At 54.5% G+C, this 123,904-nt stretch overlaps 2 protein-coding genes across 5 annotated transcripts; both read right to left on the bottom strand.

The window, feature by feature from the left end:
• Positions 1-2,537: 2,537 nt before the first annotated feature.
• On the bottom strand, positions 2,538-62,709 carry PUF60 (poly(U) binding splicing factor 60). Of its 2 annotated transcripts, XM_090040977.1 has the most exons (11): positions 62,580-62,709; positions 22,840-22,935; positions 21,028-21,117; positions 19,946-19,996; positions 15,700-15,861; positions 15,221-15,313; positions 14,152-14,365; positions 11,937-12,127; positions 6,818-6,953; positions 6,111-6,346; positions 2,538-2,957 (listed from the first exon to the last, which is right to left on the bottom strand). In XM_090040977.1, exons 1-11 carry the CDS (start codon positions 62,604-62,606, stop codon positions 2,658-2,660), a joined length of 1,596 nt encoding a protein of 531 aa, XP_089897103.1. In that variant the 5' UTR covers positions 62,607-62,709; the 3' UTR covers positions 2,538-2,657. The 2 variants fall into 2 exon arrangements, with proteins under 2 accessions (XP_089897103.1, XP_089897104.1); XM_090040978.1 differs by lacking the exon at positions 19,946-19,996.
• A 120-nt stretch (positions 62,710-62,829) lies between these two features.
• On the bottom strand, positions 62,830-88,464 carry NRBP2 (nuclear receptor binding protein 2). 3 transcript variants are annotated; one of them, XM_090040976.1, is made up of 18 exons: positions 88,313-88,464; positions 82,808-82,930; positions 82,367-82,468; positions 82,069-82,158; positions 81,441-81,481; positions 81,263-81,357; positions 80,966-80,989; positions 80,619-80,702; positions 80,413-80,468; positions 79,762-79,857; positions 78,795-78,927; positions 78,563-78,665; positions 78,357-78,407; positions 78,002-78,137; positions 73,789-73,842; positions 72,823-72,886; positions 71,570-71,625; positions 62,830-69,986 (listed from the first exon to the last, which is right to left on the bottom strand). In XM_090040976.1, the coding sequence occupies exons 1-18, from the start codon at positions 88,439-88,441 to the stop codon at positions 69,918-69,920; spliced, it is 1,506 nt and encodes a 501-aa protein (XP_089897102.1). In that variant the 5' UTR covers positions 88,442-88,464; the 3' UTR covers positions 62,830-69,917. The 3 variants fall into 3 exon arrangements, with proteins under 3 accessions (XP_089897102.1, XP_089897100.1, XP_089897101.1); XM_090040974.1 differs by lacking the exon at positions 88,313-88,464 and adding an exon at positions 84,336-88,256; XM_090040975.1 differs by lacking the exons at positions 62,830-69,986; positions 71,570-71,625; positions 72,823-72,886; positions 88,313-88,464 and adding exons at positions 72,898-73,038; positions 84,336-88,262.
• Positions 88,465-123,904: the final 35,440 nt, after the last annotated feature.

Raw genomic sequence — 123,904 nt, 5'->3', positions numbered from 1 at the left:
CCAAAAGGTTCCTTCTGCAGTGCGGAGTTTCCAAAGCCAGGCTGTGGGCAGCACTGCCACAAGAAAAGCACTCTGCATTCTCCCACTGCTGAAAGCTGTTCACTGGGAGACAGCCTGGCACTTAACCCATTCAAATGCACGTTTTGAGGGTTGTTTAGGTCAGATGTTGCATACCACCACCCTGTGTCTTACTCGGGCCGAGGCAGTAACTGTTGTCACTGCCACCTGTAACCTCACCAAAAATATTGTTTGGTTGCTCTGACAAGAACCTTTTTCCACAGTGCCATCCTTAACTCGTGTCTCTTTCCCCTGCATCTCTATCACCTCTGCTACTTGTGAGAAGCCATGGAAGAACCTTTGGATGCGTTTCTTAGGATTCTTCCAATCTAGCATACAGAGGCAGACTCCAAAAGCTGGAAATAAAGGCTAATAAGAGTAAAGCTAAAGAACTGCTGGAACAAGTCACCTGGGGATGACTGTTTTCTTTCAGGTCACTGATGGAGATTTTAACACAAGACTCATCAACTGGAAACTTGAAAGGGGGGGAAAAAAGGAAAGCTCAATGCAGTCAGTATTCGGTCTCAGGATGACTAGGAGACTTTCACGTTTGGCAGCTGTGGAAAGGCCAACAGGACCCCAGTAAGCAGCATTTCCAGTAGCAAGGGGACCATTAATACAAAGCCTTGGCAAAGTGTCCTCTGGAATGCCATCTACTGTTCTAGTCACCCACCTTCTAAGGAAAGAAACGAACAGCAAAGGACTGGGATGATCGGGAATAGAAAGCTAGTCATATGAGAGAAAATTAGAAGACGTGGGCTTATTTAGCCTTGCCAAACAAAGATTGATGCAACTGCTGTCTACAAATATAAAAGGGGGTAAAGAAGAGCTGATCAGGTTAAGAGACAAGGGGCATTTATACAGTCACTTTTTGGTCCCGTGACGTGCTGGATATCCACTACTTTGGAGCACTCAGTTAATCAAGTCTGCTCCAGTTCTGAGCTGACACGCACTACACTGCATCGTGTGCAGTTGTATAAATTGCACAGTGCATCAGCACACAAAAAATGGTGGTGGTGCACTTTTCAACTGATGCACCATGTGTTTTAGTTCAAAAGCACACCACCGCCATTTTCTCAGCTCTGATGTGCATTTCACTGCTTATACAACTGCAAGTGTCGCAGTGCCAGGCGCTTTTCAAAGTACCCACGTGTGTAAAAATGCCCAAGGGTCGCACAAAAACAAAAGGCCCAAGTCAGCCACAGGTACATTTAGAAGGTTTTCGACCAGAATAGTGAGGTTCTGTAACCAAAGAAATCCCAACTAGTTCCAAGCTGGACCTTTGTCGGGATATGGCGCAGTGCCCATAATGGCATGAGGCTGGACTCGGTAACCTAGGAATTCCCTTCCAATCCCATGTCCCCCTAAGGTATTTATTCCCCCATTAACCAAGTCTTTAAATCAAGATCCAACATCTTCCTCAAATCTGCTTAACCAGGAATTATTGCCAGTGTCATGCAGGTCAACAAAATGATCATATTCTCTTCTGACCTTAAGTACTGACCTTAATGTCTTGCCCTCAAGCACTTAACGCCCTACCTTACACATTAGCTAAATAGTGATTCTAGAGGAGATGTCTTCACAGGCCTTTTCAATGCAGTTATCCGTACAGCATGTTTTTTTTCTCTTCACAATAAACTCTCTCAATACAGTAGAACTGGGCTCAGTCTTCCAAGGCCTAGTTTAGCACATGCCTGAGCATCCCTGCCTTGCATATGCAGCATTTGGGGTCGTTACTCTTGAGCTCACTGTGAAGCCTGCAGCATGGCCTACTTGTGCCCACCATCCTCTCACCTCTGGAAGAAGTGTGCAGAAAGCCCTTGTCCCCAGACAGCTGTCCAACTTCCTTCACCACAGTTCCAGTGACCAAACACATTTGCAAGTTCCCAACCTGCAACATCAGAGCCAAGAGGATCTTAGGGCCTTTCCAGAGCCAGCTGATGCATGTTGGGGTCTGTCTGGCATTTTCCTTGCCCTCGCTTCAAGTCTACAAAGTAGCACAGGAAAGCTGCCCATGAGGGACAGCCTATGCTACACTGTTCCAGTGGATCCCAAACTACAGGAAGGAGCTCCCCATTGGCCAATGGGAAGCCCTGTGGTGGTGTAAGGGTCACCACACGCCCTGCTTAGGCCCTGAGCTCTGCCTGCACATGGATGCTGCGCTCCAACAGGGCTCTTTATCACCCACATGCTAATGGTACAGTGGGGTCAGGGGGTGCTCTACAAACACCAGTAAGAGAGCGCCCACTCTGACCCACCTCCAAAGAAAAAAAAACAAGCTCATACCCCAGATGGTGAAGTAAGACCTGGTCTTGGACATTTTTGAAGAAACTACGGCAAGCATAAAGCAGGAGCAGAAGTAACAGCCGTTGGGCTCCAACCCTTACCTTCCTAGGGCCAAGAGGCTGTCGACTGAGAGGCTGGCTTGTTCCACAGCTCATGCGGTGCCAGCCCATAACACACTCAGGCATGCACACAAGCTTTCTTCGCACTTTTATCCAAACTACACATACATCACAGAGATCTGCGCCCACCCTGGAGCGTTCCTTACACATGGCTAAAAAACAAATGGGGCAGGGGAGAAGTCTCTCGAGCAGAGTTCATGCTGACAGGTCACTGTTATCAAATCTCTCTTGGTCGTACACCTCTGCCACCACCTTCCTTCCAGCAAACCAGCGCCCATTCAGGGCTTGAATGGCTTTGTGAGTCTCAGAGGCCATGGAGAACTCCACAAAGATCTTAACAATGATCTCAGCGTCCTCCTCCTCGCCCTGCTTCTCCTGATAGATGATGACCCTGTTCACAGCCCCAAATTTGCCACACTCTTCAGTCACTTCTCCCTCCAGGTCATCATCAATGTCCTTTGGATCCACCATGTTGCGCAGCACCATCACAGTTGACTGTAGGAAAGAGAGAGAAGACAGATTGAGCAGGGCTGCAAGACTTCTGAAACTAGATGAGCAAAGCTGCAGTAGCCCACAGCACCAGCAACACTTTCAACATCCCCAGGGTTCAACAGCCCTGCCTAACACCACTCCTAGGTTGCAATAGGCATGCCCAGGCCATGCTCACACCAGCTGCCAAGCTATGGTTCTCCCACAGGGTAATCCATCCCACCCACTCTGGCCAATGTTGCTAAGAGCCACTTGGCTTTGTGCCCAGAAAGTATGCCCAAAGCTGATTTTGGAGGATTTAACTCCACCTTGCTGGCATTATCTAGCTGGTTTCTCTCCTGCCTTCAGCAACATCAGCTTATATTGGCAATTATTCAAAATGTTAATTTAGACCTTACCAGCTAGTGTCTTTCACAGCCCTGGAGGCTTCTTGTCACATATGGTTTACAAGGATAACCATACCCCAACCCACCTGTTTCATACCCCTCTTCAGGTTTATCCCCTGCCCCACCCATCTGCAACAGGTGACTGCTACCCTTCACTACAATCCATGTCCCCCCCGCCCTTTGCCATGTGCTCCCCACTTCATCTCAGCCCAACAGAACAGCCTGAAGCCAGTAGCATGTTAGACTAGAGTGCCACTTCTACAGTCATTAATGTGTGGGGGTGCTACCACCTGGACCTCTAACTCTCACTACCTGAAATCCACTAAAGGGACCCAAGTCCCCAGCAAGATCAAACAAACAGAGAGCCAAGCCCTCTTGGGAGCCACGCAGGGAGATGTTTCTAACTGCCTAGCTCCTTTCTGGATTTCCCCAAGCTCCCATGAGGGACAAAATGAGCTTTCAGGTGAATTTGATTCTTCCATGGAAAATTAACGTGCATGTAGGAAGGATTTAGTTTCCAGGGAACTCTATCTGCAATCTTCACTGGAGCAATCAGGGTATCAACAACATTTTTCAAAGGAGAGTGTTCTTCAGACAGGTCTGGCAGTCCCTCATAGATTTCATAGACATTAGGGCTGGAAAGGACCTTGGAAGATCATTGAGTCCAGCCCCCTGCCCCAGGGGCAGGAAGTCAGCTGAGGTCATAGGATCCCAGCAAGATAAGCATCCAAAATTCTCTTGAAGGTGTTCAGTGTGGGTGCTTGAACCACCTCCGATTGCAGGCTATTCCAGACCTGGGGGACTCGGACAGTGAAGAAATTCTTCCTTATGTCCAGCCTAAGAGAGAGTCTTGCAGTAGTTTATGACCATTCAACCTTGTCATCCCTTGGGGCGCTCTGGTGAACAATCGTTCCCCCAGATCCTGGTGAGCACCCCGATAAACTTACAGGTGGCCATCAGATCACCCCTGAGCCTACGCTTTTCCAGGCTAAAGAGCCCCATAGCCATGTTGCTGTAAGGTCTGTTTTCCTGACCTCTGATCATGTGTGTGGCTCTTCTCTGCACCCTCTCAAGCTTCTCCACATCCTTTTTGAATTGTGGAGCCCAAAACTGGATGCAGTACTCCAGCTGCGGCCTCACCAAGGCCGAGTACAGGGGGAGAATGACGTCCCAGGATTTGCTTGAGAAGCATCTATAGATGCAAGGCAGTTTTGCTCGCTTTACTAGCTGCAGCACCACATTGTAGGCTCATATTCATCTTGTGGTCAATCATGACCCCCAAATCCCTTTATCTGTAGTGCTAGCCAGTGTAGCACTGCTGAGCCTATAAGCATGCTGCAGGTTTTCCTCCCAAGGTGGAGAACCTTGCATTTTTCAGTGTTAAACACCATCAGGTTCTTGTCCGCCCATTTGCTGAGCCTGTCAAGGTCAGCCTGGATCACCCTCCAGTCCTTGGGTATGGATGCTTTACCCCAGAGTTTGGTATTATCAGCAAACTTGGCCAGTCCGCTCCTGACTCCAATGTCCACATCATTAATGAAGATGTTGAACAGTATGGGTCCAAGGACAGAGCCTTGGAGGACCCCACTGGTCACGGGGCACCATGACTATTGACTTTCATCAACCACCACCCTCTGGGTCCGACCACAGAGCCAATTCCCCAGCAAGTGGATCGTGGTGGACCCAAGGCTGCAGTTGGCCAGTTTCGCCAAGAGGTGATCATGGGATACCAGATCAAAGGCTTTTTTGAAGTCAAGATATATGACATCAATCTCTTCTCCCTCGTCCAGGTGATAGGTCACCTGGTTGTAAAAAGAAATAAGATTGGTCAAGCAAGACCTACCCGCAACAAACCCGTGCTGGCTATCCCTCAGGATGCTTCTGTTGGCCGGTGCATTAAGAATGGCCTCTTTAATAAACTTTTCTAAGACCTTCCCCAAGACAGAGGTCAGGCTGATGGGCCTGTAGTTTGCTGGATCCACTTTTCTCCCTTTCTTGAAGATAGGCACCACATTGGCCTTCTTCCAATCTCATGAGACATGTGTGTCACAATTACCCCCATTTTGCTAAGAAGTAAACAGAGGAAGAAATTATGTGTTTGGCCCAAGATGACACATGCTCAATATTAGAGCTCAGGCTTGAGCCTGTCAGTTCAGTATCTGAGAAATGGCTGGGGGAGCCTCTGGCCTGCAATAAGCAGAAGGCCAGACAAGGCCACCTTACCAACCCCTTCTGGCCTTAAAACCCCCCCAGTGAATACTGAACAGCTGCATAACCTCTTCCATTCCTGCTATCCCCCCTGTAGGAATTACGTCTAATATTGAGTGAGTTACTCTGTGCTAAGTACTATGGTGAGTGGTATGGTGGGAGGATTCAAAATGATTAGGTAAGGATTATGTCCTTTTACCTGCTTCACCATGGCAACAATGAGGCATGAGGAGAGCTACAATGATGATGTCCCCCAACCCATCAGTGCTTCCCTTCGAACAGCTGCACAGCAGCACTCTGCTAAGAAGTCCTCACTTAGGCTTAGCAGTCTCCCAAAGGCAGAGAGGGAATGTCTGATGCCTGCATAAGGCAATGCACCTACCAGGGGGGACTTGCCATGCACATTCCAGCACTGCCCCCATGAAGTGCCACACGGATATGCCACTTGTGAACTTGTAGCACATCTCACTGCTCAGCTGAAAAGAACTAAGGCAGATCCAAGGCAGTGCTTGGCATGGCTTCCCTGCAAATCCAGGGCAGGCTAGGCAGACGGAGTCATGCTTACCTCCTGCTTGCGAAGCAGTTTCTGCATCACCATGTGGCGGGCACTGCTGCCCGATATGCTCATGTGCTCTTGTTCACTCAGCATCTCAGGCCTCTCTGACTCCTGGAAGACCTCCTCCTCCTCCTTCTCCTTCTTGACCTCCATCAGGCCCAGTGCTGGGGGACTTGCCAGGATAGGATTCACTACGCCCACCTGTGGAATGGTGACTGGAATGGGAGGCCGAGCGGGAGTCACACCTGCAGGGGAACACACAGACTGAAGCATGGAGGTGAGGGGAGTTTGCCCTGAGGACCAGCACTCAGCCCAGCTGGAAAGAAGCCAGCTAGCAGCAAACAGGCAGGTGAAATTAACAGACCAATCTGGTTACTCTGCACCAGGAACAAATGCAAAAGCTCAGACAGCAACTTGAGCCAGCACAAGGCAATGCTGCTACCACGTGCCATGGGCAGACTGGGTGTTTGTTTATCCAAAGGGTGGGCTGGTGCCAATCTTGCATGCAATAAACAATTTCCCTGATGTTTACACTCAAGTGTGCTGTGCACTCCTGCCCACCCCATAGCTCAGGTCCCCTACAACCCATATCATACACTCATGGACAGGCCTGCTAGGAGGAAACAGAGCTGCCTCACTGCCTTCATCAGCAAAACCAGCTGTGGGGCTTACTGCTGGGGCCGCTAGAGATGAGACAGAATAAAGAGCAGACGCACCTGTAATGACTCCTGGTGCTTGGGCAGCCATCACAGCCTGTGGCAGCGCACCCAAAGGCTGAGCGAGGGTCAGAGCTGGTGATACCAACCCAGGAGTTGCCAAAGAGCCAAGGACTGCAGCTCCTGCCACCGCCTCCTGCAAGAGAAAAGCCAGTGCATTAGTTCTGCTCTAGTCATGCCTGGGACATGCTCTGCTCAGGTCTAGCCCTCTTACATACCTAGCAACTTGCCAGATGTTTAGGTCATGGGGACAGGTGACCTGTAAAACCAGCTGCTGGCCAGAGTCCTAGGCTGTAGGGATCCTAGCATAACCATATAGACAGATGCAGGGGATTGTCCCAAACAGCTTTCCCACAAATTGCTGCCAGATACCCAGCCCAAGAAGAGAAAGTGCTCTCCCCAGGCCTTGTAACTCTCACCAGTGCTAACCAGTTGGCAGGCAGGGTACTGAAGGCCAACCATACCAAGAGATTCAGTACCCAATGCCCACAGGATGATCTTAGCAGGATGCAGCACATTCCCAGCAAGGTGCTTCCCCACTTTCTAACTAGCTCTTGGTCAGCCCATAGTAGGCACTAACCCAATCAAGCCATAGCGACACTAATGAGCCTCTGTGGGGCAACTCGTGCACTTTCCTAAATGCTCAGCATTCTAGACCCAAAGCTGGAGGATGAAGCACAGACAGCTCCTCACACTAACACAAACTCCCAAGATCTCCAGACCTAGATTTTAGTTTAGCATGGATATTGCTGTCACAGACAACCACAATAAACAGGCCCATTCATAAATTTCTCAAGCTCCTCAATACATCATTTTAAAACTAGTCAGGAGGACTAAGGGTAAAACAACCCCATTAATTCCTGAATTGCTATCCCTCTCATGATTAGAAGTCTTCCTGACTAAATCCATTTATGGCTAGTTGGCACATAGCAGTTTTGGAACAAAACTCTGTTAGCTGAAGGAGCTCTTGTTCTTCCCTGGTGTTTACCCCTCTGATGCTCTTATAGACAGTGGCCATTCCTCACCTCAGGCATCTGTCTGCCAGGCCAAACTCTTGCAATCCCTTGTAAAATAGGCTCTCTCCCTTCCCTGACCCTCCTCCTAGCCCTTCTCCATTCCTGGTCTCAAGCATGCATGACCACAACCACACAGAGTTCCAGATCAAGTCTTAGAGCTGTGGGTAACAATGCTAACATCTCTCTTGTAGAAGCACTTCCCCTCTTCTGTACCAAGACAGCATTTGTATCTTTCACCTTATACGCTATCTGTTACCCTCCTCTGTCATTTCCAACTAATGGGACCCCAACTTTACAGCAGAACAGTGACTGGCTCCCAAGAGCATGTCCTGGCATTCTGTACTTCTAAACTTCATCCTATTCTATTACTTAAGTCCTTGAGGTTGCCCAATTCTTCCTTTATGGCATTCCAATCCTACTCTGTACTAACAAGACCTCCGAGTTCTGCAACATCAGCAAATCACATCAGCACAATTCTATGACTGGCTAAATAATTAGGGAAAAAATATTAAGATGAGCATCAAAACCAATCTTTTAGAACTCCACTAGTAAGCTCCCTTCAGCATGATGGCTCCTTTAGTAAAATCCATTATCATTTCCCTTTAGCCATTAGCCAGTTCCTTGTCTTTCTAATAATCCAAATCTTCTCCATGTTAACTAATCATTTCCCACAGGTTTTTTTTTACGTATTGTGGAACATAAACTATCTGTTCTACTCGACTTGGAAGCAAAACTTGAAGAGTTTATCTTGAGCCTAGTCTCAGTGACAGAAGTAGAAGGAACCTCAAAAAGTCACCAGGTCAGTGCTCCATTGCACAGAGGAAAGATCTGCTGGGCACAGGCATTCCTGACATCCACACTGTAGCATTCTTTGCTGATCAGTCCCTTTTCCCATTCCTTGCAGATTGATGCTGCAGGGGTGTGCCCCCAAATACTGTTTCTCCCTCTGCCTCAATCTGCAACCCCTACTTCCTACCCACAGACTTACCTGCTGGGTGGGGAGGGGGGGGTGGTAGCAGCGGCACATGGTAGATCTCGGGTTGCTTTTAAGTGCCAAAGGTGACCTCCTACTTAAAAAGGCTGGAGACCCATATCCAAGACCTTAAACTTTTCAGTCCAGCTGACCTCGCTAGTTGGCTCTCTTGATGTCTCGGAGCCCCTACTGCTTTGAAATCAAAAAGCCTTTACAGACCCAATTTTGTACAAGTTTTTATTTAATGCCAAGAGGATCAGCTTGCAAACCCCTGATCTCAGGCTGGTTTCCTACAGCTCTCTTCCAGATGGTCTGCACAATTTACCAAAAACAAGTCTAAAATAGATGCATGGAACCAAGAAGAGGAGATGCTTAGGTGAAGAAATCTGTTAGTTTTCACACCTAAGAATAAATAACTTCTATTATTAGTAGCATTTGTTATCCAGTCCAAGTCCAGATTACCAAGGAGGCTGTGAAGTCATCCTGGGAGGATTATAAAAACTGGATAGGTTAGACAAACTTGTCAGGGATGATCTAGACAGACTTGATCCCGTCTCAGTGCAGGAGGCTGGCCTAGATGATTTGCAGCCTGTTCCAGGCATATATTTCTAGGATTCTAGGAAATTAAAGTCTCCTGTTGTAGCAATTCCCCATAATATTTCTCTTCTATTGCTATACTCCAAACCCACTCACAGGCGAGTGCAGATTCCTAGTACTGTCTCAGAAGAACCTCTTTTACAATCTTTCCCCAAGGTGACCTTGATACAAGGTGACCCATTTCATCCATCCTCTCATTTCAGTCTGAACGGGTTTACCAAGTCATGCCTGACCAACCTGACTGCCTTCTATCAGGGGGACGCACTGTGTGGATAGTGGGGACAGGACTGGATGAGATACAATCTTGACTTTAACAAGGCTTTTGACACTGGTCTCCCACAGCATTCTCATTAACACTCTCAGGAAATACAGACTACGTGAAAGTACTGTAAGTGGTTACATAACTGGTTGGATCATCATGCTCAACAAGTAGTCCTCAATGGCTCAATGTCTAGTTGGGAGGAAGTATCAAGTGGGATTCCCCAAGGGTCTGTTCTGGGTCCAGTATTAATATCTTCATTAATGCTTAGGACGATAATATAAAGTGCCTGCTTAGGAAATTTGCAGGTGACACCACGTTGGGTGGAGTTTCAGACACTCTGGATAGTAGGGTTGGGATCCAGAATGACCTAGACAGACTGGGAAAAACAACAACAAAAAACACACCTGCTATCAACCAGATGCAATTCAAGAAGGACAAGTGCACTGTCACGCACTTGGGGAAGAACTGCATGCAGAAATACAGACTGGAGAATGACTGGCGAGGTTGCAGTACTGCAGCGGGAGCTGGGGATACTGTGGGCCATAAGCTGAATGAGCCAACAGTGTGCTCTTTTTACAAAAAAAAAAAAAAAGTCAACAGCTTCAAGGGTTGTATTAACAGGAGTGTAACCTGTGAATCAAGGGAAGCAGTTCTTCTGCTCTGGTCAGCATCCATGAGGCCTCACTTGAGTACTGTGTCCACTTTTGGGCCCCATGTTTCAAGAGGGATGTGAACAAATTGGAAAGGGTCCAGCAGAGAGCAACAAATTATTAGAGGTCTAGGAAGCAAGCTTTTGAGGAAAGGCTGAAAGAGCCAGGATTAGCAGTCTGGGGAAGAAAAACCTGAAGGGATTTAATGAGTCTTCAAATACATGAAGGGTGATTATAGACAGGGTGGAAATAAGCTTTTCTCTATGACCACAGGTGACAGGACTATAAGCAATGGACTCAAGCTGCAACAGAAGAAATTTAGGTTGTAGATGAGGAGGAATTTTTCTGACTATAAGGGTGATCAAGCATTGGAACAGGTGATCCAGAGAAGCTGTAAAATCTCCATCCCTAGAACTTTTTAAGAGCATGAGGGACCGACCTTTGGTTGGGATGGATTAGTCTGGAATGCTGCTGCCTTGAGCAAGGGGTGGACTAGATGACTTTGTGAGGTCCCTTCCAACACTACTTTCTTATGATCCTAACACTGTCTTCATTTCTATCCTTCCTGAACAGCATATACCCCACAACACTTGTTCCAGTCAAGACTGCTCTTATAAGAATAAAAGAAACATGGTGTAATATATCCATCTTCACTTCCTGCACCAGCAGTTCTATTTCCTGCATTTTATTGTCCAGGATCTTTGCATTAGTGTACAAACACCTCTATTGTCAGGCCAGGCCTCTCTTGATCTGCTGTCTAGTACCATGTAAGCCAGTACAGCCTGCTCCATGGTTGGGCTGTCAGTGACTAAACCAGCACACCCCACCTGAGCTAGCCTGGGAGAGGAGAGTGTGTGGACACTCAGCAGGACTAAAAACAAGACCCATCAAAGGGTGGATGAGCTTCCTGGGAGCCAACAGCTATTCATACCTGGAGAGGAGATGGGCACCACCAGGTCACTTTCCCTGGAGAATCACCAGTAATGCAAAGCAATTCAACTAACCTCATGCAAAGTGGAGGAGAATTGTCACAGCATTTAAGGTCCCCCCCTAACAGTCACAGCGGCTTCAGGACTGACAAGCGACACAAACACTCAATTCTCTCTAACATCACCCCCTGCCTCCCCTCAGCTTAGGCAATACAGTTGGTGAAAAAACTGTACCTATCAGACCACTTATCCAATGGATAATTGTGCTTTTATTCACTTTGCTACCCATCCTTATACCATCTGCTGTTTCTTTAGCTTTTGCTATTATCTTTGCACGGTGGATTTTCCTCTTCCCGTGTACTTCAGTCAGGTGTGAAGACCACATCTATCCTCCCAACCTCCAACAATCTTCTTAGTTTATTTAAAGCATGTTGTATTTGCTATGCCAGCCTCAATAACAGTGTGCTAATTCCTCAGGTACAGAGGTAAATAGTCCCAGCCAGTTTCTGCATCTAAGACCCCAAGACCTGATCTGCCGCACAGGAGTTAACCATTAGCCTCCCTTCAAGTGGCAGGGCAAGTGCTGCCCACTAAGCTCAGACAGCCTGTACCCCATGGCTAGTAGGACAGCTGAACTCTTGTTAGTACACACACCTGCCCATTGCATTGCATCCTGCTGCTCTTCCCCTTACCTGAGCTGTGATCTTGGCTGTGGCAGCTGCCGCTGCCACAGCTGCTGCTGGCGGTAATCCTCCTGGTGTAGCAGGGGTCAGGAGAGGCATTGGAGGAGTGACTGCTTTGCCAACCCGTAGATACTGGCCACCCAGATCAAAGAGGTTCATGGATGAGACTGCATCTTGGGAAGACTGTGCCTTCTCATACTCTGCAATGACAAATCAGGACACTGGCAGAAGGCTCTTTCTGCTGGCTGGCTACTGCCACCCTCACAAATTCAGCCAATCCCTCCCTAGACAATCTGGGTTTACACACTGCGAACAGGAGGTTTAGAGCTCTGGCCTTCAGTGTCTCAACCATCATGCCCAATCTTCTGATTACACAAGGTCACTACAGCTATCCTACTTAAAAGGGAATGAATGTTGCTTACAGACAACGCCCCCAAGAAAACAGCATTTTAAACTCACTGCGCCCCTCTGCCAACCCTGGGAGGGGCCAGCAGGGGAGATTATGCTTAGGGGCAACCAACACGGGTTCATTAGAGGCAGGTCCTGAGACCAACCTGGTGGCCTTCTACGACAAGTTTACCAAATCCTTAGACGCAGGTGTACCAGTGGATGTAGTATTTCTGGACTTTAAGAAGGCCTTCAACACTGTCTCTCACTCCATATTCATTAAAAAACTAGAGGACTGTGGCATCGATGCCTATACAGTCAAATGGGTCACTAACTGGCTGGAGGGTTGCACCCAGAGAGTGGTGGTGGACGGATAATTTTCGACCTGGAGGGATGTGGGCAGTGGGGTCCCCCAGGGCTTGGTCTTCAGGCCTGCACTGTTCAACATCTTCATCAGCAACTTGGATGAAGGGGTGAAAAGCATCTTGTTCAAATTCACAGTTGACACTAAGATGTGGGGAGAAGTGGGCATGCTAGAAGGGAGGAATAGCCTGCAATTGGACCTAGATGGGTTACAGGGGTGGGCAAATGAGAACAGAATGGGATTCAACACAGACAAGTGCAAGGTGCTGCACCTGGGGAGGAAGAACCAGCAGCATACCTACAGGTTGGGGTACTCCCTTCTTGTCAGGGCAGAAAAGGATCTTGGAGTCATCACTGATGCCAAGATGAACATGGGCCGGCAGTGTGGGGACGTGGTCAGGAAGGCCAACAGCACCCTGTCATGCATCCACAGATGCATCTCGAGCAGGTCCAAGGAGGTGACCTTCCCCCCCTCTATGCGGCACTGGTCAGGCCGCAGCTGGAATACTGTGTCCAGTTCTGGGTGCCGCACTTCAGGAGGGATGTGGACAACATGGAGAGGGTCCAGAGGAGGGCCACCTGCATGATCAGGGGCAGCAGGGCAGGCCCTACGAGGAAAAGTGACAGGACCGGAACCTGTTCCACAAGAGAAGGCTGAGGGGGGGGATCTAGTGGCCATTTACAAGCTAGTCAGGGGGACCAGCAGGCATTGGGGGAGTCCCTGTTCCCCCGAGGACTACCAGGAGTGACTAGAAATAATGGTCACAAGCTGGCACAGGGTAGATTCAGACTAGACATCAGGAGGCACGACTTCACAGTCAGGGCAGCTAGGATCTGGAACTGACTTTCAAGAGAGGTGGCGCTGGCTCCTACCCTGGGGGTCTTTAAGAGGAGGCTAGATGAACACCCTGTCGGGGTCGTTTGACCCCAGTCCTTTTTCGTGCCATGGCAGGGGGGTGGACTAGCTGATCTACTTAGGTCCCTTCCGACCCTACCAACTATGAAACATGCCCAGAAGAGGCACTGTGTTAGTTTGACCTGGCTCACCCGATGTCTGTAGATACCAAGTGCTTCAGCAGGTCTTTTTTGGTGTTTTTATCTAACAGGCAATTGAATCAGCTTTAGATAAAAGTGCCAAAAAGCCCTGCTGAATGACACGACCTATACAGGTGCTTCAGAGCCAGGTCGAACTAACATGGTGCTTCTTCCAGTAAACCACAGGTTGGGGGGGTTTTTTGGGCTTTTTTCACATCTGTCAACAGCCTAACAGACCCATCACACTAGACACTAGCTGAGCAGCACAACATCCATCTGTCAGCCAAGGGCAAAGAGCAGCCTTCTAAGTCCAGGCCATGAGCCACCTCCAAATTCCTTTCTATCCCATACCTAAAGCAGTTCTGACAATCGAGTGCACACCACTCAAATTCCAACAGGACACCCAACCCCACCCCATGCATGAGAACAGCCAATTTACCAATGAAGCCGTAGCCTTTGTGCTTCCCTGTCGTGGGATCCCTGGCTAGTGTGCAGGATTTAATCTTCCCAAAGGCCTCAAACACACTCTTGATATCGTCATCCGAAAGGTCCTGGTGAACCGATGCCACGTAGATACGGTTGAAAGCTCGTGCCTCCTCTGCTAGCTGGTCTATGATTGGTTGTGCCTGCCCAATATTGCTAGGTCTTCCAACCTGCAGAAAATAAACAAGAAGCCCTGTGAATACTTGGCGGGGCAGCATCAGGAATCTTCCTGGACATCAAGGGGAGTACTGATACATGAGAACCTGAACCTCTGTTCAAATCATGGAACCTCTTTCACAACACTGCAGCTAGCAAGAGGCACAATTCACCGTCTACTAGGTACGAACAATTCTGCAACACAGAGCCTCCATACCATTCTCTGGAGCCCTCCAAAACCCCTACCAAAGCTGGCACTAAACTATCAGAGATGGCTGCTGGCCTGCCAGAGACACTGCAAACAGAACTCCAACACCTTCCATCTCTATCTGCAATCGCTTACTCACTGACTGTGAACACAGAGTTCAATTCCCTTGTTCTTTTTGGATTGTATTAAATATTCCCCTTTCTTCTAGCATGGGACAAGTTAACGTAGCCTCTGTGCCCCTCACTGCTCACATACAGACATGTTCTATACACAACCTCGGTCAGCAGATTCTTCCCTTCCTTCCCTTCAGGTCTACACTACTGCCAACAGGCAGGATAAAGTGCTGCAAGGCTCTCCACCTTGCTCACAAAGGGCTTCTATTCAATGAATGGTAGGAGAGCAGAGGCTGATACCACTGCCCTAGATTATAATTGACACTCTATGGGTGCCTTCCCCAGAGGCAGGAAACAAGAACCACAGAGTTCCAGTGGAGGAACCAGGTGGACTGCTGAAGACATCTATGCTCACAGCAGAAAATTCAAAGGTTTCAGAAGTTAGAGGCCTGGCTCCTTTGGACACTGGAAAAGTCCCATCCCATTAAAACAAGCATCAGTGGATGACAAGACTCGCCCCTCTTGTAATGTAAGCTCTCGTCACTCACCTTTATGTTTCTTCCCCCAAGCATGACAGAATTCATCTGTTCCAAGGCCAGCTGCGCAGCTTCAGGCACCTCGTATTCCACAAAAGCAAAGCCCTAAGAGAAAGGGAAAATGTTATTAAATTGTACCCACTGCAGCTGGTCACACAGCCCTGATATCAACTACTGTAGCCAGGAAATCCACTCTCAGGGCTTTCCCAAGAGCACACTAAAGCAAAGGAGAGGGTAAACACTAAAAAGCTCTGGAGAGACCCCTGGCATTCCGCTAACAAACTGTACAGTGCCATCTGGGTCACTGCTGCAACTTATAGCAAGATTACAAGCCTGAGTAGAGCAGCGGCTGATTGACTCAGTCCCACAAGGAGATCTTGCTAAAGTAACTTGTTCTTCACTGCAGAAACAAAGGCTACCCTCTTCCTGAGGTAAACACAACAAGCATGGACAAAGAAAGGAAAACCAGCACCAGGGACTCTCCCACCAACCTTGTGTTTCATTGTAACAGAGTCCCAGGACATGTCAATGCTCTTGATAGGTCCAAACGGCGCAAAGGCCTGGCGAATGGTGTCCTCTCCCAGTTCGTAGTATATGGAGCCCACATACACACGACACATGATGGCCAGGGCTCGCTGCCTCTGAGCTGCCATCTGTATTGGAAAGAAGAACTGGCTGGTTAGGTCAAAGGGTGGCCCTGGATGTCAGGACAGCTCTCTCCCCTGCCCCACCCTCCCCAGGAGCTGTGACACAACAGCAGGCAGCTCCCCACTGGCTGCAGCACAGCCTGGCACACATGTAGTGATTGAGAAACGATTTCCTGCTCAGTGCTCAGACTGCTGGGGAGTGGAGCAGCAGTAAGGCTCACTCCCAGGGGCACAGTCAAATCTCTGATAGGGTCTGCCACCTCAGCAGGCCTAACTCAACCCATGGCTCATAGGGTCCAACCCACCCTGACGAGATTACATCCTGGCAACACCTGCAGGAGGAGGAAATGCCTTGATTCTAAAACAGCCTCCCACTCCAGGCAGCAAGGGACTGAACACTAGGTGCTATCCGCAATCCCTCCCCTCCCCAGGGGCAGCAAGAGATCCAGTCCTGGGCACCACCTGCTCTCATTTCCCTCCCCCTGGGCAGCAAGGGTCTGGGCACCACTCCCTCCCACCCTGGGCAGCTCCAGACACCGCCACCTCCTGTCCCCTTTCCCCAGGCAGGGAAAATTCCAATAGCAAGCACCACATCTGCACAGTTCAAAAAAAAAAATCAAAGCAAAATCCAGTGATTAAATAAAACTGCTGTCCTAGTTAAGTGTGTGGTGCTGGTAGCTGGAGTTTCCCATTGTTACTGGCACACACAGGGGTGCAGCCCCCACAAACTCAGTCCTTGTCTGTCTCAGTGCAGAGAAAGCCTCTGTGCTAGTTTTTCTGAATCTGCCTGAAAATCTGTTTGCAAGAACCCAGAAGTTCCTATGTGGGCATCTCTAAAGGCAGCTTCCTCCAATTCATTCCCACCCACACTACTGTTCTAAGGCCGCTGTTACAGATGAAGCGTCCCCCTAGGAAGGTCCTGTCTACTAAGATCATAGATTTGGTTGAGCAGTGTGCGTCGGGACCAAGGCAGAAAGGAAATCTCTGCAGAGGCAGCTCCCTATGATGAGCAATAGTGTATGATGGCACTGGAGACTTGAACAGGGCTTCATCCTTACTCTGCATGGAACAGCTGGAACAAATGTAGGGGTAAGAACTGCTACAAAGGACAAAAGCAGCATTAAGCTCAATGCCTCCCTCCCTCACAGTTCTGCAGGGGCCTGCACCAAAGTGGGGAGGTCAGAAGTCAGGCCCCTCTCAGGAAGAAGGGTTTCTGTTCCATGCCTGGCCTGGGTGGAATACTCCATGGTAAGCGTGAGCACAATGAGCTCAGACTTCTGTGTCCTCTCTAGGGATGCCACAACTCAAATGGTAGCAGAGGGAGCTGCCAGAGGGTCTCTCATGCAACAGGGTCACAAGAGACAGTAGGTCTGCAGCAGATCAAAAACCCACCCTACAACAGGCATAATGCTGAAATGCATGTCAGCCTGTCACTGTGACTAGGGATGAAGCGGTCTGCAACTGTAAAAGCAACCCAAGCTTGATTCCTAGCACTCCAGGGGACAGAGCCACTGTCTTCAACCCAGGTTCTCACACCCACACTGCTGGACTTCCAGATACCAGACTAATACTGAACCTGGAGTGATTAAAGGAAACAGGTTCATTTCACCTCTAAATAGGGATTGTGTATTTTATAGTTTTAAATCAATAGTTTTACAATACCTGCAGCATGCTATGAGCCAGGTAGAACTATGGCACATGTGTGCTGTAGGCCAGCTAAGTAGATTTCTCTAGTGTGCTGTCTCCCCAGCAACCCTCCACCTCTCTGAGCCTTGGTGCTTAAAAACCAGAACCACCTAGACCCTCACTCCCTCCATATGGAAGTTTAACACCATTCTTTTGGTAAAGCCTACCTGCTCCCCCATGCCTCCAGCTATCTAGCTCACCCATGGAGCCACTGCCTTTGCAGTGCTTTGTACCCCATTTTCCCTAACCAAGTTATCTCTGCTGAGACAGTGCAGCCTATATACTGAGGCCCTTGCCCCAGGCAGAGGGATTGAAAGGCATGTGCATGAAAGAAGGCATTCCCTTCTCCTGTAATTACTTGTGCGATAGAGACAAGGTTGATAACATTAGTCCTCCCATGGCAGCCAACCTCAGTGGGAAATCTACATTCTCACCATTCTGCAGGCTAGCAGCGGGAGCAGAAACAAAAGAGCTGAACTCCCATGTTACAGATCTGGGGCACAAAGCTAAGGATGAGCTGGACCATGGCTGCAACAGGCACATGCATTTTATTAGAAGGGACCAGCAGCACTGAGTTAAACTAAAGGCAGCAGGAACAGAGCACAGGATTAGGGGCCAGGGACTCCTCAATACAAAACCTGGCTGATCCACAGACTGCTATTTGCAACCCTGGGCCAGTCCCTTGGCTGTTCTGCTTCCCCAGCTGTAAGGTGAGATTAAGGTATCTTCCCTTCCCCCAGGGTGGGCAGTCTATCTGTCTGTGTAGTGTTGTTAATTAAATACTGAAGAGGGTTATTAAGGCTGCTCAAAATGAAGGTGCAAATGAAACATCATGGCTATCCTCTGCAATTTCAATACAACGGAGCAGAGAAAGCGTGCCCATCTTGGTCCAAAGCAATAAGAGGAACCCTCCAGCATAACATTCCATTTATGGAGCTCCATGGACACAGAGCTTGGAGCAGGGCTCAGGGCACATTTCCCTCAAGTAGGAGCTAGGAGCTCTTTCGAGCAGAGAAGATGAGGTCTTATATGGAGGATGTACTTGCTGTTCACACTCCTGACAAGACTCAACACAAAACTGCAGGAAAAAGGAATCTGAACTGCACAGAGCTTGTAACACTCTGCAATGGCTAATTCACAGCAAGGACTTGATTCCTAGGCTCTCTGCTCCTCCCACAATAGTAACTGGCTCTTTGTAGGAGGGAGACATTTTTTAGGAAAGTTTTTACAATACTAAGCCCATGATTAACCTCCAGAGCCCTATTAACAAAACATTTCCTACTGTCAGTGCATGCTTTTCATCTATGCTATTCATCTGTGCACGACACAGGCTGCAAAATACAATCAAGTAGAGGATGTGATGTGGGAGTTGATGCCATCAAATAAGTGTCTAAGTTAACTGCTAGAGGGTTCTTGGGCACCAGAGCTCAGGAACTGGCTGTACTGATTTCAGGCAGATATGTTTCATCCTATTCCACTCAAGCTTGCTTTTCCCCATTAAAAAAAAACAAAACAAAAAACTTATCTTTGGCTGTCCAGCTGGCATGCTACCTACCGTGGCAGTGTTAAAGGAGGGAGGGAAGCCAGGTGGTTTTAGTTTTAATGCTTCTTTCACTTTGGAGCACTGGCCTCCAGGTTGCATTTTACACCAACCAGAAATATTGCATTCCAGCCAGACAGGAAAACATTTACAGGTGACCCTTTGCATGAGGAGTGCACAGTATACAATGGCCAGTATCCCATGCGTCTCAGGTGGGAGGGGAAGGATAACTCCATGTTTTAAACTCTTTGTGATGGCAGATTAGAAACTCCCAGCACCAGGGACCTGCACTGCTTGTCTGGGTAATTCTGCTGTTCTTCCCTCTTCACCCTGCAAGTCCTTTACTTGAAGACATACATACCCCACCCCAACATAGAAAAGCGCACCTCATGACAGAAGTCTCATATCTGGTCTAAAAACTTGCTTGGCAAGCCTGTAGTGCCCCCATCCTCCCCAGCACCTTAGCTGCCAGGTCTCTGGTGGTGTGTGCTGTTTTTAACAAATTGCCCATTTGCAAGTTACCTTGGCAGTTACTTTTGGGTCAGGACCTCAGAACTGTAGCATCCCTAGAAATGCAGCTCCCACAATTTCACAGGTGTTCAGAAATGCTCGAAATCTAAGGCTCTTTGCCAACTGACTCCGGAGCCCCGGCTGCCAGCGTCACAGCAGACTGCACCCAGCCCAGGGTCTTCCTTTGGGGAGTTTACACTTTGTCTCTGTTTGCTGTGCTTGTCCATAACAGGTGGGTATGTGGGAGGGCTGTGCTGGGCTGAGGTAAGAGCATTGTATTACCACTAAATACTTCCCCACTCTAGGCCCTGACTAAGACAAAGTGCCCAAGAAGAAGTGAATATGTCTATTGACCGATTGTAAAGGTGAGAGAGGATCTCCAAAGCCCATTGTCACTGCTGCCATCTGAAAGACAGTAAAGACAGAGTTCAGTCTGTTGGAGCTGAGCATACTATGGCTGTTTGTAAAAACTCAAGCAGAGAGCGACGGCACAGGGAACCTGTGAGAGAGGCCTCTCCTTCCTTGCCCCTCACTGCCTGGTCCCAAGGACTGTCCAGCGCTGGGACCCTGCAGATTCCAGTCCCAACTCTGGGTGGAGGTGTGCTGCTGCCACTGCCTCAGGTAGCAGGGTCTTCTCCCAGGGGGGCTCAAGGCAATAGTAACCTCTGTAACCACTGTCATTGATTCACCCCCAGCAATTACTGGGAGCCCCTCAACTGGAACAGCTGCCCAGAAACACACAAAGCCCAGAAAGGCCAGAGCTGCCTAATGTGGCTGGTACATCTCACTCCCACATTGTTTAAATATACCCAACACCCCCAGTCATTATGCTGGGCTTCTTATCCTTGAGCAGGAGGCAGTGAGATGTGGTTAAACCTCAGAAGGAAGGGAGGTTTAGACAACAGTTGAGGGGCGTCTCCTGAGACACAGACATTCGCAGGTCTAACCAACTGGAATTTTGAGCAAATTCCCCAGAGTTCATGGCAGGAATCTATGGGGTGACACTGCCAGGAATACGAGACAGAGGCACCCTCTGGCAGGGAAAGGATGGTGAGGGGATACTGTTCCCAGTAACCCCAGACACCACCTTTGATGCAGATTGACTGTGGAACTCATAGCAGATTGTTTGATTTTCTGGCAACTGAAAAGACTGTCTAGCCTGCCAACAGGAGAGACAGCATCCACCTCCATCTCCCTCCCCTGGGCCACCTGCCTATTTTTGGGGTAGGGCAAAGTGGGGGCCTATCTTCCAATCAGAAGGTGAGGTTTCTTTGATCGGGCAGAAGACAATGTACTTCAATTTCACTGTGGAAACAGAAGTGAAAGTACCTGGCTCCAGGCAGACCTCAAGGCTGGGCTCTGGTTCTAAGTGCATAAAGGGCTTCACCTTGTGGGGAGAGTAAGAGCAAGGGGATGGGCTCAGAGGGGTCTCTCACCTGCAGGTTGGTGAGCTGCTGTTGCTGGTGGGCGATGGTTTGCTTTACCAGTACGCTCTTGATGCTCTGCTCCATCGCATACTTCTTGGCCTAGGAGGAAATACAGACTCCATAGTCACAAGGTGCAGGACTCCACCCAAGGCAGGGGAGAGACATTTAACTCCATACAACACCATTCCCCAAACCACACAGCTGGCTGTCAGTGGTGCTTTCCGGTGCTGCGGCCCTAAGCACTAAGCCGCTGTACGTTAGCCAATGGCCCACAGCTTACTAAGGTCTTGGTCAGCATCTTGGAGTCGTGAGCCCTGAAATACAGCACAATGCTTGAGCAGAGGATTGAGCGGACTCAGTCTGCAGCAGGCGCAGGGTTAGGAAAGCAACATGCACTACACACTCAGCATCTCCCTCTTCCTCCCTCTGCCCCTCAACACCCACCATGGCACCTTACCTGCTGGGATGAGGGCAGGACAGATAGCCTCGCCTCCTTCAAGTCCTTTCCACTCAGAACATCTGGACAAAGGTTTTACAAAGGGGGGATCCTATTCCCCATCTATAGTCCTTGGACTGAGCTCAACCCTCTCATACCTGGTCAGAGCTAGCCTACACTAGCTTAGTGAGCAGAAGCCACGGATCCTTCTGCATATTCTAGCTCTCTCCATCAGTTCCATGACTTGCAGCCACAAGGCTGATCTGTTTTATTCTACCCAGCCTTTCATCATTCTGGGAAGCACAGAGCCTTAACATCCAATGATGCTGAGATGGAGGCTCTTAATCAAGGGGGCATTCATATCCTACGATGTGCCTACTCCCAAAGGACAGGACAGACAGATTAAGCCAACCCCACTCAAAGGCACCTGCTTTCCATTGCGGTACGTGTTTGGGAGGTGCCTGGAAACGGCAGGCTCTAACCCGTGGCTTTGAGACGTGTGCTTCGGAAACCTGGAAACGGACAAGGGGATTTACATCTGTCAGCTATGGAGCAGCCAGAGGAAATGAGGCCGTTTTGCACTGCGAGCCAAACACAGACATACAAGCAGCTTCAGCATTATGGGAACATTCACACCAAACCTATTGAGCACAGTGCTGTCCCTGCCTTACCAGTGTCTGGGAGACCTGGACCATAGTTCCCACCTTTCCCGATTTAGTTCTCTTCCCTCTCCTTTCCCAACTCTGCTCTCCTCACAGTAAGTCAGGTATCACTCGTTCCCACCAGGAACAAAAGCCAGAGGTCCTGGACCAGCTGTACATGTGGGATCAACAGCCACAAATCAGTTTGACTGAATTTTGTTCTATAATTCAAATAACTTGGCTCAAAAGGATGAACGTATCTGCAGTGTAATAGATGTCCTCTTATAACAAAATGACAAATGAGTTGCTGGTGGGCACAAAAAGAGCAGATTCTGCAGCGTGTTCTAGTGTGAATGTTGTAGAGGCTTCAGCTGGAGCATTTCTGGAGTCTGTGAAGTCCAGACTACACCTGACAGTGACTTCAGGCAGCAGCAGCATCTCATCATCATTGGACTCAAAACAGTAAGACCAAAGCTGTTATCTACTAATATCTCAGCCAGCTTTTTACAGAAACACCTCATATGTTCCCATGCAGCTACTAGGAGCACCCAACCAAAGGAAGGAAGACACAAAAATTCAACACGTAGCATCATATTTTTGAGCACCACTGTCAGAGCTCAGTGTAGGCAAATACGGTCATTACCCTGACCTATTCCTGACAGGAAGGCATGGCTCCACAGCAGTAAGTCTGATGTTACTATTTAGAAAGTGCCCAAAAAAGAAGGGCACACTAGGGTCACTCACCTTCTGAAGAGCTTCCTGCTGTTCTGGGGTGAGAGGAGGAAGTCCCAGTTTGGCTGCTGTGCTTTGCCCATTTTCCATCTTTATGGACTCTGTCCCCTGCAGCAGAGAAAGAACCCAAAACAGAAACCATGAAAGTCTGCCTCAAGAAAACTACCAGGCTTTCTCCCCTTCCCTGCCCCCCCAAACATGTTGAGCCCAATTGGCCCCAGCAACCCAGAGGATTTAAGTTAGAAAAAACAGAAAGTCAGAAATCTCCTACAGACTCCAACACAGCAAAGTCTCATGTCACCTTCCTATCAAATATCCCAGTTACCTCCTTTGGGGAGCTTATTCCATCACCTAAGCCAGGGGTCGGCAACTCCCCGCACATGTGCCATTAGTGGCACGTAGAGGCATTTTTTCCAAGCATGCCAGGAAGCATGCAAGAAAACTGTTAATATATTTTTTTTTTAAGTTGCTCCTCTGGGCTCTTCCGTGCAGCCATCAGTCCCAGTGCCAGCGCCGTGGCAGGCACTGGGGCAGAGCCCGTGTGTTCTACTGTGTGGTCTACTGCCCCTGCCTCTTGCTCCAAGACTGCGCCCTCCAGCCCGGCAGGCCCCTGGAGCAGGGGCAGTTTGAAGGGCTGCTTACTGAGTTTTGGCAAGCCATCGAAAGCCGCATGACAGGCAGCCAGGGACAGATAAATATTAATTTTCTAAATTTTTTAGGGACCCCGTGGGCTGCATTCTGCCCACCCCTGCCCTGCAGGAAGGTGCGGGTGGACAGGGCTGGGGCTGGGGCATGCGCTGCGCAGGGTGGCTGCCCTGGAGGCTTCCAGCAGGTGGCAGAGCCCTAGGCCCAGGCAGGCAGACACCCCGTCCTGCCCAGGTGGGGCAGTAATGGGATGCCGAGTGCTGGGGCCAGGCAATCAAGGCAGGGTCTGGGTGGTCTGGGAGGAGGCGCTGCGGGCAAGCCAACCCAGTCAGGCCCTTAGGAAGGCAAGGGGTAGGCAGAAAGTGGGGGCTGCCTTGGGGCTCTGTGGGCTCGAGATCTGGTGGGCGGGCAAGCAGGCAGGGGTACCCAGCAGCACTTGTGGTGCGGCCTGGCCCAGCCTGCACAGCTCTGCAGGGATGGGCCACAGCCACCCTGCACACGTGGGGATGCTGCCTGGCTGGGGCAGGACACCGGGCTCGGAGGGCTTCCCTGCATGCTGGGCACAGTACAAGCAGGGCAGAGCCATCCCCGGTGCAAGGGCCTGACCGCAGGATCCCCCTGGACCCTAAGAACAGTCACCACAGCTACCCCAGCCCCAGCCTTGCCCACCCACAGCTCCCCTCAAGGGGCCAGGGCCAGGGCCAGGGCCAGGGCAGGCACTGCACAGAGCTGCTGCACTGAAGGCTCCCAGCCAGCTTGGACCCAAGGGGCGGATGTTCCCAGAGCCCAGGGCAACAACCTACAGCTGCGGCTCTCATTTGCACTGTACCCAGCCAGCACAGAAGCCAAGCAGGGAGCCCCCTGAGCCTGGTATCCTGCCCCATCCTAGCAGCATCCCTTCACAGGCAGGGTGGCTGCTCCCCATCCCCAGAGCTGCACAGGCTGGCTGCCCCCCCACCCCAAGACTGCAGAGTCCTGGGGCAACCCACTCCCTGCTTGACCCCCACTGTCCTCTGACTGCAACCTGCCTTCCCAAAGGCCTGGCCGGGCCAACCTGCCCACAACGACTCCCCCAGTGCCTGCTGCTCCCTGTTCCTCTCTCCTTCTCTTCCCCCTCATCACAACATGCTTAATAAGAAAAAAAAAAAATCACAAAGGCAGTACATGAAGTTTTATTTACTGTCACCAGGTTTAGAATTTTTAGAAAACCTGATTTTTTCTTTTTTTGCTTTACAGAAAATAAGCAACATTCATGATCATCTGCACCCCACCACAAGTCAAACACAGTATTTAGGGTTGGGCAGTTCAACTTATGGCCTGTAAGTGGTTAACCTGCAACCCTCTGACTCCTGCAAGCCACTGCTCCACCCTAGCAGCAGCTAGGGTCTGCAGGCTCCCTCTTCCTCCTCCACCTGCTGTTTCCTGCCCCTGCCCTGGAACAGCACACAGCTCAGGAGCCACCTGTGCACAAAGCCCCCACAAGTACAGCACGCGATCCCCAGGAATTTGCACACTGGACAGCCTTGATGCTGAGGCAGTCAGCTTGTTACTTCAAGCACCATAACCCAGGGTCTGGTTTCTTCAAAATCCACTAAAAAGACCACTAGCATCTAGCCTGGAAACGTCCAAGTTACAAAAGTTATATCTGCCTCCACTAGGTTAACATCTTACTTGCACATGCCCAACACTGAGGGTAGTAAGAAAGCCACTGCTTAAGATGCTGGAAGGCTCCAAGGGAAGGGAAAAACATCTGACCTAAAGCCCACTGCACTGGGGAATCCCAGCTTTCAGAAATGAAAGACTCTGGGTAGAGGTCACTGCAGAAATTACATCCAGCTATATTCTGCCATCAGGCTGAGACAGACAGCAGCCATAGATTTCAGGGGGGGAGGGAGGGATTATGCTTAGGAGCAACCAACACGGGTTCATTAGTGGCAGGTCCTGTCAGACCAACCTGGTGGCCTTCTACGACCCGGTCACCAAATCCTTAGATGCAGGGGTAGCAGCAGACATAGTCTTCCTGGACTTCCAGAAGGCCTTTGAAACCATCTCTCACCCCGTTCTCATTAAGAAACTGGGGGACTGTGGTGTCGACACCTACACAGTCAAATAGGTCACCAACAGTGACTTGGACGAGGGGGTAAAAAGGACCCAGTTCAAATTTGCTGATGACACTAAGATGTGGGGGGATGTGAGCACACTAGAAGGGAGGAATAAGCTGCAATTGGACCTAGACAGGTTACAAAGGTGGGCAGATGAGAACAGGATGGGATTCAACACCAACAAGTGGAAAGTGATGCACCTGGGGAGAAACAACTGGCACCATACCTACAGGCAGGGGAACTCCCTTCTTGTCAGTGCAGAGGCAGAAAAGGATCTTGGAGTCATCACTGATGCCAAAATGAACATGGGCCGGCAGTGTGGGGATGCAGTCAGGAAGGCCAACCGCACCTTGGACCTGCTTGAGATGCATCTGTGGATGCATGACATGGAGGTGATCCTCCCCCTCTATGCGGCACTGGTCAGGCTGCAGCTGGAGTACTGCGTCCAGTTCTGGGCGCCGCACTTCAGAAGGTATGTGGACAACATGGAGAGTGTCCAGAAGAGGCCACTCGCATGGTCAGGGGGCAGCAGGACAGGCCCGACGAGGAGAGGTGACAGGACCTGAACCTGTTCAGCCTCCACAAGAGAAGGCTGAGGGGGGATCTAGTAGCTTGTTACAAACTAGTCAGAGGGGACCAGCAGGCATTGGGAGAGTCCCTGTTCCCCCAAGCACAACCAGGAGTGACCAGGAATAACAGTCACAAGCTGGCAGAGGGGAGATTTAGGCTAGATATCAGGAGGCGTGACTTCACGGTCAGGGTGGCTAGGATCTGGGACCAACTTACAAGAGAGGTGGTGCTGGCTTCTACTCTGGGGGTCTGTAAGAGGAGGCTGGATGTACACCTTGCTGGGGTCATTTGACCCCAGTACTCTTTCCTGCCATGGCAGGGGGTCAGACTCAATGATCTGCTCAGGTCCCTTTCGACCCTAGAAACTAGGAAAGAGGATCATGCCAATGGAAGAACTGGACCACCTAAGGTTAAGACAGAAACACCTCTGTCAACAAGCGGTAACTCTGTTCCCAGCAGAAAAAGCGCTGTATTAAGCTGGGCTGCCCACCAGAAGTGTCCCTTGCTCAGCAACAACACATTGCAGTGAAGACAACCAGACCATACATCTGCATGCTCAACAGGGTGAGGGAGGGGAGGGGGGAGGCACAAGACGTAATATATAAGCAACTCTGAACAGAGCATCTTTCCACCTCCATCACGCTCCCCCAAGAAGGCATCTGCTATCTGTATCCTCAAGAGTAAGAAATGGCAAGATATTGCCCCATTTCAGGGCCTGAGCCTTTCTGTCTTCTAAACTCAAAATCTGTGGGGGTCATTATGAAAGAGAGAGTTTGAAAGCCATTAAGCCAGCAGCGCTAGCTCCGCGTCAGAGTGTAACACTATACCCAACCTTTTCATGGGACATTTCATAGTTTAAAGCATTATCGTTTGCCATAAGAAAAATCACAAGCAAAATGGCAGAAAAACATCAAACCTAAGAAACTGGAACAGAGTATGGAAGAGGGGAAGGGGGACAGGGAGGAAAGCAGCTGCTTTGAGAGCTCCAACTCTCTCACTGAGAATTTTTTGCAGAGGGGAATCTGCATACTGGGACTGCCCACTGGGGTGAGCAATGAATACAAACACGGCTGCTGGAGCCCGGCCAAAGACCTGGGTTGAACAGCAGGCTTGGTGACGGGGAAGAAGCGGGAAAAACAATTATGGGAAGAAACTTGATTTTAAAAAATAAATAAATAAATTTTTTTAAAAAATGGATTGCCACAAGCATTTCTGAGCTGCTCTCTAGTTAACTACAGTAAGCATAATCATCTGAGATGATGCCACAACACGCCACAGAGGTCTTTGGCGAGGAAAGGTGCACTGAAATCCCACAGGACCACCCAGCAATGGTTTCAAGGCAGAAACTGCTGCCTGCTGAAGCCTCCATGGGGGACTCTGTACCCCTCTGAGATCCATCGCCTTAGACTTCTAAGACTCTTGGTGTACCGTGCCTGTAGAGTCCCTGGCATGTGGGGAGCTAGTCTACAGCTAGGAAACTACATACATCACGGCTTGCTCGTGGTATGCAGAGCCAATTTCATGGCAGCCCCACCCCTTGGTGACCCCTGACTGGCTGAGGCCCAGGGCAAGGGGCTGGCTGCGCTTCATGCTGCTCGGCCCCTGGGCACGCACTGGAGGAGAGGCCCTGGCGGAGGAAGGAGGGGGAAGCCGCCATCTTGTCTGCTGCCCTTCGTGCCACCCCACCAGCCAGCGCCATCCCCTCCCAGCAGTGAGGACTACTGGTTCCCACTGCAGCCAGCATTTTATTTTTATTAAATTTTGTTGTTGTTGTCGATTTCACAATCCTGGATTTTGCACAAAAATCTGTAAAACTGCAAATTAAGTAGGTCCCCATCTACAACTGTGCTCCTAAGCGCTGCAGCAATGCCAACTGTTGCAAGAGATACGAGGTATACATGCAACTCTTCACACAACAGACTCGGGAAAAGCAAAGAATGCCTGCGTATACCACCTGCAGAATAAAAATTACATTTGTTGTGTCCATTTTATTGTATGCCCACAGCACAGGAATCTGACCTGCTACACAGTCCCCATGCACTGCAGTACAGTATCCCCTTCTACCATGTGACATGGTTCAATGAAGCAAAAGTACATGCAAGACCCCAAAACACTAATGTTGTTTTCAGACATGTTGTTTTCAGTCTCTGCTGTAATCAGTAGTCCTTCAAAACTTACACCCATGGCTAAAGCATTATGATTATAGTACTGCAGCCTCCCCACAAGAACTGCATACTGGGGCATACTGAACCACTTCAAGATGCATGTGAAGGGCAACTTTTGACTCTAGACTAGAGTTGCCAGCCATCCTGATGGCCTGGCATCCTGCAAGCTTAAGATCAGGCCACATATCTTTAATTTACATCACTAATGCAACAGTGGAGAAGTTGGTTCCCAAGTCTCCTTAAGCAAACTATGCCAAAGGACACCAATTTAAATCCCTGAAAAACCTAGAAACAGGTGTGGTACATGCCAACCCCTTCCCACAGCTTTAACTCTACCCCCAGGAGCAGGCAAGAGCCTTCAAAAATATATTCTAAGCATACTTCAACCAAAACTGCAGTGTAAGAAACAAAGTGCCTGTTTATGATGTGGCTTCCTCCAGACCTGTATTCCCTCAGTCTACGTGACCGCCATCACCTACGTCAGCAGGTGTACTGACTGGTGCAAAGAGGACTTACAGTAGGGTGGCAGAGCTCATTTTGCAGTGGGGGTACAAAAGAAAGCTATGGGGGTATACAGTCACAAGAGAACAGTGATCTGTTGTCATCATGGGAATATGCCATAATCTGGCAGCAGACTTGACCATGCAGTGCAGGACAAGGAACAGTACAAAGGGCAGGTCTAGAGGAAATCTTTAGGACAAGAGTTAAGGACTAGAAATAGCCAGCGATTCTGGGGCAGTTTGTGCAGACTAGACAAACTGGCTTGGTAGAAAGTCCAAACTTTCCTAACTGGTGTTCATTAACACCCCCCCAAATGAAGCTTTTCTTAGAGAGGACTAAGACTAACCGTTTTTCCCTACTGAACACCGCAAAGTATCCCTGCAGAACACCGTACAGTATTTATCCAAGGTGCACTGGGGCATCAAGTTGTAAAAACGCAGCCTTTCCTGGTTTTCAGAGGGCACTGCTTCTCCAATCAACTGCTCAGCACCACTGGTGGGATCCAGGGGATCAGAGTAGCAGCACCCTTTAAAGTAAAAGGCAAGAGAAGGCTCAGGAGGGATCTTGTGGTAGTATATTAATTCACCGGGGGGGGCAGCAGGGACTAGGAGAAGCTCTGTCTACCAGAGCACCCCTTGGAATAACCAGAAACAACAGCCACAAACTGATGGAGACTAGGTTTAGGTTGGACATTGGAAAGACCTTTTTTATGGTTAGGGTTGCCACAATCTGGAACAGACTTCCAAGGGAGGTGGTGCTCTCCCCTACCTTGGGGGTCTTCAAGAGCAGGGGCAACATGTAGGAGGTGCATGCAGGTGCGCGTGCACCCTGAGCATGGGGTGCACACTCTACAAAAAGGCGCCACCGACAGTGTGGGCAGCTGCCGCTCGCCACCTCGCCGCTGACACCACTGGCCACTGCTGATGTCTGTGGGTGGTCGCTAGCCCCTGGTCAGCACTCACCACCCCTCCACCCCCGCTGCTGACAGCACCGGCAGTGTCTGCAGGAGCTTCATCGCTTACTGCCACCATGCTCCCGCCACTGTCGTGCCCCCACAGCCGCTGGGTGGACACGTTGTTCAATGTTCAAAAGGAGGCTGGACAAGCACCTGGCTGGGGTCACACGACCCTAGCACTTTTTCCTGCCTAGGCAGGGGGTCTGATTTGATGATCCTTTGAGGTCCCTTCTGACCCTAGCATCTATGAATCTATAAAAGCCACAGCAGTCAGCTGAGCAGCTTGCATTTAATTCAGCAGCATGCAATGCATTAGACAGATTGTGAACCAGAGACAAACAACTCTGGGTTCTATTGTAATCCCACTTTGAGGTGTTTTAAATATGAGCAACCTCACTACACAGATGGATCTTGGAGTACTTTACGAATTCGAAGAAAATGGCTCTTGAGGTAAAAAGTCCTATTCTGTGAAAGAAGTAGGGCTGGAAGGGATCTCCAGAGGGTCATCCAGTCCAACCCCTGGCTGAGGCAGGATCAAACCATGCTATACAAATCCACCGTCTAACTTCTTAGCAAAACTACTGTCAAGTCAGATGCAACACAAGACAAAACAAAGTGCAGCTGGATTTGCAGCTGGCAAGTGATGTGAAGGGTTTCTACAAGTATGTTGGTAGCAAGAGGACGATGAGGGAAAGTGCAGGTCCCTTACTGGATAGGGGAGACAACCTTGTGACAGAGGATGCAGAAAAGACTGAATTGCTCAGTGCCTTTTTTTTTTTTTTTTTTTTTTACTTTCACAGGCAAGATCAGCTCCCAGACTACTGCATCAGGCAGCATAGTTTGGGGAGCAGCCCTCAGTGGCGAGAACAGGTTCAGCACTATTCATCACAGGGCCAGATGGGATGCACCCAAGGGTGCTGAGGGAGTTGGCTGATGTGACTGCAGAGCCACTGGCCATCATCTCTGAAGACACACGGTGATCAGGGGAGTTCCCAGATGACTGCAAAAGGGCAAACATAATGCCCATATTTAAGAAAGGGAAAAAGGAGGATCCAGGGAACTACAGTCTAATCAGCCTCACCTCAGCCCCTGGAAAAAAAAAAATAAATCACGGAACAAAACTTCAAGGAACCCATTTCTAAGCACTCAGAAGGCGGCAGCAATTAGGAACAGTCAGCATGGATTCAACAAGGGCAATTCATGCCTGACCAATCTGGTTGCCTTCTAATGACAAGATGACTGGCTCTGTGGATGCAGGGAGACTGGTGGATGTGGTCTACCTTGATTTTACCAAGGCTTTTGATATGGTCTCCCACAACAAGAGAAGGCTGAGAGGGGATTTGGTGGCTGTCTATAAACTTACCAGGGGGGACCAGTGGGGAATGGGAGAGTCCCTGTTCCCCTGAGCACTACCAGGAGTAACTAGGAATAACGGCCACAAGTTGACTGAGAGCAGTCAGGGAGGCTAGGATGTGGAACCAACTTCCAAGCGAAGTGGTGCTCGTTCCTTCCCTGGGGGTCTTCAAAAGCAGGCTAGATAGTCACCTAGCAGGGGTCATTTGACCCCACCATTCATCCCTGCCCATGGCAGGGGGTCGGACTTGATGATCTGCTCAGGTCCCTTCCAACCCTAACAACTATGAAACATTCTTGCAAGCAAGCAAAGAAAGTACAGGCTGAATGAATGGACTGTAAAGGGAACAGAAACCTGGCTGAAGCATCAGGCTCAGACGGCAGTAATCAATGGTTCAATATTTAGTTGGCAGCTGATATCAAGTGGAATGCCCCAGGAGTTGGTCCTGGGGCCAATTTTGTTCAATGCTGTCATTAACAACCTGGAAGATAGGCTGGAGTGCACCCTCAGCAAGTTTGCAGATGACACCAAGCTGAGAGGAGGAGTAGATATGCTGGAGGGTAGGACAGGGATTCAGAGTGACCGCAACACATTGGAGGATCAGGCCAAAAGGAATCTCATGAGGTTCAACAAGGAAAAGTGCAAAGTCCTGCACTGAGGACAGAACAATCCCATGCACTGGTACAGGCTGGGGGCCGACTGGCTGGGCAGCAGCTCTGCAGAAAAGGACCTGGGGGAACAGGAAACAAGAAGCTGAACAGGAGCCAACAGTGCGCCCTTGTGCCAAGAAGGCTACCAGCATCCTGGGCTGCATTGGTAGGAGCATTGCCAGCAGACTGAGGGCAGCAATTCTTACCCTCTATTCAGCACTGGGAAGGCCCCCATCTGGTGTCCCGTGTCCAGTTTTGGGCCCTTCACTACAGAAAGGATGTGGACAAGGTGGAGAGTCCAGCAGAGGACAATGGAAATGGTTCAGGCATTGGGGGACATGATTTGTGAGAAGGGGCTGATGGAACTGGGCTGATTTAGTCTGGAGAAGAGAAAACTGAGGTGGGATTTAATAGCAGCCTTCAGCTCCCTGCAGGGGGCTACAAAGAGGATGGAGCTGGACTGTTTTCAGTGGGGGCAGACAACAGGACAAGGAGCAATGGGCTCCAGTTGCAGCAAGGTGAGTTTAGGTTAGATATTAGGAAAAATTCTCACTAGGAGGGCAGTAAAACACTGGAACACAGGTTACCCAGAGAAGTGGTGGAGTCTCCATCCTTAGAGGTTTTCAACACCTGACTAGAGAAAACCTTGGCTAGGATGATGTAGTAATTCAAACCACAGGTTCAAAGCCGCAGGGTGACGTAGTTCCCTCACTCGGGAAGCAGCAGCGGGAAGGAGAGGAGTTAGGCACACGTGTGTCCCACACGCACGTGTGCCCCATAACTAACTTTTGACCCGAGGCAGCGGCGGCGGCGGCGGCAGCAGCAGAGGAATCGGCAGCGGGGGCAGCAGCAGCTGATCCCCCGAAGGTAAGTGGGGCGGAGGGCCTCGGCACAGCTGAGCCGGATCCGGAGGGGAAGCCCTCCGGGTCCCATATAGCTGAGCCGGTAGGGAGCCGCGCTCCCGAGCCGCACAGCGCGAACAGAGCGCGCAAACAGGCGCGCTCTGTAAGAGTGCGCCAGCGTTTGCGCAGGCGGGCGGGCTGGGAGGGCCAGGAGTGGGACTCCTGTACGGGTAGGATGTAGACACCACACAGGTCTACAAATAGCAGCTTAGAAGGATGTATACGAGGAGTGCTGCTAGGGCCTCTGCCCAGGGGGACAAGGCTAACCGGGGCTGGTCTGAGGCCTCCACCCAGACCGAGCCCATGGGGGAGCTGATGTCCCCCTACCTCCCGGCCTGCGGGGGATCCCCAGCAGGGCCGGGAGGGGCAGAGATTGGGAGCCCCCACACCTGTCCGGCAGGTGCCCGGCTTAGGGCTCTGGAGGCACAGGTGAGGGAGCTCCGGGAGGAGGTTAGCAGGCTGAGGGGGATCAGGGAGGCGGAGGAAGAAATTGACAGTTATTTCCTTTCCCTGCAGGACCAGGCACCCAAGGAAGAAGCAGCCCAGGGAAGGACCTCCACAGCAGAGTGGCAGACGGTCACAGCCAGGACCGGAGCGGCTCGCAGCGAGCAGGTACAAGCTTCTCCAGTCCGACTGGAGAACAGGTACGAGGCCTTGGCGACTCTGCAGGAGATGGAAAGGGAGGAGGAAACCCTTGGGCAGGAAGAACTCCCACATTCTTCACACTCCAAACAGATCAAGAGATCCGAGAGGACCCAGAAGAGGAGGAGAAGAGTGCTCGTCATAGGCGATTCCATCCTGAGAGGTACGGAGGGGCCCATTTGTCGCCAGGACCCTTCAGCACGAGAGGTCTACTGCCTGCCTGGAGCTAAGATTCAGGATGTGACGGAGGTAATCCAGGCCAGGATCAAGCCCACCGATTACTACCCCATGGTCCTTGTCCATGTGGGTACTAATGATGCAGCCAGGAGAACCCCCGATCACCTGATGGCAGACTACCAGGCTCTGGGCGGCGTGCTGAGGGAATTTGGTGCACAGGTGGTATTCTCTTCCATCCTACCAGTGAACGGACGCGGAAGACGGCATGAGAACTGCATCCGAGAGACCAACTGGCGGCTTCGGCAGTGATGTCTCGAGGCAGGCTTCGGCTTCCTGGACAATGACCCACACATTACAACGAGGGACATGCTCAGCTGGGATGGGCTTCACCTGTCCCCCAAAGGTAAGCGTGTGTTTTCTTCCAGGTTGGCGGATCTCCTCCGGCGGGCTTTAAACTAGGCTCGTCGGGGGGAGGGGAAGATGAGGGTGGGGGAGGCTGTGGACCACCAAACCAGGTGGCACCCACAAGGACAGCCCAGCCTGAAGAAAGAGAGCTTTGGGAACGTGAAAGACAGGGGGTGGACAGCAATACGGCACAGGTAAGGAACGGGAAGGTTAGAGACAAAAAGCCTTTTAGGACTTGGAGCGAGGGGGTAGCAAAAGCACCAGTCACAGGGCTCAAGTGCCTATATACTAATGCTAGGAGCATGGGGAACAAGCAGGATGAACTAGCGCTCCTGGTTGCACTAAACAACTACGACTTAGTGGGGCTGACGGAAACCTGGTGGGATCCATCCCACGACTGGGCGGTACATATTGAGGGCTATAGATTGTACAGAAAGGACAGAGTGGGGAAAAGGGGGGGAGGGGTTGCGCTCTATGTTAAGGAGCAATATACATCAACCCTCATCAAGACAGAATCAAAGGATGAGGAAGTAGAAGGACTGTGGGTTAGGCTACATGGGGGGCAAGGAGAAAAGGATTTGGTGGTAGGGGTCTGCTACAGACCCCCACATCAAGGGGAAGAAATAGATTTGGGGCTCCTGAGGCAACTCTCAGAGACCATAAAAGCTAAAGAGGCGGTGGTCATGGGGGACCTAAGCTACCCGGACATCTGCTGGGAGACACAGACAGCAAAGTCCCACTGCTCACGCAGGTTTCTAACCTGTGTACAGGACCTCCACCTGACGCAGGAGGTACATGGTCCCACTAGGGGGAATGCCTTACTGGATCTGGTATTGGCAACGGGGGATGACATAGTAGGGGACCTACAGATCGGTAGCCATCTGGGGGACAGTGATCACCTAAAAGTACAATTCAGCATAAGGCGTCGAGTGGGTAAGGTAACCAGTAGGGTGAACGTGCTGGACTTTAGGAAAGCTGATTTCAGCGAACTCAGGCGATTAGTGAAGGATGCACTGCAGAGCAGTAGTTTTGAAATGATGGGAGCCCAAGAAGGGTGGCTGTGCCTTAAGGAAGCTATCCTTCGAGCACAAAGCGAGACGATCCCCGTGCGAGGTAAAAGAGGGAAAGGGGCCAGGAGGCTTCCCTGGCTGACCAGAGAAATCCAGGGCAGACTAAGGGCCAAAAGGGGAGCACATAAAAAGTGGAAACAGGGAGAGATCACCAAAGAGGAATATACCTCTTCTGCTCGTGCTTGTAGGGAGGCAGTTAGACAGGCCAAAGCTACCATGGAGCTGAGGATGGCAACCCAAGTAAAAGACAATAAGAAATTGTTTTTTAGATATATAGGGAGTAAAAGGAAGGCCCAGGGAGGAATAGGACCTCTGCTAAATGGACAGAAACAATTGGTGACGGACAGAGGGGACAAGGCTGAACTCCTCAACGAGTTCTTCGCCTCAGTGCTCCTAAGCGAGAGGCACGACAAGTCTCTCACTGGGAGTGTAGGGAGGCAGCAGCAAGGCACCAGACTTCCATGCGTGGACCCTGAGGTGGTGCAGGGTCACTTGGAAGAACTGGATGCCTTTAAGTCGGCAGGCCCGGATGAGCTCCATCCGAGGGTACTGAAGGCACTGGCCGACATCATTGCAGAGCCACTGGCGGGAATATTTGAACGCTCGTGGCGCACGGGTCAAGTCCCGGAGGACTGGAAAAGGGCCAATGTGGTTCCCATTTTCAAGAAGGGGAGGAAGGAGGACCCGGGTAACTATAGGCCAGTCAGTCTCACCTCCATCCTTGGAAAAATCTTTGAGAAAATCATCAAGGCTCACATTTGTGAGAGCCCGGCAGGACAAATTATGCTGAGGGGAAACCAGCACGGGTTCGTGGCAGGTAGATCGTGCCTGACCAATCTAGTCTCTTTTTATGACCAGGTCACAAAACGCCTTGACGCAGGAGGAGGGGTGGATGTCGTATACTTGGACTTCAGGAAGGCCTTTGATACGGTATCCCACCCCATACTGGTGAACAAGTTACGGGGCTGTGACTTGGATTACTGCACAGTCCGGTGGGTGGAGAATTGGCTGGAGGGTCGCACCCAGAGAGTTGTGGTGGATGGGTTGGTTTCGACCTGGAAGAGTGTGGGCAGTGGGGTACCGCAGGGCTCGGTGCTTGGACCAATACTCTTTAATGTCTTCATCAGCGACTTGGATGAGGGGGTGAAATGTACTCTGTCCAAGTTTGCAGATGACACTAAGCTATGGGGCGAAGTAGACACGCCGGAGGGCAGGGAACAGCTGCAAGCAGACCTGGACAGGTTAGACAAGTGGGCAGAAAACAACAGAATGCAGTTCAACAAGGAGAAATGCAAAGTGCTGCATCTAGGGAGGAAAAATGTCCAACACACCTACAGCCTAGGAAATGACCTGCTGGGTGGCACGGAAGTGGAAAGGGATCTTGGAGTCCTAGTGGACTCCAAGATGAACATGAGTCGGCAGTGTGACGAAACCATCAGAAAAGCCAATGGCACTTTATCGTGCATCAGCAGATGCATGACAAATAGGTCCAAGGAGGTGATACTTCCCCTCTATTGGGCGCTGGTCAGACCGCAGCTGGAGTACTGCGTGCAATTCTGGGCGCCGCACTTCAAGAAGGATGCGGATAACCTGGAGAGGGTCCAGAGAAGGGCCACTCGTATGGTTAAGGACCTGCAGGCCAAGCCCTATGAGGAGAGATTAGAGAAACTGGACCTTTTCAGCCTCCGCAAGAGAAGGTTGAGAGGCGACCTGGTGGCTGCCTATAAGTTCATCGGGGGGCACAGAAGGGAATTGGTGAGTATATATTCACCAAGGCCCCCCCGGGGGTTACAAGAAATAATGGCCACAAGCTAGAAGAGAGCAGATTTAGATTGGATATTAGGAGGAACTTCTTCACAGTTCGAGTGGCCAAGGTCTGGAACGGGCTCCCAAGGGAGGTGGTGCTCTCCCCTACCCTGGGGGTATTCAAGAGAAGGTTGGATGTGTATCTAGCTGGGGTAATGTAGGCCCAGCACTCTTTCCTGCTTATGCAGGGGGTCGGACTCGATGATCCATTGAGGTCCCTTCCGACCCTAGCATCTATGAATCTATGAGTTGGGGCTAGTCCTGCTTTCAGCAGGGGTTGGACTAGATATGACCTCCTGAGGTCCCTTCCAACCCTAACTTTCTCTCATGGAGGCTGAAGAGGTCCAGGTCCCTCAGTCTCTCCTCATAGGGCTTCTCCTGTAAGCCTCTGACCATACAAGTGGCTCTCCTCTTGACCCTCTTGAGTCTATGAACATCCTTCTTAAAGTACAGCGCCCAAAACTGGATGTAGTACTCCAACTGTAGTCTGACCAATGCCACAGAGGGAGGGGGCATCACTTCCTTGTTTCTATTTGTCATGCATCTGCTGATGCATGATAAAGTGCGGTTAGCTTAGCTAATGATTTCATCACACTGATGACTCGTGTTCATCTTGGAGTCCACTAGGACTCAGAGAACCCTTTCCTCTTCCCAGCCAGTCAGCGTGCTGGATATTTTTGCGCCCTAGGTGCAGCAGTCTGCACTTGTCCTTGTTGTACTGCATCCTATTGTGTACTGACCACTTTTCTAACCAGTCTAGGTCTGCCTACAATCATTCCCTATCCTCCGGAGTGTGTGCTTCACCCCACAATTTAGTATCATCCGCAAACTTGGACAGAGAGTACACTTCACACTCACCCAGCCAGTAAATGTTCTTGTCACTGGCTTCAGATGTTAGAGATGGCAATGAAAAAGGAGCAGGGAGGCAGCAGACACACAAGCATTTGAAGCTTATTTCAATAATGTATCTATTCAACCACAGAAATACCTATGTGCATAGCAAACTCACAGGAGGCACAGTACTCAAATCTAGGGGATTTAGGATTCCATAAATCCTGGTACCAAAAGGCAGGGCAGAATGACACCTTATAAATTATTTTGTTCAAAGTTGCTTGAGCTTTCATAGCCTGTGGCCTAAGTAGTTTCATATTTCTGAACAAGTTAATATATACAGGTGCTACACACCCCTACTTTCTGCCTAATTTCAAATCAACAGGGCTAATCACATCTCTACTCATGGTAGCAGGAGAGAAGTAAGAGTTCTCTGGTAAAAAGGAAACTGAACTGCCAATGGGCAAACACTTAAGGACCTGGGCATACATGTTAACCCTGGCCTAATTTGCACTGGTTTTAGAAGCTGAAATAAATTACACAAGGATCTGAAGCAGACAGACAAGTTACCCCAGGATAACTGCTGCAGTAGCCGTTACTGCAGCACCTCACCAATACTAGAGGAGGAACAGGTGATACCTCATGTTCATTGAGCCCCAGACAGCAACTAAGGCATGCGCTATTTACACTGGTGTACTTTTACGGCTGCTTTCTGGTCCCCGTGTCACCCTGCCCCTGATTCCACTCAGTCAGTGTAGGTGTTTACATCCTGTGCCCACTCTTCTTTTTTCTTTTTAACACCTGTTTGAGTCTCTTGTGTATCCAGGCCCTATGCTGGGCAGAAACATGCAAAGAGGCAAAGAAAAACTGACATTCATGATCAGGAGGCTTGCTGTCCATTCAGCTTTATCTCAAAGTCAAAGATAGTAAATGGAAGGTGGTCAATTTATGGACCTTGCTGTGGGACACCAGGATACCCGGGGCAGCACACAGCCACAACTCATGCCACTTCCAAAAGACCCTCCTCTCAAATGGGCAAGGCTCATGTATGCCCATGGACAACATCTCAGAGAACTACTAATGCAGTACACTAAACAAAAATCAGAGGAAAAAAATCACCAACACACTCTACTGACACTCAAAGCAGTCCAACAGGGATGAAAAACCATCCCAAATATTAACATGAGCACTAGGGACCAGGGATATGCATGGTTAAATGAGGAATCATTTAACCGATAAGCCCAGCAATAACCCGTTATAGTTATGTTTATCATTTAGCACTGGGCAGGGCACAGTCCAGCACGGAAAGGTTGGGGGAGGGAGGGAAGCTGCGCAGTGCCCCAGCAGAAACCAGAAGGCCACAGGGCAGGAGGGAGAAGGAGGAGTGAGGAGGGGAGTGGGGGACACTAGTACTCATAGCTAGTCTGCTCCCTTCCTCACAGCACATCAGCAGCTGCAGCACGCTGTCAAAGGCCCCAGGGAGCGGCTCCCAGCAGCAGTTGTGTCTGAGCCGGTCTGTGCGCAGCACCTGGCTCCCCACACCGCTCTGGATGGTGGCTGTGGCCCCCCTGCAGCAGGGCCCTGGGCTCTGCACCCTTGGCTGAGACTAATATGCATTATCAATTAACCGTTTAACTGGTATAATTAAGGGTTAAACAGATGATTTTTTTTTAAACAATATTTACATCCCTATTAGGACCACCTACTTAATGAATATGCCCAGTAACTAGACTGGCTAATACCAGGGGATTGTCCTCATGACAGATACTTAGTATAACTGTTGCATGCCAATGTACTCTCTCTTATATTCCAGCCTTTCTATGGCATTGTATGCAACTAATACCAGTCAGTGAAGTTATATGCCATTACAAAGTGATACTGCATAATTATGAATACTGAGACATCAAGTGTTTTAATAGTTTGGACAGTTTAAAGTTTGTTATTCAGCTGACTTTAAAAAAACAAACAAAACAACAACAATTTTGAGTTGCATGCTTACACTGTTGATATAGCAATTTTACATGATAAACTACCTCTGAGAAGACAGACTGTTTGAGACCTGGGCCATGCTGTCCGATAGCAAGCCCAACTCCTTAAGTGCTAATGTAACAGTAACTGGCAAAAGGCCGGTTGTGTTTTATTACTGCTATTGTCTACCTGGCCTGGCTAACACACTAGAAAGGTGCGGAGAGAAGGCAAGAATAGAGAAAAAGGAAGACAATGGCAATAGGAAAATAACTACTGTTAGAAGGGTAACAAACAGAACGTGGATACCTGTTGCTATGAATACTGCGTCTTGGGTGGTTGGCCCTTTAAGGCGATTTGAACTCCAAGAGTTCAGGCACATTCTTGGAAAGGTATTACATGGATGGGAATTTCTCTGAAGTATAAACACACACAAGAGAAAAAAAGAAAACATACAAAATCTAGTTTATTTCAGGAGCCACAAGAGAAACAACAGATCAAACAAGATGTGGAAGCACAAGAGCAGCAGCAACATTCTCAAAGCTGTACAAACAAGGCACCTTTCACATTTTCAGTTGGGTACAGCACAAGGAAAAGGATTTAGTTGCACACACTCTACTCTTAGAAACCTGCAATCTCAGCCTGACTGAAGTTGGGAAAAGCATCAACCAAGCTCTTGTTCAGGAGGTACTCTCCTTTTCATATCCCACAGGGTCCTCGTCTCAAAAGTCCTGTATAATTTTGTAATCAAGTTCTCAACTGCAGTTTGTCAGGGCCTCTGCAAGTCCATCCTACACACTAGGCCCTTTATTACTGTTGGGCTCCCTCAGCATCTACTCCTCTCAGCCTTTATTCCTAATCTCTTCCTTTGGAGCCTCAATAATCTTCAAGTGCCCTGGCTTGCCACCCCTTACTCATATATTTATGAAACAAAACCTCAGGACGTAAGTTTCTATGTGACCTCACACTATTTAAAAAAAAACAGAGAAAGAGAGCGGATACGAGACCCCCCTCTAAAACAGATTCTCAATGAGGGAGTCACAACTTGTATCCATGCCATGAGACGCTGACAAGGGGGTTGCTGAGTGCCACACAATATTAGCACTGTTGAGTGCAACACCTACAATACAATTCACAAGATAAACCCAGAGAATTCAAATAAGAATCCATAGCAAAGCCATTCTGACCTGTTATCTAAGTTCTTGGCAACAGAAAAATTGCTCTATTATTTTTCCATAAGCAAAAAATAAGTGAAAGCTATGAGCTGGCATTTACCAGGGAATTCCTTGAGTTTAAAAAACCCCCAACAGTTGAGAACCACTGCTCAAGTCACCTACACATCAGCACTACTTGCTTATCACATGCTCTGCATACCCATTATTTTTTGTTCAACATTGATAGATGAAAAATGTAGCATTAACTGCTAAATGCTATATCTTTTAATAAATTAATATTTAATAATTAGTTTCATACTTATGAGACTTGTGGGAGAAAGGATAGAGAAGCTTCTCAACAAAAGTAATGCAGGTGTTATAATGCTTTTACATAAAGGCACTCCTTGCATATACACAGAAACCAAGGGCACTGACTTTTAGAAACACAGATTTAAAACATTTTGTGAGGCACTCTGAAAAACACTCTAGTAGAAAAACTTCAGTATCCACCTATTCCTCAGAACCTATTTCACAATTACTAAGGACAGGTTAATTGTGTAATCAGGTAAGGTGTCACTATGTTCTTACTGGTCAGCATATCAAATCATTATGAGAGTCTCACTAAATTGAGAACACAGCACTTTAACTAAGAAGAGGGGAACAATGATGTGCACTATAGGCCAGTCAGTCTCACCTTCATCCTTGGCAAAGTCTTTGAAAAGATCATTAAGGCTCAGGTGGTGTTTTCGTCGATCCTCCCAGTCTCAGGCTATGGGCTGGGGAGGGAGAGGAGGATCCACGTAGTGAACCAAAGACTGCGGAGCTGGTGCCATTGGGAAGGCTTTGGCTTCCATGACTACAGCCCGCTCTTTGGCGAGAGAGGCAGCAAGCTGCTGGGAAGAGATGGCCTCCACCTCTCCCCCCTGGGGAGGAGGCTCTTCTCAGCCAGCCTGGCTGACCTGCTCCACCGGGCTTTAAACTAAGCCCGCGGCGGGATGGGGGGACTGCTGCCACTGCTGGCCCGCTGAGCAACCCTTGCAAAGCCAGCAGACCAAGGCACTTAAGGGAGCCCACCCCTGCCCCAGCCCTGGCACAATCTGTGGGCAAGGCAAGAGCCCCCAAGGGGACACTCGCCTGCCTGTACACTAATGCCAGGAGCCTGGGCAACAAGCAGGAGGAACTCATCCTCCTGCTCAGTGCAAAGAATTATGATGTCATTGGGATAACAGAGACCTGGTGGGACTCCACCCATGACTGGGCCACGGGGATAGAGGGCTATACCCTGTACAGGAGGGATCGTGTTGACAAAAGGGGCAGGGGTGTAGCTCTCTATGTCAAGGAAAGCTACATGTCCCTGCAAGCTGATGTTGGCGACTAGCGTGGACAGCTAGAGACCCTCTGGGTAAAAATTGGTGGGGAATACAGCACAGGGGACACAATGGTGGGAGTCTACTACAGACCTCCCACTCAAAGTCCTGAACTTGACCAGGAGTTCGCCCGGGAACTGACTGAGGCCGCTTGCTCCAGGACCTTGGTTGTCATGGGTGACTTCAATTACCCGGACATCTCCTGGGAAGATCACTCAGCAAAATCCGAGCAGTCGCAAAGCTTTCTCTCGTGCGTGGATGACCTCTACCTGACTCAAGAAGTCTATGGGCCAACGAGAGGCAAAGCGCTGCTCGACCTGGTACTGGCTACGGGGGACGACCTAGTGATCGATGAGAAGTTGGGTGACAGTGACCACGAGCTGATCACCTTCACCATCCGCCGGAAAGCTGGCAAGTCAGTCAGCAACACAGAAGTCCCTGACTTCAGAAAAGCCGACTTTGACAAGCTCAAGAGGCTTGTCGGTCAGGCCCTCAGGGACCGTGACCCCAGGGAGATGGGAGTTCAAGAAGAGTGGTTGCTTCTCAAGGAAGCGATCCTCAATGCACAAGCTAAATCTACTCCAACACGGAGGAAAGGCAGCAAGAAGGCACAGCAGCCCTCCTGGCTCTCCAGAGACCTAGTGGTTAAAAAGGAAAGCCTACAAAGGATGGAGGATGGGATTCACTTCCAAGGAGGACTATTTTGCACTGGTCCGGTCCTGCAGGGAGCAAACCAGGAAAGCCAAGGCTGCAACTGAACTCCAACTAGCTTCAAGCATCAAGGACAACAAAAAGTCCTTTTTTAGATATGTGGGGAGCCGGAGGAAAAGCAAGGGCAACGTTGGACCCCTGCTAAACCAGATGGGGCAACTGACAACTGACGCCCAGGAAAAAGCCAACCTATTAAATAGGTACTTTGCGTCAGTCTTTCATCAGTCCCATGGGACGCCCATGCCTGCTATGGGACAGAGAGATCCGGGTGATGGGGATCCCCTACCCTCCATAAATGCTGACTTTGTGAAGGAACACCTTGAGAAGCTGGATACCTTCAAGTCAGCCGGCCCTGACAATTTGCACCCCAGGAAACTCAAGGAGCTGGCAAGCATCATAGCCCAGCCCCTGGCACAGGTCTTTAAAACACTTGGTGCTCTGGTGTAGTGCCCGAAGACTGGAAGAAGGCCAATGTGGTGCCGATTTTCAAGAAAGGGAGGAGAGTGGATCCGGCTAACTACAGGCCCATTCGCCTGACTTCTATCCTGGGGAAGATCTTAGAAAAGTTTATTAAGGAGGCTTATTAAGGAGGCCATCCTTGAGGGACTGGCCCAGGCTAACATCCTAAGGGATAGCCAGCATGGGTTTGTTGCGGGTAGGTCTTGTTTGACCAATCTCATTTCCTTCTACGACCAGGTGACCTGTCACCTGGACGAGGGAGAAGAGATTGATGTCATATATCTTGACTTCAAAAAAGCTTTTGATCTGGTATCCCATGATCACCTCTTGGCCAAACTGCCCAGTTGTGGCCTTGGCTCCACCACGATCCGCTGGCTGGGAAATTGGCTTCGTGGTCAGACCCAGAGGGTTGTAATCGATGGCAGTCACTCATCGTGGTGCCCTGTGACCAGTGGGGTCCCTCAAGGCTCTGTCCTGGGACCCATACTGTTCAACATCTTCATTAACGATGTGGACATTGGAGTCAGGAGTGGACTGGCCAAGTTCGCCGATGACACCAAACTTTGGGGCAAAGCATCCACGCCAGAAGATAGGCGGGTGATCCAGGCTGACCTGGACAAGCTCAGCAAATGGGCAGATGAGAACCTCATGGTGTTTAACACCAAAAAATGCAAGGTCCTCCACCTTGGGAGGAAAAACCTGCAGCATCCTTATAGGCTTGGCAGCACAACGTTGGATAGCACTACAGAAGAAAGAGACTTGGGGGTCATCATTGACCACAAGATGAACATGAGCCTGCAATGCGATGCTGCGACTACTAAAGTGACCAAAACGCTGGCTTGCATCCATAGATGCTTCTCGAGCAAATCCCGGGACGTCATTCTCCCTTTGTACTCGGCCTTGGTGAGGCCGCAGCTGGAGTACTGCATCCAGTTTTGGGCTCCAGAATTCAAAAAGGATGTGGAGAAGCTTGAGAGAGTCCAGAGGAGAGCCATGCGCATGATCTGAGGTCAGGAAAACAGATCTTACAAGAGTAAATTGGATGCTTATCTTGCTGGGATCCTATAACCCCAGCTGACTTCCTGCCCTTTGGGCAGGGGGCTGGACTCGATGATCTCCCGAGGTCCCTTCCAGCCCTAATGTGTATGAAATAAATCTATGAAATCTATGATAGGCTGAGAGACATGGGACTCTTTAGCTTGGAAAAGCGTAGGCTCAGGGGTGATCTGATGGCCACCTATAAGTTTGTCAGGGGTGACCACCAGGATCTGGGGGAACGTCTGTTCACCAGAGTGCCCCAAGGGATGACGAGGTCGAACGGTCACAAACTCCTGCGAGACTGATTCAGGCTGGACACAAGGAAGAATTTCTTTCCTGTCCCAGCCCCCAAGGTCTGGAACAGTCTGCCAGCGGAGGTGGTTCAAGCGCCTACATTGAACACCTTCAAGAGTAAATTGGATGCTTATTTTGCTGGGATCCTATGACCCCAGCTGACTTCCTGCCCTTTGGGCAGGGGGCTGGACTCGATGATCTCCCGAGGTCCCTTCCAGCCCCGATGTCTATGAAATCTAAGTGAGAACCCAGCAGGTAAAATTATGCTGAGGGGAAACCAGCACGGGCTCACAGCAGGTAGATCATGCCCAACTAATCTAGTCTCTTTTTATGATCAGGTTAAAAAACACCTGGACACAGGAGTAGGGGTTGATATCATTTACTTAGACTTCAGGAAGGCCTTCGATACAGTATCCCACCCCATACCGGTGAACAAGTTAAGAGGCTGTGATGTGGATGATTACAGTCCCATGGGTTGCAAATTGGCTAGAGGGTTGTACCTGGAGAGTGGTAGTGGATGGGTCGGTATCAACCTGGAAGGGAGTGGGTAGTGGGGTTCCACAGGGCTCAGTCCTTGGACAGATACTCTTCGATGTCTTCATCAGTGACTTGGATGAGGGAGTGAAGTGTACTCTGTCCAAGTTTGCGGATGATACAAAACTGTGGGGAGGAGTGAACACACCAGAGGGCAGGGAACAACTACAGGCAGACCTGGACAGGTTGGACAAATGGGCAGAAAACAGTAGAATGGGATTTAACAAGGGGAAATGCAACGTGCTGCACCTAGGGAGGAAAAACTTCTAGCACACCTACTGCCTATCATAAAATCGGAGAAGAAGATCTACAAGGTCCCTTCCAACCCTACAAGTCCGACCCCCCGCCTGGGTGGGAGAAAAGACTGGACTCAAATGAGTCCAGCCAGGTAGTCATCAAGCCTCTTCTTAAAGATCCCCAGGGTAGGAGCCAGCACCACTTCCCTAGGAAGTTGGTTCCAGATCCTAGCCGCCCTAACTGTGAAGTAGTTCTTGCGGATGTCTAATCTAAATCTAGTCTCTAATAATTTATGTCCATTGTTCCTTGTCATGCCAGGAGGCGCTAGGGGAAACAGTGTCTCACCTAAACCCTTCTGGTCCCCCCCTAGTGAGTTTATAGACCGTCACCAGGTCCCCCCTCAGCTTTCTCTTGTGAAGGATGAACAGGTTTAGGTCCCGCAGTCTTTCAGTGTAGGGTCTGCCCTGTAGTCCCCGGATCATGTGGGTGGCCCTCCTCTGGACCCTTTCAATGTTGTCCACATCCCTCCTGAAATGGGGTGCACAGAACTGGACACAGTACTCCAGCTGTGGCCCGACCAGCGTCGCATACAGGGGGAGGATCACCTCCCTGGCTCTACTTGAGATGCACCTGTGGATGCACGACAAGGTCCGGTTAGCCCTGCCAACCCTGACCTCGCATTGTCGGCCCACGTTCATCTTGGAGTCAATAATGACTCCAAGATCCCTTTCTGCCTCCGTGCTCTCAAGAAGGGAGTTTCCCATTTTATAAGTGTGCTGCTGGTTTCTACTGCCTAAGTGCAGCACCCTGCACTTGTCAGTGTTGAAATGCATCCTGTTTATGTCCACCCACTCCTGTAACCTATCTAGGTCTTGTTGCAGTCTTTCCTTCCCTACTAGCATGCTCACTTCACCCCAAATTTTGGTATCACCCGTGAATTTAAACAGGTTGCATTTCACCCGGTCGTCTAAATCGCTGATGAAGAAACTGAACAGTGCAGGCCCAAGGATCAAGCCCTGGGGGACTCTGCTGCCCACTTCCCCCCAGGTCGAATATGACCCGTCCACCACCACCCTCTGAGTACGACCCTTCAGCCAATCTGCAATCCATCTGACTATGTAGGCATCAATGCCATAGTCCGCCTAGTTTTTTAATGAGGATGGGGTGGGAGACGGTGTCAAAGGCCTTGCTGAAGTCTAGAAAGACTACATCCACGGCAACACCTGCATCCAAGGCTTTTGTGACCCGATCATAAAAGGCAATCAAGTTGGTCTGACATGACCTGCCCCAATGAAACCGTGCTGGTTGCCCTTGATCATCATCCCTGAAGCTGGCCCATCACAGATGTGCTCCTTGAGGATCTTCTCAAAGACTTTCCGAAGGATAGAGGTAAGACTGACAGGCCTATAGTTGCCTGGGTCCTCTCTCTTCCCTTTTTTGAATATGGGGACCACGTTAGCTATCTTCCAGTCATCTGGCACCTGGCCCGAGCACCACCAGCGCTCGTAAAGCCGTGCCAAGGGCCCTGCAATGACCCCTGCTAGCTACCTCAACACCCTGGGGTGGAGAGCATCTGGACCCGCTGACTCGAACACGTCCAGCCCCTCCAGAAACCCTCTAACCCGGTCCTCCCCAATCTGAGGTCTGGAGGCATTCCCCTTGAGTCCATCTAACATCACAGCGGGGAAGTCCTGGTCCCTGCACAAGAAAACGGACACGAAGAATTGGTTAAAGAGTTCCACTTTCTCCTCTGGCGCAACCACCAGATTGCCCAGCGTACTTTGCAGGGGCCCCACATTACCCGGTGCCACCTTCATCCTCCCTATGTATTTGAAAAAGGACTTTTTATTATCCTTGATCTTGGACGCTAGTCCTAGCTCTAAGTCCACTAGGACTCGGAGATCCCTTTCCACTTCTGTGCTACCGAGCAGGACATTTCCTAGGTGGACACCAAAATGAACATGAGTTGTCAGTGTGACGAAGTCATCAGAAAAGCTAATGGCACTTTATCGTGCATCACCAGATGCATGACAAACAGAACCGGGGAGGTGATACTTCCCCTCTATCGGGCACTGATTAGATCACAGTTGGAGTGCTGCGTCCCGTTTTGGGCACCACACTTCAAGCGGGATGTGGATAACCTGGAGAGGGTCCAGAGAAGGGCCACTTGTATGGTTAAGGGGTTGCAGGCCAAACTTTATGAGGAGGGACTAGGGCACGTAGACCTCTTCAGCCTCTACAAGAGAAGGTTGAGAAGCAAACTTGTGGCTGCCTATAAATTCATCATGGGGGCGCAGAAGGGAATTGGTCAGGCTCTACTCACCAAGGCGCCCCGGGGGGGGGTCACAAGAAATAATGGCCATTAGCTAGCAGCGAGCAGATTTAGACTGGACATTCGGAGGAACTTCTTCAAAGTTAGAGTGACCAAAATCTGAAATGGGCTCCCAAGGGAGCTGGTGCTCTCCCCTACCCTGGGAGTCTTCAAGAGGAGGTTAGATAGGCATCTGGCTGGAGTCATCTGAACCCAGCACACTTTCCTGCCTATGCAAGGGGTTGGGGTTGGGCTCAATGATCTATTGAGGTCCCTTCCAACCCTAACATCTATGAATCTATGAATGAGGTGGTCACATTCACAGATGACACCAGATTACTCAGGATGGTAAAAATAAAGCTGACTGGGGAAATCTGCAGAAGGATCTTAACTGAGAAAGTGGGCAACAAAATGGCAGATGGAGTTCAACCTCAGTAAGCGCAAAGTAAAGCACGTAAGAAAAAGTAAACCAAGATGCACACACATGATGTGTGTGTCTATATTAAGCTGTTACTACTAGGGGTGTACCAACTGAAATTTTTGAGGCTGATACTGATAGCCAATTTTTAAGGGGGCATATTGGTCAATACCAATCCAATTTCCAATATCAGCCCAGAAGCTTGGAAAGCTGAGTACAGCTGGTAAGTCTCATGTGGTGGAAAGGGAGGGGAAAGGGAAGGGGCGTGGTGGGGGTAGGACGTGTTCAAGTCAGCAGGTCTGGACGATCTCCACCCTAGAGTACTAAAGGTATTGGCCGAGGTCACTGCAGGACCCCTGGCATGGCTTTGTGAGTACTCATGGTGCTCTGGTGTGGTCCCACAGGACTGGAAGAGGGGCAATGTGGTTCCCATCTTCAAAAAGGGGAGGAAGGAAGACCCAGGAAACTATAGGCCAGTTAGTCTTACCTCGATTCTAGGCAAGCTGTTTGAGAAAATTATGCTGGCACACATCCATGAGGGGCCAGCAGGGGACTGCATGCTTAGGGGCAACCAACATGGGTTCATCAGCGGCAGGTCCTGTTAGACCAACCTGGTGGCCTTCTATGATCAGATCACCAGATCATTAGATGCAGAGACATCGTCTTCCTGGACTTCCGGAAGGCATTCGACAACGTCTCTCACCCCGTTCTTATTAAGAAATTGGGGGACTGCGGTGTCAATGCCCACACAGTCAATTGGGTCGCCAACTGGCTGGAGGGCCGCACCCAGAGGGTGGTGGTGGATGGGTCCTTCTCAACCTGGAAGGATGTAGACAGTGGGGTTCCCCAGGGCTCAGTCCTCGGGCCCTCACTGTTCAACATCTTCATCAGTGATTTGGATGAGAGGGTAAAAAGCACCCTGTTCAAATTTGCTGATGACACTAAGATGTGGGGGGATGTGGGCACACTAGAAGGAAGCAACAGGTTTCAATCAGACCTAGACAGGCTACAAGGGTGGGCGGATGCGAATAGGATGGGATTCAACACAGACAAGTGCAAGGTGATGCACCTCGGGAGGAACAACCGGCACCATACCTACAGGTTGGGGAACTCCCCTCTTGTGAGCACGGAGGCGGAAAAGGATCTTGGAGTCATCATTGACACCAAGATGAACACGGGCCGGCAGTGCGGGGACACGGTCAGGAAGGCCAACCGCACCTTGTCCTGCATCCACAGATGCATCTCGAGCAGGTCCAAGGAGGTGATCCTCCCCCTCTGTGTGGCACTGGTCAGGCCGCAGCGGGAGTACTGCATCCAGTTCTGGGCGCCGCACTTCAAGAGGGATGTCGACAGCATGGAGAGGGTCCAGAGGAGGGCCGCTCGCATGATCAGGGGACAGCAGGACAGGCCCTATGAGGAGAGGCTACGGGACCTGAACCCATTCAGCCTCCAAAAGAGAAGGCTGAGGGGGGATCTAGTGGCCTGTTATAAATTAGTCAGGGGGGCTCAGCAGGCATTGGGGGAGTTACTATTCCCCCATGCACTGCCAGGAGTGACCAGGAATAATGGTCACAAGCTAGCAGAGGGCAGGTTTAGGCTAGATATCAGGAAGTGCTACTTCACAGTCAGGGTGGCTAGGATCTGGAACCAACTTCCAAGAGAAGTGGTGCTGGCTCCTACCCTGGGGATTTTTAAGAGGAGGCTGGATCAACATCTTGCTGGGGTCGTTTGACCCCAGTATTATTTCCTGCCATGGCGGGGGGTCAGACTAGATGATCTACTCAGGTCCCTTCCGGAAACTATGGGTACAACTTTCAAAATAGGTCTATTAATGTTGTAAGCTGTAAAGCAGTGTTGTGCCATTAGGCATGAACAGGTGTGCCACAGAATTTTGGGGAGTCGCCCCCCCTCCCCGTCTGTCTATCTGTAGCTGCAGCAGGCAGGGGGCATGGCTCCAGCCAGTGATACAAGCCCTGCGCTACCTTCCCTGCCGCCGCTCTGTGTCTGGATGCGTGCCACCCCCATCCACTCTGTGTCCGATGTGCCACAATGTTTCTTTATTCATGCAAGTGCGCCCTGAGATGGAAAAGGTTGGGAAACGCTGCTGTAAAGCAAGAGAGAAAAAGCTGAGGGTACATCATTCTGGATCGCCCCTGCATCTGTACTCTTCTCCTTAGCATACACAGATGCCCATGTGAGACGCAGGCTTATTAGGTGTGGTCAGTTAATGACTATTGGGACCCCTGGGGTTTGAACCCAGGTTGCTTGCACTCAGACAGGATTCCAGGATGCAGGACCACTGCACAGCTACTGAGTTAGGTGGACCTGTAGTTTGGCATAGTATGGTACTTAAGTTAAAGCAGAGGTTGTCAACCAGGGATACGTGTACCCTTGCAGGTACTTGGACCGGTCCTAAGCAGTACGCACAGATGGGTAGGGACAGAGTGCCACAGCCTCCCAGGAGCAGAGCTGGGGTGGGGCAAGGGCAGTGGCGCCCCTCTGCGGGGCAGGGAAACCTCACACATGGAGGCTGCTGCCTCCACACACCAACCCAGTGAGCTTCCCCTGCCCTACAGAGGGGTACCGCTCCTCCCAGCCTGGTGAGCTTCCCTGCCCCAAGCCCAGCCCTGCTCCTGAGAGACGGCAGCACTCCCCCCACTGCCCAGCTCAGCCACATATTACCCCCCCACCCTGTCGGCATCTGGCTGCCAGGGGTACTTAGACTAAAAAAAAAAAAAAAGGTTAAAAACCTCTGGGTTAAAGTATAATCAGTCATTTCCAAATACTTACAAACAATGGATTTTTTTCCTGATACTTAGTCAGCTTAAAAGGGACTGATTACCACACGCATCATTCTTATATTTATACACCACCTTTCCCAAAAGACTCAGAGGTTTACAGTACTCTTGATTTTTGTAGCAAGAAACTGCATTAAGGATTTTTCTGTGCAATCATAATTCTCATATAACAAAGCCAAATGCCCACGATTTGCATTATGAATTTTTGCAATATATTTTTTCTTCATTATAAATGCCAAGAAATCATTTGCGCACAATCATGCGAAATACATCTTGTGAAAAGCTTAAAATGGCTAACTCCTGATTATCAGGCTCACTCATGGATTATTAGCCATTGTTACCAATGCCCTCCAAGTGATGAATTAACCAGATTTTACTGTATTTCAAGGCAGGCGAGATCTATTTTATCACATTTTGCAGAGAATACACTGCGCTGAAATTACTATCAGCCATTTTCATTTTAGTCGAACCAAATTCTCATTAGAGAGAGGCAGTTAGCCATGATAGCATATAATGAAGCAGGCTGTTACCTATGAAAGTTTATGTATTACTGAACAAGTTAGTCTCTACGGTGCCACCCTGTCCTGCCTTCTCTCTCTCTCTCATTAAGATTAAAACAAGCTGTAAGATTCAATGAAACAAAAATTGTTGCTTCTCAGAGGACAAACTATGCATTCCAGCTTCAGTGCAGAAAGTGTTGATGTAGGAATTTAAATGTCCTAAGACCCTCTGAAAATTTAATCTATAGTTCCTTTTTTTCCCCCCCTAAATACTTGTATAGTAGAGCGATAGGTACCATTTGTTGATCGCTACAGATTGAAAGCCATTGCTAAGGGTACTGTGCTATGAGAGAAGCCACTTTTCAGAAAAGCAAAACATCTTCTGAGCAGGTAAGGTCAACTTCATGGCACTCTCCTCCAGAGTCAAGATATTAACCTGACTGGTTAAAAGATCTAGCTGGACACTTTGGCTCACAAACACTGACTCATCATCAAAGAGAAAAAGGCATTCTCTCCCCTGCCCTCCCCAGAAGCGTCTCTGTAGCAGTAGTAGGAGGAATGCACTCTGGCCTATAATAATAGCTCCAATTCTGTGGTAGATGAACCACAGTTAAGCTGCTGTGAAGCACCTTGGGATCAGCAGGTATGAAAGGCTCTTTTAAGCTGAAAAGCCTCTTCAACATAGAGAAATTAGTTGGGAACATAAAAAAAGGGAAACTTAAAATCAACAATTTCAGGCAACTTGAATTTTATTCCAGGCTTTGCTACATAGGGAAGTTAGCATACAGTAACACAAGGTTTGAATTTAAGATGAGTTGGTTACTCTGCTTTAACTCCCTGCATGGACAAGACCCAAGAAGTTCACAAAAAAGCAACATCAAAGGAGGATTTAATTTTAGTAAAAAAAATACTGAGAAATCAAACCTAGTAGGCAAAATGTGATGAGAGTAAGTTACAACTAGAGGTGCACTGATACATTGGTCCGATATTGGATCAGCACCGATATAAAGCAAATTGAGTGCATCAGAAATTGGCCTGAGGGGGCCAATAAATGCCCGTGTATGTGTGCAGCCACAGCACAGCACAGCACACAGGCAGCTAGGAGCACAGTACAGCAGTTTGGACAGCTGCATGCAGCTGGTAAATCTGGTGTTACAGAAGGGGAGAGGGGGAAGAAAGGGGAATGGGGAGGAGCAGATCAACGCTACCTGCAGTAAGGGAGAAAGTGGGGCAGGGGCAGATGCTGCCCAGCTGCGGTGGGGTGGACAGGAGCAGCTCCCATTGCTGTGCGCACCCCAGGAATGCATGGGGTGGGGGGGGCAGCAGCCACGTGCCCCCAGATCTACACAGGGCATGGGCAGGGTGAAGGGCTGCTGCGCTGGACTCTTCCTGGCACACGGGGGTGGGGGAGTGTGTGGCAGGGGTTGGGCTGGGGCTGCACTTGGGGCAGGCAGCAGCAGCACTGGGAGGGGACTACATGGGGCCCTGCAGCCACCCCAAATTTTGCCGTAGCTCCCCCTACCAGGGCTGCCACTGCCCCACCCCCGCCACATGCCCGGAAGAGCCTGGCACAGCCCCAACCCCAGCCTGCAGCTGCAGCCCACCCCATCCATGCCCCATGCAGATCCTGGGGACATACACCCCCTCCTTCCCCACCCCAATACTCTCCTGGAGTGCGTGCAGTGGCAGGAGCCACCTACCCCTCTCCCTGTGCCCCCCGGATGAGTGCAGCTTCATTTTGCATCCTGCCTCACTCGAGCAGCCTCTGCCCTACTCCCTCCCTCACCCCAGGGGCCTTGATCTGCACCTCCCCCCACCCCCATGCTCCTTCCCTCCCCCTCTCCTTCCACCACAACAGACTTACCAGCTGGACACAGCTGTAGGTGATTTCCTGGCCACCTACAAACTCATCAGGAGGGGCCAGCAAGAAATAAGGGATACAGTGTTTACCAGGGCACCCGGTGAGGTAACTAGAAATAATGGCCACAAATTGGAAGAGAGCAAATTCAGATTGGACATCAGGAAAAAATTCTTTACAGCAAGGGTTGCCAAAATATGAAATACACTTCCAAGGGAGGTGGTGCAGTCCCCTTCCTTGAAGGTATTTAAAAGGAGATTGGATAGACACCTGGCTGGCATCATCTGACCCCAGCACTCATTCCTGCCCTGGGCAGGGGGTCGGACCCAAATGACCTAATAGGTCCCTTCCAATCCCAACATTCAAAACTACGCATCAGAAATCAGATCAGTATTGGCTGATATGCATCCTTAAAAATTGGCTATCAGTATCGGCCCCCAAAATCTCTATCGGTGCACCTCTAGTTACAACGCTTCACTGCACTTATACAGTGCTACTGAATGGTCTTCAAGGAACCTAGCTCTAAAATGCTGGAGACTGCAACTGAGAGAGGAACAGTGGAAAAAAACCCCAGTCATACCCTGTATACTCTCCCTTTCAACATCCACTCTCTGCCTACAGGATACTGAGCAAGACAGACCTATGGTCCAATCCAGTAAATGACAATTCTTATGCTCTTGAACCAAAGGCTACGCCACGGGTAATTAAGAAATATTTTAGACTGTCAGAAAGAATTTTTTTAATGCCTTCAGGTCTGGACAATCTCAGCCCAAGAGTCCTAAGAAGTTGACTAAGAATGTTTCTAGCCTGGAAACACTAGGGGTTTTTTTATTTAGTTCTTCAACACCAAGGAAGATCCCTCAAAGACAGAATGGAACACCACTGACATTAACGCAACCAGGTATAGGACCTGCCCAGGTAAGAGCTCAGGTATATATCAAGGGACCAGTTGTCTCTCAGGAAGGGGGGTAGGTGTCTCTTCACTAATGCAAGAAGCATGGGGAACAAGCAGGAGGAGCTTGCTCTCCTGCTTGCAAGTAGTAAAATGGACCTGGTTGGTCTAGTGGAGACATGGTGGGATGAAACTTTTGACTGGGCAGTAGACACAGAGGGCTATAGGTTGTTTAGAAGAGATAGGAAGGGGGGAGGGGGTTGTGCTCTACGTTTTGGAACAGTATACCAGTTCTACCTTCCAAATGGGACCAGAGGAAGGCTTAACTGAGACCCTGTGGGTCAAACTTCAAGGAGGGCAGGGGGAGAGGGATCTGGTGGTAGGGGTTTACTACAGGCCACCACATCAGGAGGAAGAGCTGGATCTGGAATTCTCCAGGCAGCTGGGGGAGGCCGTGCGTGCAAAGGATGTTGTGGTCATGGGTGATATGAATTACCCTGACATCAACTGGGAGGAGCAGTCGGCCAGGTCTAGCCACTCACGAAGGTTCCTGACGTGCGTACAGGACCTAAACCTCATGCACGAGGTACTCGTCCCCATGAGGGGAAACGCCATACTGGATCTGGTGTTAGCCTCTGGGGACGACCTGGTGGGGGAGGTGCTAGTACAAGGGAGGCTAGGGGACAGTGATTGTGAAATGATCCAGTTTGCTATTCAGAGGAAGGTGGGGAGGGGAACTAGCACAGCGCAAATGCCTGACTTCAGGAAAGCCAACGTCGATGTGCTATGGGCAGTAGGCAGGGAGGCACTCGGAGCCCAGGAGGTAGCTAGCATGGGGGTCCAGGAAAGGTGGTCCTTCCTTAAGGAAGCTATCCTTGGGGCGCAGCAGGATGCAATTCCTCTGCACAGGAAGGTGGGAAAAGGATCCAAGAAACCTTCATGGCTGAGCGTGGATATCCAGGCTGGCCTGAAGGCAAAGAAAAAAAGCGTACTGGCCGTGGAAGCAGGGGGCAGGGACGAAGGAGAAGTACACCTCCCTGACCCAAGCTTGTAGGGATTTGGTGAGGGAGGCTAAAGCAGCACTGGAGCTTAGATTAGCTTCTAGGATTAAGGATAACAAAAAGTCCTTCTTCAACCATACAGGTAGCAAGAAGTCTCAGGGTAACATTGGACCCCTATGAGGTAGGACAGGGCAGTTGGTGACGGACGCACGAGAGAAGGCAGAACTCTTCAACAAGTTCTTTTCTTCCGTGTTCCTGTTCACTGACAATGGGGTGCTCTCGGATGATAGCGTAGAGAGGCCCGGGAAGGATGCGAGTCCCCCGACTGTTAGTTCAGACCTAGTTAAGGACTACCTGGAGGGCTTAGATGTGTCCAAGTCGGCGGGCCCGGATGACCTTCATCCGCGGGTGCTGAGGGAATTGGCTGGTGTCATTGCGAAGCCATTGGCATGGCTGTTCAAGGACTCCTGGTGCTCGGGCCAAGTCTGAGGACTAGAAAAGGGCCAATGTGGTCCCTATTTTCAAGAAGGGGAGGAAGGAAGAACCTGGCAACTATAGGCCAGTCAGCCTCACTTCTATCCTGGGGAAGGTCTTTGAAAAAATTATCAAAGGCCACATTTGTGAGAGACCTGCAGGGGATGCTGAGGGGTAACCAGTATGGGTTTGTGCAAGGCCGATCCTGCCTGACCAACCTGGTCTCTTTCTATGACCAGGTAACAAAGAGCTTAGATGGGAAGGAGGAAGTTGATGTCACCTTCTTAGACTTCCCGAAGGCCTTCGACACAGTGTCCCACCCAATTCTGGTGGGCAAGCTGAGGGGCTGCGGCATGGACAAATGCATGGTCACGTGGGTGGCAAACTGGCTCCAGGGGCAAACCCAGAGGGTGGTGGTGGACAGGTCGATGTCGACCTGGGGGGGTGTAGGCAGCAGAGTCCCCCGGTCCTGGGGCCGGTGCTGTTCAACATCTTCATTAGCGACCTGGACGAGGGTGTGGAGAGCACCCTGTTCAAGTTCCCTGATGACACCAAGCTGTGGGGTAAAGTGAATACACCGGCAGGCAGGGACCGCATCCAGGCAGACCTGGAGAGGTTGGAGAGGTGGGCGGATCTGAACAGGATGTAGTTCAACAAGGACAAGTGCAGGGTGCTGCACCTGGGAAAAGGGAACCAGCATTATGGTTATAGGTTAGGGGCTGCCCCTCTCAGCAGCACAGAGGCAGAGAGGGATCTTGGAGTCAGGACTGACTCCAGGATGTATGAGTCGCCAATGCGATGAAGCAATAGGCAGAGCCAACTGCACCCTGTCATACATCAACAGGGGCATCACTAAAGTCCAGAGAGGTCTTACTCCCCCTCTATGCGGCGCTGCTCAGGCCACAGCTGGAGTAATGTGTCCAGTTCTGGGCACTGCACTTCAGGAGGGACATGGAGAACCTGGAAAAGGTCCAGAGAAGGGCCACTCATATGGTTAAGGGCCTGCAGGCCAAGCCCTACGAGGAGAGACTAGAGAAACTGGACCTTTTCAGCCTCCGCAAGAGAAGGTTGAGAGGCGACCTGGTGGCTGCCTATAAGTTCGTCAGGGGGGCACAGAAGGGAATTGGTGAGTATTTATTCACCAAGGCCCCCCCGGGGGTTACAAGAAATAATGGCCACAAGCTAGAAGAGAGCAGATTTAGATTGGATATTAGGAGGAACTTCTTCACAGTTCGAGTGGCCAAGGTCTGGAATGGGCTCCCAAGGGAGGTGGTGCTCTCCCCTACCCTGGGGGTCTTCAAGCGAAGGCTAGATGTGTATCTAGCTGGGGTAATGTAGGCCCAGCACTCTTTCCTGCTTATGCAGGGGGTTGGACTCGATGATCTACTGAGGTCCCTTCCGACCCTAGCATCTATGAATCTATGAATTCTATGATACACTAGTATTAAAAGGCAAATGGGACAACACAGGTAACCATACGGAAGGTCAACCTGACATGAGCTCCAGGAGACTAACAAAAAAAGCTGATACAGGATTCAAATCAATAAAGAATAAAAAGGTAAGGAAAACAGTTCATGTCAGACAACAAATGGTTTTAGAAAACAGATGCATCTATGAAGACCCAATTTTATTCTTTACTGAGATCACATGTTTGGCCAAAAAAGAAAATGGATAGAAATATTATACATTGAATCAATACTGCAAAATAATCTTGTTAAAAGTTAGTACGGTGTTATCAAAAACACACATGCACTGATTGGATTAAGAAATGTCCAAAAGATCTTAAAAGTTAGCTGTCAATACGCAATCACCAAATGGATATGTTCCTTTCGGATTTCCAGAAGAAACTGTCTCGTGCTTCATGCTACTCAATATTTTTTTTTTTTTTTTTAAATCAGTGAACTGTCTAGAAGTAACTGTCTATCAGCAACCTGGAAGATCAGTGCTGAAAGAATAAACTGATGAAACAGACTTGCAAAGGGGTAAATGATGAAGACAGGGTAGTTATGACTGGTTGGTAACACCAATTATCCAAAATGGTTTTAATATTTGTAAAGACACAGGGTGCTGACAGATGTGGGAGAAAAACCCCCCAGCACTTTATTAGAAGAGGATTCACATCAGATTAACCAGGTTCCCCAGCATCTGTATAGCTCGCACACTTCAGCAGGACTTTTGGGCACTTTCATCTAATTGATTTAATTGTGTGATTAAATAAGTGCCAAAGAGCCCCACTGAAGTGTATGAGCTATACAGATGCTGAGCAAGCTATGTCAAACTGATGTGATTCCTCTTCTGGGCATGCACTGTGCTTGGCATGGGGGCAAGCTAAGCTCAAAGTAAAGTGCTGGTTTTATTTTGTTGTACCTTAGGGTACAAACCATACTCCCGTGTTCTTTCTTTGTTATGCTTCTACCTCTAATCTCCAATCCCCTGGGGGAAAGGGGGAGCACAAAGAAAAAGAGATAATAAAGGCAACTGCGAGCAACCTATTATGCCTTTACCTGCATGTGTAGAGAGGGCCACACAGAAGCTGCCCATGCCACAGGTTGCCTACCTCTGTTCTAGACTGACACTCCAAACACAAATGTAAGACTGGAGTTCGGTAGCCATTTAGAACAGTAATTATCAATCTTTTTTGCACTAGAACCCATTTGTAAACATTGATGGCGAGTCCCAACCCAGTGCCCACCATCCTAAGCCTCAGCTACCCAGTGTCAGAGGCAGGGGGTGGGGGCCCCAAGCTGCCCCTTGAAGGCTGGAACTCTGCAAGGGAAAAGCCACAGTTGCCCATGTTGTTTTTTTAAAGGACAATCCATTTTTAAAGTTTGTTCACGACCCTTTCATATAGTCTTGCTTCTTTTGGGACATGACCCACAGGTTGAGAAACCCTGATTTAGAAAACACAAAACAGAAAGACTGTGAAAGTTACACTGCAGGTCCTGGAACCAGTATTATTAGACAGTTAATGCCAAAATGGCCCTTACTTTATCTGGATCTTTATACCCACACTCAACACTAGGCATCTGAGTGCCTGATAGTACTGAGAGCTTGCTGAAAGGACTCTAAGATTAAAGCAAAAAAACAAAAACAAAAACAAAAACAAAACAAAAACAAAACAAAAACCCCAGGCCCCCCTAAAATAACAAAGCATGACCTTGGCCTGCATTTTTAACACAGCTATAATAAAGCCAGAATCTCTTTGGCACAAGGTCTATTTTTCTATCTGTGTTTTATATTTTGGTGCACTGTACAATACTTATTCAGTCTTAGGCAATCTTCTGTTCCAACAACCTCATTGCACAAAGAATCTGCACTAACTGAAGGGTTTCCATGACAGCTGCTAGTATCCAAACATGACAGGTGTTCACCATAATGGTGTGCAACTGACTTATAAGAAAGGGCTGTTTGCTTCATTCAGTCAGTGGTTTATCTATGGAGTACAGAGGAGGAGAGAACCAGAGGCTTCTCCCTTTTCTCCCAAAGGATACATTTCTCAGCAAAACATCCTCACAGCTAGGAAAAGCTCAGCAGGATTCTCCTCTGTGGTATTTTCACATTAGCCAGAGGTTGCTTAGAAACAAGAGCTCTTCTCTGGAAAGAGTACAAAACTAACTCCTGATGGCTCACGTACCAGAAGTAACCTACACCACAGCATGTTGCTTACTGGTACTGCATCATCTGCAGTGGGTGCTTGGTGGCTTCTAGGCAAAGGTTAAAGCAATGGGCTTGGGAGTGACTCTCAAAGGTGCAGGTCATCACCCTGAAGCACTCCGGGTGTCCCTGTTCTAGGTTTCAGGAAAGGTAGCGATATTAAGAGAATTATTGCTAAAAGGCCTTCAGCTTTAAAGTCAGCCTTTCCCTTGGCCCAAAGTAGAATGCAACATAATACATAGTTATTGATTTAGAGGTCTGCAGAGGAAAGTGAAAAGGAATTTGAGACCTGTGTGAAAGTGGAGAGTTTTTTGACTGGTATTAGGTTAAGAAATATTTGGGGGGGTTTTTTGTATCTCATGTTCAGGTTCTCCCTTTAAAAATAGATTATATATGAAAATATCCAAACTAACTAATGAATTGGTCCACAAAGCATTAGGTGCTGATAGAAAGTGTTACCATTAACCTAACTGTGTAAAGTCTAAAATTCTAATTCAGCACATCGGGTTCACTACATCACCATAATGAATGAAGCACCAACATTGTACTGACATACCACACAGTTCCAGGTACCCTATTATACAAAGAATATAAATGTAAACAAGACAAGACAACAGGGGGTTAAAAAAGGTTCCAAGGTTAGAACTGTACAAAGAAAGATATGTGAAAATTTCTAAGAAAAGAAGAGAGAGGACAGGAGATAGGTATAGAAGGCAAAAGCATCACTGAAGTACACGGGAGGGTAATGAGTTTGGACTCTGATCCTTCCAGCCCAAATGTCTATGAAATCTATCAGTCCCCTGCCCCAGGGGCAGGAAGTCAGCATCCCAATATGTCTTGAAGGTGTTCAAAGTGGGTGCTTGAACCACCTCCGGTGGCAGTCTATTCCAAACCTTAGAGGCTCAGACAGTAAAGAGGTTCTTCCTCATGTCCAGCCTGAAACAGTTGCGGAAGAATTTGTGACCGTTCAACCTTGTCATCCCTTGGGGCGCTCTGGTGAACAGATGTTCTCCCAGATACTGGTGAGCATCCCTGATAAACTTATACATAGCCACCAGATCACCCCTGAGCCCACGCTTTTCCAGGCTGAAGAGTCCCATAGCTCTCAGCCTCTCATCATAAGGTCTGTTTTCCTGACCTCTGATCATGCACATGGCTCTCCTCTGCACTCTCTCAAGCTTCTCCACATCCTTTTTGAATTGTGGAGCCCAAAACTGGGCTCAGTACTCCAGCTGCAGCCTCACCAAGGCCGAGTACAAGGGGAGAATGACATCCCAGGATTTTCTTGAGAAGCATCTATGGATGCAAGCAAGCGTTTTGCTCTCTTTACTAGCCACAGCATCACATTAAAGGCTCATGTTCATCTTGTGGTCAATCATGACCCCCTTTCGTCCATAGTGTTAGCCAGTGTAGCACTGCCAAGCCTATAAGGATGGTGCAAGGTTCTCCACCTTGGGAGGAAAAACCTGCATTTTTTGCTTCAGGTTCTCATCCGCCCATTTCATGAGCCTGTCAAGATCTGCCTGGATCATCCTCCTGTTCTCAGGTGCAGATGCTTTACCCCAGAGTTTGGTGTCCTCAGCAAATTTGGCCAGCCCACTTCTGATACCAATGTCTACATCATTCATGATGTTAAACAGTATAGGCCCTAGGACAGAGCCTTGTGGTGCCCCATGATCGGTGAGGTCCCACAACAATTGACTTCCGTCAAACATCAACCTCTGGGTCCTACCGCAGAGTCAATTCCCCAGCCACCGGATTGTGGTGTGGTCGAGGCCGCAATTAACCAGTTTTGCCAAGAGGTGATTATGGGATACCAGAGCGAAGGCTTTTTTAAAGTCAAGATATATGACATCATATATGAACTCTAGCACTGACTTCAATAACCCCTACAGCTAAGTTAAAGCAGAGAGACACATCACTCCACCTGAAAAGAGTACATGTAATTATGCACCTAATCTGTACTCACAGGTGCTACAACTGTATAGGTTGTCAATTTGGTATTTGTAAAGTCAATTTCACATAGTTTCACATGGCTTTAAAATGAGGCCTTAAATGCCATCTTCGCTTACTGGACTCGGTTTCTGCAAACCTCACCAAATTTTCTGAGAATTACCATAAGTCTGTGTGGCTATTACTCTGAATTTCTCTCATGCTCTTTGATACACTTTACAGTTAGCCTAAGCCCCGGCAGTTTTTGAAATATACATTTCACATGGCCACATGACAAATGGTTTAACTCAGGGGTGTCAGTTGCTTGGGGCTCCAAACAGACCTGGGCTGCAGCATTCCTCACAGGCTGGACTGGGATCAACCACCAGTTGGGACCAACCTCCAGTGGAAGCGGTAAGTGGTGTGGATGCCTGTGCCACCGCGCCCAAGGAGAACATCTGATACTCTGGGGATGCTCGGAGGAGCGTGCATGAATGAAAGACAACTGCAAAAACAAAAGACTAAGTGATCACCGAATACCACCCTACCCCAGACTAATACACAGTGGACACTAAGAACTCTCGTCTCCCTGCAGCAGCACCAACCCTGTTCTTCAGTGAGCTACGTACACGGCGCAGCGTTATCCAGTTCCTCCCCACAACTCGCTCCACAAAGGGAACTAGTGACGTCACTGCGCCTTTGACTCTTCCCACAAAGACTAGACGCACGCTCCAGTGACAGGGCTTGCTGACAATCGGTCTGGTGCCAGCATCGAGCCTCAGATGGAGTTTCCCACCCACTCCAGGCTGCGCTCCCAAGCAACCTGACTTGGAGAAGCCCTGATCCAGCACATTGGGGGCTGCTACCGGCCACCACTGGGCATGGGTCCATGCAGCCCACATCTCGCTCTGAACACTAATGGACACCCACAGCACAAGCAAGCGCAGAGCCCAAATCACCCGAGGGGCCAACCAAGGCGAGCGGCACAAGGAGCACGGGCGCATCCCCTGTTCTTGGCGGCGAGGCTCTCTCCGGCAATGCGGGACCTGTTATCCGACCCACAAACCGGTTTTTCACAAGCCGTGGGGCGCCGCGAGCTGGGCAAGAACCATTTCCCCAACCACGAATAAAAAATAACCACATCGCCCGAGCAGCCGCATCCAGCCCAGCACGCCCAAGCCCCGCGGCCGGGAATACCCCGCACGACCGCGAGCCGCCCGCGCCGCCTCATGCTAGGCCAGGGTCGCGCCGCCCCACACACGCTCCGCGGCCCCACCAGCCCCGAGGCCCCCCGCGGAAGAGCCGGGCCGGGCCGGGCCGGGCCGCGGCGCGGAGGGAGAGGGGGGTGGAGGAGGAGGAGGAGGTCAAGACGCCACTCACCAGGGAGATGGTCGTCGTGGCCGCCATCTTGTCGCCCCGGCCTGCCGCCTGCTCGAGCTCTCGCGAAAGTTGCAGCTTGGAACGAGAAGAAAGGAAAGAAAACTCTCGCGACGCCTTCCCGTTTTCTGGCCTCGCGCACGGCTTCTCGCGAGATCTGCGGCGGAGAACAGGAACTCTCGCGACGCCTTCCCGACGCCTAGTCTAGAGCACGGCTTCTCGAGAGAGTTGCCTCACGTTTTCGCTCGGGGTTGATGGGGAGGGACAGGCACCGCAAACGTCGTCGGGGGCGTGCCCTGCTTGTGCTCCGCTTCTATAGCCCCTCCCTCCCCCTGTAGGTACTGGGGTTCGAGGCCTGGTGACCCCGCTGCATGTGTTGGGGGTGACGCTGGGGATGGCTGCAGCCCGGCCCTGACGCCTGTGGCACCAACCATGCGGCCACGTGATTTCCCTACCCCGGGCAGCGGGGCCTGGGTCTGTGCTGGGGCCCTGCAGCACATCTCCACGACACTTCACAGTAGCGGGATGCTGGCGGCCGCACTCCTGCCTTCCCGGGGCAGGTGTGGTAGCCGTCCGTGCCGGGGGGTGATGGTCACCTCACCTCAAGCTCCAAACCGAGGAGCGAGACTTGCCTGCACCACAAACGACAGCCATGACGTGGTGCAAGGGGGCCTGGAGGTCCTGCCCACCCTGCTCCGCTGCATGCGTTTGCTCGCTTCCCCGCGCCCAAGACCGCCGCTCCATGACGACCACCCGAGACCACAGCACCGGCATTTGCCCGCTTCCCCACCCCCAAGACCACCGCTCCCAGGTGACCATCTGAGACTGCAACAACAGCGCTCACTTGCTTCCCCGCGCTCAAGACCGCCGCTCCATGACGACCACCCGAGACCGCAGCACCGGCATTTGCCCGCTTCCCCACCCCCAAGACCACCGCTCCCAGGTGACCATCTGAGACTGCAGCAACAGCGCTTACTTGCTTCCCCGCGCTCAAGACCGCCACTGCCAGGCGACCACCCAACTGCAGCAATGGTGTTCACTCACTTCCCCACACCCGAGACTGAACAGCTTTTGCTCACTTACCAGCACCCGAGACCACCACTCCGAGATGACCACCTGACTGCAGCAATGGTGTTTGCTCGCTTCTCAGCACCCAAGACCACCACCCGAGACCGCAGCAACTGCGTTCGTTTACTTCCCGGTGCCCAAGGCCACCGCTCCGAGACGACCACCTGAGAAGGCAACACCGGCGTTCATTCACTTCCCAGTGTCCGCTTTGCTCATCTTCATGTCACTCCTGTTCCCAGGTCTTCTCCTCTCTGTCAGTATTTCCAGCCTGTCCACGGATCCTTCTTCTCCAGTGCCATCTTCTAGGACCCTAGTGTACTTGCCCCCTGCTACTCCCCGCTCTTGCCAGGTCACAGCTGAAGTGGGAGCCCAAATGAGTTACTGCATGTCAGTTCTCTCATACCAACTACTTTATTGACACATTCACAGAATATAGAGATGAGCAAGACATCATTTCATGTGGTGTGTGGACTGCCCACACCCAGACCCCACAGGACCTTGAGTCGCCCTTGCAATCTGTGCTGGAGCCTATGCCCTCATGCCCACCCTCCAGATAGTTGTTTCGAGTTTCTCACCTCCAGCCCTCCCACCCCCATGTGGAATACAGCACCTTGAGCTGTGTCACGGTGCATGGAGGGTGCAGAGCCCACTGTGCATGCTATCCTCTCCCCTTGTCCTGTCTGGTGGCTCTGCCCTGCTTACTGCTACTGTGATGCTTAGCAGAAAAAAAAGTGAGGGAGAACTAGAGACTTTATGTCAAAAGCCAGGGGGGGAAGCTGCATGCAGGCCTGGGGGTAGGAGAATGGCATCACGCTACGGAGTGGGCTGGGCTCAAGTGATCAAACCTAGATGGAGGTCTTCTCCTTCAGAGGGGTCCACACCACTTGGACAAAGCCCTGAGAAAAAAGTGGTGGCAGGATCTGTATCCTCCGCAGTGCAAATAATTCAGTTTGAACTCTGCACAGAGGTTTTTGCTACATGTTCTGCTCCAAGATAAGCTTTATCACTCAGTGTTGGCTTTAGCATTTTGACAGGCTGCAGGTGGCTGCAGTGGGGGTTCCTGTCAGCTGCGTGTACTCTGGGGAATGAGGTGCAAAGGGTCCCAGTCTCCATCTGGGTTGCTTAGATGGAGCCCGTGGTTGGATGCAGAACAAAATGTTACACACCCTGCAGAGAGCCTGTGAGAGTCGGCACTTCCTGCTGCACAAAGTTCTGCGCATGCCGCAGTCATCTCTAAAACAACTCTACTGGGATAAGTGGAGTGGTTTTGATTTCCTTGGGACTTCACAGAGAAATATGTAGGATCTAGAGCATGTAACAATATTATGATTGCAAGGGAATAGCACAGCTTGAAGACACAGATGATTTTTACTTCTATAGGTGCTAATTATGTCTTTTCCAAGTGATTATAAATAGAAATAACTCTTTCTGCCTCATTTGGAAGAGAAGTAGCTTGGATTTTTGCAGTGGATTGTGAAGAATTTACTGAAGGAAAGTGAGGCTCAGTAGATTTGCGCTTAATCCCAAATACAGGGTGGGTGCGTTATTATGCCCCCAGACAAGCTTCCATGAAGTCTGCCTTGTGCTCATGAGCCTTCTGCTGCTCAACAGGTACCTTGTCCTGGAGACACCTCACTGCTGCCAGACATCAGAGTCTCAGATTGCTAGGGCCAGTAAAAAGAGCAGGCATGGAACTGCAGGACTGAGTCCTTGGGCCGTACTCATAGGAAGCCAGCGCACAGTGCATAGCACCTAATAAAGTAGGACACTGCCTACAAAGGGTCATGCCTCTCTGAACCCGTTCACCTCAAAGATACCATCCTGCCCTCCTACTTCTGTTTGTCTTCAGACTAGCACAGATAACCATCTTTGTGCAGAGCACAGCACCAGAGCAGTGCGTTTGGGGAGACTGATTTTTTCTGAAGTCAATAATGTACATTTTTTTTACTTCTGAGATTTCTGAATTATCAAGTGAAGTTAATGTTTTACATGTTTTGAAGTTAAGTCCTAATTGCAAGCTGTGAATAAAAATACTAGTTAATTTAAAAAAAAAATAAAAAGGGAAGTGACAAGCATATCTAAATTCTTGTGAAGCTTATCGGGAATCCTGAAAGTGATGACAGAGGAGGGCACAGCTGGAATCCATTGTTGCTGGAGATCAAAGAGAAGGAAGTAGATAGAATTACAGCAGTGGTGGTGAGGCTCTAAAATATTCTGAAAAGCAGGCAGGACAGTCAATAACACATCTGTATCAAAAGCAGGACAGCTCATCTTATTTCTTGGTATTCTGGCTTTATGCTGTTGATTTTCCATGAATGGATTTGTCATCTAACTAGTTAATGCAAAAGCTGCTGATCAATAAGGTAAATAAATTATTAGTATTTAGTGATTACCAAACTTCATGATGAATTTGTGTAACACAAAATGTGCCTGAAGTTGAAAATCGAGTGGGAAACCAAGAGCTAAATGGACTTCAATAATAACCAAAGATATTTTCCTCTATAACAAAATGTAAACATCTTTTAGCATCATTAAACAACAAGAGAGAAGGATTTATGATTACTTCAAAATAAAAGAAAATAGCTTTTCTTTGCTTTCTTCCAGTTGCAGTTGAGTGTCAGAGTGGAAGGACAGAAAACCGGGGAGTCTGATCCGAGAAAGGAAATGCTTTCATGTCATTGCCCTTAGGTTACGTTTGTAGCATCTCCGCAGTGATGCCAAGCTCCCCTTACTCGCCCCTGTCCACATGCACTGCACGCTCAAAAATGCGTTGTGCTCCCCATTAGAGCGATTCAGGGCTGCGCAGCCCACTCCGAAGGCTCCACCTGCGGTACACCTCTTTGGACACCTGCCAAAAAGCAAGTATATGTTTTTCAGCACGCAACAGGGCTTGCTTCTTGGCAGAGGTCTCAGTATCGCTACAGGGGCAGTACACATGTGCTCCAAGGTGCCTCTTCCAGGCCTCCTGGTAGCTCTTCAACATTAGCTTCATCCAGGAGGAGTCTCCTAGACATCCAGAAATGGCAAGGATCGATCCTGATGAACCATGAAGAGCAGCCCTAAGGCAAAGACTTGGTAAGAAAGCTGTAAGCTTGTTAATGCTAAAAATATGGGGCCAGGCTCTATTCTCCACCAGTCACCTGGTGCAAGAGAATCAAGGATACTCAGAGAGCTGGCTTCCTGCTTCTCCGCCTGAAATGGTTCCTGCCCTGAAACAAGGTAGAGGAGCCAGAGCTGTTCCAATTTATAACTAGTTGCACTCTATGGAACCATATGGCAGCCCCACATTTGTGCAGTGGGACAGATCCCTAACACCCCAATGCGTCCCCCTAGTTTTCCCGGATGCTCTTGATGCAAGAACAGGTGAACTTCCTTGAACAGGAATTTTAACACAGGAAAATGCATCATCAGACAGCTGGGTCACACCTAGATGTGGGACTGTGTCTTGGGATTCACTGTCACTGCAGAGGTCCTAGCACCACTTTAAGCAAACCAGCAGAACAACCCCAGTATGCTGCAGCGATGCAGGGGACAGGCTCTTGGATGTATAAGCTGGGGCATATCAAAGAGTAGGAAGGGGGTGATGCATCAGTATGAAGCACTGTTGTTCCAGTGCTGCAGGAATATGACATCTCACCCCAGTGTCCACCCTTCAGAAATGATGTTGACAAGAGGGATGCTGGAAAGAATTCAGATTAGAGCCATGCAAATGATTCAGTGTCTGCCACCTGGGTGCTGGGATGCAGCCTACCCCCTCCCACAGAGATGGAGTCTAAAAAGAGAGGACAGAGAAGTGACTTAATCGGTGCATAGGTGCCTGTACAGTGGGGAGATTTCAGATGACTCTTTAATTTGGCAGGCAAAGGCATAATAAGATCCAGTGGTTGGGAGTTGAAGCTAGATAAATTCAAGAGGAAATAAGGCACTTTATATTTTTAGAGTGAAGGTAACTGACCATTGGAACAATTTACCTAGTGATGCAATTGACTTCTTTTTACCTAGAATCTTTACATCAAGATGTGTCTTTTTAAAAGTTTTGCTAAAGCTTCACTGCAGGCTGTGGGCAGGAGACAGTCCATGACCAGATGACTATAAAGGTGCCTCCGGCCATAAAGTTTCTGATCACTCACACACACCTTACACAACCGATTTGACAGTGGCACCTGCCTTACCAAAGCAACTGAAAGGGGCTTCAGAAGGACTTGGCAGCTGCAAGCTGCAGAGGAAATGTGGTGGCCTCTGTGGAAACCTGGTTTGATCTAATTAACAAGTGAAACAACAATGAGGCAAACCTGAAAACAAGCCTCAGAGGGCTTTGTGGAACTTTCCATTACCTGCCCTCCCTGACTTCTCCCAAAATAAACACCATGGCATAGGTTGATCCAATGAAGGTTGATCATTAAGAAGAGGCTAAACCATATGTTGTAATAGTTAAAGGTTCAGATCTCTGCCTCCAGTCTGTCTTTGCAGAAGAGACTGTGTCGCTGTTTATTGAATCAAGGAGTTAAAAAGCTGTGGCAGTCGAGTCATGGTATTCTGAATTGCACTGATTTTTAATCAACCAGTGAGCTCACCATCAACTTCGTGTGTGTGCTGGACACAGTGGGTAGGCTCATGGCTTGGTTTTGTCTAGCTGGGCACGGAGAAAGCAAATACATCACAAAACCCGTTTGTGCCTTACAGCACAGGCTCAGCGTGACAAGCCTCTGGTTCGTAGGCTGGTGCTAGTCGCTGTGTTGTGCTCTGCAGCTCTCCTTCGTTGGCAGGGTGCACCTTTCTGTGCGTACAGAACAATCTGTCAGCTCGCAGCGCTGAAGCAAACTGCAGTTTGTGTTTCGCTTCATGACACACTTGGGGTTCTTTGGCACTGGGTTTTTAGTGAGACTTTTCCCATGAAAAAATATTTTAGGGGGAAGAGTTGGGGAAATCCCTAAGCCTTGCGGCTGAGCTGACGGTCTGCTGTGGTGCGTACCAGCTGAAAAGCTTCCATACAGTGGTGCTTCGTTCCTAAACCTTAGGCTGTCCCCCGCGTCTATCTGGCCCAACCCATGCTTCCAGCATTGTGAAGAGGTTAGGTAATGGATTTGCCACTATACAGTACAACATGGTCACTGGGAGGAAAAGCCACTGGAGAAATCAAGCTGGAACTTGTTGGTGATACATGTCAGCCAGGGAGATGGAGTTGAGAAAGCTGAGCATGAGCCATCAGGAAAAGGAAGCAGCTGCGACACGAAGTTGTCAGCTTGCAGAGTCAAGCACAGGCTTGCCATGGCACAAGAGGAAACATTCAAAGACCACCAGGACCAAACAGCTGGAGCATTTTACCACCCAGCCCTCCTCTTCCCCCTTTTACCTGTCTTTCCTGCCCAGCCAGCTGGGCCCAAGAGAAGCTACATTGCAGCTTCTCCATGTAATGGTGATGACGGACGGTAGTTAATCCACAGACACCACACGTCACTTGGTCAGGTGTGCTCCTTTCCATAGACCTATGGATTTGGCAGTGGTTGCGAGTCTGCACATGCAACACAGCTGGCCAGGCTTGGCCAGAATATCTCGCAAAGCAGCTTGGATGGAAAGCCAGCACAGCAGGATGCAGCGAGAGGATGCAGCTTCCCGCAGCAGTGCGGGAAGCTGGCAGCATGCAGGCAGCCAGCGCAGCACGGGGAGTCGATAGCACAGTGCAATGCGGCCACAGCAACACGGGAAGCTGACAGCACACAGGCAGTTGGCACAACACACGGAGTTGGCAGCATAGCAGAGAGGGCAGCAGGGCACAGCCAGGCAGAGGGACGTGGCAGGGCAGGGCGGCACCACGCTGGATGCACAGCTCACACCTATCTGCATTTTTTAACCTGACCAGTCCACAGCTCAGATCCCCCCTGTTGCAGGCCAGTGGCCCACATGCTGCAGGAGGAACAGAAGGGGAGACATCTTCCATGCCCCAGCTGCAGGTGTCACACATACACCTCCACCTACTCTCCCTCGCTTGCATCAGGTGGCGACTGGAGGGTGCAGTCATGCCCATTCCTAGTTCCAGTGATACAGGCGTCATCACTCCTGTTCACTGATCTTTCCTCCTCTTGCCGTTGTCTTTCCGAACCAGGGCAGGATGTATCCCTCGCACAGGCTGTAGACACACAGCCGAGAATGAATGGCCAGGTTGATTCTGCAGGGGGGAGTTTGGTCGGGACCCTCACAGTTCCTTCCAGCCAAGCACACTTCTCATCTCCTCCTGTGCAGGCCCCTCTCTGACCCGGACCTCTGTGAGGCGACTCACAAGGGAGCAGACCAGTACTTGTGGAACGTGCTCTCCAGGAAGTTGGCCAGCTTCTCGCAGTCATCCTAGGAGACAGGAACAAGCACGGTTAGTTGGTTCTGCATGGGGGACCTCCCCTGTGCTCCCCTACTCAGTGCCTGACCAAGCCAAAAACTCATGTCTGCCATCTCACCAAGGCAGGGGGAGACTTTGCAAGCATGACTAAGGATGTATTATTGATGGTGTTGGTCATGGTAGTCCTTGGGGGAGAGCCAAGAACAGGGTCCCGTTGGCCAGGTGCTGCAAAACCATGGTAGCAGCAGTCCCTGCCCCACAGAGCTCACAGCTGAGGCAGGGCCAGGTCAGACGTGTCTGCAGGGATGAGGGGGTAACGTGAAAAGGGCAAACAGCTCAATGGCAGAAACAACACATTTGGTGCATGGCTTGGTGAAGGTTATGGGTGGGTTTACTCAGGACAGAATCACGCTGATGGATGGGAGAGGGAAGGGAAGGGGGACTGAGTGGGGGATGACCCCAGGGGGTGGGTACAGAGTGGAGCTGACAGGAAGGGACTGAAGGAGAAAGGGGAGGGCTGGAGCAGCTGCCTGGCACAGACTGGACAAAGGCAGCTCAGAACTGCAGTTAGGGAGAGGGACCCATGAGGGCCCCTGGGTCAGCCCAGCCCCTGCTGCTGCACTGCCCCATTTCAGTGCTTCTCTTGAAGGGGGGCAGAATGGCACGAGGTGTCCAGAGCAGTTCGCACCACGGCCATGCACGACAGAATTCATGCTTCCCTGCCTGCCACCGCCTAGGGGAGGTTTGTGTTTCTCGCAGCTGTAGCACTTGGGGGCCGTAGTTACCCTCAGCTCAAGCAGCCCCTAGGTCCTTCGCCCCAGCTGTTTCCAATTTACACTCTGCAGCTGGCAGCAGGAACTTGCTGCTGTTCCCTATGTCCTTGGCCTTCCAGTCTGTAGCATTACACTGCACCCCTGTCCCTCCCTTTGGTCCTCTAAGGACCTCTTCCTGTGTGATATCCTGATCCTCCTCTGGCCTGTTGATGCCCCAAACCTGTGTCAGCAGCAAATGCTACGAGCCCACGCTGTACCTGGTGCCACAGACCTAGTGCTAGTCCTAGTGCTGCAGCCGGCGAGCAGGGGGCAGCGCCCAGTGCAGCCAATGTGGCTACATTGCACAGTCATTGGGCAACATATGCAGGCAGCCCTGGGAGCCAGCACCACCCACCCCCCTCACTGGGCTATGCAGTCCGACTGGCACTCCTGTTGAGGCAGGTGGAACACCTCAGCCCTGCCTAACCCAGACCCAGGTGGCTTCGGCACCTCAGAGACGTGGGAGATGGGTGTGGGGCCTTGCACCCAAATCTTCCACCCCCCAGGCCAGTGTCAGTGGGAGGAAGGAGGCTGCCTGGTCTCTCTGCCCATGCAACTCCTTGGCATTCAGGCCTCAGAGCCCAGCTGCACTTGGTGCCCCTGATGTTGTGCCCAGGTCAGAGCCATGTAAGGGGGAGTCTGCTGAAGCAGAGTCTCCAGCCCAAGCTCTTCCCCCTTCTCCAGCACTCAGAGCCTTGGGGTCAGGGATGCAGGGCAGCCACAGGACCTCGTGCTGCTATCCCGGCAGAGGGGGCATGGCCAAGGCTGTAAAGGCAGCTCACCTCATGGATGAACCCATAGTGCACCAGCTCCATGGCCAAATCCTTGGAATTATCAGCTGCGGAAAAAGGGATGAGGTGAGACAAGAAAAAGTGACTTTCATGTCCCCCTCCCCTCCGTCCAGGACATCTCATGCACCTCCCTGGGGCGCAGCGCAGCTGGAAGCTTCTGCCAGAGCCGCTGGCCTCGGGGCAGGTGCTGCCAAGTGGCCCTGGGACAGCCCGGCCAACCACAGGGCAGGGACAGCATCTGCAGGCGAGTGCTCACCTGAGCCCTGGGGGGAAAATGAACTTCATGCGATCCCGCCCCACGGGCAGAGTGGGGCAGTCCTGGCAGACCACCCTTGAAGAAACGGCCCATTTTTCAAAAAATTTGTATCCAAGGCCAAATTAGCCCAAACTGATTCCAAATCCAAGAGTCCAGAACCATTACTGGCAAACATCCTCCAGCCGTACCTGGGGCTTCAGATGTTTCCAAAACCTTTGGTAGGCATCCTACTTGCAGGCCCAAACCCGGAGGCTTGGGGTTCGGATGCCCCCGAGTTTTGCTTGCCCTTAGCCATAAGGCCCTAGGAGCAAGCAAGGGGGGAGACTCCCATTTCCATAAACTGGACTTACAACAGCTGCACCTTGGCGGGTACTGAACCACGCCAGAAGAGCAGTGCTCCTGTGGTGTGGTTCAGGAAAACTGCCTTCATGGACACAGATACGTGGTATTTCCCCTGCCAGATTGAGAAGCCACTACACTTCATCTGAGACTTCAGGAGGCTGAGAAACATCCCGTTGGCTGCAGCCCAGACTGAGGCACAGGCTGTGGACAAGCTCCCATCATGGGAGCCAAAGTGGGACGTCTGGCTGTGGGCTTTGCCACCTCCCATAAGCATTCGTGCTGCAGAAGCACAGCTCACCACTTGCTCACAGCCTCTTTCCTTTCAGCGTAGCTGCGGCCATGGTCTCAGGAGGGACCAGCAGCTTTGAGAGGAGTCATGGAGGCTGGGCCGTGGTGACCCAGCTCCCTAGGGAGCCTACAGGCGCCTGCTTTCCCTCCCCACTCACGCTGTGTCCAGTGCCTGCCACCTGGGTGCTGGGATGCAGCCTACCCCCTCCCACAGAGATGGAAGGAGGAGCAGCCTGGGAGCAGACCAAGAGCTCACTGGAGCACAGGCCATGTCCTTCCAGGACTGGGCAGGATCCAGCCCATGGGCCGCAGTGCCCCCCGCACCCGATCAAGGGAGGATGCTCACGAATGCACCTACTTGGCAGCAGGTCGTAGCTCAGATGCCGGTGCAGCTTGTCTTCCAGGACCAGTAGGAGCGTGAGCTGTGGGCGGGAGAGGGCGCGTGTTAGAGGACGGCGCGGGTGCTTGGGCCGTGCCGGCGGCTGGGGGTACACGAGCTGTGCCCTGTGCCAGGCTGAGCGTGAACATCAGAGTGGAACTGTTCCCTTCCTCGCCCACAGCTGAAATACAGCTGCTAAAATGGAGACAGGTGAGGTCAGAGAGAGACACACATGCACACATGTGAAGCCCTGGCTGTGAGCCCCAGGATCGCCCTCTCCAGCGAGACCTCAGGGATAAAGGACCAGGCAGAGACGCACCAAGGAGCCCCCGGAGAATGTCAGTTTGGCTGGGAAATGTCCTAGCACTGCCTGTCTGCAATGACAAGAGTGCCTCAAACCTCGGTCAGGACATGGACACGGACACGGCCTCCTCCTTCCGGGGGAGACTCCTCACGCCGATCTGTGCTGTCAGCACCCCCAAAATACCAGGACATGAACCAGCAACCCAGGAGCAGAGCCATTCCCTGCTGGGGCTGGGTGCGTGCAGGGCCTGAGCAGCGAGAGCAGGGAGCTTGGAGGTGGAGCGGACATGGGGAGCTGCTGCCTTGTTCGCTCCGAGACAGCCTACGGCCGGAAGCTGGGCTGAGAGGCCACTGGGGAAAATCAGTGCTGGATTTATTCACACTGAAGCAAAGCCAAGAGCAAATACCTCTGTCTGGGAAACACTCATCTGTGGGACTGTCTCCCCCACTGCCTCAGAGAGCCACTTGCCCACCAGATGGGGAGCTGCCTGGGCCACACTGCCGGGGTGGACTCCCTGGCACTGTATGTCTGCCCAGCACAAGGCAGGATGGGCCCAAACCTCCTCAGGCCACGGGGTGCTACTGCTGTAAGTCCTGTTGCAGCCTGGAGTGGGCAGCACAGAGCTGACGCTGCTCACTTACATGCCACTGACTCTTGTCTTCGTTCAGCTCCATGTTGCACTGCATCTGCACCACCTAAGAGACACCAAGGGCACATCATCACAGTCCAGGACACACTCATCTCCCCTCCTTCTGCTTTGCCTGTCCCTGGTCACGCTGCATGACCACGTTGCTCTGATGGATGCCCTACCACCCCAGCCACCCCATCCCCATCTCCATCCCCATCCCCAGGCCTGACTGAGTGGCAGTAGGTGCCCCAGAGCAGTCCCGTTCCACCTGCTCATCCTGAGAATCCACAACTGCAGCCACGTCTGTACCACACTGACATCTGACCCTTAGACTGGGCTCCACTGAGCAGCAAGTCTGGTGCCCTGTCCCAGCCGTGCCTGTCACCAGCTGGCTTAGAGGCAGGAGCAGGAGGGAGTTGTGTTATAAGGCTTTTCTAACATGATCCTGGACCTCGAGCTACACACCTATGAAGCAGGAGGATCAGCAGTCTAGAGACCTCTGAACACAGTTCACTTGGGACACGTCAGCAACGGCATTCCTGCCCCCCGCCCCGATACCTCTGACTTCCGTTACCAATTTTCTACATTACAGAAGTTCTACCTTATCTCAACTGGCATCTCTTCCTCCATTCCCTCCTTTTAAAGCAGTCCCGATTTTGGCTGGGACACATCTTGGAATACCACCACTATTCCAGATGACTGGAAGAACGATAATGTCACGCCAAGATTCAGAAAGGATAAGCAGGACATCCTCGGCATTTATACACCAGTGAAGCAGGCGAGACACTGGAAAAGCTCCTACAGGACTACGTGGCCATAACGTAGAATTCAAATAATAGGAATGCAATGACTAACCAGTTAAAGCAGCTGGCTCCTTGGAAATGGGTCTTGCCAAAGACATCTCCTGCCACCCTTCAACAAGACGCTTGTTTGGCTGACAAAGGCACCCGGGCAGATCGGGGCTGTCCAGCTGGTCCATGAGGGGTTAGTTTGAGACTCCTGGCTCCCTCCCAGTGCAGCTCCCCACATCGTTCTGGCTGCAGCTGCAACAGCTGGAGGCTCTTGGCTCCCCCCACCCCAGCTTCTGCTTCCTGCCCAGCCACAGGGGGTGGGAGGAGGGGCATGACGCAGCCCACAGTGCTGGGGGAGCTCATGGCCCCCTCATGGCAGCTGAGGGTGGAGCTGGGGCACCTGCACTCACGCACCCATATGCATGGTGCCACAGGGGTAGGGAGCACCAGCATGCTCAGTGCAGCAGGGGAGCACCTGGGGGACTTGTGGCCCATGCTGGTGTGGACCCATCGACACAGCCCCCATCCACTAAGAAGCTGGCCAGCCCTCCTGGAAATAAAGGTACTTAGACCTCGTGTCAGACTCGATATCACGGAATAGTCACAGTACAAATGAGCTGCATAAACTATTGATACAGCACAAGTCAAATGCATCAAGACCTGGCTACATGCCGGGGCTCCATAAGCAGCTGCCAGCAGGGAATCATCCCTGCAAGGCAGCATTTTTGGGGGGTTCTGCAGGGCCGGGTGCTGGGCCCATCATGGCTCTGCATTGCTCAGATTCAGCAGGATTCAGATAATGCCTGCAAGGATGCTGGGAGAGAGGAGGAGGACAGGGCAGTGGTACAGAGAAACCAGAATCTCTTGGTAAGACGAGCCCTCCCCAAAAGCAAGATTAGGGGCCTGGGAGCCAGCTGTTCCAGCTGGACTCCAGAGCAGAGGGCAGTCTCCTGCAGAGCCAGGGCCGAGAGGAGCTAGGGGTCACATCGGACATGCAGCTAAGCACAAGCTCTGCACTTCTACGATTATTTGCATGGCAGCAGCAAGCAGGAAGAGGAAGGTTGTCTTATCTACTTGTGACATTGTTAAAAACTAGGAGGCAGGCAAAAGAGAGCCACAGAAGTGGTCTGAGGGCTGGGGAAGACACCCCGGAGAGAGAGCGAGGCCAGAGCATTGGTGCTGCAATGATCCAGAAAATGTGGAAGAAACAAGGGTTTTTTTGGTGGTATCTTTTCTTGGACCAACACAGAGTTGGGAGAGACATCAGACAAGCTTTGGGCACAACGTGCCCTTCTCCAAGTCACTTGCTTTCAAAAGAGGGATGGAAAAAGCCGAGTCTCTAGGTTGACACAGTCTCCCACCCCATCCTCATTAAAAAACTAGGCAACTGTGGTATTGATGCCTACACAGTCAGATGAATTGCAGACTGGCTGAAGGGTCGGACTCAGAGGGTGGTGGTGGATGGGTCATATTCGACCTGGGGGGAAGTGGGCAGCGGAGTCCCCCAGGGCTCAGTCCTGGGGCCTGCACTGTTCAATTTCTTCATCAGCGATTTGGACGACGGGGTGAATTGCAACCTGTTTAAATTCGCTGATGATACCAAAATTTGGGGTGAGGTGAGCACGCTAGCAGGGAGGGAAAGACTGCAACAAGACCTGGATAGGTTACAGGAGTGGGCTGACATAAACAGGATGCATTTCAACACTGACAAGTGCAGGGTGCTGCACTTAGGCAGTAGAAACCAGCAGCACACTTATAGAATGGGAAACTGCCTTCTTGAGAGCACAGAGGCAGAAAGGGATCTTGGAGTCATTATTGACTCCAAGATGAACACGGGCCAACAACACGAGGTCAGGGTTGGCAGGGCTAACCGGACCTTGTCGTGCATCCAAGGTGCATCTCAAGTAGAGCCAGGGAGGTGATCCTCCCCCTGTATGCGACGCTGGTCGGGCCACAGCTGGAGTACTGTGTCCAGTTCTGTGCACCCCATTTCAAGATGGTTGTGGACAACACTGAGAGGGTCCAGAGGAGGCCTACCCACGTGATCCGGGGACTACAGGGCAGACCCTACACTGAAAGACTGCGGGACCTAAACCTGTTCATCCTTCACAAGAGAAGGCTGAGGGGGGACCTGGTGACGGTCTATAAACTCACTAGGGGGGACCAGAAGGGTTTAGGGCAGACACTGTTTTCCCGAGCACCCCCCCGGCATGACAAGGAATAACAGCCACAAGTTGTTGGAGAGGAGGTTTAGATTAGACATCCATGAAGTAGTTCTTATGGTCAGGGCAGCTAGGATCTGGAACCAACTTCCAAGGGAAGTGGTGCTCGCTCCTACCCCGGGGGTCTGTAAGAAGAGGCTTGATGACTACCTGGCTGGACTCATTTGAGTCCAGTCTTTTCTCCCACCCAGACTGGGGGGTCGGACTTGAAGATCTACAAGGTCCCTTCCAACCCTACTTCTCTGATTCTATGATCATCCGGAAGGAGAGGGGGTGATTGGATTATAGCATAGAAGCACCTTCGTGGACAGGAAGCATCGGATACGGAAGGGTTTTGGAACCAGGAGAGAGCGGAGAAATGGAAACCAGTGACCGGAAGCAGGATCCAGACCAATTCAAGTGGAGGATGGCACGATTTTTCCCCATGGGGTAGCCGCTGCTCATAGCACAGCGCAGTGGGGCTGGAAAGGACCCCAGAGGTCACTGCTACTGCAGTCCCCAGCCTGAGGCAGGGCCACTCCTATCCAAACCATCCCAGACAGGCCCTGGTCTGACCTGTTGCTAAAGCCATGCAGGGCAGGGAGGTCAGTTGTGCAGCAACAAGGGGAAGCAGGGGACAATGGCCGTCAGCGACCTGCTGCAGCGAGGGATGTTAGATGCACTGGAGGGACCCAAGGACCAAGCCCCAAGGTGACGAGGGGTCAGACACCTAGCAGTCCCTTGTGGCACTAACTCTAGCAACTCCGAGAAACAAGTGGTGAGGGTCTGTGACTCCGCACCGCCAGGCGCCCTCCATCCACCCCCCCACCACGACTGTCCCCACACTCTGGTTCTGTTGCCTGGGCTGGGCTGTCTCTCGCCCTCTGTGCACACCCAGCACCAAGGGGCCCGAGCACAGCAGTGGTCTCGGGATGCTGCTATACCATTGGAGCCAAGCGAGGATCAGAGCCGCCCTGCAGCCCTTCCGGCATGAGCCGCACCCCAGCCTCCAGGTGCAACAGACTCTGGGCCCCGGTGCTGCCCATAGACCTGCTGGGAAATGAGCCGGAGCCATGGAGCCAGAACCAGGCTGGGTCTGGGCTGAGGACAGGCTGCCTCCACCCTGCCCCGAGGGGAGCCCCAAGAGGCCGGGGGAGAGCAGTCGGTCCCCAGGGCGAGGGCGTGAGGATGACCCCACCCCCAGCAGCAGCAAGGGCTGCTGCCCCGTCCTTACCTTCCTCGTCTCCACATCAAAGGGCTCAGGGGTAGGAGTCTTGGTTTTCTGGGGGTCCTCCTGGGGTTGGGACAGCGCCCGCGGGAGTGCCAGGGGTCTTGTCACAGCGAAGTTCATCAGGGGATAGATCCCGTTCCTGACACAGATGCAAACAGGTGAGGAGGGCCCGACGCCAGCCCAGGCAGGGCAGTTGGGCCAGGGTCAGGGCTGGGGCAGTCCCTCCACTCCCTGGACACCTCTGACTGCAGCCTGGGGCCAGAGCTCCACCAAGGGCAAGGCAGCAGCTCAGGAAAGGTGCGGGGGCAGATCGGGAACTGGCTCAGAGCCCAGAGACACCCGCAGCCCCCGCTCTCACCTGACGTCCTCCAGGAACTTGTCAAGCTCCAGGAAGGAGACCTCCGAGTACCTGAGGGGGCAGGAAGGGGCCGTCGTGGGGCACAGCACAGAGCAAGGGTGACGGGGCCGGGAGACTGGGAGCAGCCAGCTCCCTGGGTGGGTGATGGAGGCTCCTAGTCCCTGTCCACCCCACACCCCCCGGGATGGCCCCTCCCCGGCTCTCACCTCCACTGCACTGAGGGCTGCCCCTCGCGTCGGATCTCCGCCATCACCATGTTCAGATCCAGCTCCTTTGTCTTCTCCTCCACCACATTCTCTGGCATCAGGTCTACAGCAAGGCCAAGGGAGCGGCACTGAGCTGGGAGCTCCGGCAGGACAGGGGGCCCGGTGCCTGGCCCTCACCCCTGCTCTGGGGCAGACTGGGCCCACTCGCCCCTGCCGTGCCCCCACCACTCACACTGGTTGTTGATGAAGCAGTGCGCAGCCAGTAGCTTGAGGGAATGGACCTCAAAGAGCACCCGGTGGAAGAGCAGGTTATGGGCCGTCGGCCGCTTGTCCGGGTTGAAGGTCAGGCACGACAGGATGAACTCCTGGCAGGCGGAGGCAGGGGCATGATGTGCAAAGGACCATCTTCTGGCATCCCTTGTCCCCAGGACCTGCTGCTCCCAAAAGGCCTTCCCCTGCCACAGCCCCATGGCCAGCCCCGTCTCCTGCCCAGCCTCCGCCTCCGCCTCCCCACAGCGGCACAGTGGGCCCATGCGTGGCAGCTCCGCAGCGCCGTTCCAACAGCAGCATCCCTGGGACATGCAGTGTGTGCAGCTGGTGACGCCTGCCAGCATCCCCAGGGGAGCATGTGCGTGGGGATGGCCTGGCTTCCTGCTCCAAAACTCCCTGTGTGCGTCCCGACGAGGCAGCGAGAGCCTGCGGGGACGAGGGTGCTGCGGCGGGTCTGCCTGACACTGCCTGCGTGGGTCTGTATGCAGCCCCAGCCTGGGGGCTGGTGGTGGAACTGGGAGAGCCCAGCGCTGGCCAGAGACACACCGGGTCCAGCTCCTGTCTGCTTCTTGGTGGTGGCAGAGGCAGGCCCAGAGGCCATGCTCCAGGCACCATGCGCTGGGCTCTGCTGCCAGTCTCAGGTCCTACCCCCACCAACTCTGGAGCAGGCAGAGACCTGACCTGCCTCCAACGCCTCGCGGACCAGCAGCCCCTGCATACCCCCGATGCTGCTCCCCAGGCCTGGAAGCACTGGTGCACCCAGATCCTCTCGGCTCTCAGGTAAGCCCCTGCCCTGGGCTGCGACCAGCAGAGGCTGCTGGTGGGATCCTGCACAGCCGAAGGCCCCAGGGACAGGCTGGGGCAGCCATGGGACCCCAGTGACAGGCTGAGTCCCAGAGCTGCCTGGCCAGGCTTGGAGCTCTGCTCACCCGCATGTTGGGATCGTCCAGGGAATGCCTGGCCCGAGTGATCGCCTCCTCCGAGACCCGGGCATCCCCGTTGCTCTGGATCTCCAGCACGGCCATCTGGTAAGAGCAGAGCTCAGCTGTGTCCCTGCCGCCCCCCAGCCCAGCTCCCTGGGATGGGCTGGGGCCCACATGCTCTCAGGGTTCCCACTGCCGTCCTCTCCCCACTGCATGAGGGCATCATGCCCCAGTGGCCATGACCATCTCACCCCCGTCTCCTGGGTCCCCGGACTCTGTGCAGCACACCTCTCTGCTCAGGTCTGGTCTCCCCCCGGACCACAGAGGACAGTGGGAAGCCCTGGGGCAGCAGCTGCCCCCATGGCTGCAGGGCAGATGGCCCATGCCTTGCAGGCGGAGGGTGCAGGAGCAGCCGTGCCTGCCTGTGGGGCTGGATGGGCCTTCACAGGAGAGCAGCCTCAGGATGGCATGGGGCAGGGGCAGGCTTCCCACGCTGTCCTGGCAGGGGCCGCGCTCTGCCGGGAGCTTCCCCATCGCAGCAAGGCGTGGCAGGGAACGGCGCCTGCAGGGGTGTGGGCCCCGGGTCCCCGCAGGGTCGGGAGATAGGGAAGGGCAGGGGGACACCTTGGTTTGCGGCAGGGTCCTCTTGCTCCCTACCTCCAGGGCGCACATCCCAAAGGAGAAAATGTCCACAGCCGTCCCGTCGGCCTCTCCTGCAACCAAACCGCACCACAGGGCTCCAGGCCACCGCCGGCTCCCCTGCTCTGTGCCGTCTCCTGCCCCTTCCTCCCCTGTGGACCTGCCCCCCATTGTATCCCGCAGCCCCCGGACCCATGTCCACCCCCCGCGGGACTCGAACTCACGGCCATACTCCGGGGGGAAGAAGTGCATGTTGCGCTGCTCCTCTCTCTCGGTGCGGATGGGGCTGCGGAGGTGGTCAGGGAGGGCTGTGGGCGGGCACAGGCTCAGTGAGTCTCAGCCAGCTCAAGGCGCCTCTACGTTTGCTCCTAGAGGTGCAGCCCGCCTGGGCTGGCAGAGCCCTGCGCCCCCTCCCTCAAGGGGATTCCCCTGTGCCCCACAGGCTGGGGCCAGGCTGCGAGCCATGCCAGGCCCACGGTGCCTAGGCCTGTCCCCGTGCTGTGGGGAACTGGACCCCGGACACCCCACAGTCAAGGGGGCTGGGAACAGTGCCCGCCGGGGGGATACTCACCATTTGCAAACACCCGTTGCCAGACTGCAGCGGGGGCAGGTCCAGAGGCGACGCAGTGTGGCACAGTGCAGTGCGGGGGGAGAGGGGACAGAGGATGACCCCAGCCCTGGCACACTGAGCACCTTCATAAGCCATTCAGTCTATCCGGGCCATTGCCCTCCCCTACCCTTCAGCCCGGCAGACCCCCGCCGCAGCCCGGCACTCCCCTCCCTCACCCTCCCATAGCAGCCCAGCCGGGGAAGCCTCCTTGCCCTGACTGCTGCCCCCACCAGTGCCCCAGCCCCGGCCCGGCAGTACCTGACCCGATCTTGATGAGCCCGTTGTGCTGGATGAAGATGGTGTCGCTGGTCAGGTTGCCATGGATGATGGGTGGGTCGCAGGCATGCAGGAAGCTGTGGAAAGGACCGGCCCCACTAAGCTGGTTGTGGCCTGGCCTGGGACAGCGCGGGGGTCGCAGCCCGGGGCAGGGGCTTACCTGAGAGCCGAGAGGATCTGGGTGCACCAGCGCTTCCAGGCCTGGGGAGAGATGGGAGCGTCCGCATGGACGGAGGAGCCTGATCAGCACCCGGGACCCCACTGCCCCAGTGGGGGAGAGCCCAGTCCCGCCAGGGCACGGTCAAGCCCCACCACAGGCCCCGGTGCTGAGCGCTGGCAGGCTGAAGGCCACATGCCCACTTCTGAAGCTGTGTCTGTCCCTGGACCCAGGACTTGCCCATACGAGCGAGCAGGGAACAGGCTCTCCTGTAACCTGACGCTGCCTGCACGGAGCGGCTCCTGGCACGGCGCCCGCAGCAGAGTGGTGTTTACCAGCACGGCCAGGAGCAGAGTCCCCCCCAGAGCTCTCCTGGCCAGGGAGGGCTGTGGCCCAGGCTGGGGGAGCCCAGGCGTCGGGGTCATCCTGTGCCGGGCGGTGGGGGAAGCTGGTCTCTGGTCTGGCCCAGCACTGGGGGGAGCAGGGCCAAGGGCCCCACGCTTGTCCCTGCAAGGGTGTCTGCGCCCAGATCCATGGAGGGGGCTTCCTCCCCCTGGCACCAACTGCACCCGTCTATGCCACGCACACCCGCCCCCAGCCTCTGCCGGGAGGGCAGGAAGGGGGGTCTTACCCGGGCGTTCATGGCCTTATGATTCTTCTTGGTTTTCTTCAGGAACTGCTTCAGGCTCCCCGAGGACACGTACTCCGTGATGAAGATCACCTGGCAGGCCGGGCGCAAGGGATCAGCGGGACAGTGCTGCCCACCCTACAGTCTGCGGAGGGCCCCATCTGCACCTGTGTGCAGCCACCCCCGGCCCCGGGAGCTGGATCGAGGACTGGAGCCCTGGGGGCCCCCCGGCCAGCACTGACACCCCTCAGGGCAGGCACCCCTGGGCTCGCCCCTCCCCACAACCCCCAGCCGCCCTTACCCGAGCCTTGGAGTCCTTGGCGCCCAGCCAGTACTTGTGCAGCTTCACGATGTTGGGGTGGTCGACGAGCACCAGCTGCTCGAACATGGTCTTGATCTTCTCCTGCGGGGACGGCAGACAAGGGGCATCTCACAGCCACTGCAGCAGGCCAGGGGCAGAGGGTCTTGGGGAGCAGGCTGTCTCGAGGGTACAGAGCACCCGGGGGCTGCACAGGGTCTCTGGGAGAGCAGGGAGCCAGAGCAGCTCGGTGCCTGGCCCAGGAAGCAGGGATGCCCGGGGTCCTCAAACTGCCCCAGCAGGCGCTGGCAAAAGAGCTTGGCTATCGCTGAGACCCCGGCCCGGGAGCCCATGCTGAGAATTAGCTAGGATGATGCCCCCAGCGCTGTGGGGGCAAGGGGCTTTCCCAGCCAGCTCTGCCCCATGGGGACAGGAGCCACTCACCTCATGGGCCTTGAACGCCTTCTTGTCACAGAAGAGCAGCTCGTTCCACACCACCTCCACGCCCTCCTCCGTGTCCATGGCCAGGAAGGTGCTCTGGATGCCGGGGATGTTCCCCTGGTTCACCTGCGGGAACCGGCGGGTGTGAGGCTGCGCGGCCAGAGCCCTGCTCCCGGCAGGCTGTGGGGCTCGAGGCTCCCTGGCCATCAGGCAGGGACCGCTCAGCCAGGGACCACCGCCAGTGCCCCATGCATCCCCCTCCCGCACCAGGGACTGCGCCGCGCCGCGCCAAGGCGGTGCCGGGCAGGGATGTGCTCCCGTCTCCCCCCAGGAATGCACACTCCTCTCCTCCCCACTCCCTCCCCAGAGCAAGGGGGGCAGCTCCCGCGCCCCCACATGCAGCTCCCCACAGTGCCCACCCCAGCTGCTCCCTGCTGAGGACAGACAGAAAACCCCAGCAGGGGTGCAGCCCCACGGTGGCCAAGGGCTCCTGCAGCCAAAGCCAGGGCTGGAGCTCCCTCCTCTGTACCCCTGGGGGAGAGAACACACTCGCTGTCACACGTGTGCACAAGCGTGCAGGGACCCATGCCCACGTGCATGCACGGTGGCTGCACAGAGGGCAGGCAGAACTCGAGGCACCTCTCAGAAGACTCTCAGCAGCTGGCAGGATCGGACCTTGAACCCAGCCCAACCCCCTGGCCTCCCCCAACCTGCTCCATCTGCCCAGGGCCTGCGGGCCACCGGGGAGGGGGCAGCCCCCAAGCCAGGCCTGGCAAGGAGTGGGGGAAGCATGGTCAACGGCCAGAGCGCCCATCGCCCCAGCCCCCGAGAGAGCGGGCGGCGCAGGCCCAGGACCACTCCTCGCTTCCCGCAGCCCGGACGCGAGCCCACGCTCCAGGGTCCGATTGCCAGGCCCGGCATGGCCCGGGCGGCCTGTCCCGGCGCAGGCACTGCAGGAATGACACAGCAGTCCTGGTGGGCTGGGAGGGCGGCGGGGCCGGGCAGGCAGCCCGTGGCCTGTTCCCACAGCAGCGAGGCACAAAGCACCTCTATTCTCCCTTCTCTGCCCGCCCAGGCTCCACGTGTTTCACACAAAGACCAGCACAGAAACTGGGGATGCTGCCAGCCAGCCCGGCCCGCCCGGGTCAGCTCCCTCCCCGCGTGCTGGCAGTGGGCGCAAGGGCACCGGGAGCGCAGCCTGGCAGCTCGCATGCAGCAGGCGGGGGATAGGTGGGGCCCATGTGCGGCTCCCCGATTCCCTGCCTCCAACGTGACCCGCGGCCCCAGGGAGCCCATCCCTGGGGACAGCCCCGGTTGCTCTCCATCCTGGGCTCAGTGCATGCATGGGAGGGGGTAGCAGGCACGAGTGTCCCACCCTGAGTGCACCAGGACGGGGAGGCAGCTGGCGGCTTCTGGGGGCTCGATCAAGGGGCTGAGGAAGCAGCTCAGTGGGGAGCGTGTGGTGCACCCCCAGCCATGGAGACTGAGAGCTGCTGGCCCCACCACCTGCAAACCTTCCCTGGAAAATCACCTTGCAAACACCATCATGTGCCCATGAGCCACCACCAGGCTGCAGGGCACGGCCCAGGCCCACAGGAAGGACTGTTCCAGGGGAGTGTGGCCGGTGGGGCCAGCATGGCTCTGGGACAGCCGTCCGTCCGTCCGTCCAGGCTGCGCACTGACATGCCAGGCTCAGTCTCCAGGCAAATCCTTGGCTGCGCCAGCGTCTCAGCCGCTTGCTTTGATCCCCAGACGAGGTGCTCAGGTGGGGCTTCCCCCAGAGCTGGCACAGGCGGCGGGGAGCCCGGCGGGGCCCGTTGGCTGTTGCCCTGTCACTGCGACCCTGCCCCAGGCAGCTGGCGATTGTCTGATCGTGCGGGGGCTGCGCAAGGAGCACCCGGCGCCCCGTGACCAGGCCAGGCTTCAGCACAGGAAGCAAAGCCCTTGCCCGGGGCAGCGAGGGGCTGTGCCCACCCTGGCCTGGGAGCCACGCACTGAGCAAGGACAGAACGCAGCACGGAGGAGCCGCCGCGTTTGCCCGGTTGTTGCTCACAGCCTCTACACCAGTGGGCAGGAGAAAGTGGTGCAGGTCCCCCTCGCTCGCTCCCCACCGTTCAGGTCTGCCCATGGCCAAGTGCACGCGCTCTGCCCAGGCAAATGCTCGTCCAACCCCAGCCCCAGCAGCTCGTCTAACCCTGGTCCAGGCGGCTGTCACAGCTCCTCTTGCTACCTAGGGCCAAACAGGTGCGGGTGCAGGTGCAGGCGCAGCCACCCATGGGGAGGGGACTCGTGTGCGACGCGAGACTCGGCGTCCATGTCCATGAACCAAACCCCTCTGTGCCGGCCTGCGAAGCAGAGAGGTCAAACCCACTTGCCCTGTGGCTCTGCCCAGCACTGAGACACGCTCCTGGCCCGGAGCTGTAATGGGGGCAGCTGGGGAGGGGGACCAGAGGGGCACCAGCCCTGGGTGCCGCTACAAGGGGGCACCCAAATCTGCCTGGAGTCTTTCCACAGTAGGGGCTGCCCCGCACAGCCAGACCCAGGATGTGGCAGCTTAGCCTGCACCCAGCAGTGGGTCTGGGGGCAGCAGCATGGTGCTTCCCCCCGGGGCACTGCAGTCACAGCAGGTGCAGCCCTGCACCCGACAGCACGCCGGCCCAAGCCCTTGCTGCCCCACCCGCGCAGCTGCCTCCAGCAGGTGACACCTCCCCCCCAGCCCTGCAGCAGACACGTCCCTGCCCCCCCGCCGGCGCTCTCTGGGTGTTGCACGAGCCCGACTGCCTGGCTCCAGTGATAACTCCAGGTCCCGCTGGCCCTGCACGGGTGTGATGGCCTCCGCAGCAAGCCAGCCGCCCAGCTCCACCCTCAGCACTCAGCTCAGATCCCGACATGCAGGGCTGCCACGGCCTGGACACGGCCAGGACAGGGGGTCCCGGGGGCCTGCCATGCCCCCAGCCAGAAGGGGCTAAAGCAAATGCCACAAAGGGGGAGAATTCACTGCTCCCCCCACACTTCTGTGCATTGCATCTCTATGCCAGCTCGCAGCCCTCCACCTCCAGCTCTCGGAGGAGCGACATGATAGTGAACCTGCCCTTGCTAAGCAGGCAGCATGTCGCGGGCCCATCCTGGACGCACGCCCCGTCAACGCTGCAGACGGCAACCACGCGTCCCTGCAGCAAGGGGCACCCGCTGCGCCCGGGGCCTGGCTCAGCCACGCCAGCACCGTGGACAGCCCCGAGCTCAGCAGGCGTGGAAGGGGCCGGCGCGGTGGCTGCTGGCACAGCAAAGAGGGACAGGAGCACTCCCTGGGCACACACGGCGCCAGCCCCTCCAGCCATACCCGGACAGCCCGGCTGGGATGTGGCGGAGCTGCGGGAACAGATCAGAGAGCAGCGCATTGCTGGTGGAGCACGTCCCCCTGGCGCCCAGCCCCGGTCCCCCAAGCCAGGACGAGCCTGCAGCTGCACTCCCCAGGGGCTCCTTGTGTTCAGTCACCAAGGAAGCACCCGGGGCCTCGGGGAGACAGGGAGGATGACGCAGACCACGCTCCTTGCAGAGCTTCCTCCAGGACAACGCCGACGAGGCAGGGCTGTCCTTGTCCCGTGCGCCCCGTGCCCAGCCTGCTCCCAGCTGGATCCCTCGGTCCTCGCAGCTCTTGGCACTCCCCTCCCTTTGCCTCTCTGCATGGCTCACCTGGCTGCTCCGTGCAGCACCGCCACCACTGCAGCTCTGCACCGAGGGGGCGGCTGCCGGCGCTCGGGAGCTATTTTTAGGCACATGTAAAAGACGGAAGCAGCAGTGGGAGAGTGGGGAGCACCCAGCGGCTGCCGAGCCATGGAGAGCCCAGGAGACGCGCACGGCTGCAGGAGGCGGCGCTCAGGGGCCTGAGCATGGCCCGGCAGTCCTGGAGGCAACGTGCGCCCGAGGGGTGAAGGGGACACGCAGCAAAGCCCCCAGCACCATCCGTGCACAGTCCTCTGCTGCCGAGCAGGGAGGGGTCTGCCCACGGCTGCGCCGAGTCAGTGCTGGTGCCCCAGGCCACGAGGCCTCCTGCCGCCGTCTGCTTGTCACTGGTGGGTGGGGACGCAGCAGCCAAGTGCAGAGGAACATGTCACGGCAGCTGCCTTCCGGAGCGGGGGCCCACGGCATCGCCCAAGGCCACCCCGCCCTGCCCGCCAGAGCTCGCAATCCTGCACGCCTCCAGGAAACTCCCGGGGGCAGCTCAGGAACAGCCTCGTGCACGGCGCCCAGCCCCTGCCCCCCAGCGCGGCCTGCGCTCTCTGCGCCAGCCCCAGCCAGGCGAAGTCCACGAGAGCCAGAGGCCAAGAGCAACACGCAGCGCCGGGTCTGCGGTGCCTGATGAGCCTGTTCTCTGCGTCTGATCCAGTTACACCGTCCGCAGATGAAGAGAACATGAGATGGAAAACGCTTTCATTTCAGTGAAGCGCTGGGTGCTGAACTGGCTCAGCTCATATCCCAGTCGGCCGCCAGGGCTCCAGCCTGCCGGACGGCCCAAGACCGCGGGGGAACGCGGGGCAGTGGGGAGCCGCACGTCCCGTACGAGGGGGCGGGGGAGGCCGGGATGCTGCATCACTGGCAACGGTAGATGAGGAGGGCAGCAAACCCCAGCGAGGCCAGAGAAACAGCCGTCACAGCCCAGGGAGAGCGAGAAGAAGCCTGGACAACAGGAAGACAGCCAGGCCTCTGCTGGGGGGCAAGAGAGAGAGAGGAGAGAGGGAAGGCGAGGGAGCAGCTGCCGGACTCCAGCAATCCCCTCGCCCCGTTTCCCTTCTCTCTAGGGTCCCGGCTATGCCTGGGCCGGGCTTCACTTGCTGGGGGCTGCTCCTCAGCCTCTCCTCCCTGCCAGGGCACCAGGAGCTGGGGAGTTTTCCCCGTCTCCGGCCTGGGTCCCGTGCAGCAGGCAGCACAAACAAGTGCAAGCGCTCCCTGGGCGGAGCGCATGTTGCAGCACAGCTGCCTGGCCCCGGCACAGGGCCCGCCCGGGCAGCCGTCCCAGAGGAAGTCGGGCTGCGTGGTCCCGGCTGGGGCTGCGAGGGTCATTGCCCGGGCACGGCGAGGCCCCATCGGGCACGGGGCTGGCGCGGCTCCGACGCCGGGGAGCTCGGTGACAGCGCCCGGGCCGGGCCCCCAGCCAGGCCAGGCACAGAGCTGGCCCCAGGGGAGACAAACCTGCCTGCCCCACTTCCCCAGAGCCGCTTCGCACCCTGCCTCCGATTCGCCTCCAGCCCCGCGCTGCACTCGCCCCGTGTTGCCCCGAGGCCCAGCCCCTCGCTCCGGGGCCGCCCTGCCGGACCCCGGCCCAGCCCTACGGCCCAGGAGCGGGCGCAGCGGGACGCAGCGCGGGCGCGGACACACGCCGGGGGCCCGGGCCGGCGGCGTCCTGCCTCGCAGCCGCCGTCTCCGCTCGGCCCGGCTCCCGCCCGCGCTGCCCCGCGCACCCGCCGGCCCGGCCCCGCAGGCTCGGCCCCGGCATCGCCCGGCTCGTACCGGGTCGCGGCGCTTCTGCCAGCGGCCGCACGGGCTCTCCTCCAGCACCTCGCTCTCGTCCTCGCTCTCATCCTCCTTCTCCCGGCCCCGGCCCCGCTCCCGCCGCGCCTCCTGCTCCGCCGCCGACATGCCCGGCCACTGCCGCCGCCGCCGCCGCAGCACGCCCCGCCCCGCCCCCAGGGGACGCCCCGCCCCGCGCGGAGCCCGGCGCTCCGGTGCCGCGCTGGTGTCGCCCGGGGGCGGCGGCCGCTCCAGGCGCCCCCCGGCCGCGCCCCGGGCCGTCCATCGCCCCCCCGCGGACGGCGCCCCCCTCCCCCGGGCTGCGGCGCGGGGAGCAGAGGCACCGCTCGGATCCGCGCTGCCGGGCGCGGGGCTGGTCTGCGCTCCGCTCCCGGGCCTGCCCCCCGACTGTGACTCGGCCCCGCGCCCTTCTCCGCCTGCTCCGGTTCCCGCTGCCCGCGCCCGGTTCTTGTCCCCGGCCCTGCCCCTGGGGGAGCACGTGGCCGCCCCCAGCTCTGCTAGCCGCGGCACTGGCCCTGCCGGCCGGCCAAGCGCTGTTCCCAGCCCCGGGCGCTGCGGGGGCAGAGCTCGTGCAGCTCCAAACCCGGTGAAGCACTCGGGTTCGGGGTTGTGCCAGTGCCCCAGCCGAGCCCCCTCGGGCAGGTGTCGCCTGCTTCAACCACTGCCGGCCCTGCCGCCGGCGTCGTCCCTTCAGGCCAGGCGTCGCCTGCCGCGGCTGCAGCCCAGGCCCCTGGCAGCACCGCTCTCCCCTGGCCGCTCCCTCCCTTTGTTCACGTTTTGCTGTCGGGACCTTCTCCTGGCTGAGCCAAAGCTTTGCTGAGCGCCGAGCACCTGCGGTGCCTACGTCCTGACGCTGCCCCTTCGCCGCGTGCACCGTGCAGCCAAGGCTGCCGGCTTCCGCCGTGGCCTTTTCCCCTTCCCTCAGCCCAGCATTGCCCCCGAGTCCAAACTGCGCAGCCGTGACCGGGGAGTGGTGACGGCGAGAGCCTGGGACAAGGCCCGTTGCAGGGCAGCTGTGTTTGACAACTGGTTTTCAGTCAGGCGCCGCTGCGCTGCCAGGGCCCGATCGGGGGAGGCTTTTCGCTGCTCTGGAGTCGGGTCCTGCAGCTCTGTGGCTCCGGCGGAGGGACGCCTGCTCCTGCGCGCAGTGAGGAGAGAGGGCCGCCCACCTGCTGTCTGTTTGTGAGCACAGTCTCTCTCGAGATGTCAGTTCCTCGCTCTCCTGCTTAAGTGTTTACAGTTAGCTCCTGGCAAAGCGTCAGCGTTTCCGTGCATGTGCCAAGGTCTGCGTGAGACAGTGCTGCAGTTTTTCCATCTGCCCAGCAAGTCGCCTTCCCCACTGCTGAGCCTCAGCGCTGCGGCGGGACGCGAGGCCAGCCTGCCCGTTGGGCAGAGCAGCAACTCCTGCTCTGGTTCCCTCCCGGGGAGTCGCAGGGCTACAGCACGTGCAGGCGCCTTGGTTTCCTGGCAGGTTTTGGCCTTGTGTTGCAAGGCCGTCGCTGCCCGAGTCCGTCTGCACTCCTGTGTCTGTCCTGAGCCCTGCGGTGTAACAGCCGACCTGTGCCCAATGTGAAAGGGGTTTGGAAACGTGCGTCGGCTCAGACCTCGCCCGGCAAAAGGGCCCTTTGCAGCTCTGGAAATGCAGAGGCCGCTGCCTGTTTTCCCTTTCTTGCCCAGTGGCTTTACAAAGCCACAAATAACCCTCTCCCCCAGGAGTGGAGGTCTGCGGTGTCACGCACCCTGAGCATCCCTCTGCCCGGATGGCCAGCTCGGCGCTCCCCGTTCTGCTCTCCTCCCGCTCGCAACTGGACCGGGGCCTGTGGTGGCTACATCTCTAAGGAGCGGCCCGCTTGTGGGGTCTGTGCCAGCTCAGCAGCCCTGTGCTCATCACAGGCTCTTTGCAGAGGGAGCGATCCTTTGCCAGTGGTTGCAGCAGCTGCAGAATATCATCATCTGGTCAGGGGCCTCCAGGTCCTTGACCACCTGGGTGACAGCGATCATCGCTTGCTGGAATTCACCATCCAGCGCAGGGTTTGGGGGCCTGCGCAAGGCAGCAGCCCTAGACTTCAAGAGGGCCAGCTTCAACGAGCTGAGGAGATTAGTGGGAGAGGCGCTGGGCTCCCAAGAGCAGGGGAGCTCAGTGCCCAAGATGAGTGGTTGTTCCTTAAGGACACAATACTCAGGGCCCAAGGGGTGACCATCCCAACAAGAAGCAAGGGGGGCAGGAGTGCCCAAGAGCCCCCCTGGCTCACCAAGGGCGTCCAGGAATGCCTGATTGCCAAAAAGGCGGCGTACACCCGGTGGAAGGGGGGTGCTATCACCAAAGGGGAGTATACCTCCTGTGCTCGGGCCTGTGGGGGGCTGTCAGGAAAACTAAGGTAGACATAGAGCTAGGACTAGCGTCCAAGATCAAAGATAATAAAAAGTCCTTTTTCAAATATATAGGGAGGATGAAGAAAGCACCAGGAAATGTGGGGCCCCTGCAAGATCCTCTGGGCAATCTGGTGGTTGCACCAGAGGAGAAAGCAGACCTCTTTAACCAATTCTTCACCTCCGTTTCCTTGTGCAGGGACCAGGACTTCCCCACCGTGATGCAAGACGGACACGAGGGGAACGCCTCCAGACCTCAGGGTGGGAAGGACCGGGTTAGAGAGTTTCTGGAGGGGCTGGATGTGTTCAAATCAGCGGGTCCAGATGCTCTCCACCCCAGGGTGTTGAGGGAGCTAGTAGGGGTTATTGCAGGGCCCTTGGCACAGCTTTACGAGCGCTTGTGGTGCTTGGGCCAGGTGCCGGATGACTGGAAGGTAACCAATGTGGTCCCCATCTTTAAAAAAGGGAAGAGAGAGGACCCGGGCAACTGTAGGCCAGTAAATCCTAGGGAAACTCTTTGAGAAGATCATCCTGGAGCACATCTGCAATGGGCCGGCCTCCGGGATGATGCTCAAGGGCAACCAGCACAGTTTCATTAGGGGCAGGTCATGTCAGACCAACCTGATTGCTTTTTATGATCAGGTCACAAAAGTATTGGATGCAGGTGTTGTCGTGGACATAGTCTTTCCGGACTTCAGCAAGGCCTTTGACACTGTCTCCCACCCCATCCTCATTAAAAAACTAGGCAACTGTGGTATTGATGCCTACACAGTCAGATGGATTGCAGATTGGCTGAAGGGTCGTACTCAGAGGGTGGTGGTGGATGGGCCATATTCGACCTGGGGGGAAGTGGGCAGTGGAGTCCCCCAGGGCTCGGTCCTTGGGTCTGCGCTGTTCAATCTCTTTATCAGCGATTTGGATGATGGGGTGAAAAGCAACCTGTTTAAATTCACTGATAATACCAAAATGTGGGGTGAGGTGAGCACGCTAGTAGGGAGGGAAAGACTGCAGCAAAACCTAGATAGGTTGCAGGGGTGAGCTAACAAAAACAGGATGCGTTTCAATAGTGACAAGTGCAGGGTGCTGCACATGGGCAGTAGTAACCAGCAGCACACTTATAAGATGTGGGGGGACGTGGGCACGCTAGAAGGGAGGAATAGGCTGCAATCAGACCTAGACAGGTTACGGGGTGGGCAAATGAGAACAGGATGGGATTCAACACCGACAAGTGCAAGGTGCTGCACATGGGGAGGAAGAACCAGCACCATCCCTACAGGCTGGGGAACTCCCTTCTCGTCAGGGCAGAGGCAGAAAAGGATCATGGAGTCATCACTGACTCCAAGATGAACACGGGCCGGCAGCGTGGGGACGCAGTCAGGAAGGCCAACCGCACCTTGCCCTGCATCCACAGATGCATCTCGAGCAGGTCCAGGAAGGTGATCGTCACCCTCTGTGCGGCATCGGTCAGGCCGCAGCTGGAGTACTGCGTCCAGTTCTGGGCACCGCACTTCAGGAGGGATGTGGACAGCATGGAGAGGGTCCAGAGGAGGCCACTCGCATGGTCAGGGGGCAGCAGGGCAGGCCCTACGGGGAGAGGCGACGGGACCTGAACCTGTTCAGCCTCCACAAGAGAAGGCTGAGGGGGATCTTGTGGCCTGTTATAAACTAGTCAGGGGGGATCAGCAGGCACTGGGGGGTCCCTGTTCCCCCGAGCACCGCCAGGAGTGACCAGGAATAACGGTCACAAGCTGGCAGAGGGGAGATTTAGGCTAGACATAAGGAGGCATGACTTCACGGTCAGGGCGGCTAGAGTCTGGAACCAACTTCCTAGGGAAGTGGTGCTGGCTCCTACCCTGGGGGGCTTTAAGAGGACGCTGGATGCCTACCTGGCTGGAGGCATCTGAGCCCAGTTTTTCTCCTGCCCAGGCGGGGGGTCGGACTTGAAGATCTAGAAGGTCCCTTCGACCCAACTTCTATGATTCTGTGATCTAGCCATGACAAGCCGGCCCGGAGAGCTGTGCCCTCTCCCGAAGCCTCTCAGCGGCAGCTGGCACATCACACAATCCAGAGGCTGTCGCATGCCAGAGGCGCAGCCCGGCTCTGAGCAGACTTTTTCCTGCCCCTGGGATCCACGTCTGCTCGCCAGGAACCCAGGTGGAAAAGCAGGTTGAGCTGCGACCACCTCGGGGGCATTCCTGGTGCAGACGGGGGTGGTCTGGGGAGGGGTGAGCTGGTCCCTTCCAGCCCTGCACTTCTCTGGCTTTGCTTTGCTCCCTCACCCTGGGGACCCCGTCCAGCTGGCCAGGGGCTGTCACAGGGCACTCATGGCCTGGCCTGCCTTCAATTTATAACCATGACATTTCCTCCAGTTGTTCAAAACGCCATGGCCGTGAATGCCCCCCCAGGTACCGTGTGTGCCTGGCACAGAGCCCTCCAAGGGCACCGGGGCACGGCCGCCACCTCCCTTCTTTGGCGGGCTGCGGCGAGTGGCCCCGGCCACCTTTCAGCGCACCGATTGCAGGCCTGCGTGCAGCGCGGCATCCGCGAGCGAGTCCCTGCAAAGTCCGCTGCCAGGTGTCTGCAGCTCCCAGGGTGCCGCGCAGGGGAGAAGACGGCTGCCAGATCCCCATCTACCACGGCTTTGTCTCTCGCCTGGGGCCTGGCTTCTGCACTGGTCTGCGACCCCGGGATTTCTTTCTCAAGCTGACTCTTGCTCCACCGGTCCCTGCTGCACTCATCACTTGGAAGCTGTGACCAGAGGAGCAGAGACTCGTTTGCTTCCCCGGCTCCCTGGAAAGCCTCCCGCGGCTGGTCCCCTCCTCAGCCCATCCCGCTGTGCCAGGCCGTCAGGTGTGTCCTTGGGCTTCAGGTCAGCTTAGACACTTGCTGCCCCAACACAGACCTTGTCTGCAACTGCGAGGAGACTTCTGGGTGGTGTTTGAACCCTGCTGCAGGACGTCCACGCCTCGCTCTGCTTGGTTTCGGTTCCTTCTGCCTGTCGGAGACTTCCTCTCATGCCTTTGCAGGTTGCTCCATGTTGCTCAGGCATGCACCCAGCTCCCCGCCCCGCTCCTTGGAGGCTCCTGAAACCAGCTCCTGCTTGGCCTGTGCGGCTAGCCTGGGCTCAGGGCTCCCCACAGCTCCTCTGCCTTCTCCGTTTCCACCTCTCCTGTATGCGGGCCCTCAGCCCTCCTGACCTTGCACTTGAAGCCCCCCCTCCAGCACAGCTTAGCCCTTGTCCTTTGCCCTGGGAGCAGCCTCCTGTTAGTGATCCCTTGAGCCCGAAGGCGGAGGCTAGCACGCTGGTCACTGGGGCCGACCTGCCAGGCAAAGCCCTTTGCCCCTTACACTTCCCGGCAAGCCAGCCCCGTCCTGCCCCTGCCTGGTGTCTCAGCCCTTGCTGTCAGGCCCCGGCCGTGCTACTGTCCACGGCTGCCTAATCCCCTTCTGCATCTCGCTCGGCTCCTGACTCCGGATGTCTCGGGCAGGGAGTCCAGTGGGCGAACTGCAGGGGTGGGGAGCATCCCACCCGCTTCCAGCACCACTGTCTGCTGCCTTCGCTTCGCCCAGCCCTGCACTAGGCAGCGCCTCCCCCACGCACCCTTGTCTCTGCTATGCGCTCTTGGCATCTGCTCTGATCTTTCCCAGGTGACGGCACTTCCAAAGCACCGGGCCCCTGGGCCACCTGCGCCTGCACTGCCCCTTCCCATGCCATGATGAAGAGACTCTGCCTGCCCAGCGCAGGGACTCTGGATGTATTTGTCCTCTCCCCTCTCCCCCACGCGCCAGGCAGGACGGTCATCCCATGGCTCATGGGAGGCTGGCGTGCAGAGGTGTGTGGGCCTGGCCGTGGCTGCAGACGGGAGTCTCTGCTGGGGGCCGCGTGCGAGTGGAGACAACACGCAGGTAGGTTTTGCTTTCACGCAGCTGGTCCTGGGACAGGACGAGGAGCTTGCGATGCACCCGTTCTGCAGCAAAGACGAAGCCCTCGTGACCTGCCCGGGTTCAGGACCAGACTGTGAGGAGCAGGGGCTGCCGCTGAGCTCCCCGAGTGCGAGACCAGCTGCTGAGCTATGGGACTGTGCCCCGCTGAGACAGCCAGGAGCTGCCAGCTGTAATGAGGGGCATGGGCCCGGGTCCCCGCCAAGTAGCGCAGCATGCAGGTTCGATCCCTGGGCTGCGACTGCCCTTGGCAGGCTGCTCGGTCGCACAGCCCCACTCAGCCTGGGGCTTTCCAATGGGAGGCGTCTCTGATGTTTCCCCGCATGTGGTCCCGGGGGGGTCAGGAACGACGCTGCGTCTCTGCCGTGTTGGCCTGGCTGTGCACGGGCCTGCACTGACGCTGCTCCTGTTTCCGCTGCTGCTGCTCATGGCCCTGGGGCAGGTGTCTGCAGGCGCACGGCTCTGGAGCCGTCCGGCTCGTCCCTGCTCCGGGTCTGTTCTTGGCAGGGGCTGGGACGTTGCAGGGTTTCCAGCTGGAGCACCTGCCGGCCTGGGGCAGGGCTGCTTGCTGGGCAAGCCGGGAGCGTGCAGTGAGCGGGACTGGACATTTGGATGCGACTCGTGGTCTCCGGCGTTGCGGAGGCAGGAGCACAGGCTGCTCCGCTCAGATGTTGGCTGCCTGTTTGTCCGCCGTACAATCTGGCCAGTCTGCCAGGCAGCTGTGGGGGCTGCGTCCTGGGCACGGGGAGTTGTGGGCCTGAGGCTCCGTCATCGTCTCCGTCATTCTGACCCCTCAAACCTGGTCCCCGGCTTCACCCGGCCTAGCAGAGGGGCCCAGGTCGGAGCGGCGCAGCTCCAGCCATAGCCTCGCTGGAGCGGGGCAGGACTGCGCGTCCCAGCCGGCAGCACGAGAACATCAGCAGGGCCCGACTGCGGCAGAGCAGTGGTGCGTCCAGCCCAGCGTGCGACAGAGGCAGGAGCGCGTTGAACTGACCACGTCTAGAGGCATCTCCCTCGTTCGATACCCTCCCGGGCACCCCCCCATCGGTTTTGAGATGCCTGAGGAGACATCTCCAGCTGTTCAGCAGCTGTCGACAGGAGTTGCCTAGTCCCTGTTGGACCTGGCCGTGCTCCCTGCCTCTTCCACCTCCCAGGCAACGCGCCCCGTCAGTTAACTACGCTACATAAAAATACTTCCTCTTCTTCACTTTAAACCCGTCTCCTGCTCATTCCAGCCAGTCCTAGTGTGCGGACCCGGTGAGCAGCAGCTCCCTGTTCCCTTGGTCCGCGGCCTTCCCGATGTGCCAGCCCTTGGTCCTCTGCCCCTCAGCCTCCTCCTTTCCAAACAGGCGAGGCCGAGCCCATTCAGTCTCTCCGGGTCTGGCCCCTGACCCCCGGGTCGCCCTTCCCTGGACCCTCCCTGATTCTGCTCTGTCCTGTCTGAGAGGTGCAGACAGCACCGTGCACCGGAGCCGAGCTGCGGGCGCCCACGGGCTGGTGCAGCGGCAGGGGGATGTTCCCCGTTCGTTTTCAATTCCCTTCTCAATGAAGCCCAGCGTTTCTTTGGCGTTTTTGGTCACTTCTGCACTGAGCTGGCGTTTTAGAGAACTAGCGACAGCGATGGCAGGGTCTCTTCCCCGGCTCGTAACAGCTAGGTCAGGACCCAGCCCAGCATGCTGAGAGTTAAAGTTATTTTATCACCTTGACGTTCATCTGCTGTTTTTTTGGTGAGACCTTTGTGCAGCTCCTCGCCATCTGCTTGGGACTCGACTGCCCAGAATCATTTGGTGTCACCTGCAACCTGGGAGATTGCACCGGGCGTCCTTGTCTCTGGGTCGTTGATGAAAACATTGGACAAAACTGGGCCCAGCACAGATCCCAGTGGGACCCCACTTTTGACCTCCCTCTGTCCTGAAAAGTGACTGCTCGGCCCTGCCCTTTGCTTCCTGTCTTGTCACCAGCTCTCAGTCCACAAAAGACCCTTCCCTTTGATCCCATGTCAGCGCAGTTACTTAAAAGCCTTTGGTGAGGGACCTTGCTGGAAGCTTTTTCATGTCCATATACATTATGTCAGACTCCTTGCCTGCGTGCTTGTTATCCCCTGCAAAGAGCTCCCGCAGGGCGGCCAGGCAGAATTCCCCTTTGCAGGAACCGTGCTGGCTCTTACCCAGCAGACTGCATTTGTCTGTGTGACTGCTGATCCTGCTCGTTATGCAGACTCCACCAGCTTGGCTGGGACGGCAGCGAGACTCGGTGCCCTGTGGTTCCCAGCATCACCTCTGGAACCCTTTTTGCAGAGGGGCATTACACTGGCAACCCTCCCATCCTCCAGCACTGAAGCCGTCTGTACGGACCGGTTATGTACGGCTGCCATGTTCTGTGATTTCACCTTTGGGTTCCTTCAGAGCCGTGGGGTGCAAGCTGTCTGGTCCTGGTGACCTCTGGGTATTCGGTGTATTCATCTCTTCCAAAACGTCTTCTGCTGCGTGGCTGCTCGTAGCGCAAGGAGTCTTCCCGCAGTGCCCTGGAGCCAGGCTGCCCTACGAGGCAGGAGCCGTCAGCCCAGACCACGCTCTGTCCCCATGCCAAATGCCAGTCTCCTGGGGACGTTTTGCGGCTCCTCCCGCAGTATCCTGATCGTGGCCCTTCCCAGGAGCCCCGGCGCTGGCTCTGCACGGCAGGAGTCCCGAAGGGGCCCAGTCGCTCAGCGAGCCCCTTGCGGGTTGAGCACCGCGCCGTCTGGGAGAGCGCTCCAGCGGCGCAGCCAGGCGCTGACCTTCATGGGACCAAGGACCAGGTGGGGGGCTCCATTCCCATCTTTCTCCCTGCTCTGCTTGGAGGCCTCTCCTTGCCTGTTGCCTATTTTAATCCTGTGTTTGGGGGATTGGGGCTGCAGTTCGACATTGTGTGTTTTGAGACCGTCTGTGTTTGGTGCAGCACGAAGCTTGGGTCTGGGGCTCAGCTTGCCTCAGGTGCACCTCCCTGGACTACCTCTGCAGAGACGCTCTCCAGCCGTCCGGATTCGGCTCCTTTCAGGAGCATTTGTCAGCACGAGTTGTAGAGTGAACGTGCGCCGGGGGCAGCTTCTTGGGGCTCTCATGGCCTTTCCTGGGTTAGCTCCCCCTCATCATGCCTCACTCCCACGTCCCCATGTGCGTGTGTGTGTCTAGTACCTGCAGGACCTAGACCTGACTGAGAACAGCACAGGGCATTTGCTGCAATTTCTGGCGCGGGTTCCCTCTGGTTGCCGGGCTGAGAGCAGCTCCGCTGATGGGGACTGGGATGGCAAGTCCCTCTGCCCCCGTCCCCGGGTGGAGTTGGGATCAGAGGCCTGGGTGAGCTGTTCACAGTCTGCAGCAGTGCTGGACTTCTGCTCTTTGCCAGCTTCAGCTGCGTTTGTGCCAAGCCTCCATCGCATGGGTGCGGGGCTTGTGCCCTGTCAGCACGTCACATCCAGGCACTGGGGCAGCCCCATGCACCGAGGCAAACGGGGCCCCAAAGGCAGGCAGGGAGCAAGGCGCAGGGCGCTGCTGCAGCTCTGGCCATGACTGCTTCCATCTGCTCCTCCGGAACGGGCGGCAAGGCCCTGCCGGAGGGGCCCGCGGGGAGTCCGCACGGCCGGAGGACCCGGGCTCGACCATGGAGGAGGGAAGCCAGCGCAGGGCAGGGGACGGTGTCGGTGCAACCGTGCCCCTCCCTGGCTGGGCTCACTTGAGCAGGAGCAGAAGATGCCGTTGAACGGGGCATGCGAGGTTGGGCTGGGGCAGGCTGGGGGCAGCTGAGGCTGTGCAGGACACGGGGAGGGATGGGGGTTGTTTGTGCAAGTCGGGGCAGGCGGTTCCCTGCCGGCTGCCCCGCGAGGGAGGTGATGCCGGGGCAGGGGCGCAGGTTCCTCCCCAAACCCAGGGCTGGGCGCAGGTGCGGGGTGCACAGCTCCAGCGTTGCCCCAGACAGGGTCTTCCCTGCTTGCTTGTGGCAGGGGCTGCGGGGGGCAGGCGCAGCCCTGGCCACAGACCCAATTCCCTGCAGCCGGGGTGCAGGGCAGGCCTGGCGTAGCAGGCCGCTCTCATCCAGCAGCAGGTTGGTGTCTAGCGGCGCTGTGGCCCCTGGCCGTGAGCCAGGATGTGGCCTGTGGCTGCAGTCTCAGGCATCTGGTGACCAGATGCTTCCTGCGATTCAGCCTGAAGTTTCCTCTCTTGAATCTCTGCCTATCTCCACTGGCGATGGCCACGCGTGACCCCGCTCTGCCGAGATGGACACGTGGGTTGCTGCAGGGCTGCTGGCGGGAAGCCACTCACTGCTCCGCCACACGGCCGCTGGCAACGTCCCAGGGTAGATGCCGGCTGAGTTTGCTGCCCTGGCTCCATGCTCCTCCGTCCTCCTCAGTGCTCTCCCCTGCCCCGGGGCGCGCGAGCCGTGGGACGGGCTCCTGTGCCCTGCCCAAGCCGTGGCCCTCGCCCGGCCCCTCTGTGGCCTGTCACCCAGGTCCGGTCTCCCCTGTCCTGGGCGCCCGTACCCAGCCCAGAGCCAGTGGCTCCCAGTCTCTCCTGCTGACCCCGTCTACAGGGGCTGGGAGCAGCTGAGAAGGCCTGGGGCTTTTGGGGGAGCCGGGGAGTGAGGGTGCTGTGGCTGGCACTGCCCGGCAGGCTGCTCCCCCTGCCCTGCCCCAGGCCCAGACCCAGCAAGGGACCTCGTTAGCACGGCCCGGCTTTGCTGAGATGGCAGGAGTCTGCGCAGCCTGGCCGTCCAGGGTCCGGCGTTGCTGGGGATGTGCACCTTCTCACGACCTGCTGGGAGCCTTCTGCTGGGCTGGCTGCAGGTGTGGGCGGGAGGGACGAGCGTCTGCCACCAACGCATGCAGCGAGGGTTGATCCCAGCGGCGCTGCAGGGGCTGCTGCCCATCCAGTCTGGTGGGGGGAGAGGGGAGGAGGCCCGCAGTGCTGATGCTGTTCCCACCACTTGCCATCTAAGCTCTTTATTACAGAGGCATTAACGGCCCTCTCTCCTTTGTATTGGTCTGGATGTTCCTCCAGTCCTGCAGTGCTGTGGTCAGTGGCTGCTCCTGGTTGCATAGCTCCTATTTCACAGCCCTGCAGCCTGCAGGCCATGCGACCTGCTGCAGCACGGGCTGGGCCTGAGCCAGGGCCCCCCTGGCCTTGGAGCGGTGGGGACAGGCTATGTCTTGCCAAGGAGGAAGGGGGTCAGAGGCCCCTGCAGGGCAGTCCTCTTGCCCAGGACGTGGCCACTTGGTCACTGGGGCCAGACGCTGGAGAGGCCAAAGTGAAGGCAATGTATAGCGTGGCAGGGAGCCCGGTCCCACCCCTCACGCCCAGGCTCCAGCTGCAGTTGGGTGCATGGGGCCTGGGGCAGGGCCATGGGCACTGCGGCCAGTTCCCACCTCCTCCAGCATCAGGCATGCAGCAGAGCCCTGCCACCTGCCTCCAGGCCGTGGGCACAGACTGCCTCTGCCACGCTGAAGCCTGCTGGCATTCATTCAGTTATGCAGCCAGCTCACAGTCATGCGAATGCTTGCAGCCTTCCCCTTGCATAATGGCCTGTGTTGTTTCCACTGTGTCCCGCTGGGGTGCAGTCCCAGCCTGAGGCTGCCATCTGCACCCTGCCCAGCCCAGGCTGTCAGCAGGGTGGGTACGGGCCCTGCCCACCTCGGGTCAGCGCCACAGGACTCCTCGCCCACAGCCAGAGCTGGGTTCGAGTTCTCCGCTGTTTGTCTGTGCCTGCCCAGTGCCCAGCCCGTCCTCTGCCGGGGCGTGCCAAGCTGGCCCGAGGCCAAGGGCTGGTGTGGTCCATAGCGCTGCACTGGCGGGAGGCCTCTGGCTTTGGAGCTGGGGTGCAGCCACGTGGTGCTGCAGTGGTCAGTGTCTCTTGGCAGCTCTCCCCCATGGGCATTGGGGCGGTGGTGGTGCTGTTGAGGGGCTCCTCTGTGGTGCAGCACCCGGCCCCAGGCTGTTAGCGCCACATTAAGCTAGAGCTGCCTCTGCTCCAGGCGGGGGTCTGCATGGGGCAGCAGGCTGAGAAGGACAGGGGGATGCCTGGGGCAAGCAGGAGCCAGGTTCAGGAGCAGCACGGTGCCAGCGGCAGAGAATCTGCTGCCCATAGGCGCATCGGACGCAAGGGTACAGGGGGGCACGTGCGTCCCTTGGCCGACTGACCCGGGACGGCCGCTGTGCCCTCCCATGGTGTCTCTGGGGAAGCTTAGAGGCACGGCCCGGGCAGAGCTCAGCCCCACGTGGATCAGGGGCCGTGGCTGTGGAGGTCGCAGCACCCTTGATGCTGTACGTAGAGGAGTGGGCGCCAGCAGTGCAGTGAACCACGGGAGCGGGGAGGGCCGTGAGCTGGGGCTGGGCCGTGAACGCAGCCTTCTGCTGCCCGCGCTGCAAGGACCTCTCTGTTGGCATGTGCCTCCTTCCCCACCGGCCCCTTTCCCCCCAGCCCTTGTGACCTCAGGACCGCGAAGGACAGAGCCGGGAGAGGAGGCTCTTCCGCGGTGCAGCCGTGCTCCATGCCGCTGGCCAGCTGAGCCTCTGGGCAGTCGCCTGCTTGACTGCCTGGCACTTATGGTGCCTGCCACGGCTCAGCTGGCGCCCACATCGTGCATGCTTCATGGAGGAGCAAGTGTGGCCAGGCCTGCTGCTCTGACCCCTGCAAGCTCCAGGCTGCTGCACTGCACTCAGCTGCCCTGCACTGGGCCCCACGGGGTAGGTGCATGCAGCTGGCATGGGCACGCCTCCCTCCGGCCCGAGAGCCCGCGTGGTGCCCCTCACCAGCTGGAAGCCCCAGGCAGAGGTGCGAGATGGGCTGCAACGGGCCGGAGGCTGGACCAGCCCCTAGGCCGGAGGCTGCGGTGCGGGGTGCCGGGGGGGCTCTGACCCACGCGGGGTGCCACTGCCGGCAATGGGGTGGGATGTGCTGCCATCTGGTGGATGTAGAGTGCCTCCTGCTCCCTGCCGCCACCTCCGTCCTGCTGCTGGTTTCCGCTTCTCGTGGCTTTGTCGCTGGGCTTTACTGGTATTTCCCAGGTTCCTTCAGCCGGCTTCCCTCAGTCCAGGAACCTGGGACCTTCTGGCTGTTTTTATCACTGCAAAGAGACTTGCAGAACAGCATATTCTCGCTGCACCGAGGTGTTTTTGCCTTGTAAGCCAGAGTCCATCTTTTTGCAGGGCTGGTGCAATGAGGACCTGAGGCTGCTGCTGGGGTGCGCTCCAGGAGACGCTAGCAAGGTGGCCCATGCCCGGGGTGCTCTTGCATGGAGAAGCCTAGTGATGTTGTGGCTTGTGACCGGTTTCTGTCCCAACAAGACCCAGAGCAAGGTCAGACGAGTTCTGGACGCAACCCTCTGGTCAGCGTTACCAAGGCCTGGAGACACAGCCCTCGCCAGGCAACGGGCCCAGGAAGGCGACACTGTGAGGTTTGACAACAGGTCCCATCACCTTGGCTCTGCAAAGCTCGCTCCCGGGCTCTGAAACAGGAGGAGCTGGAAAGTCTGCGCTCCTGGCCGCATGCGCAGAGCGGGCAGGTCGTGCCACATCCACGGTCGCCTCGCTGACGAGATCTCTGAAGAAATGGCAAAGAGTCATGAAACTCAGGCATGCGTGTTCCTGAAGAGAACGGCTGCCTGGTCCAACGTGGAGCCTCCTGCGAGAATAGGGATCGCCCCTTAGGCGCGGGCCAAAGGCGACCCATGGTGCACGCAGCAACGGCCCTTGGCAGCCCGGCGGGCAGGACGCAGCTGAGGGGCTGGTCCCCACATGCCAGCCCCAGCCCCAGCCCCAGCCCCGGGAAGCACGGACCAGACGGTCTCTGCTCATTCCAGTCACAGCTTTAAACATCAACTTCCCTCGGCCTTTCCAGGGGCTTACAGAAAATCTGCAAGACACTGAACCCGGGCCAGGCCAGAGGCTTTCCTTGCGTCCCCTGCCAGGCAGCTTCTCCAGCTTCTGGAGAAAAATCCTATCCATTGTGCCCCAAGAAGGGTGTTTGTACCCCAAAGTTTTCAAAGAACAATTTCTCCAACTCTTTATTTGATCTAATAAAAGATATCACATTTACCCAAAGAACCTTGTCTGCCCATTCATTGTGCAGTCATTTAGAAACCTGGTTATGGATGCCCATCTCCAGTGATTACCCCAGTCCCTGGGACACGTCCTCAATCATGACGTTCCTTTCAGCCCGGGCAGCCTTTATTTTATCAGCGCCAAGAAGAAACCAAGTCCTCAGTTATGACTTTTGGCATGAAAATTTGTGCATAAGGAGAACGATAAAAGCACCAGTCCAGTGTTAGGGGAAAAACAGGCAGTGCATCCCTCTCCAGAGCGGCCACCGAGGGCGTCCTGCCCGGGGGTTGGGACACACAGGAGTGGGACCCAGAGGCAGATCCGTCCCAGGCTCCTGATCTACGAACAAGCAGCTGCTTTCGTTGCCAAAGCTGCTGCGCAGGGGCCAGGCCATTTGGGTCTCAGCAGCGATGTTCATGTCGTACGGAGTTACTCGCTCCCGGGACTGCTTGGCGCTGGTTTTTGGAGGGGGGCAGTGTTGTGTTTAGGGAACCAGCCTGGGGCCGGGCAGAAGAGCAGTGACAGGGGTAGCAGTTCTGGGCAGCGCAATGCGGGTGCCCGACTCCCCCAGGCAGCTCGTGACGACCTTGGGCAAGTGTGGCCGTGGCCCTGAGGTGCCTGGCGCCCCGGCAGCCCAGCGAAAGGACCCAGACAGGGAGAGGGCAGTTTCGAGTGATTATCCATTAATCCGGCTTCCGACTCGCTGCGTGGGAGGATAAGAGGATTGTCTTGCTGGCGGGCTTACCAAGAACAGTGCTGTCCTGTCCTCAGGGCAGCCGACCACGGGCCAGGCCGGGCATGAAAGGCACGGGGCAGGAGAGCTGGCTCTCCCGGACTGCTGCAGGAGAGGGTGTTCCTGGAGGTGGGCGCTCGGTGGCATGTCCCCAGAGTATACGGAGCAGTAGCTGCATGGCCCATGCAGTGGCTGTTGCAGGTGGGCCTCCAAGCTGCCCCTGCAGCTGCCAGGGCCAGGAAGGAAGCCAAGTCCTGGCTGCTCCTCTGTGCCGGCGACGCGGCCACTGCCCCACGCTGCCCCTGGGAGCAGTGAGCAGGGAGGGGGCAGCACCCAGAGGCGCCGCTGTTGTCTTTGCCGGCAGCGCCAGCCTCCCCCAGAGTCCGTCACACCCCAACGGGCCTTGTCTGGCTTCTGCGCCCCAGCGTCCCTGCCATGCGACGCGACGCCCAGGGAGCAAGCGCCGGCCCAGCCCTGCGTGACCAGTGGAGGGACCTGTCCGTGGCCCAAGCGGGGTCTTCCTGAGGGTGGGGGCAGCCGGGGTGGCAGCCCGCCGGAGAAAGCAGATGTGTGGCAGCCAGGGTGGAGAGGATGAGGAGCCATGCAGCTGGGAGGAGCAGCCAGGAGAAAGCCCTGGACTCAGCCCTTTTGGGCGAGGACCACGGCACAGGGAAGGCCATTTGCAAGCACCCGGAGGAGGAAAGGCTGATTGGAAGCAGCCAGTGAGGACTTGCTACAAACAAATCATGGCAAACAAACCTGATCTCCTCCTTTGAGAGTAGCTACACGAGGGGACGAAGAGGATGCTGTGGATACCGTGTATCCGGGCTTCAGCAAAGCTTTCACAAGGGCCTGCATAACCTTCTCCTAAACAAATCAGAGGGATGCGGGCTGGACAAAGCTACGACAAGGTGGGCAGGTAGCTGCAAGGAAAGGGTAATTATAAGCGGATCTATGTCAGGCTGGCAGGAGGTTTTGGGTGGAGCCCCACAGGGGCCTGTCCTGGGCCCGGTGCTGTGCAGCAAGTTTCCTGATGATGTGGATGCTGGAACCGAGCTTCAGCAGCAGATCTGCAGATGACACCGAACTGGCAAGGGCTGCGAACACGTTGGAGGACAGGAGTGCAATTTGGAAGGATCTCGACATGTTGGAGAGTTGGGCTAGGATGAAGTTCAGTGCGGACAAGTGCAAGGTGCTGCAGCTGGGGAGGAATAATAGGGGAACTGGGGGTCGAAGAGAACCCAGGGTTGGAAAGCCTCAATCAAGGCACCGGACCTAACCAGGTAAGCGCTAAGGGGAACACACACCGCTGAGGCAAAGGGACACCAAGACATCAAAGGGACATCAAATGTCTTCACACAAATGCCAGGAGCATGGGGAACACGCCGGAGGAGCTCACACTCCTGCCTGCTAGCTCCCAGTATGACCTAGTCGGCTCAACCGAAACACGGTGGGATTTGGCGCCCGGCTGGGCTGTGGGCACGGGGGTACAGGTTGTACAGGTGGGACAGCGAGGGGAGACAAGGCGGGGTGCAGCGCCCTATGTCAGGGAGCAGTGCACATCTTCCGTCATCCAGGCGGGAGTGGAGGAGGGGAATACCGAGGCATTGTGGGTCAGGATCGGGGGGGGCCAGGCAAAAGGACTTGGCAGTCCCTCTACAGATACATAGCGAGCAAAAGGAAAGCGCAGAGTAGCACGGGGCCCCTGCGGGACAAAGGACAGTCGGTGGTTGACCCAGGGAAAGAGGCAGAGCTCTTCACACACTCAGGCAGGCTCCGGAGCGGTGAGACACGCGGGTGAAGCCCGCTGCGCCCCCACTCCCCCGAAGCCCCCCAGACGCCCCCTCAGCAGCCGCCGAGCCCCCCAGCACAGCCGGAGGTGAGCGGGCTCGTGGTGGGAAGGGGTTAACTCCTCGCTTGCTGGGAGGAGGCCGCTGCCTGGTGCCCGCCGGGTCAAGCCCCCGCCCAGGCCCCCACTTGGCCCCGCCCCCAGGGAGCCGCGCGAACAGGCTGCGCAAACAGGCGCCCGAGTTAGCGCGGAGTTCGCGCAGGGGAGGGCGCGGGAGGGCACGAGACCCTGCCTGCGACCCCCGCAGCCATAGCCAGCCCCAGCCGTAGCCAGCCTACCAGAGGCATGACACGGATGGGCACGCGCCGCACCCCGAGGGTCCCCTCGGGCTCTGCGGCCCCCCCATTGGGCACCTCAGAGACGGCCGCCCAGACGGAGCCCACGGTCCCGGGCTCCACGCAGACGGGGCCCCTGGCTCTTGGCTGCGGGGGCTGCCTGTCCCTTTCTCAGGCTCTGGGGCCCGGGAGCATGGCCACCTCCCCTTGCGGGGTCTGCTCCCTACTGGGGTCTCTGGCGCGCCAGCGGGAGGAGCTCCAGGCCACAGTCCAGAGACTGCGTGCCATCAGGGACTGCGAGCAGGAGACAGACTCCTCCTGCCAGGCCCTTCTCCCCCGGGAGCCGCAGGGGAGAGCTCCGTCTCCCTCCGCGACTAAGGAGGACTCTGGGACCTCCCGCTCTGCCCAGTCAGGGGCATGGACCGAGGTGGTCAAGGGCCCCAAGGCCCGCTGCACCAAGGCCGCTGCCCCGCCGGAGCTTAGCAACAGGCTCGCACCTCTTGCAGCCCCGGCAGAGCCCACGCAGTTGCCGGCTCCCGCAGGCATCCCAGGCTCGACCGCAGCTACTGGCCCCGCTCTCCCCAAGACAAAGCGAAAGGTGTTTGTTGTGGGAGACCCCATCCTGCAGGCACTGAGGGGGCAATCTGCCGCCCCGACCCCTTAGCCCGGGAAGTCTGCTGCTTCCCGGGGGCCCGCATCCGAGACACTGCGGAGAGGATCCCGCAGCTCCTCTGGCCCACAGACCACTACCCCATGCTCCTTATTCACCTGGGCACCAATGACACGGCTCGGAGCACCCCCGGCCAGGTCATAGATTCATAGATGCTAGGGTCGGAAGGGACCTCAATAGATCATCGAGTCCGACCCCCTGCATAAGCAGGAAAGAGTGCTGGGCCTACATTACCCCAGCTAGATACACATCCAACCTTCTCTTGAAGACCCCCAGGGTAGGGGAGAGCACCACCTCCCTTGGGAGCCCGTTCCAGACCTTGGCCACTCGAACTGTGAAGAAGTTCCTCCTAATATCTAATCTAAATCTGCTCTCCTCCAGCTTGTGGCCATTATTTCTTGTAACCCCCGGGGGCGCCTTGGTGAATAAATACTCACCAATTCCCTTCTGTGCCCCCCGATGAACTTATAGGCAGCCACCAGGTCGCCTCTCAACCTTCTCTTGCGGAGGCTGAAAAGGTCCAGTTTCTCTAGTCTCTCCTCGTAGGGCTTGGCCTGCAGGCCCTTAACCATACGAGTGGCCCTTCTCTGGACCCTCTCCAGGTTATCCGCATCTTTCTTGAAGTGCGGCGCCCAGAATTGCACGCAGTACTCCAGCTGCGGTCTGACCAGCGCCCGATAGAGGGGAAGTATCACCTCCTTGGACCTATTTGTCATGCATCTGCTGATGCACGATAAAGTGCCATTGGCTTTTCTGATGGTTTCGTCACACTGCCGACTCATGTTCATCTTGGAGTCCACTAGGACTCCAAGATCCCTTTCCACTTCCGTGCCACCCAGCAGGTCATTTCCTAGGCTGTAGGTGTGCTGGACATGAGGCGCTACAGGGAGTTGGGAGCGGGGCTTAGGGGTCTGGGAGCTCAGGTGGTGTTTTCCTCGATCCTCCCAGTCTCGGGCTATGGGTTGAGGAGGGAGAGGAGGATCCATGCGGTGAACCAAAGACTGCGGCGCTGGTGTCATCGGGAAGGCTTTGGCTTCCATGACCACAGCCCGCTCTTTGGCGAGAGAGGCAGCAAGCTGCTGGGAAGAGATGGCCTCCACCTCTCCCCCCTGGGGAGGAGGCTCTTCTCAGCCAGCCTGGCTGACCTGCTCCACCGGGCTTTAAACTAAGCCCGCGGGGGGATGGGGGGACTGCTGCCACTGCTGGCCCGCTGAGCAACCCTTGCAAAGCCAGCAGACCAAGGCACTTAAGGGAGCCCACCCCTGCCCCAGCCCTGGCACAATCTGTGGGCAAGGCAAGAGCCCCCAAGGGGACACTCGCCTGCCTGTACACTAATGCCAGGAGCCTGGGCGACAAGCAGGAGGAACTCATCCTCCTGCTCAGTGCAAAGAAATATGATGTCATTGGGATAACGGAGACCTGGTGGGACTCCACCCATGACTGGACCACGGGGATAGAGGGCTGTACCCTGTACAGGAGGGATCGTGCTGACAAAAGGGGCGGGGGTGTAGCTCTCGATGTGAAGGAAAGCTACATGTCCCTGCAAGCTGATGTTGGCACCGGCATGGACAGCTAGAGACCCTCTGGTTAAAAATTCATGGGGAATTCGGCACAGGGGACACAACGGTGGGAGTCTACTACAGACCTCCCACTCAAGGTCCTGAGCTTGACCAGGAGTTCGCCCGGGAACTGACTGAGGCCGCTTGCTCCAGGACCTTGGTTGTCATGGGTGACTTCAATGACCCGGACATCTCGTGGGAAGATCACTCAGCTAAATCTGAGTGGGCGCAAAGCTTTCTCTCGTGCGTGGATGACCTCTACCCGACTCAAGAAGTCTATGGGCCAACGAGAGGCAAAGCGCTGCTCGACCTGGTACTGGCTACGGGGGACGACCTAATCGGCGACCTAGTGATCGATGGGAAGCTGGGTGACAGCGACCATGATCTGATCACCTTCACCATCCGCCGTAAAGCTGGCAAGTCAGTCAGCAACACAGAAGTCCTTGACTTCAGAAAAGCCGACTTTGACAAGCTCAAGAGGCTTGTCGGTCAGGCCCTCAGGGACCGTGACCCCAGGGAGTTGGGAGTTCAAGAAGAGTGGTTGCTTCTCAAGGAAGCGATCCTCAGTGCACAAGCTAAATCTATTCCAACACGGAGGAAAGGCAGCAAGAAGGCACAGCAGCCCTCCTGGCTCTCCAGGGACCTAGCGGACCTACTGTGGCTAAAAAGGAAAGCCTACAAAGGATGGAGGATGGGATTCACCTCCAAGGAGGATTACTCCGCGCTGGTCCGGTCCTGCAGGGAGCAAACCAGGAAAGCCAAGGCTGCAACTGAACTCCAACTAGCTTCAGGCATCAAGGACAACAAAAAGTCCTTTTTCAGATTTGTGGGGAGCCGGAGGAAAAGCAAGGGCAACGTTGGACCCCTGCTAAACCAGATGGGGCAACTGACAACTGACGCCCAGGAAAAAGCCAACCTATTAAATAGGTACTTTGCGTCAGTCTTTCATCAGTCACATGGGACGCCCATGCCTGCTATGGGACAGGGAAATCTGGGTGAGGGGGATCCCCTACCCTCCATCAATACTGACCTCGTTGAGGAACACCTTGAGAAGCTGGATACCTTCAAGTCAGCCGGCCCTGACAACCTGCACCCCAGGGTACTCAAGGAGCTGGCGAGCGTCATAGCCCAGCCCCTGGCACGGGTCTTTGAAAACTGCTGGCGCTCTGGTGCAATGCCCGAAGACTGGGAGAAGGCCAATGTGGTGCTGATCTTCAAGAAAGGGAGGAGAGTGGATCCGGCTAACTACAGGCCCATTAGCCTGACTTCTATCCTGGGGAAGATCTTAGAAAAGTTTATTAAGGAGGCCATCCTTGATGGACCGGCCCAGGCTAACATCCTAAGGGACAGCCAGCACGGGTTTGTTGCGGGTAGGTCTTGTTTGACCAATCTCATTTCCTTCTACGACCAGGTGACCTATCACCTGGGCAAGGGAGAAGAGATTGATGTCATAGTATCATAGTATCATAGTAGCTAGAGTCGGAAGGGACCTAGGTAGATCATCTAGTCCGACCCCCTGCCTTGGCAGGAAAGAGCACCGGGGTCAGATGACCCCGGCAAGGTGCTTATCTAACTTCCTTTTAAAAATCCCCAGGCTAGGAGCCTGCACCACTTCCCCTGGAAGCTGGTTCCAGGCCCTAGCCGCCCTGACTGTGAAGTAGCGCCTCCTAATATCTAATCTAAACTTACCCTCCGCCAGTTTGTGACCATTATTCCTGGTCACTCCTGGCAGCGCACGGGGGAACAGGGACTCCCCCAATACCCGCTGATCCCCCCTGACCAGTTTGTAGCAGGCCACAAGGTCCCCCCTTAACCTTCTCTTGTGGAGGCTAAACAGGTTCAGGTCCCGTAGCCTCTCCTCATAAGGCCTGCCCTGCTGACCCCTGATCATACGAGTGGCCCTCCTCTGAACTCTTTCCATATTGTCCACGTCCCTCTTGAAGTGCGGTGCCCAGAACTGGACGCAGTACTCCAGCTGCGGCCTGACCAGTGCCGCATAGAGGGGGAGGATCACCTCCCTGGACCTGCTTGAGATGCATCTGTGGATGCAGGACAAGGTGCGGTTGGCCTTCTTGACTGCCTCCCCACACTGCCGGCCCATGTTCATGTTGGAGTCAATGACGACTCCAAGATCCTTTTCCGTCTCCATGCTGGCAAGAGGGGAGTTCCCCAACCTGTAAGTGTGGTGCCGGTTCTTCCTCCCCATGTGCAACACCTTGCACTTATCAGTGTTAAACCCCATCCTATTCTCATCCGCCCACCGTTGCAACCTGTCAAGGTCAGCTTGTAGCCTATTGCACCCTTTTAGTGCACCCACATCCCCCCACATCTTAGTGTCGTCAGCAAACTTGAACAGGGTGCTTTCTACCCCCTCATCCAAGTCACTGATGAAGATGTTGAACAGTGCGGGCCCGAGGACCGAGCCCTGCGGAACCCCACTGCCCACGTCCTTCCAGGTCGAGAAGAACCCATCCACTACCACCCTCTGGGTGCGGCCCTCCAACCAGTTGGCGACCCATTTGACCGTGTGGGCATCGACACCACAGTCTCCCAGCTTTTTGATGAGGACAGGGTGAGAGACAGTGTCGAAAGCCTTCCGGAAGTCCAGAAAGACTACATCCACAGCAACCCCTGTGTCTAATGATTTGGTGACCTGATCGTAAAAGGCCACCAGGTTGGTCTGACAAGACCTGCCACTGATGAACCCATGTTGGTTGCCCCTGAGCATGCATTCCCCCGCAAGGCCCTCCTGGATGTGTGCCAGGAGAATTTTTTCAAAGAGCTTACCCGGGATTGAGGTAAGACTAACTGGCCTGTAATTTCCCGGGTTCTCTTTTTTTCCCTTTTTGAAGATAGGGACCACATTGGCCCTCTTCCAGTCCTCCGGCACCTCGCCAGAGCACCACGAGTGCTCATAGAGCCGCGCCAGGGGTCCCGCAATGACCTCGGCCAGTTCCTGTAGAGCCCTAGGGTGAAGATCGTCCGGACCAGCGGACTTGAACACGTCCAGCCTCTCCAGAAGTACCCTAACTAACTCCTCGCTAACCCCTGGCCCAGGCGTGTCTCTCCCGGGGCCCGAGGGGGGCCCAGCAGGGAGGTGGCTGAACTGGTCCCTACTTAGGAAGACAGAGGCAAAGAAATCGTTAAATATGTTAGCTTTGTCATCTGGCGTGATGACTAAGTTGCCCATCGTGTCCTGCAGGGGCCCCACATTACCCGGGACCCTCTTTTTACTCCCTATGTATTTGAAGAAGGACTTCTTATTGTCCCCAATCCGGGAAGCTAGTCCTATCTCCATCTCTGCCTTGGCCTTCCTGACTGCCCCCCTACATCCTCGGGCGACTGTAACATAGTCCTTCTTGGTGATGACCCCATCCCTCCATTGGGTGTATGCCTACCTTTTAGCAAGGAGACATTCCCGGATGCACCTAGTGAGCCATGGGGGTTTATGTGCCCTCCTGCTCCCTTTGACCCTTGTTGGGATTACCTCCCTTTGGGCATGGAGGACCGTCTCCTTAAGGAGCAACCACTCACCTTCGACATCTGATTCCCTTCCCCTCTGGGTCCTCAGCGCTTCCCCAACGATCCTCCTTAGCTTGTTGAAGTCAGCCCTCCTAAAGTCTAGGGCTGTTGCCTTGCTGCAGCCCTTTGCCACCTTACGCTGGATGGTGAATTCCAGCAAGCGATGATCACTGTCTCCCAGGTGGCCCATCACCCACAGCCCCCTCACCAGGTCATCACCCGTGGCCAGCACCAGGTCCAACAAGGCGTCTCCCCTGGTGGGGCTGTGCACCTCCTGGGTTAGATGGAGGTCCTGCACTCTGGCTAAGAACCGACGTGAGCGATCAGACTTGGCTGACTGCTCCTCCCAGCAGATGTCTGGGAAGTTCAGGTCCCCCATGATGACCACATCCTTAGCCCTCACTGCCTCTGTGAGCTGACCTAAGAATTCCTGGTCGAGCTCTTCTCCCTGGTTGGGAGGTCTATGTCATATATCTTGACTTCAAAAAAGCTTTTGATCTGGTATCCCATGATCACCTCTTGGCCAAACTGCCCAGTTGTGGCCTTGGCTCCACCACGATCCGCTGGCTGGGAAATTGGCTCCGTGGTCGGACCCAGAGGGTTGTGATTGATGGCAGTCACTCATCGTGGTGCCCTGTGACCAGTGGGGTCCCTCAAGGCTCTGTCCTGGGACCCATCCTGTTCAACATCTTCATTAACGATGTGGACATTGGAGTCAGGAGTGGACTGGCCAAGTTCGCCGATGACACCAAACTTTGGGGCAAAGCATCCACGCCAGAAGATAGGCGGGTGATCCAGGCTGACCTGGACAAGCTCAGCAAATGGGCAGATGAGAACCTCATGGTGTTTAACACCGAAAAATGCAAGGTTCTCCACCTTGGGAGGAAAAACCTGCAGCATCCTTATAGGCTCGGCAGTGCTACATTGGTTAGCACTACAGAAGAAAGAGACTTGGGGGTCATCATTGACCACAAGATGAACATGAGCCTGCAATGCGATGCTGCGGCTAGTAAAGCGACCAAAACGCTGGCGTGCATCCATAGATGCTTCTCGAGCAAATCCCGGGACGTCATTCTCCCCTTGTACTTGGCCTTGGTGAGGCCGCAGCTGGAGTCCTGCGTCCAGTTTTGGGCTCCACAATTCAAAAAGGATGTGGAGAAGCTTGAGAGAGTCCAGAGGAGAGCCACGCGCATGATCAGAGGTCAGGAAAACAGATCTTACAATGACAGGCTGAGAGCCATGGGACTCTTTAGCCTGGAAAAGCGCAGGCTCAGGGGTGATCTGATGGCCACCTATAAGTTTCTCAGGGGTGACCACCAGGATCTGGGGGAACGTCTGTTCACTAGAGCGCCCCAAGGGGCAACGAGGTCGAACGGTCACAAACTCCTGCAAGACCGTTTCAGGCTGGACATAAGGAAGAATTTCTTTCCTGTCCGAGCCCCCAAGGTCTGGAGCAGTCTGCCAGCGGAGGTGGTTCAAGCACCTACATTGAACACCTTCAAGAGGAAATTGGATGCTTATCTTGCTGGGATCCTATGACCCCAGCTGACTTCCTGCCCTTTGGGCAGGGGGCTGGACTCGATGATCTCCCGAGGTCCCTTCCACCCCTAATGTGTATGAAATCTCTGAAATGAGTTTGTCGTGTCGGTATTCCTGAGTACTGGCCAAGACGATTCCCCCAGTTTGAACATAGACAGATGTCCGGGAGGCCCCAGACCACCAAAGGTTAGTGCTGACTTGGTTAAGGAGCGCTTGGAGGGGCTGGCTGGGTACAAGTCAGCCGGCCGTACAACCTCCGTCCACGGGTGCTGAAGGAGTTGGCCAGTGTCACCACTGAGCTGCCGGCAAGGCTGTTTGAGCTCTCATGGTGCTCCGGCCAGGTCCCCGAGGGCTGGAAAAGGGCCAATGTTTTTAAGAAGGGGAGAAGGGATGAGCCACGTAACTTTAGGCCAGGCAGTCTTACCTCTATCCCTGGGAAAACACTGGAAAAAATCATTAAAGGGAGCATTTGTGAAGGCCCAGCAGGGGACTATTTGATGTCCTCGGTTGCGCGGTGTTACCGCCAGTGTCTTTGGGCCGCCTGTGGAGGGCGGCCGATGGTGAGCGTGGTGTCCGCTCCCCATCAGGGGCGCGCACGGGGATCAAAAGTCAAGACACCCCCGAGGGGGTGAGCTCCGCTGGCCATCAATGGTGAGCCGCAGCGGACGACCAGCACCTGAAGACATCAACTAAAACAGTCTGGGAAAGGTCAATCCATGGTGTCCGGCGCTTGATGGTCTTCTTGGCGGTTAAAAGGCTAAAAGCGTAAAAGCATAAAAGCCTACAGGCAGTAAAACCAGCTAAAAGCCTAAAACCGCCACGGGGCCGTCACTGGGAAGGGTGACCAGTGCCTTAAAAACACCAATAATTTACGGGGGACAACTCAAGAGAAAACAGGGTGTGCTCGGCGGGTCATAGGGTCAAAACGAGTGCTCCCCCGGGGGACACCGAGCAGACACCCCGGACAGCGCCCACCGGCTCGCGAACTGAGGGAGCTCGCCAGCGGCTCTGCCCAGCGGTGCTCCGCCCGGAGACGCGCGCGAAGGACACCGAGGAAAAAAGCCCCGAGGGTGCCGGGAGCCTTCCCGGCCTGAGCCTCCTGCCTGGACCGCCAGATGACAAGCTTGGCCAGCGCCAGGAGGAGGTTGACCAGGAGGTCCCGGGCCTTGGCGGGGTGACGGATGGGGTGTGCGGGGAGATGTGCAGCCAGAACTTGAGGAGCGAGTTGTGGAGGAGGAGGTGCAGGGGCTGCAGCCTGGCGCACTCGAGCACGACGTGCGCCAGCGTCTCTCTCTCGGGGCAGAAGGGGCACTGGTCGGAGACCAGGAGGAAGTGCGCTTCCACACGCCCATCGCGACGGCCCCGCGAAGGAGCCGCCAGCCCAGGTCCCCGGCAGCTCGCGGAACGAGGTCCGAGCACAGGCTCCACCACCGGGGCCCGTCGGCCTCGCCCTCGCCAAAGTAGTCCCGCCAGACGGTGTCCTGGTGGGCCGCAAGGGCGGTGTGGTGGATCACGCGGCGAACAAGCGTGTAGAGCTGGCGCCGATGGACCGTGGAGAAGCGGACCGGTCTGGCGTCCCCCAGTTTAGACAGGTGGTGTGCCGGGGAGTGCCCCGGGGCCCGCCGTGAGCCGGGTCCGATCAGCAACTCCACCAGCAGGGGGACTCGGAGGGGCGGGGCCCACCCTCTCGCAGGACCCAGTCGATGTAGGCAAGGGCAGCTGCGGGCAGTGCAGCTTTCACCTCCCGGACTAGGTGCGAGCAAGTTGTGCGGCCTACGGCCGAGCCCGTGCGCCGGGCCAGCGCCGCGGGGCTCAGCCATCCTTGCTCGGCATAGTCCAGGAGGTCTCCGATCCGGGTGATGCCCACCCGGGCCATCCTCAGGGAGACCTCGGGGGAACCCCCCACCGAGACCGCCAGCAGCAGGTTGAAAAAGAGCAGCTCGGCGAGCAGGTTGCCGTCCTCGGTCGCCAGCAGGGGAACGATGCTGAAAGGAAACCAGCATGGGTTCGTCACAGGTAGATCCTGCCTGACAAACCTTATGGCCTTTTATGACCAGGTCACACGCTGCCTCGACACGGGGCGGAAGCCGATGTCATCTGCCTGGATTTTAGGAAGGTCTTTGACACAGTTTTGCATCCTGTTCTCAGGGAAGCCAACGGGCTGTGGAGCGGATGCCCACACGGTCAGGGGGTGGCAACTGGCTCAGGGACCACACCAGAGAGGGGTGGTTTCATAGTTTCATAGTGGTTTGGGGTCAGAAGGGACCTGAACAGATCATCTAGTCCAACCCCCCGCCACTGGCTGGAGCACGCACTGGGATCACACGACCCCAGACAGGTTCATCCAACCTCTTTCTGAATTTACCCAAGGTAGGAGCGAGGACCACTTCCCTAGGAAGTTGGTTCCAGATCCTAGCCACGCTGACAGTGAAATATTGCCTCCCAATCTCCAACCTGAACCTATTCTCCAGCAGCTTGTGGCCATTGTTCCTTGTCACCCAGGTGCTGCTGGGGGGAATAGGGCCCTGCCTATTTGCTGCTGATCTCCCCTAACGAGTTTGTAGGCAGCCACCAAATCCCCCCTCAGCCTCCACTTGCCGAGGCTGAACAGGTTCAGGTCCCTCAGTCTCTCCTCGTAGGGCCTCTCCTGCTGCCCTCTCACCAAGTGGGTGGCCTCCTCTGGATCCTCTCCAGGCTGGCCAAATCCTTCTTAAAGTGCGGTGCCCAGAACTGGATGCAGTACTGCAATTGAGGCCGGACCAATGTCACATGGAGGGAGAGCATCACTTCTCTGGACTGGCCTGAGATGCATCTGTGGATGCACGACAAGGTGCGGCTGGCTTTGCTGGCTGCCGTCTGGCATTGGCGGCTCATGTTCATCTTGGAGTCAGTAATGGCTCCAAGATCCCTCTCTGCCTCTGTGCTCTCAAGGGGGGAGCTCCCCAGCCTGTCTGTGTGCTGTGATCTCCCCTGCTGGCCCCCCACAGATGTGATCCTTGTTAATTTTGTCAAGGATTTTCCCCAAGACCAATGTAAGGCTTATGGGCCTATAGTTTCCTGGATCCTCCTTTCTCCCTTTCTTATAGATGGGGACCACATTAGCTAGTTTCCAGTCTCTGGGCACCTGGCCCATGGGCCAGGGGCACAGCAATGACCCCCGACAGCTCTCTCAACACCCGTGGGTGGAGGGCATCAGGGCCCGCAGATCTGAAAACATCCAGCCCTTCCAGATCATCCCTAACTACTTCTGCGCAGACCGAGGCCTGGCAGTGCTATCCCCAAGACTGCCCCTACCTGTGGTGGGAGAGCTGTCCTGGGCCCTGTCCAAGAAGACAGAGGCAAAGACCTTGTTAAAAATTTCAGCTTTCTTGTCTGGCATAGCCACAAGATTACCATTTGAGTCTAGCAGGCGCCCTACATTACCCGGTGCCCTCTTGTTGCTCCCAACGTATTTGAAGAAGGACTTTTTGTTGTCCTTAATCCTGGTCACTAGCCTGAGCTCCACCCCTGCCTTGGCCTTCCTCATGGCCCTGCTACACTCCCGGGCCCAGGAGGAGTACTCCTCCTCGGTGATGGCCCCTCCCTTCCACCGGATGTATGACTCCCTTTTGGCCCTCAGACTTTCTCGAATGCCTCTGCTGAGCCAAGGAGGGTTCAGAGCACTCTTACCCCCCTTCTTTCTCTTGTGGACTGTCACACTCTGAGCCTGGAGGATTGTCCCCTTAAGGTACAACCATCCCTCATGGATTCCCATCTTCTCTATCTTTTGGGCCCTCAGTGCCTCCCCCACTAATCTCCTAAGTTCGTTGAAGTTGGCCCTTCTGAAGTCGGGGCCTCTAGTCTTGGTATAAGCCCTCAACACCCTGCGCTTCGATGGTGAATCCCAGCAGGCGATGATCACTGTCACCCAGGTGGTCAAGGACCTGCAGTCCCCTCACCAGGTCATCCCCAGTGGCCAAGACCAGGTCCAGCAAAGCATCTCCCCTAGTGGGGCTGTGCACTTCCTGGGTAAGGTGGAGGTCCTGTATTTCAGCTAGGAACCTACGCGAATGGTCAGACCTGGCTGGCTGCTCCTCCCAGCAGATGTCTGGGTAATTTAGTTCCCCCATGACAATTACATCCCTAGACCCATGCTTTAATATCTTCATCAGTGATGTGGCCAAGGGTGTGGAGAGCACCCTCTCCAAGTTCATAGATGACACCAAGTTATGGGGCAAAGTTAACACACCAGAGGGCAGAAAGCAGTTATAGGCTGATCTGGACAGGTTGGAGCAATGGGAGGAACGAAATAGGATGCAATTCAACAAAGATAAATGCAAGGTGCTCCACCTGGTGAGGAGGAATCCCCAGCACACCTACAGGTTGGGGGATAACCTCCTCAGCAGTGCAGAGGCTGAGAGATCTTGGAGTCATAGTTGACTCCAAGATGAACATGAGCCAGCAGTGTAACGAGGCCATCAACAAAGCCAATCGCACCTTGTCCTGTATTACCAGATACATGACCAACAGGTCGGGGGAGGTGCTGCTCCCCCTCTATGTGGCACTGGTCAGGCCGCAGTTGGAGCACTGCGTCCAGTTCTGGGCACCGCACTGCAGGAGGGACGCAGAGGATCTGGAGAGGGTTCAGAGGAGGCCACCCACATGATTAGTGGCCTCCGTGAAAGACCCTACGAGGGGAGGTTGAGGGATCTGGGTCTCTTCAGCTTTCACAAGAAATGTCTGAGGAGAGACCTTGTAGCCGCCTATACGTTTATCAAGGGAGGACAGCAGGGAATTGGGGATGTGTTGTTTACCAGAGCGCCTTGGGGAGTAACTAGGAATAATGGGTGCAAATTAGTGGAGAGTAGATTTAGGTTAGACATTAGGAAGAAATGTTTTACAGTAAGGGTGTCTGGAGTCTGGAATGGGCTGCCAAGAGAGGTGGTGCTGTCACTTAATTTGGAGGTCTTCAAGAGGAGGCTTGACAATCACCTGGCTGGGGTCCTTTTTCCTGCCGGGGGCAGGGGGTCAGACACGATGATCCATTGGCTCCTTTCCGACTGTACAGTCTATGAATCTATGAATCAAAAACATAAATAGAAAATGGGGGCACTGGCTGGATGGCAGCACTACAGGGAAGGATCTGGGAGTCTTGGTAGATCACAGCCTGTACGATTCTGCAGTGTGGTGCAATTGCATGAAAGGCCAGTGCAGTTTCGGGCTGCAACAACAGCAGCATGAGATGCAAGACAATGGGGGGTTAGAGTGCCTCTGCTCAGCACTGGGCAGGCCTCACTGGATGCTGGGAGTTCTGGGCTTCGTGGCTTAAAAAGGATGTGGAGAAGTGAGAGCTGGTTCAGAGCCAGTAACAACAATGGCAATGGGCTTGGGAGGCAAGTCACAGGAGGAGAGGCTGGAGGAGCTGGGCAGGTTCAGCTTGCGGAAAGGCACTGAAGAGTGGACATGACTGCAGTCTGCAAGTATGTGAGGTGCAACCCTGGAAGATTTATGCCAGCTTGTACATAGATAAAGTTGATGTACTGATGACTCCAGCAAGTGTGGTTATGTTTACCAGCCAAAGCCTTAGGAATTTGTAACATGAATGTTTAACCACTGCCCGCGTTGGCATGTGCAGAAGGGCTGGAGCGCTTGGCAGGAATCGCGTGAGGGAGTCCAGAGGTGAAGGCGAGTGACTGGGTTGAGTGACAGGGGATGTGATGGGAAGACCTGTCATTGGCAGTGATTGACAGCCCTCTGCCCAGGACTGATTGGGTGATGAACATGGTGTGATTTGGTTGAATAAATATCTGCCAATTGGCGCTCTTGGGTGTGTGCATAGGGAGGTGTGAGGGAGAGGTCTTGTGCCAGGTTGTGTTTGGTGCAGTGTGTCGTGATACTGCATCCTTCCCCAGGGAGGGTGAGTGGAAGTATCACCAAATAGCCTGGTTTCTGCTGACCTTCCTGGCTCCCAGTGGGTCTGGAGCTCTTCTCTTGAATAGTCTAATTGGTTTTGACCTTGGCTGGCTGATGCTGTGCCCTGTTCTCTGGATTGCTGTTGACTTGCCTGTTGCTCTTTGCCATTCTGCTCCATGCTGGGATCTCAGTGAAGGACTACTGCATCATTGTTGTTGTTGCGTCCTTCCATCGTTTGCCAGCTTTGTTGTTATTGCCCTTTCTCTTTTCATTTGCTTTCCCTTGTTCCTAATAAAATCCCTTCGTGTTTTGTGCCCTTAGTCTTGTTTACTTGTATTTTCTAATGCACCAGTGAAAGTCAGGCCGGGTACTCAGGTGGCAGTGTCATGACGCCAGCACTACTGGGCAGCCTGATTCACCTGAAACATACTTGTCAACCAGGAATATAAAGCTTTCTAGCAGGATCCAAATCTTTGGATTTTGGCTGCTACAGAAGGGCTGCCATAAAAAAGGAGGAAAGTGCTTTTTCTCTCTTGCTGCAGAGAGGAGGGCGTGGACCCATGGCGTGAGGTTGCAGCAAAGCAGGTTTAGTTTGGATAGCAGGAAGACCTCCATGATTGCTAGAGCAGAGAGGCAATGGCACTGACTCCCAGGAGAGTGATGGAGTTGCCTTCGTTGCAGCTCTTCAAGAAAAGGCCAAGCAGTGGTCAGGGGGGATTTAGGACTAGGGTGGGGAGCAGAAAGCAAAGCCGCAGATTTGCCAGGGAACAGGAGACAGAACAGCAGATCAGGCAGGAAGCATGGGACAGGAAACAGAAAGCAGAGCAGCAGATCAGCAGGGAGCACAGGGCAGGGAGTGTAAAGTAGAACAGCAGATATGGCAGGAAGCACAGGGCAGGGAGCAGAAAGCAGAGCAGAAAATAGGGCAGGGGAAAGCGATTAGAGTGGCACTCGGGAAGGTTGAGGGGCTAATTTGTGGCAGACCTGTTGGAGAGGCTGGTCCGCACTGGGCTGGGAGCAGCAGTGCCTGGAGTGTGCACTGAAAAGCACCCGTTGGAAGCCAGGAGCCCACCCAAGCCACAGGGAGGTCACCAGATGAGCCCTGAAGCCCGGAGCAGGTGGGTTCTGGAGGGACCCAGCTCCGCAGCAGGTGCATGGAGGAAAGAAGGTCAGGGAGCTGGGATACATTTGTGGAGGGGACGCGGATGGGAGCCCTGGCTGTGCAGTCGGGGTGATTCATAGATTCATAGATGCTAGGGCGGAAGGGACCTCAATAGATCATCGAGTCCGACCCCCTGCATAAGCAGGAAAGAGTGCTGGGCCTACATTACCCCAGCTAGATACACATCCAGCCTTCGCTTGAAGACCCCCAGGGTAGGGGAGAGCACCACCTCCCTTGGAAGCCCGTTCCAGACCTTGGCCACTCGAACTGTGAAGAAGTTCCTCCTAATATCCAATCTAAATCTGCTCTCTTCTAGCTTGTGGCCATTATTTCTTGTAACCCCCGGGGGGGCCTTGGTGAATAAATACTCACCAATTCCCTTCTGCGCCCCCCTGATGAACTTATAGGCAGCCACCAGGTCGCCTCTCAACCTTCTCTTGCAGAGGCTGAAAAGGTCCAGTTTCTCTAGTCTCTCCTCGTAGGGCTTGGCCTGCAGGCCCTTAACCATACGAGTGGCCCTTCTCTGGACCCTCTCCAGATTATCCGCATCCTTCGTGAAGTGCGGCGCCCAGAATTGCACGCAGTACTCCAGCTGCGGTCTGACCAGCGCCCGATAGAGGGGAAGTATCACCTCCTTGGACCTATTTGTCATGCATCTGCTGATGCACGATAAAGTGCCATTGGCTTTTCTGATGGTTTCGTCACACTGCCGACTCATGTTCATCTTGGAGTCTACTAGGACTCCAAGATCCCTTTCCACTTCCGTGCCACCCAGCAGGTCATTTCCTAGGCTGTAGGTGTGCTGGACATTTTTCCTCCCTAGATGCAGCACTTTGCATTTCTCCTTGTTGAACTGCATTCTGTTGTTTTCTGCCCACTTGTCTAACCTGTCCAGGTCTGCTTGCAGCTGCTCCCTGCCCTCCGGCGTGTCCACTTCGCCCCATAGCTTAGTGTCATCTGCAAACTTGGACAGAGTACATTTCACTCCCTCATCCAAGTCACTGATGAAGACATTAAAGAGTATCGGTCCAAGGACCGAGCCCTGCAGGACCCCACTGCCCACACTCTTCCAGGTCGAAACCGACCCATCCACCACGACTCTCTGGGTGCGACCCTCCAGCCAATTCTCCACCCACCGGACTGTGCAGTAATCCAAGTCACAGCCCCTTAACTTGTTCACCAGTATGGGGTGGGATACCGTATCAAAGGCCTTCCTGAAGTCCAAGTATACGACATCCACCCCTCCTCCTGCGTCAAGGCGTTTTGTGACCTGGTCATAAAAAGAGACTAGATTGGTCAGGCACGATCTACCTGCCACGAACCCGTGCTGGTTTCCCCTCAGCATAATTTGTCCTGCCGGGCTCTCACAAATGTGAGCCTTGATGATTTTCTCAAAGACTTTGCCAAGGATGGAGGTGAGACTGACTGGCCTATAGTTACCCGGGTCCTCCTTCCTCCCCTTCTTGAAAATGGGAACCACATTGGCCCTTTTCCAGTCCTCCGGGACTTGACCCGTGCGCCACGAGCGTTCAAATATTCCCGCCAGTGGCTCTGCAATGATGTCGGCCAGTGCCTTCAGTACCCTCGGATGGAGCTCATCCGGGCCTGCCGACTTAAAGGCATCCAGTTCTTCCAAGTGACCCTGCACCACCTCAGGGTCCACGCATGGAAGTCTGGTGCCTTGCTGCTGCCTCCCTACACTCCCAGTGAGAGACTTGTCGTGCCTCTCGCTTAGGAACACTGAGGCGAAGAACTCGTTGAGGAGTTCAGCCTTGTCCCCTCTGTCCGTCACCAATTGTTTCTGTCCATTTAGCAGAGGTCCTATTCCTCCCTGGGCCTTCCTTTTACTCCCTATATATCTAAAAAACAATTTCTTATTGTCTTTTACTTGGGTTGCCATCCTCAGCTCCATGGTAGCTTTGGCCTGTCTAACTGCCTCCCTACAAGCACGAGCAGAAGAGGTATATTCCTCTTTGGTGATCTCTCCCTGTTTCCACTTTTTATGTGCTCCCCTTTTGGCCCTTAGTCTGCCCTGGATTTCTCTGGTCAGCCAGGGAAGCCTCCTGGCCCCTTTCCCTCTTTTACCTCGCACGGGGATCGTCTCGCTTTGTGCGAGAAGGATAGCTTCCTTAAGGCACAGCCACCCTTCTTGGGCTCCCATCATTTCAAAACTACTACTCTGTAGTGCGTCCTTCACTAATCGCCTGAGTTCACTGAAATCAGCTTTCCTAAAGTCCAGCACGTTCACCCTACTAGTTACCTTACCCACTCGATGGATGGAGCTGTTGCTGTCCCTGGGCTGCAGAGCAGAGTGGACAGGTCAGGTGTTGCCCAGGCTCTGGGCTTTGCTGGCTGCTGCATGGGGATGGGAAATCATTTTCTCCCCTCCTGTTGCTACAGGGGTCCGTGATTCTGTTATCTTCCTCAGCAGAGCTGTGTGCTGCTGCAGTCCAGGCTGGGGATGGGGACAGGGCTGTGCCAATGCTCAATGGGGCTGTCTGCCCGGGCCCCCAATCCCCAGGGGGAGGTACTCCCCAGCAGACCCTGCCTGCTCCTGTGTAACAAGCAGAACCAGAGGGATTAATAAGCAATAAAATGTGCTTCTTGGAGGCATTTGGTATTTTGCCTAAACAGGCAATATTAGTTAATATAAAGCTTGTAAGTTTGTAAACTGCAAATGTAACTTGTCTGTCCTAAGTTTAACCAAAGTGATAAAATTAACTGTTCATGAAACTGACTGGGCCCCATAGGCAAAGCTGTAGCTGTAAGATTAGGAGACCTAATGTTTTTTTGCTCAGGGTTCAGCCTTGATGATAAAACTGGATCTAGCTGCCTGGCACACCCAACACATTCCAAGAAAACATATCCCAAGAAAGCATATTCAAATGAAGCCTAAAAGGGGTTGGAACTTAGGTGGAGCAATGTCAATTTCAAACCTAAAGGTGCTGAATCATAATTTGCTTATTGGATAAGCCCTAGTCTGGGTAGTAACCTTTTATGATAATTTTAACAGCTTCCAATCCCGTAGGGTAACAGCTATAGGGCAACATTATGAGTGGCTCTGAGGCCAGCAGATTAACATAAAACTAGGTATAAAAAGCATGTGCATCAGGTAACCAGCAGGAAGGAGGGAACAGAATGGTCATTTCTGTTCCACGCCTGGACCCCAGACTCCCGGTGTGAGTGAGGATTGGATCCTGATCAAGGGACCTTCCCCGGTAACCCTCTGACAGCATTGATCAAGGGACGCCTGACTTCGCTGGAATCACTTGATGCGTACCTGCCATTGAGGGAATATCAATAAGTTGCCAACCCATGTCTGTCTATCTGTTGTTTGAACAGCTCAGTGGCTAATACCCTCTCAGTGCCCAGTTGGCCTGCGACAGAATTGATCCATCTATCTGTTGTTATTATCTGTTGTTATTATTTACTATTAGCTCTTTAATACTGCATTATCTGCTTATCGCATTTGTCTTTCTGTTAACTGTTGTGTGTGTGTGTAAGCTATAATAAATTTGCCTTTGCTTCACTCCCAACTTTGCCTCCTTGATCCGAAACTGAATCAAAAAGCCCAGATGGCCTGTGATAAAACTGATACACTCACAGTGCCCAGCTGGCCAGTGACACTCCTGCCCACAGTTGCCAAACCCTGTCCTCCCATCCCCAGGTGCCCCTCCCTGTCCCTGGCAGACAGCTGGCCCCACGGCACTGTCCCCTGGGTTTCATGCTCAGAGGCAGTGAGCGTGTTAGTGCTGTGGGCCTGGTGCTTCAGAGGCAGCTGCATCTGCAACTCTGCATTTGGGCCAGGATTCTTGTGCCCAGCCAGTGCTCAGCCGCCCCTTGAAACCTCCCCCCGCTGGCCCCAGCCCTGCTGGTTGTCGAGCTCAGGCTGCAGCCAGCCACGCTCCCGGCAGTGATTGTGCCCCACGGACCAGAGTCTGTGCTGCAGGCTACGTACCCCACGCCCCAGTCCTGCACACCCTGAT

Source organism: Crocodylus siamensis, chromosome 3, assembly GCF_052110815.1.
Source record: "Crocodylus siamensis isolate JL-2025a chromosome 3, ASM5211081v1, whole genome shotgun sequence".
NCBI lineage: Eukaryota > Metazoa > Chordata > Crocodylia > Crocodylidae > Crocodylus > Crocodylus siamensis.
The sequence above is the reverse complement of the archived record's forward strand: the minus strand, read 5'-3'. Positions and strand labels throughout refer to the sequence as shown.

Coding starts and splice junctions, on each gene's coding strand:
- PUF60 (XM_090040977.1), bottom strand. CDS start 62,606: ATGGCGGCCACGACGACCATCTCCCTG. Junction 22,936..62,579: donor CCACGACGACCATCTCCCTG/GTGAGTGGCGTC, acceptor TCTCTGCTGCAG/GGGACAGAGTCCATAAAGAT. Junction 2,958..6,110: donor AACTGCTTCGCAAGCAGGAG/GTAAGCATGACT, acceptor TCTTTCCTACAG/TCAACTGTGATGGTGCTGCG.
- NRBP2 (XM_090040974.1), bottom strand. CDS start 84,932: ATGGGCAGACCTGAACGGTGGGGAGCGAGCGAGGGGGACCTGCACCAC. Junction 82,159..82,366: donor CCAAGGACTCCAAGGCTCGG/GTAAGGGCGGCT, acceptor CCGGCCTGCCAG/GTGATCTTCATCACGGAGTA. Junction 78,138..78,356: donor AAGTTCCTGGAGGACGTCAG/GTGAGAGCGGGG, acceptor CATCTGTGTCAG/GAACGGGATCTATCCCCTGA.